Source organism: Acanthochromis polyacanthus, chromosome 13 (genome assembly GCF_021347895.1).
Source record: "Acanthochromis polyacanthus isolate Apoly-LR-REF ecotype Palm Island chromosome 13, KAUST_Apoly_ChrSc, whole genome shotgun sequence".
NCBI classification, from domain to species: Eukaryota; Metazoa; Chordata; class Actinopteri; family Pomacentridae; genus Acanthochromis; species Acanthochromis polyacanthus.
Window position 1 is genome coordinate 9,735,749 of NC_067125.1, and position 144,179 is coordinate 9,879,927.

Consider the following 144,179-nt stretch of genomic DNA (forward strand, 5'->3'; position numbering starts at 1 on the left):
GCAGATTTTTCTGAGCTGCAGCACATTGAAAATATTTGAGTTACATTTTTGCAGAGGGTAGTCAAATATGTTTGACTAAACGGATTTTGCTGAAAATATTTGCATGAACCTTTATGAAACTGCATGGAATATATTTAAATATATGGAAAAGTTTTGCTTAAAAATATCCCCCAATATCTTATTTTTAGGCTGCTATATTGTGCATGGAACTTGCTTTCTCTCTAAACCAAAACAGAAAGGAAAATGTATCAATAGCCTTTAATGCATGCTCAGTTTAAAGTCTAGTCGTTTTTGTGCATCATCTTGCATTTGTAGCCAAGTTTTCCAACATTGGATTTTTTTTCTCTTATCTGAATACAAATGGGTGTTTAATATCCATATTGTGCTATTTTGACCCGGCTCTGATTAACACAAATTTCAACATGTAAAGAAGAGCTGATTAATTTTTCATTGACTATACCACCAGAGGCGGAACTCAAATACGCGCAAATCACAAAGCACTACGTCGCTGCGCGGAGAGCATTGGAGCAAAAGCAGCCTGTCAGTGGCCCTGAAAAAAACATGAAGGGCTGGGCTTACCGACTCACTAACCACAACTTGGGTTTGCGCGTCCATCAGAAACCAGTTTCGAAAAATCCCAGCAGAAGAGAGAAGAAGGTCTGGTGCATGTCACCTACTAAGCAGCAAAATTAAGGCACCTCTGTGCGCCGTTTGGAGGACAACTTTTACGCAGCCTGCGGCTCTGCAACGAGCGACAGACAAGCGGCCAAAAAGTTTTGCTTTTCAGCGTTTGTTCTGGACTTGTTTTTGTTTTGGTGTGCGCGATGATGGCCACTTACCAAAGCCCAGAGGATGACGCAATGGCCTTAATGATCCATGACACCAACACGACCAAGGAGAAAGAGCGACCCAAAGAGGAGCCGGTCCAAGACAAAGTCGCGGAGAAGCCGGATCCGTCCCAGAAACCACCGTACTCCTACGTCGCTCTCATTGCCATGGCTATACGGGAGAGCTCAGAGAAGCGCCTCACTCTGTCCGGCATATACCAGTATATCATCAGCAAGTTCCCCTTCTATGAGAAGAATAAAAAAGGTTGGCAGAACAGCATCAGACACAACCTGAGCCTCAACGAGTGCTTCATTAAAGTTCCTCGGGAGGGCGGCGGGGAGAGAAAAGGGAATTACTGGACACTGGACCCGGCCTGTGAGGACATGTTTGAGAAGGGGAACTACAGGAGACGACGCAGGATGAAGCGGCCTTTCAGACCTCCACCGACGCACTTCCAGCCGGGGAAGGCTTTGTTCGGAGGGGACGGCTACGGCTACCTGTCCCCTCCCAAGTACCTGCAGTCTAGCTTCATGAACAACTCCTGGTCGTTAGGCCAGCCGCCCACTCCGATGTCCTACACGTCCTGTCAGATGGCCAGCGGCAACGTGAGTCCAGTGAACGTGAAGGGACTGTCAGCTCCTTCATCTTACAACCCCTACTCCCGGGTGCAGAGCATGGCGCTCCCCAGCATGGTAAACTCTTACAACGGCATGAGCCACCATCACCATCCAGCGCACCCCCACCACGCGCAGCAGCTGAGCCCGGCCACCGCGGCACCGCCCCCGGTCTCCTCCAGTAACGGAGCGGGCCTTCAGTTCGCTTGCTCCCGCCAGCCCGCGGAGCTCTCCATGATGCACTGCTCTTACTGGGAACATGAGAGCAAACACTCGGCGTTACACACGAGGATTGATATTTAAAGTTTACCAAATGGTCTGTGTAAAAGAAAAAAAGAAATGAAAAGAAACAAGAAAAAATGAAGACTCTAAGAGTGAGAGTGAATTCCTGTGATTTCAAAACAGAACCAGCAGTATTTTAAGAGACCATTCTGATGAGCTGTTTGGGTCCAGCTGACATTCATAAATAGCGATGGAGAGATAAACGCCAGTTGATGTTGACATAGTTTTACCAAATGGAAACGGGAGGTAAAGAAGCCATCAGTACGCATCAGGTAGCACAACCTCTGGGAGCCATTTCGTGCGCCTGTAACTCTCTTGGACTGATGACCATAATTCGGTATCGTAGTAATAATTGTGAAATGAAAAACTTCTCATTTTCAAGGGGATAGACATTGCTGACCTTGCTCCAGCTGTACTTTTGGTATGCGTCATTATTTCTCTCCATTTTACGCACGGCTTTTCCGAAGTGTTGCCGAATGAAATGTGGACATGAGATGCCCTAATTAAGTCAGTGCTTAAATATGTACTTAAATCAGAGCTCATTTTGGCCTTCTTAGTAGCATGTACTGAGCAAGGCCTGCACGGTGAAACCTCACCTCCAGTCATGAGTTGGAAAGTTTGTTAGGTCGAAAAAAAGTGTGGACTGCCAAAAATACAATTCAGGGCTTTTCATATTTCTTGATTACATTTGTATGTATGATGTAAATTCCAAGATGACACCAGCCAGTGCCAGGTTTTGTTAATCTTTTTAATTATTATTATTTTTTATAAATGTGATTAGCCATGTCTCATTCATGTCGGGGCCATGTTTCATTTTAATTAGCACTTTCCCCTCTTTTCTAGGTTTGTGAATTTCTTAATAAACTTGTATTTCTTAAAATAATACAGTGGTCCTGAAGTAATCTGTGTTATGCTTTAGGCTTTGAGAGTAACCACTGTTGATATTAGAAAACAACAAGCAACAGGTTTGGGATGGTAACATAAAGAGCAACATAAAAGTACTACGTTATTATGATGTTTTATAGTTTATTCAGAAAATATATTGATGGTGCAGAGTTAGGAGGTAAAAATGGTTTACTGTATCCAGACACAAGGTTTTTTGAATATATATTCCTCATTTTTTATCTGCACATTTATTAAAGTTAATTTTAGTCAACTAGTGTGATCAGATGAAAAGTTTTTTTTAAAGAAAATAGTATCAGTAATAATTACAATATTAATAGCAAACATTTTCGTTTGGCAACAGAGTCACAGTGATTTATGTCTACAATATAGTCAATTTAAATGCACCTAAACAATTATTTCACAAGTCCTTTACAAAACAACATGTATTATGCATCATTTCTTAAGTCATTTATTCCTGCTAAATCATGTAATATATATATGGTTTTTTTTCTTTTTAAAATTTCATAATGATTGACTGAAGAGTATGTCAATCCACATGTTTTTAAATTTTAATTACAAGCACGTAAAAGACACCCAAAAACATATGAAATACAGAGTTTTCCAAAACATACTGGATGTGGGAACATGAACTCGAATTTATGTTAGAAAGCTATTTTTTCAAAAATACTTTTATACTATAGCTGCAGCAGCAGTAACACCACCACCACCACCACTACTACTACTACTACTACGAGTAATAATAACAAAAAATAATGAGATAAAGTTTCGATATTATAGTGGAGTTGCTAATTTTTGTTTCTCCTTCTGCAGAAGGGCTGCCAATAAGAACCAAATACAGATTTGTTTAGGATGTAAAGTGAGGCAGTGTAATAAAATGCAATGCAAATCCGTCTCACATGCGTTCATAATAATAATAATCCTTTTTACACAAGAAAATTTGTATTAACGTAACTCATCCCAGCCTGCTTTACATTGCTGACACCAAGTATTTTATGAAGATGAAAGTATAAGTTCCATACATGCAGCTCCTCTTTTTTGCTCTTGTTTTAGTTGAATTAAAACCCTTTTGTGAGCCTCAAAGGACCACTCCGTCCCTCTGAGGACGAGCTTCAACTTTTAGATAAAAGCAAAACGACTTAATACACCTCCTCCCTCCCATTATCACTATTATATTACCACAACGCATCGGGATATCGGTGCAGTTTGTCGCAAGGCGTGTAACACATCACAGCTAATATTGAATTATTATAGAATTGTTTAGAAAGTTGACCAGTTGCATAATATGACTTCTTAATGCCCAAAAGCAATTTGTAAATGAATTTATGGGATCGCCCTTTGCAGATGACAAGCCCAGTATAACCCAATATAATTCAGAGCCTCCCAACAGGAGATGCATTCACAAATTCACCTCCATCCACCCTCTCTTCTCCACAGACTGTCAAACACAGGCTCATCATCCAAGTGCACCAAAAAGAAAAAAAAAAGAAAAAAATCCTTGCATGTATTTGTGCTGCAAAGAACACCAATGGCTCCATGAATTAAACCCACACTTGTAGCAGTGGTATAGCGGAATATTAATAACGTTTGCATGAGCTTTGCTTGATTATTTCAACCATTGCCACCGCTTCCATTCACACCAATAGGTATATGTGTGAGTACAGATTAGCTAATTATAGGGGACGGAAATTCGAATTAGCAAAGGGAGCTTCATTAATACCATTACTACTTTTTTCTTTTTTTAAATTGGCATTTTATATACATTCTGTTCCAAACGCTTCGAGTTAAATTCAGATAAAGAGGGAAATGAAAAGTATGAATAATAAATAAGAGTATAAAAGTTAACAATAAGGAATTACATGTATTAAAAGTCCAAATTAATTATTTTCTGCTAATGTGTGTGTGTGTGTGTGTGTGTGTGTGTGTGTGTGTGTGTGTGTGTGTGTGTGTGTGTGTGTGTGTGTGTGTGTAGTGTTTCTCATTGTGTGGGTGTGTGAATCTTGTAGTCTACAGTTTTCTTGACCCACTTCTGCACTTCCCATTTCAAAAAATATTTTAGTCGTTTAATATAATATATTATATATATAAACACACACACACACACACACACACATATATATATTAGAAATTCTAAGTAAAACTAAAATGCTAGCAATTCAAAATGTGAATTCAAATGTAGTCAGCCTCGCATTTTTCTCCTTCACTGCTGATGAAGTTACAACAGTGCGCATGTTGTGGTCAGACGTGCTGCAGATGTGCGATTATTTCGGCTCATGCTTCTTTGTTAGCTGGTTTTTCACGGGGTGTTTCTCATTTATTTGAGGTGCTAAATAATAGATGCAGTGAGAGTTCACCTTCAGTTCATCCCCAGCAGACAGATTCTGCGTAAAGCCATTTTACCACACATGAAAGTGGAAGTGTGCACTGTGGGATTAATAGCTGAGCTCAGTGTCAACAAGGCGTTTTCTCCTTTACGCTGGTAAAACTGCGGCAGCCGTCTGTCGGGATCAGTGAAATCAAACAAGCTCGTTTTCATCAATGCATGCAGAACGAAGCTACATAATGAACACGGCATTCAGCTTGGAGGCAAACGAACAGCCGCGATCCAAATCGGACTAAAACTTTGACACTTCATCCATCCATCCATCCTCCTGTGTGCAGGCCTGAAATGTAGCTGTGTACATTCTCAGCTTCCTCACATTAATGTTTTGTAAACAATAAGGAGATAAGGGCGCGTTTGAAAGGCAAGTGTATTCTAAACACACTTCCAAAAATAATAAATACAAGTGTTTTACAAGAAATAATGTTTCGACGAGTGTCACTAACCTTTACATAAACTATACAGGCACAGGCAGATTTAATGATTTATTTTTATTTCTGAGCAGAAACGCAACAACCAATACAGCTGCTTTCATCACCTATTTATTTATTTGACACAGATAACAGAAGTTGAACGTTGTTTGTTGACAAATTATCAATACATTACATTTTTTTATTAATATAGACTTACTTAATAGCTTTTAGGACTACATGCAAAACTCGATAGATTTTGCTCGTAATATGGTTTATTTTGATTTTGTTGTTATCCAGCACTATATTATACATGATCCGATCTATGCAGCTCAGCTAACACACAAACACACCTACCCCATTTCTGTCCAACTTGGGGCCCTAAAATCTCCTCTGCAAACGCCACAAGCACTTCTTATTTGTTATTTGCAAATATGTCTGTGCAGCCGGCAGGTGTGCATTTGCTCCGTGAGGCTGTCGGTTGAGTCAGGAGGGAACAATGGGCCTGCATACAGGATGTCTCCGGGGCTGAGACAGATAAGGACAGCCGAGGTTCATGGCGACCAGGGCCTGCTTGATCATACAGTCAGCTCAGCCCCAGCCTCGTTTCTTTGATGGAAAAAGGGGCTAAATTGGTGTACTGTAGCTGGGATATTTTTAATATCTACCCCTGACATAAATAAACAAACCATATCCAATTCATATTTAAATTAGTAGTAGTATTTAATGGTATTTTTCAGATGTTTTTTAAGCTTCTAACTTCTTCCATGCAGGCCATTTCAATATTCAAATGGAAACAGACTGTCCTTTGTAGAAACAGGAGTCGTTGGCATGCATGTCTAAGCTGGTGGGAACATTTAGAGTATTTATGTGAGCTGTTTCTATAAATAAACTCATCATAATCCATAAATAAAAATATTACGCGCATTTTTCATATATCGGCTTAATATTATACGAAGCCTTATGCAACTTTAACTGCAGCATCACAACTAAAATAATAGAGAGAGATAGAGATCATGCTGAATAAAACACACGTGCGTACTGAATAGACGTCTCTGTCAATCTGTAATATTTCTCCACGAGGTGAAAAGGTTTAGCGTAATGTGCGGTTTGTTTTCATGCGTCTTTTCCGCGGAGCGCTCTCTGAATAACCATGATTGTATCCTTTGTTGTGCTCTCGGAGATGACAGATTATAATCAACAAGACGAATGAGGTCAAGTCATTGTAGAAGCAACGCATTTGACCCTCGCCGCTTGCCGTTGGCCACAAACACACCGCGGCGTACCTGGCCTCGTTCCGCCTCTGACAGCCTGCATGCTCCACGGGACTTCTGCCATGCGACCCGGCCGGTCAAGTCACACGCAGGTTGCTGCTTTCCCAATGCCTCCACACAATTGAATTCCTGGCATTCTCGCTGGTGTTTGAGACCGAAGAGCCACAGTTTCCACTCAGAAGCGGCGCGCATCACCCCGAACCCATTGAAAAAGAGAGTGGGGGTCACCACTGTTTGGTACACATCTGCTCCAAACAGGAAAATATGCAGAGATTTGATTCGCAGAAAATCCGGCAATTGTTCAAATCAGCATGCGTTTTTTTCCCCCCCCCGTTTTCTCCTGCATGTTGGAGCAGAAATACCAGAAGCTTCAGCCTGCCTTCTGCACATCTCTGCTATTTCTATGGCATTACCTAATTTAGAGCTGTTTATTTTCTCAACGCGTCCTCTGGTGAATCTCCAACTTGCCGCGGTGATCTACGTGATGTTTCCAGTGATTGCTGATCCCTATCTTAATGACAGCCCTGCGAAACAATGGGTTACATGTAATAATTCTTTAATAAGTCAAAATAATTGCAGCAGTGTATGTCGATACGCCGCCACAGTTTATAAATAGGAAAAGTGCGTTTGTTAACTGGGCCTCTGGTCAACAAAGGTTCATCAGGTGTCTAAATAGCACGTCTATAAATACACCCCAGTGTCATCTATTCGAGGAAAAGATGGACGGCCATCCATTCACAGAGAAAAATCATCAGGCACTGACCTCTCTTTACCCTCCAGCTCAGCACTCAAATGTCACATAGTGGAGGCGGTGCTGGACAGAGGAGCTCACGATTCTCACTGACCTCCAGAGGACAGGTGTGAGATGCTGATAAAGAGGCAATACAAATGCATTAGGATAAATAAAATGTTAAAAGTCATTGCAGTGTGGAGACTATCTAAATAGCAAAGAAAATATCTTAGTTGAATGTTCATTCACTGGTCAACAACAAATTTATTGTTTAAGTTTTTTGAGCTGATTTAGGATAATTTTGGTGTGCTGAATCCAAAAATCACATTGGTTTTGCTCAATCAGGTCAACTTTCTGAACTATGGATGCAGTCATGATGGCTGATTACTGCTGGACTCAAACAGAGACATCCCTGCTGCTGAGCATTGGAGGGGTTCGAAGAAACGAAAGTTCATGCCCCGAATTTTGCACAGTGACGACTTAATGTTCAATTTACATGTACTTACCTTTATCAATGTCTATTATTCAATTTACAGAAATTAAAGTTTGTAACACTTAATAAATACATCCTGTTAGAACATGTTTTTTTTCTCTTAAAACCTATTTTGGATGAGAAAAAAAATTCAACTGATAAAGTCACAAAAATGTAATCAATTTTGTGAGAAGATCAAATTTTTCAAAATCAAATTAGCAATAAAACCTGACCTGATTTAGAAAAATAGATGTCATTTTTGGATGTAGTGGTGCAAAATGGTCCTATAATTCAGTTGAAAAAACCTAGACAACTTGCAAAAAAAAGATTTTGTAACCCAGTGCTATCATAGGATAACTTTACTTATTATGCAGACAAATCAGTAAAGAAGGAAGCAGGGTAAAACCATCCTTTCTTTACCGATTTATCATGTAAAAAGTAACATTATCCTAAGAAATTATTTTATTGGGCTCTATAGGGCCATCACAGTTACACTGTAAGAACATGCTTAGGCTAAAATAAAAAATTTTTAAAAAGCAACTGCATTATTTTTTGAGCTATGACAACTGAAAATATGTTCAATTCATTACTTTGATTTAGGGGGATTTGTTTCCTCTCTGGTGAAATCTGTTTTTAATTGTGTGAAGTTAGAAAAGGAGACTAGAAATCCTGAACCCCATGAAGAGGCATTTTTACCAAGACCTGAAACCAAATTGCCTCAACTTGGATTTACTTTCAAATCAGCTAACATAAATATTTTAGTTCAAATTACACTGTGTATTAAATTGGTGTGATTACTAACATCATTATGTAAACCTAACCTACCAAAAAAAAAACATTTACAAGTTAAAAAGTTGATTTAAATTATTTACTTTATTGTTGTTGTTTTTCTAAATCTTGCAACCATGCATTTAATAAGTTGTGTAAATAGGTTGCTTGAATTAGATGATAAATTCTTTGACTCAGTCTAGCTTTATTCAAATACTCGGTCACACAAACAAACAGCTTTTCTTAAATGGATATCATGTCCAGGCAGTAGCTGGTTCTGTACAAACTAAAAAACTCACCAGTCAACATTCACCAGCATTTGGCTGATATTAATTTAGTTGTGGATGTAGCGGAACTGGGCAGCTTATACTGTAAAGGGAAATGCGATAAAATGTTTCCGTTCCCTTGATTATGAGCTGCAAATTGCTTTGTCGGGATTTAAATGGCAGGTCTTTTCCCATCGTGCACTGATGGAGTCTATTTTTAAAGCCCTTTCCTTTCTCGCCCCTCTAAAAACTTCCGCAGGGTTGGCAACAAGAAGCTATTAGGATAACTCTTCTCCTGTTAACATTCCAATTAATCAAAGATGAAACCAAATTCCCACTGGGATCATTAAGGCCAAGCACCTGTTCTTCTGATACTGTAGGCTGTATAATAAACCAGTACAACCACATGGCCAGACTTTGGCTGACCTCTGGGGATGGTGTGAGACATAGAATCACTGAAAGCCAGTTATACATCAGCCCTCTATCAGTAATAGAAATACAACCTCATTCGGATGCCAAGCACAGAGCTTTTATAAAGCAAAACAGTTTGAAAATGCTCTCAAACTTATACTCAAAGGATTTCCTTCAATTTCACAACAATGCAGTATAGCCCTATGAGTTTTCAAATTACACAAGATGAAGTCTGTTTCATAAACCTCGTGACACATTCTTCAGTTAAATAGATAATTCCATCAGTAAGAGCAGCATTATTATAATACTTTCCATCAAACGTGTATACACTGCTGTACTCTAATGCTGAATTTCCTTCAATAATAAGATTGGTGAAGTGAGTCTCTCCCTATTGGGTGAAATATATGCATGCACAACAGGAAGGTGGCCTCAGGTCTGACCCTGATCTTGCCTTTATGTTCATGCCAAACCCAGTCCCAGGTCAGATCTCAGACACTGCAATCCAACTTCAGCCATATTCCTTTCAAGCAATTACATACCTCTTGGCAGGGCCTCACAATTAAACAAATGATTATATTTTGATATCCATAATTATACGCATTCGCATAAGGTGCCCTTTCAAGTTAAATATGCTTTTTATTACATGCTTATCATGGGTGATGAGATTATGCACAGTGTGGGTTTGGACTGGGTTAGGGTACATTTAATCGAATAAGAGGAGCAGTAATGGAAGCATGCTGGACCCAAAACTACACTACATAGGCTGCTCCCTTTGAATACAGCCTATGTTTAGCAAATTTCAGACAATGAGAACATTATGAGGGGAACTCTGAGGGAGAGCCTTTAACCCCTGCTGCCCACCACAGGTCAAGCACATGGCACATGACTAACTCTAAATCTCTGATGAGGTCCACCAAACATGCTGGTCCAGGGAAATAGTTTAAGTGTGGGTGCACATATCCTGACAAAACTAGTTAGAGTTTAAACTACGGGTTTGATCGTGGTGTGATCTGCTCATCCTGTAGGACCACTCATACCAGCTGTAAGTGCAGCAAAGAGGAAAATAACCTAGCAAGAATCCATGAGCAGTAATGAAACTGAATACTATCATTCAGTCTTTGCTCAAAGTAGTTGGGAACACTTTTATTTACAGAAGTCACTCAAATGTGTTTGCTCTGGGAATCAATGGTGATTCTATGAAGCTACCTTTTAGTTGACAGAACTGTGGTCTGTGTGGATCTTTGCTGCCCTCTTGTGGCATAAGGAATACTATTATACTGTAAGGTGACTCAGCTTCCCTATTGATGGAGTTAGTGCAAAATACGTTGTCCTAGCAACCAGTGATGTCCTAAAAGTAGCATGGTACACAGTCCGACTGGAAACATGCTGTGTGGCAGTAAATATCATCTGAATATAGAAAGACATACTCAAGGTACAGATGCTTAAATATCACCTGAAGCATTAGCTTCCATTAAGGTAAAAATGAATAATCCTTTATTTCCTCTTCTGTCATCACAACTGCATTTTCTATTGTTCACTGGGACATCTGAACCTTGAAGTGAAGTTTAGGTTGTCACAGACTGGATCACTCAGGTTCTCCACTGCCATCACAGAATGTCATGATGCAAATGTCCAATCTTTTATTCGTCCTACTTCTTTGCGCATTCTTTGGATGTTCTTTATTTATCTATCAGTTACCAGTACATTTCTGTTTTTAATTCCTTATTGTTTTGTTTTCTCCATTATTTTTAACTCTCTGACACCTGCTCATGGCAAATTCCTTGTAAACTCACATTTAATGATTAAAATGATTCTGAACAAAACAGAGCCATTGTAAATATAGACAAATTGGCAACACATGGTTGTTGTTTTTTTCTATTATACCATGGTAAAATGTTAGCTGTGAGAAGGTCTATAAAGGATTTTTTCAACATTTTGACTGAAAGATATTTATTGTGTGGTCATATACATAAAACAGATTTCAAACTTTTCCTTTCTGATCTTTTTTCTTAAGTTAAATCGATGATCATGAGGCGTATTAGCGATTATGAAAGGTGTTGCCCTTGACAAATATACTTAAGAGTCAGCTGTTTAGATCTGTGTTTGAACTGGCAGACAGCAGAGTGGGAGTCACGTGTATCAGACAGACAGACAGACAGACAGATACTTTATTAATCCCAAGGGAAATTCAAGATGTGAATTAGTATTTTGATGATTATAAGATACTGGATTTTTGCATAGTTTTGACCGGCAGTTTTCATGACAACCAAGAATAAGGCATGTCATTCAGCAGATGTCGTTTGTGATGAATTTGTTGGCCAAAAACCAATTTGACCACCAGAGGGTAGTAAGCTCCTAATTTACTGCAAACCCTGGCCTGTTGTAGAGTTGTGGACGTTTCATAAAGGTGAATATGCCAATAGGAATCCGGATTACTCATGACCGATTAAAGAAAAATATAATAATCATTTCTTGTAAGAGTCAATAGCCATTTGAATGTTGAGCTTACCTTGCAGCCTACGTCACATTGGTTTTTCTGTAAAAAAAAAAAAAAAAAAAAAAGAGTCTAACATATATATATTTATATATAAATATGAATACACTGTAATTCCCTGTGGAATAATTTCTCTGAAGTTTAGCAGCAGTGGTATCAGGTGGTGTCAGCTTGTTGCAGGAATGCCGGCTGTATTTCACATCTCTGCCAGAAAACTGCGTCAGACACCCCCACACAGAACAAATGCACGAGAAAGAGGATGCACCCTTCAAAATAAAAGCACCACAAAGGCACTTTAGAAAAAGGCTCAAGTGACTGCTGCTTTGTAAAATCGGATTTGTAAATGCACATTGTGTTCTTCCAATGTGACATGGACATGAATCGACAGATATTTGTTTACACACCCCAGAAATAATCTAATATTGATTAAAAAAGATACAAGATAGTATTTTTCTGGTACTGAACATTATTGTTACAGCTATGTGTATTACAATTTGTTGGATGTGTATGTGCATTTTTATGTACATGAAAAGTAAATAAAATAAGAAAATGAAAATAGGTGTATAGGTCCCAATTTGTGTAAATTGTGTTGAGTTATACTATTCAGTGTTACTGTCAAGAGGACTGCATGCTTTCTTATTTACTGAGAGTAGTGTGTGTCTTTAGCTGAAGTACTGTACTACCACCGACAATTACTCTTTGTTGGCATGTTTTTTTTATATAGTCTAAGCTTTAAAAGCTAAAGCTTCCAATCAAAAATAATAGAATAAGTTACAGTCCAGTTGTTCAGAAAGTATCAGAATTTGAAAACTCCATGTTTGTTGTCCAGGATTAGGTAATCAGTTTTACTTTAGTGCCAGTTTTTCAAAGCAACTTGATCACTCTGATCCAAATATAAACTTTTCAAGATGATTTTCAGCCCTCTAAATAGGTCTACATATCACAACAAAGGATGCCAGTTATGTATGGAACAACAGGTAGAGCAGCTAACATTTAAGTTTTAGTTTGAAGAGAAAGAAAACTGCCGAAGAGCACAACAGAAACACCGCAATCCATTTTCAATTTCCTTTAAATAGCCAAATTCACAGAAATAGATCTTATTCAAGAAATACATGGTATTTGTGTTTTAAATCTTTAAAAGGCTAGATGTCCAATAGTTCACTGAATAATGATGTACAGAGCTCCTTTGTGAAGGGATGCTTTTAGCTGGCACAATGACACAATCATCAATTATGAATAATATCATGTGATATGTGACACATAAAGTGCAGTATATAATTTAATTTGACACTGACAAAGTTTTGCTTTTATTTTTATTTAACTTTGCTCTTCTTAATAGGTGGCTTAATATATATTTTATCCTCAAAATGATTGAACAAATCAAGCAAAAAGTATGAATAAGCAAGAGGCTACATGATATAAATACTGTATTATTTGATCGGCTTAAATATACTATCACATTCTGTTCCTCTTTTTTTCTCTCCTTTGGGAAAAATTTTGAACAACACATACTGAAGGTTTGATCCAGATCTAAACAAAGCTCGATTAGATGATCTAATCAGAATTCTTTTTTTTAATATAATTAAAAGATTAAGTATTGATAAATCTGATGCAAGTGATGGTGTAAATCTGAACAGATTACTTGTAAACACTTGGGTCCTGGTGACATCATAAATTTAAAGGTGCTCTAACAGGACTTTTCTGGTCGACCAATAAGCGTGGCAGTCAGTTTTTATTGTTGAACCCTTGGACCGGATGTCCTGCTCTTGTGTTCCTCTCTCACACTTGACCGGACCGGAGGCAGCGGAGGGAGAGCTGGCGGAGGGAAATGCAGCGGTGGTGGTGGTTCACCTCCTGAAACATTCAGGAAGCACACGGCGCTGCTGTCCACCTGCGACGTCTGCGTCCTCCAGTCGAGCTGTCTGCCGGTGTTACAGCGAGGAGCTGTCGTGGAGACACTGTGGCGGTTTTAACTTTGGGCTGTTTTGTGTGCGGCACATTCTTCAACGAGCTCACAGCAGAGACTGAATAAAGGTAAGTGGCCACTTCTTGTTGTTTGATTGATCACAGCCGTGCGCTTTTCACCCGTGGAGTGTGGAAGTCACGCCAAACTCCGTTCATCAATGTGTCACAGTAAGGCTGTGCTTTTTGTTGCTTCAAATCTAAGTCTCTCACAATGAGCAAAACTTAACAACTTCAGCTAGTCCGCTGCACCTACATGTAAGATCGACTTTAAACGAAACTTCATTAGATCGTCAGCTATTAATTGACCTAGATTAATTGATTATTGATTACTGCCATGAAGCTAGAGATTCTACGTGGTGGAAGACGTATAGCGACCACCGCTTTAGATTGCTGCTTCATAGTCATGTTTTCTCTCCAGAAGACATTGTTGATTGCGGATTCATAATCAATTTTGAGTGTCGCTGACTTTTAGCCTCGAAGCAAGACAACAACAAACTCATTAGATTTCTAAACTGAGTTTGGCCAGAGCTCCCTGTGAGAGAACAGAGTGTAACATTACAGAGTGATTAGACCTCAGCCAGAGTGAATCAGATGTTTGAAGGGCTTGTTTTGTAGGTTAACTGTTGCTTTGTGGCTTGGAGAGGGCATGTGAAGTTTTCTTTTTTTGACAAAAAACTACCAGAAGCGCTTCATGTTTTTCTTATTTTGCCAGAAACCCTCCTGATCTTTTTCAAAAACATCCCAGCCCTGTTCCCGACCTACAGAAATATCTATTAAACCAACAGAGATCATTGTCAAACCGAAGCTGTGTCCCTGACGACAGTGTCCGTTTTATTGGTAAGAGATGGACAGACAGCTAAAAGAAAAAGGATGTGAAACTTTGGAGAGTTATTCATGTAGTCAGCTTTTCTGCCATAGTCATATTAACCTTTCTGTTTTCATTTCATTCTGAATATACCAGAAACTCAATTCTTGGTAGATTTGGGTGGAGTGTAGCTGCGAGGTCGAACTGTATGACCCTCCTGATACAGCAAAACTCCAGCAGTTTCAGCAGCTGTGGCCTAATTTTAATTAGTTTGGAAACAGTGTCTGTCCCAAATAGTCCCCTAGATGTTGCAGATGAGCATGGAATTTGCAATAATAACCATCTGAAAGATGTTTATGGAACCAGTTTGACAAATGATGGATGACTTAACAGTTAGGCTACTTCGTTAGAATTCATGTTATTTGGATTCAGGTTTTAGCATGTCTAGTACGCCAGTAATCCTTTTTCTTTGTAAATTTAAAGGATCTGTACAAGGAAATTGTTTGATCATTTTTGTGTGGTTGTACTTCGCGTTCACAGCAGTCATTAAACATCCATAGGCTGAGTGACAGTATTCATAATAATCCATCCATTAGCTATACGCCACTTAATCCTCTTTCAGGGGGGCTGGAGTCTATCCCAGCTGACTCAGGTGAAGGAAGAGTTCACCCTGGACAGGTCACCAGTCTATCACAGGACTACATATGGAGACAATCGCACTCACATCCACACCTACAGACAATTTAGAATCACCAATTAACCTCAGCATGTTTTTGGACTGTGGGTGTAGTTTGAGCTTAGGCTGTCTGTTTATGTTGAGATAGTCAGAAAGTCACTGGTGATAATGTCACAGACAACAGGAGGAAGGTGCACCAGATCCAGCTTTTGTTGACAGGTATGGGTGCCTTTTTGCCCTGTCGTCTCTCCTGAAGCCATCAGCCATTTAATGTTTCTGGTCATCGCAGATAAAGTTGTAAATCAGAGAGCAATAATGCTTTTTGGCAAAACTGGATGCATCATAGATTTATAGAGCAACTAAAATAATTCCATTTGTTTTTCTAGCTATGGCTCATTTTCATTTTTGATTTCCACTAAATGTAATTACAATATACCGCATTATGATGTTTCATTACACATACAGCACTATGACAGGGGCTTTTATTTGTATCACTCAGCCCTAACGTGGCTAGAGGCACTCATGTTCTGTCGGACAACAGTTCCGGCTACAGTGTGCTGTAGCTTACAGTAACTGATGACTTCAGTTTTTGAAGAGAGAGAATCTTAGAGCCGTACAACGTACAACAAAAGGGAAGAAGAATTTCCCAAGAGAGTTGGTCAACATTTGCTGCTACTTTACTTTCGTGTAGTGCTTCGGGAAACATTGTTGGCCAGTTGATGTATTAGATGTTGTTTTGATCGGGCAAAGTCTTGGCTGCTGGGTGTTGGGAAGGGTCTGCTGTCAGGCCCCCTCTGAGGTAAAGTTAGAGAACACTGATAAGGATAGCTGACGTCACTCCACAGACATCAGCCAACAATGCAGCTATTTACTCCAAGCCAGTTTTAGTCCCAGAGCAGGCCTCTCTGAGAAACTGGGCACAAATGGAAGCAGAATTCTAAATAAGTGTTTGACAAGAAAGGAGGAAAAAAAAAAAGTTTTGCAACTCTGGTGATGCCTGTGTCCTGTGTCATTGTCCGCAAAAAGCTGATCAGCACTGTAACGTGAAGTCAGTTTCTGTGAAAAGTGTCTGACTTTTAATCTTAGGATTGAGCTACCGGGTTCACACGATTAATAATGCATCATGTTTGGGGCCGAATTGGGGACAAGGAGAGGTGGAGAGGAAGTATATTTCTGGTCTAAGTGACAAACAGCATGGTGCAATTATGAGGTGAAGTTTAAAGCTAGAGTTCCTGTGACTAATACAGCCAGACTTTACATACCAGCTCTGTGTTGGGTGGCTCTAATTCAAAACAGTGGATTTTTTTCACAGCACTTTCAGTGTGTTCAGTTTCTCTTCGACGAGATCAGTACACCTCAAATATCGGATTATATAATGGCATAACAGCTTGGTTAAACTAAAGGTACAGCGCAGTCTCTAGATATTTACACAGTGCTACGTTTTTCATTGTTTTGGCTCGACTCCACTAGGTTGAATTTCAGTTGAAACAATGGCTGTAAGGTGACAGTGCTGACTTAACTTCGAGATGTTCACATTCACACCAGGTGAACAGTGTGGGAAAGCTCTAATTCAACACTTGAAACCTTTAGTCACTGATTAATTTCAAATTCAACATATGTGTTGTGTATGTACAATACCAGGCTGCATAAATATAAAACTTTCCCCCCTGAAAAACAGTAGCAGTAGGACAAAATACTGAAGTCTTTAATCCAAGTGCTTAATAAGAGATGGAACTCGAATGAGAAAAGGTGGCTTTGGGAGGCTGAAGCTGGAGAATAATCACTGGCAGTGTGTTTGTGTCCAGTGTTGACAGGCTCTGAGCGTATTGAGCTAATGGCCTTTGACCAGCTGACTTTTGCCCGGTGAGTGTGTTTCTTTCTCACTGATGGTCTGCCATGTTCAAGTACTTCTTTTTATTGTCAGAGCTTTGAAACAGTAACATTTAACTGTTCCGAGACTGAGCAGTGAATCAGCATGAGATAAAAAAACCAATGTGGTGAAGCACCTGCATATGTTTTAAGAGACCCACTTTCACAACCTGAACTGTCCATTGTCAGTGTCTTTTGCATAGAGGTAAAACACGTGTGTGTGTGTGTTGTAAGTGCATTTATGCCATCCCATTATCTTCCTTTTCTCCCTCTCTGTCTGTGTCTTACTCTGTCTCAGTCATTCACACTTCCTGCTGTTATACTTAAAAAGTAATCAACCCTCGCTACAGTGCAAGGCTTGCATAACAAGAGAGACATGTGAGTGTGAGTTGGTGTGTGCATTGTGGCTCTTTACAATTTGACTTAGCCTTCATGATCTACGTTGCATTATGTAGGCTTCAGAATGTTTTCTTCTAGCACCGTAGATCAAGAAAGAGAATGTTCAGCCGAGCAGGGTTAATCTACTGCTCATTATAAAATATACATAGAAATGGAAATTAGCACAGCTAGAAATGTGACTGAGAGGTGAGAGTGGCCTGCTGGAATTCTCCACTTTGCTGCACAGCAGGCCGGGACCTGCCAAAGAATGCAAGGAAGACAGCAGGAGAGGGTTAGAGTGAGATGTTGCGAACAGAAAGTTAGACGCCGGCAATGATACGGTGAAATATATGCGAGATAAATCTGTATGTAGCCAAACCAGATGTGGTTGCTTATATATGTGGTGAGAAACACATTCAGCTACGGGAAGTTGCATGTGCAAGCGCCATGAACCATTTCAGGGCTTGACGGCTTTCTTTCACTAGTCACAATTATTACATAATCATCAGATTAGTTTTTTTCAGCTGACCGCACAAGACTAGTGCTCCAATGTGCGACCATTTTGATCTCACATGTGACCAAAAATCTGCAAAGTGAGACTAAACATTTTGTGTTGGTTGTACCAGTGGACCTGACATTTAGCAGGTCAGTCTGAGTCTCTTGGCGGTCCACCTAGATAGATAAAATCACTCTGTCAGCTGAGGTAAATCTGACATTACAACGCCTTGTTTCAATATTTTTAATTTTTAGCACTGGATTAGAACTTTTCCTTGCCCAGCAGCCTTGTAGCATTTACCGTTACGTGTGAGGTGTTTAAGGAACATTGGTAATTTGTAGTATCTGCTGGTACAAGACATCTGCAAGTTGTTGTTCCAGATAACAGCTGAGGTTGCACTCTCCAAGTAAGTTCTCCAATAGTGGGAAACACTGAGATATGATTAAACTGCCAACTTTATGCAGTGCATTTATTGGAAATACTGCAGCTCAACTATGACTGGGAATGCTGCTTTTTTGCTGTCGCAGCATCAAGGTTCCACATTACAACGCAAAATCACAATATCGCCAACAAACTGACAGTGGCAAACCGATGCGTGGAGGATAAGGTTAACAAAATTTACCACTGCTTCTATGACAGCCAAAGTAGAGCTGCTTTTTTGTAACTTTAAGTCCCGGATCATCTTTATGAAAATGAACGGCTTGAATGTACAAAGCCTTTCTCTTTTTACAGAGCGTTTATAGTCATTTACATGTGTTAAATTACTAATATGTACGAGAACTGGCAACAAAGGTAGCATCTAAAATGTTTTTTTCAGTGCCAGAAGGTGTAGCAATTTTTTGGCATAACAGAAAAAGACAATTAAACCATCAATCACAATTTTTTGCGTCAGCCAAAGTTCCATGATAGTTGCTGCACTACTTTGTACTCTTCTGTTGTTATACAAGCAAACTTACTCTTGCTGTTTTGAGTCAGGCCAGCTGTGGATGAAATTTGGAAAAAAAGGCTGCTTTGCCGTCATTGAAATAACATATAGCTTTGCCAGTTATCCCGATAGGAAGTGCAGATTCACTCAAGTATAAGACTTGCTTCATGCTGCCGTTTGTAACACAGACTCTTGTTATATTTTGTAGTGCTGGTCTGAAGGTGTGACATTTGACTTAAAAGTTATCTGATAAACTGCATCGCATTCACATCTCTTCAGAAAATTAAATGCAAAACTTAACTATAAATGTTGAGAAAATAGTTGTTTGAACTTGTCTTGTTAAAATTAAAAGGTTGTTAGTCTGACAGTAAAAAAACATGAGTCAGTAAGACAATCTGACAGTGAGACAAATGATGATTGTACTCATTATCAACATTACAGATCAAATATCGGAGAAGCATGTTTGACACGGTAAAGCGTCCATTGGAAGCAGACACGCAGACGGGAGAACGAACATGTCCTCTGATTGCATTTTGTCTAGTTAATTATACACAAAGACAAGCACTGATATTGGTAAAACAATTACCAGCTGTGGCTAAAAAAGATGATCTTTAATACATTACATATTTTGTAATCGCTGATGCACTTTTCTAACTTCCCTGCAAAAACAAGCTTGATGATAATCCGTTAGTTTGGCTGGAAAGCCAATCTTGGATAAGCTGTTGACCACATTTCTGACTTCATACCACCCATATGAAACATGAGGACTTCTAAGATATTGTTTAGTTAAATTTGTTTTCAAATTAAAAATGTTCTCGACCGCTGGGATGGTAGAATTACAATACAGCAAATCCTAATTCCTTGCATTTCAAACCTAATCTGCATGCACAACACATCTTGATGAGAGGAGCATCAATAAACTCAAGTATATTATCACATTTCACTTCGCCATCTATAGCTGGGACACCGATACGATAATGATTTTAGGATATGAGACTGCACACTGTCTGGAATTTTGCTATTGAAGAATAAATGGTCTCTTTTCGTCGTGCAAATCATGTAGAGACAAAAACTGAATCCAGTTTTATTTGTCAAGCTGTCTGAATTAGTTAACCTTTTGCTGCAACAACAAGGATATGAAGATAAGCGATGCAACTGGTCTATAGGCCGGAGGTAGAGTACTGAATATGTGCATTGCGGTGGTTGAGGTTGTCCATTAGTCGTTTTCAGGCTCTTGGCTTGCAGTGATGTGCTTAACAGAATACATGGATTGTTTTCTGTCACTGGTCAATATTTCAGCTTCCACAAAGGAACGCTGACTATTTTTTAGTTGAACAGTTTTTGATGTTGCAGCAGAACTGAACTGGAAACAAATATATGTATGTATATATAGTAAGTCAGTTTCTTAGAACTTTAAGTGTAGGACTGAAGTCTCCAGGTCAGCTGGTCAGGCATGTCAACCAACCAGTTGGCCTCGGTTGCAGTGGTTAAACAATCTATGGTCTTACTATAATTAAGCACTACATCAGTAGCCTTGTGCGATTATTCCGTTATTTTTGGTAGCAGGAGGAACAAGCTACCTGTGAACATCCTTTGTTTTTTACAACTGTTGCTCATCCATCCTAATGAAGACTGGCAAGTCTAACTTGTGTACGATTGACTAAACATTTACACAGATTCGCCTCCAAACTGACATCCTCCCTACATTACAACTCGCATATTTTTTTCTTTTTCGTTTCAGTACAGGCTGTTGTTCATACTGTTACATGCAGTTTATGTACAGTTAGAAGATAACACTTTGCCACAAGATTTTGCCTGAAGCTTTGAGCATCTTACTCTGTCCGTCTGCAGTGTCACCTGTTAGTGCAGTCTCTGTGGCTCATACCTGTTCCTTGAATAATCCTATGCATCTTTCACTGTGCAGAAGATTGTCATTCAGAATAGATTAAAAAAAAAAAAAAAAAAAAGCATGCTCGCTTGTATACTGCAAAATATGAAGATGGAAGACATGGTATTTTTGACAAACTGAACTGGCATACTATATAATATTCTAGTTTGGGTGTTGGAATGCACCGATTGTCAAAGGAGTCATTGGTGTGACTGCATTTTGTGTAAAATGATGGCCTAAAAGTTGAGTTTAAACTTTACAAAAAGGAGTTTGCATATCAGAGCTCAATAATGAATACATGCTCATCATCTAAACAGTATGTTAACTTGTCTGTGTTGTTTAATTGTTCTTGATCTCCAGTTGATATAGTTCTGTTCTCAGACACCGTATTAACATAGACGGGTGCACAATGATCTGCTGAAATTTGTTTTTATTTCAGTTTATAATAACCAGGTTCAAGTGGTGTATTATGCTGCAAATGCAATCTATCTTGTTGATCTATAGTAACTGTAGGCATATAAGACTAACGGGTACAGTGCATTCACTGCACTGCCGACCATTTAATATAGAAGTAATGTGCTGATTATTTTGTACCTTGTAACCAATGGTTCAGTTTGACCAAGGTTTTCTTTGGTCGACTGCAGCCCTACTACAGTATGATGACTTATTATGCGTACAAGTAATTGCAAAATCATTTTGTAACACGCGTAGCCTGTTTCAGTGCATCTATTTTAACACTCAAGGTGCAGTGAGGGCATATAAAGAAACCTTTGCTTTAATTCATATATATATAACAAAAGCTTTTTATAATAAATGGTAGGTAAACGACCAGGCATCTGTGGGACAACACTGGTGGTTAAAGTGGTTCATCGCCTGATGTGATAACTGTAGCAGCTCTTGATACATAGATAGCATCAGGTTATGCTACCACCCTTGGGGGCTCCAGCCTCCACTCTGTAACCTGAGTGGGCAAAACCTCAGCTTCACAACTCTATGGCAACACTTCCTCAAAGCACAGGTCCTTGTCTGCAACAGCTGATGACGCATGCACAGTCTGTTTTGAGCTCATGTTGAGCTTGCTGATATCTTAATATACAAACGTGTGGTTAAACATGCATGGTGCATTCACATGCTACCATGTTAGCAACATTTATCACCCACATATCAATAGATTGCTGTAAACTGATAAGCTTTTTAAGACCTAGGCACATGTTGAATAAGTTTCTGTTTACATGCCGTTAAATTACATCTTCACACGTGCCACAAATGTTTGTGGAAATAAGGACAAGTGCCACGTTTCCTTCCTCCAGTATACAGTATATACAGTTTAGCGTTGTCCTCTGCCTCTTTCTGGTGCGAAATCCTCCGAGAAACAGATGATTGCATTCGTCTTGGAAGGCACTTATTTGCAAAGCAAAGTCTTCCATTGGTCTTCATGGGCTCATTCAGTCCACACGTTTTCACAGTGTTAAGAGTTTATTTTTCAGTCTCTTTCTCACTTCTGTTTTTGCGTTTCTCATGTAAAGCTGTATGACCTCTGACTGATTTCAGTCAGCTACATCACTGTGTATCTGTCTGTGTTGTAATTGTATTGTGACAGTTTTGTCTTGGCTTGTGCTGGTGTGGGTTTGTCTTCTGAGCCATCCACAGTGCTACAGACTGAGATGGACCTTTGCTCAGTCAGACAGCCAGAAGGTAACTGATTTACAGCGTCCGAGAAACTTTTCAGAACACACATGCAGACACATTTGCACTCCACCCACCTAAGGGCAGAATCACAATAGCCGCTATAAATAGAGATTGAAGCAAGAAGCTAAATAAAGGGAAACGGGGGAAGAAGTCGGTAAAGGCCATGGGTTTACACAAACACCTCAAAGACAGGCATTGATTTAAAGGCTTCATAAGAAATACTTGAAATGTTACTTTGATGACTATAAAACCCATCTGCATAGGAGTTTCTCGTGTTTTGCAGTGATTTTGGGTGATAAACATCCCACTGTGCTAATGAGTGGGTGTGTATTGTTTTTAGAAGTGGACAGAGGTCTTTTGTTTATGGTAAGGCAGTGATGACGCATGGTCAAATGTAATGGCCTTTCAGACCACACTTGGTTTGCGTAGTGCATAAAATGTGTGTACTCGTGCATTCCTTTTGCATTCCTTTTGCATATTTTGCCTCATTAATTAAATTGTCTTTACAAAACATGACGCTGGACTATTCTATCAAGCATAGCAAAAATGTTTTCAAGTTAATTTCTTACCTTTTCAAACAGGACTTACTCTTTAATGTGGCATAAAAAACGAAAACATACTTGAGGATTGCTTTCCTTCATAGTGACATTTGTCATTGGTGTCTATAGCATGCACTGTTTATTCATGTTTAAGTCATCGCGTGGAACAATGAGGAGACAATAGTATAGTGTCATACAGGGAGTGCCCTCTAGGAGAGTTGGTTTATGCAACCCTTGGGGCCCAAAAAGCACATTTTACAATAGGAGCTCTCACTGGCCTTTATGTCTTGAGGTTTGTAAGATCATTAGGGGTATTTATGAGACTAACAAGAGGTCAAAACCTACTCCCTGAATGTCTGACCTACATGACCCATGCAGTACACAGGGGCACAATGGTAGATAAGGTGTGTGTGTTAGTGTCCCAAGATGACGGACAGTCAGAGACTTGGTTGCTGATGAAGGCCCCAGTCATTTTAGGATTGTGCATTCCTTACATTCCTGGACTGGAGGATGGGTGGAGGAGAGGAAGGCTGTTTGTGTGTGTGGTTGTATGGGGAGAAGAGAAAGTTCTGTTAAAGTAAAACTCTCACTGTGGTGTTTGAACAGTGATAAGAGTGATGGCAAGTTGTAGGGAGTTTCTGAAGATGAGAAAGTCTTGTGTAGGGTGGGTCACTTAGGCTTCCAGGAGTGTATAGCCTAATTCCTTATGCGCGAGAAACCACTTTAGATAACCATTATACTTGAGGCTAACGTCACTAACCTTTACTCTGTGCATTGTGCTGGAAATAGTTTTCCCAGTGCTATGATCCTTCAAAAACAATGTTAGTTTAGTGAATGGCCTTACTAGCTTAAACAGCCTGGTACAGTTATCATCCCTAGCTGCCTTTTTATTACTCTGATAATGCTACTAATGATTTAACTATCAGTCCCATCTAACTGGTACGTTTACTGTAACTGATTCAAGACAAAACTGCTAGGAAAACAATATTTTTGTAAATATGACTCTTAGTTTTTATTGTTCAATACTTTCTTCCAGAGAAAGAACACACCTGAAAATACTCTTGTTTAAAAAGTCTTTAAAAACATATTACTCTGTGGTACCCTGCCTTCTGTGTTAGTTTTAGTCTAGAAGTAGATTCTTATTAAATGTTTCTGTTTGTTGTTTCTGTGCATTTGCATGGCACCATATAACACAGATGTCACAATACCAAGAATCTGGTTCTCTGTATCTTACTGCTTGCATTCAGAATCCTCTGACTGTGGCTTTTCTCCATACATTGTGCCTGATCATTCACTTCAACTCAGAATATTTCCACTTGAACTACATACTGTTGATGGAATGGATTTTTAAAAAACAGTAATGTACTTCCCCCATAAGTTGCAGCAGAGCTCTTGATACGCCTGTGCTTGGATTTCCATCGGTCATGCTGGTGCACCTAACATTTAGCAGGTTTGTCTGTGTGGGTCTCTTGGCAACTCACCCATATGGATAAAGTCACTGAGTTTCATAGAAATCTGACATTAGAGTTCTTGATTTTAGTCTTTCCAAACTATTTTTTTTGCCCCACATCTGTCTGTGCTGCTACCCTGCAGTAACAGAGTTAAAGGTTTCTCTATGAACAGTCTCCTAGTAGCATCTAAAGATGATGTGAGGCACTTGAGGAACATCTGTATTATTTGCGCAAAAACAAACAAAGAATTATTAAAAAACTGAGTACACATAAAATATGTGCTGGTGTACCTAAATGAAAAACAAATGGTTGCATCAGTTCAACTAATGTGAAAGTTAGTGTTGAGCACTGGTTTTACTACTTTTGATATGTGCAATACTACAAAAAACATTTTCTAAATTTTTATTGAATTTATGCTGTATTTTAAATTACTTTAAACCTTATTTTATGACAGTTACTTTTAACAGTTATTTTAACTCTTATTTTATGACAGTTATTTTAAACAGCCCTTGTTTTCTGACTTCTGTTTTTGATCTCTTTACTGTTCTGACTTTTTTTTAAAATGATTTCATAAATGTTTTCTTTTGTTTTTCTTTTAATAATCATCATCCTCTGTTCTTAATGTCTTTGTAAAGCACTTTGAATCGCCTCGTTGTTGAAATGTGCTATATACCGGTAAATAAATTTGCCTTGCCTTGCCTTGCCTTGCCTGAATTTGTACCTGGTCTCTTGTACATTGTCTTGTGATGACAATGATCCAGTTTTAAAAAGCAATGTGATTCAGCCGACAAAATGGAAGTCAACTCAGGCTTTTCAGCTGTGAAAATCTGGATTTTGAAAGTATGCAGGAGCAATGCAGTCTTTGCCATAGTTTGGTATACCAGCAGTCCTTTAAATGTGTTTTGTAAGTCACAGAATATAAATTATATCTTGATAAATGATTATGTCAAGATATTCACATAAAAAAATGAATACACGTTAGACACTTTATCAGGGTTGGTCGCTGAAGAAATGCAGAAATACTTTAAGATGCCTTTTATAAAAAGATTAGTCAATACAACAGAGCACTCGATTAATACCGAAGTCAGTGGTGACACCATTAACTTGTGTATATACACCACGCTACAATAATGCGTTCATGAAATTTGGAATGTTTGAAAACGAATAGACGGACAATTGGATTTTTTTCATTCCTGCAAGAAAGCTACTGGTGGCAAGTAACAAACCAAACAAATTGTTTTTGAGTTCTATGGTTGGATGTCAGAGGTTTTTTACAGTCTGTGATTAAACACATTATTTTCGGCACCATTCTAAAAACAAACTGAAAAATCCATTGACGTTACAGTGAGGTTTTATTTCCAGAGAACTGTGGCAGAGCTATGTTTGGGGTTGGCCCTCCAGCAATAAACGTCATCTCTGAATCACTCTATAGTGAACCCTCTGTCTGTGTTGCTCTAGAAAATTCTCCTAAAACGACAGTCACACACAGAAAAAAAACACACTTGAATCATGTGATATTCTGAGTGGAATCCAGTCGGGGAGTTAAACATTGACTGTCTTCAGCCTGAGATTTTATCATCAGTGCACTTCCTGGACCTCGTCACCCCATGTGCAGTTTTACTGTAGCTGGGTGTGGAGATTACACAAAATATGTCTGTAGCCTTTTCTCTGAGGAAAACTAGAGTCTTCCCTCTTTCTATGAATTTAGTCTTTCCTCTGTTATAAACATAAAAATACCCTCGTGCTCATACATAGATCATCTCCAACTCGCGCACACTCTCCACTGTTGTTCTTCGGAGCCTCTCTGTGTTACACCCTGGTAAACAAGATAGAGCATCTTAACCGCTGGGGAAAAACAGGAAGTTAACTGGCCTCAATCAGAGTGTGTGCATTGCGTGTCATCAGCGTGTATGGTCTCACTTGCCCACGGTATATTTGTTTACCGTATCACTCTCTTCACATCTTAGTTTCCATAGCAGCTCTTTGAACTGTGGGCAGACGATACTGATGGGGAAGCCTATGGACTGCCATGGGCATTCTGTCTGTACAGTTTGTTTTGATGTTTCAAGTTGGTGCTTTCTTTCAGATGATGGATGCTAACTCAGAAATGATTGCCAGATAGTGTATTTTGCTCTGGGTAAGCCCAAAGTTAATTTATGCTGTCTTTTCTCAGATTTCAGATCAGGACTTCTCGGCTGCAGCATTATGTCTATTTGACTTCACTTTTTAGTGAAAAAAAAAAAGGATTCAGCACTTTGTTGAAATGTTTAGACTTTTTTCTTCATGCTTTTGCTTATGAAAGCAAAAAAAAACCAAACATTTAATGACACTAGGACTGCTGTGAATAAGCCAATACATGAGCCACAACATTACAATCACCTGCCTAATGTCATGAAGGACTTGTTTGTTGTACCAAGGACATAGGATATGGTGTCTACTCATGTCTAGCACCAGTACGTTTGCAGTTGATCCTTAGGAAACTGTGGGTTTATCAGGCTTGTTACAGCACATCCAGGGTTCTCACCAGGATTTTTTTACAGCGTAACGGCAGGTCCTCCCGCACGCGCACGCACACTCGCACGCGCAATAGCCTTCATTAAATCTCGCGAGCGGCCGGCCCAGATGTCAGCCAATGAGCGTCACGCAGATGCTCCAAATGCTCGTGATTTAGGTCACTATTCACCGTACATGGCATCACGGAAACAACCGAGACATGCTAATTGCAACCCCGAGATTGGAAGCGACTCTTAATTTTAGACGGGAACGGGTCAATCGACAGGAAAGTACGGCTGAGGTGGGGAGACATAAATTAACCTAGATAGGCACCCAGTCGATGAAAACAAACGCACATGGTGTTAGCTGTCAAAATAACAGCGTAGAGGCCCTAATCACAGCATAATCTTTTAAACTGACAGCGTAACGGCCTGTTACACTGAAATGCGCTGGCGAGAACCCTGACATCCTATGGGCGCTTGAATGATTTGGGAATCTGAGGAGTTTGATCACTGAGTGAGCACTTGAGCAGTTTTTGCAGTGTGGTGGCCAGTGATGTTTGGGTGTGCTTGGTCTGCAGCAAACTTAAGTAGATGTTAAGTGTCAAAGTATTGTCCACATGAATGCCAGGATTTAAGGTTTCCTTGCAGAAGAAACCAGATGATCAATGTTACACACTTCACCTCACAGTGGTTTCAATGTTGTAGCTGATTGCTGTATCACGGGTTGTCACAGGCAATCATTTTCTCTGTTAGAACTGATGAACAAGACTGAAAATGGAAACCGTGAATCATACACTGTTTGTCATGATTTTCCAATTATGTTACTCTGACACATCTGCATGTTATTTCAGACTCGACTGTTTTAGTTTTTAAGCTTTCCAGAATTTGAGTGCCTGCCAGATAAATATTTTTAGACAATCTGTCTTCTCGGTGATTGTGTTTTTTTTTTTTAGTTTTATCCACTATGACTTTGATAAGAAATAATGGTTAGATGTCAGAGGGAAGAGGCAGAGGGAAGAAAATGTTAGGGAAGAGCGGCCACAGAGGTACTTTACTTTGAGATCTCCGTACTTTAGGTTGTCTTATCAAATTGGGGAGCAAACATCAGGTAATGAAGATATGCCTTCAGTGTATTTTGTTTCTCATTCATAGAGCCCATCTTGTAGCCTAGCCGCACTAGACAACCCACGGCAACGAATTCAATTCTCTGTCAGGGTGGGTCTAGTTACCCTCCATAAGGCTCGAGGTTGGATGCTCCTAAAACTGGCCGGACCAATCACCATGAAGTGTAGAGTCAGAAGGCGGGCGTAACTAAGTGACGACAGAGACGCGACGATTCTAACAGAAACAACCGGAAACAACTAGCCTAGCCGCGCTAGACAACCCACGGCAACGAATTTAACTCTCTGCCAGGGTCGACAACAAAAACGACAACAGTCGTTGAGCTCCATTAGCACTGACTCTGAATAATCTTTCTGTGAACATGTCTGTAATATACTTGAGCTTCACCCATTGACTGTATAAATAAGGCTTCACCGAACTACCGCATCCTCTGATTTCCGGCGCTCTAGGAGTCTATTCGTTGCGCTGATTGCTTGTATACCTACCCAATGGCTGTAGAGTGATTTGATAGACAACCTTTTAGCCCGCCTCCCTCCCTGTCGAGCGTGCCTAGACCCTTGCGTCTTCAGAACATGGGTCTAGCGCGGCTAGGCTACCCATCTTGTCCTCTTTCCATACTCGGTAGATAAACACAAAGTGACATATTTAATACAGTCTCTTAAATATGTTGAACTTTCTCACTGTTTTAAATACAGTATGAACACACTGATGCACAACTGAAGGAATGACAGCCAGATGCCAGTTACATTTTGTAGTTTCCCCTCAAATAACAGCTTGTTTTGTCCTCTTGTCTATCAGATGCAGTTCCACAGAGGCTATCCAGAAACCCGCGGCGAGAAGCAGAGGCACAGGAAATAGGAGACTTTAGGAAACAGCAGGTAAAACCTCTATCTGTGTGTTGCAATCATTGTGACCTACTTTACCTGTGATGCTGCTGTATGTGTGTGAAAGTGGGAGAAGAGGAATGGAGCGTTGATTTAGCTGGAATCTGGGAGAGTAGGCTGCGTCCTGACAGGCGGGGAATGCGTGCAAGTCAGCCAGCGTACTTTACTTTCATGTCAGAGTTCAGTGTTACGCCATCACAGCATACTCTCACCATGTTGTTGTTGTTGTTGTTGCTGCAATATATCCTCCTTATTAACCTAGTTATTATGGAACTTGTCTAGACAGTGCAACAAAACCGGTTCAGTTCTGTGTTTATTCATTAGTTGTCATGTCATTGCAGCTTGGTGTTTGTAAAAGCGGTCAGTGTTTTCTGTTTTTCTTTTACCTCGACTTTAGTCAACACTGTAAAATCATTTAAGCTGACGTCACACTTGGCAGTCGTTTCTGTGCCTCGCATTGAACCTTGTGCCGCCTTCACTCTGACTTTAGGTCTGTTTATGTTGCAGTAAGTTCCGTTTTTCACATAAGTGTCAATTTAATGAATGGTTTCGTGAAATTAACAATGAAATTACTTAGATATAGAGCATTACATTGAAGCATAACTGACCCTATCTGTCAGTCCAACCCTGGTGTTCAGAAAGAGAAGTGTGAGAGTCTGCAGAACAGCTCTCATACTGTCACTTACCATAAATTCCCATGTTCCTTTACCACCATACAGGCATACTGAGCTGAGGGAATATGCCAATTTACTGAGTAGTCCATTGGCAAATTAAATATGTAACAGTTCGGTAGTTTTTAGGGTTTTCTTTAGCAAAAGGCTTTCTAAAAATGTGAATATTATGATGATTCTTTTATTTTCCATAATGCATAAATACTGCTGTCAGCTTGGACATTGATAAATTGATTGATGATAATATTCAGCATATTGATATGGTTGCAGCTCTTGGCACATGCACAGAAAGATCACGCTCTGATTTGCAGTTTTATTTCTTGCTACTTCCGCCTGATGACTTGTTCACAAGTGCAAATGCTGGTAGAGTAAACACCGAGTTAACTTTCTCACCCTTTCAGATGTAATACTTCATAAATGTGGCCGTACAGGTACAGCTTGGACATCTATCAGCATAATAGCCACAGTTTCTGCTGTCAGTCAGCGCTGGTGGCCAATAACCACCAATAATTGGTACAGATGCCTCCCACCTGTGCTCTGTTTTTCCTCCCCCCTTCCTTCACTCCCACTCAAATGAGAAAAAAATAGCTCAATCCAATTACTCATGCTATGTTCTGTCTCCGGTGATCTTCCCACCAGGAAAACCATATTATCACCACAGCACAGAGGGAGTTGTAATGGCAATGCAATACTATCAGATAGCTTCTCATGAGGAGCCAAATGAGGGCCTGTCTGTGCAGTGTTTTTTTTTTTAATTCATTTGACAGAGAAATTAACCTTGAGAGTTCTCTTTCTTGGTTTTAGCTTTAACATTAAGCTCTCTATCATGACTCTTTCGTTCACACAATCCTAGGAAGCCCTGCCCTTGGATTCATTCTTGGGAGCGTGTTTGGCTGACATTATTCTTTTGGCACTGACCTTCCTACCCGTGGTATTACAGTGGGTGCATACATCTCGACTAGTCTGTGATTTAGCTTGACAATAGAACAAGCACTGTTCCAGTAAACTAATTATAGATGGGGAGTAAAGAAAGCAAACTTGTATGCCATTATTTTTTTTTTTCTGTCCACGGTAACATGAGACGTATTTGTGTTTTAACTCTGTGTAATCCTTTGCAGTTGAGCTTGGTTTACACCAGGGGTGTCAAACTCAATCGCACCGGGGGCCAAAACTCAAAGCACACTTTCGGTCGTGGGCCAAACAGGATAAACATTTACTGAACACACTAAAAGTAAATGATTTTGGAACATAAATAGGAATAAAAACAGACAGGAATATTATTTCAAAATAAATAAACTTAAGCTTTATACAACTTGAAATACTTTCTCTCTCAAAATGTCTTGTCAAAATTATAAAAGTTACAACTACGAACATGCTGCAAAAAACATTAAAAAATTAAATAAAATGATGCTTTTCCACAAAAGTAAAAATAAACCAAAACATTGTTTTCTTTGCTCTTGGGCCATTTTATAAAAACAAACTTAAACTTTAAATATTTCCTTAAATTTATTTTTAAGGACCTTCAGCAAAGGGCCATGAGCTGGATTTGAACCCCTGACCACTACTTATTGCTCCTGTTTACGGTATAAGTTGTCCATTTAACCTGCTCCGCTTCAGGGGATGGTAACTATTGTCGGTCAAGGGAAAGTAAGCATGAGGACTTGCCGCTGCTTTTATTCTGGGAAACCTTGTGGTTTTTTCCAACTTTGTTGTACCAACAACAAATTACATTTTCAGCTTATTCACAATTACGAATTTAGAAATAATAAGGTACAGACGATTGGTCTGGTGTGTATTTTCATGTCAAGTAGTACAGCTATTTTAATTTTCATGTTCAAACAAATCAAAATACCAACTGTGCTGAACAGACTGTAGTTATCTTTTTTACAGTGCACAAACTCACAAAATTCCTTGTGTAGCTCAAGAACTCTATTGAGAATCTTTCCTGGACTCAGCCAACACACCTCTGTATGATAAGGAATGTCTGCAAACTCTGAATCTATTTCTCACAAAAAAGACTGAAATTGCCGGTGGCTCCAACCCTTAGCTCGAATAAAGTTTACAGTTTGCATTACAGTGCTCATTAAATGTTCCATTTTTAACACTTTAGCACACAGCGTTTCCTGATGGATGATGCAGTGATATGCTGTCTACTCACCAGTACACTTCTCCTCCTGCATCTTTACTCGCATCCTCCCCGCTTTTTTCACCGCACATCGTCGGTGCTCCATCTGTTGTAAGTCCAAAAACTTTGTCCCAGGGCAGTTTCATGTCGGTTACACTTGGACATACGTTTTCAAAAAAATACTTTCCTGTCGTTGTCCCGTGCATCGATTTAATGTCCAATATTTCCTCTGTAACGCTCAAATCGGAGTCCACTCCACGGATGAAGACGGCTAGCTGTGCAGTGTCCGTCAGGACTTTTATCAACAGCAAGAGAGTATGCAATAAACTCTTTGCTTCTTTTAGTCAACCGTGTTCTTACATCAGTGGCCATCTGACAAACCCGATCAGCAACTGTATTTCTACTCAGGCTTACATTTGCCAACATGTACTTTTTGTGTGGACACCTTCAGCATACAGTTCTTCAGAAACTCTCTCTCGGTAAATGGCCTGATTTGGCTATCTCTTCTGCCACAATAAAGCTTGCTTTCACAGCAGCTTCACTTTGTGTTTTCGCTCTGGTGAAAAACGTCTGCTGAGATGCCAGATTCTTCTTTAACTCTTCTACTTTCTGTAGCTTCTGGTCTGCATGCAGGTTTTTCAGCTTGTCCTGATGTTTTGTCTCAAAGTGCCATCTTAGATTAAATTCGTTAATTGCAGCTACATTAGCTCCACAAATAAGACACACGGCTTTACCGGCAATGTCAACATACATATACTCAGCCTCCCATCACTTTGAAAGGCTCTGTTTGCAGAATCAACTTTTCTTTTCGCCGTTGTTAAGGGCTAGCTTTGACGTTGGTAACCTATCATTCGGCAAGGCCGCTGTTGCGCTGCATTATGGGATCTGTAGTTTGTTGTTTATCAGCGCTTCATATCGTCGGGCCATTAATAACAATAATAATAGATCAATGTAAAATGATCTCGCGGGCCGGATACAATTGTATTGATATGGCCCGCGGGCCTTGAGTTTGACACGTGTGGTTTACACTATTTTAAACGAATGAAAATGAAAAATAGGTGCTTTACTTCATAGTCCTTTTTTCAGTTAATTCAAAAGCTGATTATTGTCTCTAAGTTTATTTTTTAAATTGCTCAATTGTGAGTTATTGATTTGGATTTCTAAGCAAAACTTGACTCGATATCCTAATTGGGTGAACTGTGGGGACTGTACCATCAGAGAGTTTAAAGCCAGCCACAGACCCAGTAGGGAAAATTACTTTAATATAGCACATCTGATCGTGCAGTTATCAATTATATGTTAGTGATTAATAAAATGATCTAAAAAATAACATTATTAGAATGTTGTCTTTGTTCATATTGTTTTTGTTGAATTCACAGCCTTCAATTTATTTATATTAAAACATTCCTTTATTAGCCTATTGGAAATATCTGACAGTTTCTATCATTATATACAGACACACACACACACTCAGTGGGAGGGGATTTAATCTAAAGAACAAAAGCAACAAAAGTGACAACGCACAATGGCTCCAATAAGTACAGTTAACATACATCTCCAAACACTCCCAAAACAGCACAGCTAGTAAATTATTGTATGGCCAGATGTTGTAGATACGTAATGCTACTGGGTCCATAGATGTATAGTAGAATTGCAACTAATTTTAAATTGGTTGTTAATTATTAAATTACTCCTAATCAACTTTGATTATTTATTGATGAGTAAGTTTTTAAAAAATGAAACAAAATCTCTGACTTCAGCTTCATACGTTTGCACAATTCTAAATATTTTCTACTCTACTTTCCTTCTTTATGACAGTTAGCTAAATATCTATGAGCTGTGGACAAAGCATGACATTAGAGGACATTCTGTTAGGCTATTGACAATTTTCTTGATTTTATGGCATTTTATAAACCAAACAACCAACTCCTCACACAGAAGCAGAAAATTAAAACACTGACTAAGTTTTATTTTGGTTTAGCAACTCAAAAAAGCAATTAAATATTAAATAGAGTCTGATATCCATTTGTGAAGTCACAGAAGAAGCGGATGATGAAAGTTTCGAAGCCTTTTTCATTTTGTTCAGTTTGATTTTTTTTTCAAATTAAACGAATATCCGCTAGACGTTACATGGACCTTGTCTCTCTGTAGATAACAAAGAGATGTACTTGGCTTTGATTTTTGTGGATAACAACTCAGCTTGTGCATGATGTTAATAGTTAAACAAGAAGAGATGCGGTGGCAGAGCAGTGTTTGTAGACTCAAGCTGCACCGACAGATGGATGGATGTATAAACTGAAGAGGCGGACATCAGCGTGTCATTTACTGAAGCTAAGTGTTCCCAGCAACCCAGTCACCTCTATAGCGAAATGATAGCTGGAGCCAAGAAATGTCTCCCATTTCCAGGCTTGTGTGTGTCATTCACTGCCAATGTGTGGCCCTTTGTTTAGGAGGGAGATAAATGGTGGTTTGGCAAGATGCTGGGAGACCAGTACTGAAAAATCAGCAGTGTATGTGAGAGCCATCCCTGCGACATCTACACCACCTCAGTGTTGTTTTTGTCAATTTCTTTCCAGCGTTTTACATTATAATCAGCGACTATGGTCCTGTGAAGGCTGTATGACACAGATTTTCTTTAAATCTATTTTCAAACTTCCCACTTTTGAAGAATCTTGATGCAGTGAGTTGTTCCTGTGATAATGACCTTAAACAACCCTTCAATTGACTGTGTTCTTTTGCAGACATTGTTTTCCAGTTTCATCAGATCACTCTGTTGTGGGTGTAAATTATGGCAATAGCTTTATTCAGAATGGTAGCAGTGCTAAAGAGGGTTGCTCAAAATACACATTGTGGCTAAAATAATGACAGAATTTACAATCCTGCATTCCACATGCCATAAATAGAGCTAAAACAATTAGCCTCCGCAGGGGAGCGTGGGAGAGTTGTAGGGGGGGAAGCCATAATCCTATGCCAGAGAAAAGAGACGGCCACATGCAGGTGTTATAAAATCAGCAGGAGGTTAGTTATTGTAGTTCTGCCTGTTGATTTGTCCCATTTGTTAACACAAATAGAAGCTGCAGCAGCATGGCTAAGTGGCTGACTGCTGCTTTACTTTAAAACATCATACTCCTCCAAGTCTAATCAAATTGTACATATTTGTACGCATAATTTTACACCTGGTGTGACTTTTCACTTCTTTATTCTTCCTTCTTTTTTGTTTTTTTTAAAAGGTCTTTATCTCAGATGTCCTGGGACTAATTTATGGAATCTGTTTGGGGTGTAATGGAACACAAAAATCCCAGTTAACTTGATTTTGAAGTCCCAGTTTGGTGCATTGTCAATGCAGCAAAAACAAGAAATGCACAACATTTAACTGCTTCGTTTTCCTTTTTGTTGGAGATGCTAGTCTGCTGAACAGACTATGGCTGTGTCTTTTTAAAAATGTTGGTCAGTTCTTTAACAGCCTCTAACCGATTAACAAAGTAACATTTGAAAAATACAGAAATTTAAATATACTCTCTCAAATAAATTTAGAAAACCAAAAGTTGCAGGATTTTAGGAAGCTGGTTGTGACTTAATGTTGCGGGGAGCTGGGTTTGCGCTGCACTCACTATTTTCTTGTACCACTGATGCCATTTGACGTGAATGAGCGAGACAGAATGTTAGTGTTTCCAAACCTACTTGATGTGAATGATAGTGGAGAGTCTTCAAGCTTTGGTTGGTCTAACCGTCGAAAATTTTCAGGACAAATGCGTGCACCGTGTGATGACCACTGTAGCTTCAAAACTTAATGCATGATCATCTACCTCGTCAGCCTATGAACTGTTTGTTAGAAAAATGTTGACTATTACAACGTATCACCCTGGGCACAAGGAAGTGTCATAGAAGTAAAGTAATCCACTGATTTAGAAAAATATCCCGTAAATGAATCCTCGTAGGATTAAAGTGTTTGGTTGCAACTCTAAAGTATGCATGTTTAGTTCTGTTAATCAGATAAAACACGGATATGTGAGCTTTGGACATGGCAACCATTACAGGTAACAGGTAACCACTTCATTTATGCTAACTGATGTATGTGTGGTCATAAGGGATGTTAATGTTGTCTTTAGTGGAAAAATATTAACCCCAAGTGGAAAAACAGAGTCCATAACTTACGTATACAGTTCCTAATGATGGTTGTTCATAGTTTCCTCTTTGTCACAGTTTCGAAGAAAAGCTTTCTCTCCCCTTTTCAAAAAAGAAGCTGTTGTGTCAAAGGGAACAAAGGGTAATGCTTATGTCAACCTCATACAGCAGCTGTTTGTACACTGTCCAACATCAAAACAGGAAGAACCATCCTGGCCACCTCCCGACAGTACATATATCATCAGTGTTCAGTGGATGCTGAGGTAAACGAAGGTCAGACTTCAGTGCTCCAGTTATTCAAATAGTCCGTTTCTAAAGGGAAGAAACAAGGAAGTAGCTCATAATATAGTATTCAAAATAGAGCGTTTGTTCTTGCTTTGATGACATCAAGTATATTTATGGACAAGCAGCACTTCTGCTTCTGAAAGTCTTCCAGAAAAACTGCTTTATCTATGTTTGATTTGCTGTCAAGAGCAGACCAAGAAGTCGTCTGTTTCTCTGATATGTCTGCATTCAATTTTCATTTCCTGTTTCACAGAATCAGATTGGCTGGGGAAACTTTGCATGTCTTTTCTTTTCTCCAAGTCTATCTTTTGCCTGTAGTGCGTGTGTATTTATATCGCGTTCTGCTTTGAATAATCTTGCATGGTTGTGATAAAAGTTTGCATAGCTTTTCAGTAAAAGTATGCCGAGCCTCGGCTATGTTTGAGAGCATGCATGACCATCAGGAAACCTGATTTAAGTTTACCGTAGTTTGATGAGTTTGGTAGACTAACAAAGCAACTTATTTACATATCCTGAGGCATTGACCTTGGTGACCATGTGGGTGTGTAGAAGCTACTAACGGTGTGAGTAAGCTGCCTGGAGCTACAGATCCCACACAGCCAAATATGACCAGCACCATGTGACCTCTTTGCTGCTCTCCTCTGTTTCTGTGATTTTATTCGTCAGTATGTGTGTTGGTCTGTGAGGCCAAGCTGGCAGGGCAAGGGTAACAGAAGGGCAGTGTTTGTGCAGGGCACGGGACTGTCCTTGGTGGCACGCACATACACATACAAACATGCACACACACTTGCCAAAAACAGAGGCTTATTGTGGACACCCAGCCCAGTTGGGTCCACCCACTACAGTCATGCATTGTATCACATTTTGCGTTTCTGTCTCTCTTTCTCTTATCTTTTTCTCTAGTTGTCTGTCACAGATTATGTTCTGTTTGTTTTTCTTTGTCCCTATCACTTCCCACCACACTATTTTAAATTCTTCTTCTTGCTCTTCACATTCATTATTCACCCATATTTTAGGTTTATCAGCCTCTCATTTGCTTCACTTGCCCCCTCATGGAACTCTGTCATTGTGTTTCCTTCAACTGTCCCTCGTGGCAGACTCCTCCTTCAGTCCTCTGTAATCGTCCTCCCAACCCTGAAGGAGTTCAACAGTTAAGTCATGGAGAGATCCTTGTTACTGCTGCTTGAATTTATGTCTGTGTGGAGCCTGTGTGCGTCTCCTCACTTGTCTTGTGTCTGAAGTGAATCAGTCTCTGTGGAACATCACACTTGCACATTTGATTTGCTCCCCCACCACTTTGTCACCCACCTCCTCACATAAGACGTACACTGAGATGGAAGCTAAAAAGAGGAACTCATAATCCATCTTTATTATGCTGACTGTCTGCATAGAAATGAATTTATTCATCATATCAAATTAATCTTGGATTGTCAAAAGTGTGATCATGACTTCTCATTGCTAATCATTGTACTTGCACCGTGCATTTTGCATTATTTGACTGCACTGCAATTTCTCTAAATGTAAGCTAATTGATGTCCGTTATGCGAAATGAGCCATGTTGCCATGGTCACTAATGCACTAGCAATGCTATTATCTTGTACAGCCATTCACTGCTCTTTTGCTCACTTTATTCTTTGCACCCTCATCACTTTATGTTGTATGTATAACATACTGTACACTGACACGCCACTGTCCCCATTTGACCGCCCGCAGCACTGAGGTATAATTATGTTCTTCACTGTTCTCTGGCGGTTCAGCACCTATCGGATTATGTCCTGCTGAAGGTTGATTGATGGTTCTGTGTACATGCTGTATGTGTGTGTGCAGCACATGAGTAACATTCAGCTTAAAAAAGTTTTAGTCTGTGCACCAAAAATTCACTTTTGTCCTAATTAAACACAAATGCAGTGTTTTAAGCTGTGGTAATTTTCCATTGGGCAAAAAGTCAAATCATTTTTGCTTATTGCAGAAGAAAATGAAATTGAGACATCACATTTTTTTGTGTTGTGTATGAAACTATGAAACGGAAGCCATTTCTTGATGTAGTAAATGGTAAGTGTAATTCATATTTGCTTTTTAGTACTGTTCAAAGAGTTCTGTATCACAAAAGTAGCTCTGTCATTTTACAATATATTATTGCAGTTCAGTATCCTAAGTTAACCTGTTGTGTGTTCTAACAACATGCCAATAAGACACACCAGAAGAACTGAAAAGAAAGTTCAGCCATGAGCAGATTCTCATGATGGTATACTGCTGCTTTGGTATTAGTTGGTTAGCATTAGTTTTACCTAATCATAAGGGGTAGATGTATACTGTACGCAATGATTATAGCATTTTTCCACATGGCTTACCAGTTATTAGAATAACTATGACATGACCCTGCTGTTATCACTTTACACAGCTGCCCTTGTTCGTAACAGTTTACCGTGTGGACACTGTTTTTGACAGGTTCAAACTGATACCGACTGTAAGTGGAATTTGTGAGGTCATCCTTTCAACATGCAAAATTTGGTACAGAAAGATCCTTGGTGTTAAAGTGGTCTGTCTCAAGAGGACACAGTTGCTAGGCAACTGATCTCCAAAAAAATGAATGTTGCCTTGTGTTTCTTTTCAAACATGGTGGATGTGTGTGCTTTTTGTGTGTTTCATTGCTCTGTTGAAGGCACTATCACATGCTCACATGTATCAGCGAGTGATGTCATTCCAGGTGTTTTCCATTTCCACTACTGGAAGAAGCACAACTTCAGCTGTCGCATAACTACACAGCATCTTAAACCACAGAGAGTAGCTCTGGGCTGTATAGGACATATATGTATATACAGGCCTGTAGGGAAATATTATAAAGCAAATACTTAAGACATGCACATAAACATCTGATCATGCATATTGCACTACATTTACCTTATTGAATTAACTTGTGGTGTTGCTACACTAAAGCTAAATACAACAAGCTGCGTGTTGCCTACAATGATGCTTTTAGGCACCTATTGAAGGTTCCTCGCTGGAACAGTGCCAGTTTCCTTTTTGTGCAAAATAATGTGACTACATTAAACGCTGTTATAAGAAATCTTATTCACAGATTTATAGCAAGACTGATGGTGTCTCAAAATGAAATTATAAATGTTTTTATAAATCTGAAGCGGAGCAGTGTCGTGTACAGTTCTGAGCTCTGGAGTCACTGGAGAGACTGCTTATATGGATTATAACTGTTGTTGGTTTTTGTCTGTTGGTGTTTTGTTTGTTTTTATATGGACCGTTTGTGTCTGAAATAAATAAATAAATATAAAAATAAATAACTATAGGTTACCCATAGATGACCCAGGTGTCCAATCTAGAATTTCAATAAGTTAGATGACTCTTGAATGTTAGTGTGATTGTTTGTCTCTATGTGTATCCCTGTGTCCTCTGCCTTTATCCTGCATCAGCTGGGACAGACTCCAGTTTTTGTGTTGAATGTATTTTGGTTGAAAAACTATTGTGGCATTCTGTACAATTATAGACAAAAGAACTCTTCACGCATCTATTTCATCAGGCAGGCGTGTAGGAGGGGGGCGAGTGTATCCAAAAGTTTCAAACAGACTTTCGAAAACTGTCTTGGTGGCAGGAATATATTTAGTAGAAACGTTTTGTTGCTAGACCTTTATCAGGCAAAAACTAGCCTGAATTTTGCCGGATGAATGTCAAGGACTGAAACATGACTAATAAATATATTCTCACAGACAGCGTTCAGGTGTCTGCTTGAAGCATAGCATGTAAGCCATTTGCATCTTTTAAAATCATACATTTTGTCTTTAGTTTCACTCTCAAAGGTAATTCATGCAAACTAAACTCGGCTACAGCATGCATAAATGCATGGATATCCTATTCCATTATTGCCATTAGTGAATATTGTTGGATGGATTAAGCATTTCTCTAAAAGCAATCTGTGGTATACAAGATGAGGATTTGCTGCTGTTGCTCTCCTTCAGCCTGTCTTGCTCCATCCTTCCCTTTTCCACTCGGCTAATGGCCCTGTCCCTCTGATGCACAAATAGAAGTCAAGGAGGGTATATTAGCCCTCCTGCTGTCATTCAAACTCAATACAGTCCCAATGCAGCCTTCCACAGTCACAATCTGTCAGGCAGAGTGGCTCATCATGATGTCACAGATAGAAATAGTTTGATGTGCTTGTGCACAGTTGTCACAGGAGATTTTCAGACGAGGTTATTAAAGATGTCGCTTTCATTATGTGTAGTATTTTCTTGCCAATGATGTAACAGTGCCAGTATGGTTTGGATGTGATTAGTGTCACAGTAGATGAATTGTGACGCAGCACCTGTCACTTTGATTGCAAGTAAAAAGTACCCATCTTCATGATGATACAGTAGGAGGTTTGGGCTTGCACAAAAGACCTCGGTAAAGTTGTCCTAATGTTATAATGATCCATTGTAAAAGATGAACTATCCATGTTGAAGGTGTGATTGTGATGTTTACCCATAAGTTACTTTAGTTGACACACTTTACAAGTTGCATCTGGTGTCCACTCACATTTATTAGTTCCGTTTCTGTGGCGCCACACCACCCATAAATTCATTGTAACGTCACTGACGACTACACTGGTTAGGAGGCGGGGAAACCGTTGTATGTCTGTGTAACAATGACGCTCATTCTCATTTGACTTGTGAATTCAGTTTACAATTTCCAAATGAGTTTATGGCCTCATTTGGCTCAAGTCACCTTCCATGGTTTCATTCAGAGGAAAACAAATGGTAAGGGCTACCTTGTGATCACCAAGTTCATACTGTCTGGACATCCATAGTGTACTTCAAGTTCTCAGTCAGGTCAACTCTTCAGTTGTTACATCCGGCCTCAAAAAAACAAGATGGCAAATTCCAAACATGAAGCATCCAAACAGTTGTCCACAAACCAATGCAGAACATCACAGTGGCCACGTCCATCTCTATGTAGTCTAAAGTCGAAACACGTCTTTATGTTTGTAAAGCTAATATTCATTAATAACAATTTCTGTTGGAAAAAATCTTTTCACTCCAAAAGACAGTTATGAACCAGTGCATGGGGTGCCAGTTCAACCACTTTTGAGGCATCCCATGCACTGGTCCCCAGAACCTCCACCACAGCAGACATGGGTTGGACTCCATTGCATGGATTTGCTGCTTGTTGCTCCACCTCTCTCCTCCCTGCCCTTTCAATATAATTGGCTGAAAAGGCCAAAAAATCATCTATAAAAGGGGCACACTAATGCATGTGCTTTGGACTATGTTTAACTGTACAAACAAGTGCTGCCGTGCATACAGGGCATTGAAAGAATTTTTATCTTCTTCTGGTTTATTTAATGAGATTATGTTGATTTGGCTACAACACAGCAAATTCCACTGAAAATACCTCCTCAGTAACAGCACTAACAACCCAGCATCTGATTCATCGGCTTTTATGAATGACTGGTCGGGACTTTTTCTCTGGTCAATGTTTGTCACTCACTTCCTCACTAGTGTCATTGCTTCCTGTCTGAGAAGTGGGTGTATGCCACTGTGTCACTGGAGGTGGTTAATGTGATGGAGCCCTGGTAGCTGCTCGGATGTGGCTGAATCACGCAACACAAACCTTAGAAACACAGACACACACACTCCTACTCAGACACTTCATTCGCATTTCCGCCCAAATACGGCATGTGTGTGGCTATTTAGAGACTGTGAGAATATTTTTACGGGGGATTTGGCTTTCACGTCCTTCCTCATTTCTATTACCGAGCATGATGCACCTTTGTTTGCTGTAACAAACGGAACAAAGTTGATGATTTGGGGCTAGAACATCATATGAAACTAATCCTTGTGGAGAAACTGAGGATCTGAAGCAATGAATAGTTGTAGGATACAGCAAATATCTAAAAATCAAGGTATCTAACTGTGTACATTACATTACAAAATACAGGAAATGCAAAAAACGGCCTGCCCTGGGATAGTCATGGTGACTTCGTACGAACACGTACTTATCCATGCTCACACAAACATGTCTAGTCACTACCCAACCACAGTGCATGAGTTAGAATGACCATTACACCTGAATGTGTATTTACCGTCGACAGCCACCACCTATGTCCACTCCTAAAATTCAGTAAGTACAAGTACTGCTTGACAGGTGACTCACACCCACACACACTCCAGCCACAGTACACAAACTCCCCAGCTGGCCACTTATTCACACACCAGCCAGACAAGCTCGTACTATTGAGCTTCACACAGCTTATTAACCTACGCACACAGGCCAACACACACCACTTTGAAGCCGGATTTTAACACAGTAAGCATGTTGAGCATTAGCTTACAAGCACTGTTCATTCATGTCTACCACACCGTCTGGTTGCATTGCTCCGCGTGCGCTACCTGAATTAGTCATGTCCTGGGTCTTTTAGTAAACGTAGAAAGCATTCCTTTTAGTGAATGGGTTGTCTGCTGTTGCCGGGTTGAATTTCAGTGTCAGTCTTTACCTCTTGTGATGAAAAGTCTTTGTCCACAGATTGTCATAAAGCACAGTACAGTCTATTATTGTTATGGTACAGCTTCATGAGCAATGAGTTTCATTCTGTGCCATTGTGGTTTGCGGCTGAAACTGAAACGAGATGTGCTGGTGACACTCTGATGCTAAAGCAACAGCATTAATTGCAAATATAAACATATTGTAATACAAATTAGGCTGCAGCTAATGATCATTCGTGTTATTTATGATGATGTTTTTATATGTCCCACAACCTGAAATGATTTCACATAGCTTTTGCTCCAAGTAAAATGGAAAGTTGCTCAATTTACAACATTAAAGAGCTGAGAAAAGCCACAGATCTTCACAATTTTAGAAGATGATTGAACAAGGGGATTGTTTGCGTTTTTCCTTTTTATAGTGTCTGACTCATCGGATGTAGACTTCTATAAGTCTGCCAGTTCCTCCAAACATTTCATACGGCTTTCCCCTCTCCTTCTATCTTAGTGTTACTGTTTTCAAACTCCCCTTGACTACAGGATACAGCAACAACCTCCAAGCAGCAACCTTCATTTTGAAAACTCCTGAAGAACATTTGGATCATGCAGTTAGACGGGTTTGCTTGTTTTTTTTTCAGTAAAGTAGCCATTTCGTTGACAGTGCTGTACTTCCTCTGTGCACACATTCCACCAAAACAACTCGCCCATCACTGCTTTGCTCGGGAACAGTCACTGCACCGCTCAGGATGATTGAGGATTGTTTATAGAAATATGAGCTGATCACACTCCAGAATGATAATAAAGTGCAGCCAGATCATTCTCCAGCACCGACAGCCCTGTGGAGACAGGCCTTGCTGTCTGAGACTACTTCTTCTACCATCTGTGCTCATTCATTAATCCATTTGTCAACTATTAATTATAGAGCTAATACATGCAAGCAATTCCTTTAACTGTGTCCACTAAATTACATGTGTCTGTACACAAAAAGATGGGATAAATGAAACCATGAGTTTTTTTTTTTTCATATCTGTCTGTAAACAATTCCACCTATACACACACATAAACACACACACTGTTTGCCCAGAAGTGGAAACGCTGACTCAGGCTGTCTCAGTATTGCCTCTATGTATGTCTCCATAGTCATTTACGGGAGTACAGTGGTGGTAGCAGTGAGGTGAGGAGGTCTTAGATCCTCTTTGTGAACTTTATTTTTAGCACAGTGTGGAAGAAAATGTGTCACAAGACCCTTAATCACCAGGCACAACCTTTTACACACACACACCATTTATTTTAGCCCTTTTTTTCCGTCACTCGCACACACAGACGCATGGACACACTCGCTCCATTGTAGAGAACTTCACAGGCCTCTTACTGTCAGACAGAGAGAGCTTTAGAAAGAGAGTGCTGAGTAACACCAGTGTTACTGTTAAATGCATCTGGGCATGAAAGGCCATCACAACATGTCACTGGTTCAGAGGAAGCAAAGATTCACTTTGTCGTTATCTTCTGCGGTATGATTTTAGTAGCTGGTTTGTTTGTGGCATACTGTATGTAGTCTGTGTTTTCACTGACCTTTGCAAATGAGAGACATTTTAACACAACCAGGCCAGTTTTAGTCTTCTCTTTGATCCCCCATCTCTCCTTTGATTTACCGGCACACCCCTTTCCAGATTTCCTGTACATCTGCAGATATTTGATCAGATGGCACGACGATTCGAAGATCTTAATAGATGACAGTTCTCTTCTCATCCAAGGAGATTTTTTTTTTTTTTTTTTTGGAAGGGTGGGTGGGGAAAGGGAATTAATGTAGGGCAATAATTAATTTCCTGTGAAGAGAAATCTGCCAAGAAATATCAATTCATGATTCGAATTACTGTTGTATAATCACAAAACAAAGCACATGCCGGTAGGATCATACGTCTGCTCCTTGAGAGCTTTGGAATGGAGGCGACATAGGGATGCATTGTTTACTTCACCTAATGTCGGCTAACTGGATGTATCCCTCCAGGCTTCTCTTGTTTGTTACCACATGAAACTCTCTTTTCTTCCTGATCTTGCAAAACCAACTTGTCCTCCTGTGATCCTCCCACTGAAACCTGACCTGGCAGCAGACCTCTGGCTGTCTGCCACCACATCCTCAATAACCCCGCTCACCTGTGTACTGTGTGTCTGTGCGCGAAAGAGACCGAGGGAGAGAGGCTGATTGTGTAGACGTCGCAGCAGAATGAGACGGTATTCAAGCCGTCTGCTGTAAAAACGTCATCCTTGAAGCTCATAATTACTGAGAGAAATGTCATGTGTATGAATGTGCATGTGCTCATTCAGCCGTACCTGATAACACAGCACTGTCAACTTTTCAGACAGACATCGTATCAGGTTACTTCTCATGTTTGTAACTGTGCACCTTTGTGACGTAGCAGCTTCGCCATTGTCTGCCCTACGACTGCAAATTTGAATGGCTGCTTGTGTTGTTACATTCTCGCTTGTTAAAACCTGAAAGTGTGTGTGTGGGGGTCTGTGTCCTGTACAAGTAGATGAATATGCGTTTGTGGTTGGGCTTAACAGATTTTGTCTGCGTCACCCTTTGTCATATGAAAATACCCTTTAAGAGGGATGTTCAGACAGCAGTCTACAGTTTGGACAGTACACAAAAGCACACACAAGATTGTTTGCTTTTGCACGGTTGATAATGTTAAGTGGCTGAGATCGTGGCTCCAAATGCACCGCAGATATTGCCCCATACTGAGGCACATTTCAAAGCAGCTTGCTTGAGCACTTAACTTGCAGGGGAAAGACCATTAGAGGCAATCGGGGCTGTCACTTTTAATGGGCAGATCGAGGCGAAATGGAGATGGACCTGTGGCTTAGTGGAACAGTTAATGTATTAGACCACTTGAAGAATAGGTAATGAGGAAAATGCAGGTGGAAGTGGTGAGACAGCACAGCTGTGGTTGAGGCAAAGGCCCAAATGGAAACCAGGCTGTTGGCTGTTTTATACCAGCAGCTGGGAAGCCACTTACTGCATCGCAATGGAACCAACTAGTGCAGTTAACATGCTGTGTGCATGTGTTTACATTCCCACATGTAAGCATTTAGTTTGTGTCCTTGAATTGCATGTTTTCACTGCTACATAGCACACGCTGAATATTGAGATTTGTGGGTTTTGTGTTTGTCATTGGCTGACGGAAATTCTCATCTGAGAAAGTGTTTTTGAACACGTAGAGAGGAACTGTGGCAGGATAACCTCCTCCTGCCTTACTTTTGATAAAAACCTTGGCAGCAGTATGTGTGTTAAGAAACTGTGTGTGTGTGTGTGTGTGTGTGTGGTGCATAATTTAAACATACTTTAATACATGTGCTACCCATCTATAAGTGTGAGTGTTTTTATCATGTGTGTGTTCTGTTCTGGGGCAACCAGGTTGTTAGATGAGGGGAAGGCAGGCTGAACTTTTGTTCTGTTTGCTTAGTGGGCATTCCTCTGAGCACTGGCCCTCATCCAAATTAAAGCCAGCGGCCTCCCACCAGCTCAGCACAGTGCTGCCCTCACAGGGACACAGTGACACCGATTCATTTGCACCTGTCAACTTCTTGTTAATGAATGTATGAGGAGAAAAACAACAGCACAATAGTGCTATATATGACTGAAATGCTAATTGCCAAGCTTGTGTTCTTTTTGATATTGCTGGATTGTTGTAATTATTTCAAAACCTGTCTTTCTGAGTTTTGTTCTGCAGTTTTCACCTTTTTGACCAGGTGTGTAGTTGGATTGGAGAATAAAGCAGCAACTAACCATTATTTGCATTGATTAATCTATTCCTTTTTTTCTCATATAATCCATGAGTTGTTTGGTCTGTACAATGTCAGATTAATCGTGAACGATGTCAGTGTTTTCAGAAAGCATAGTATAATGTGGTCAAATGTCTTGTTTTGTCCACAACTCAAAGAAAAAAAAATTCCACATCCAGGAAGCTGCAATAGCGAATTTTTTTTACTTTTTTTCATTATTTAGACTAAATAATCAAACAAAACATTTCATCACTAACTAATCACTAACTGATTAATTGCTGCAAACCTATTAGATGTTTAGTGTCTATGCATAAGTACTACGTTTACTTGCGCTTATCTTTTACTTTTGAAAAGCCTTTAAAATGTTTCATTTTCAAACTGTCTCCTTGAAACGATATCATTTTACTCCTGATCACATCATTCTGTTATCATGTTTTCAGTTCAGACATACTTGCCTTTAAGTTAGCTGACTTCATTGTTTGTTAAAAATGTGAATAATTCAAGACATTATTTGTTTTCTGTTAGTTCTGAAGCTGTTATTCTGTCAGCTTTCTAACCTGATCTGTCATTTTCTCCTCAGTAATGAAGTATTTAAAGGTTGATTTGTACTTATCCAAGCGCTACACCCTTCACTCATCAGAATAACACATCTAGAACAAATATATCTGTGTAACTTGACGACAGTTGTTTTTTTTTTTTTAAATAACCTTTTAATTTTACAATACACTTACTCGGAACATGAACTTCAGTGTGCCTTTTGCTTGTATCTTCTCTTTAGGTCCTTATGGTTGAGGTGGTGTTAGGTGTTCTTTGCCATGCCTCCTGCCATGACAGACCTCCTGGACATATGGGCAGCCCACTCGCCCCTGGCCGGACACGCTCCGGACCAGATCACTGTGGACTTTTTGCTGCCCACCGGTATCTACATCCAGATGGACGTTCCACGAGAGGCTACAATTCAACACATCAAACTGGTGAGTGGTGCTGGGTTAGTGACAGCACAGGTTTGGACAAAAGAGGGATGTATAAGCTACATTTTCATTTAAAGCTGTATGTTTTATCCATGTTATGGCACAGCAGATAATTAATGAAGTCTAGTACATTATACTTTAAGAAATTTAAATGAATTCCTTTTGCTTGTTGTATTATTAGCCTTACATGGCTGCAGACCTTTTGTCATAAGGAAAAACAGAGGCTGCAGCACACACATGCAGACACACCAGTTAGACATCATCCTGTCCCTGTTTTGACAGAGGTAATTGTTGCGGCTGGCTGGATGTTTTTGTTTGTCAGTAGCTATAGCTGTCAGCTGGGCCATAGCTCATGACGTCATGAGTAAGTGGAGGTCAGAAGTCAGACTAGATGAGGCTTTAGAAACTAAACAAGCCGCTTGCATTTTTAACAGTATGTAATGTAATATATGTTTTAATCTGCAGGTCTTTGGGATGATCATTGCTTGAATGGTCTTAGCAACTACTTTTATGGTTAAATGGATGTTTAAATTGAGACTAGTAAACCTGTATAGGGTTAGGGGTCTGTGTTGACTTGAGTGCCATCAGCTGCTACCCCACCATATGTAACGTGAGTGGATTGTGTATGTCTCCTAATGACAATATGAAAACAAAGATGCCCAACCCTAATCCATAAGTTTTACAAAGGTAGTATTATACAAAGGCAGGGCTGTATGCATTGGACAGCCTTTTTATTTGTCTAGTTATTCAGTGTACAACATTTCCTGCACTGAGACCCAAATCAAATATGTTTTCATTAGACGGGAACTATTAAATATACCCCGAGGAGTGTGTTCTGAATAGAAAATGAACAAGTCAGTCTGTATACATGTGCTTAATGTCTGACTGCCATTTTCTAAAAAACACTTGGATCTTTGTCATCCCTTTGACATGACCAGACATACAGACGGATACTTGCCCTTAGCTGTAATATTCTCACTTATATTTCTGGGAATTCTATACTACCAGAAGTGTCTGCTGTTGTCCAGTGGTCCCAGTGAGTGTGCCTCCATAGAAGGTGCCTGTTGACACAGACACGTGAGAGATCTTCTGTCTCTGAATTGAATATGTATAGAAGCTGTAAAAACTGAAGGTCAGGGAGGCTCTGATATTTTTCTTGAAATTTAAAAAGGACGTTTCTGAGGAAGCCTTGAATGGTACTAGTTTAGCTACAGGGCAGAATGTTCCTTTTGACCTGTGTCAGACTTACAGACTGCTATGTACCATTTTTTTGTCCCATGAATAGCCATATTTCTTTCATTCATAGACCTCAATTCATGACTATGACTAGATCTGATTTCCCAGAAATCCATCTATTTAAAATGCTTTGAGGAACTGACAGTCGTCATTTGAAAATCTCTGTTTTATATTTGAAACCTGTTGAGACTGTCTGCTTGTAAACATATAAGGAAAAATAGCCATGTAACAAATGATGATACTGTAGTGTACAGGTTATAGAGGTTCTCTCACCCATTGGACGTGGCGGTTTGGGGGGCGTGCCTGAGACCCCATAGTTGACATACTCACTCTTCTTCGCCAAAATACTATTAGTCATTTTTTAAAGTACTTAATCTCAAGAACATTGTACAATCAAATTATTAAATCCTCATGCTTTTGGTTTGTGCAGAATTGTGATCAACGTAACATAAAGTCACGAGTGTTGTTGACGAGAAACTATATGTTGGTAGGGCAAATGTGTCTTGTTCCAGCTTGCTGCAGTAGCTCTGTACCCACAGACAAACACACAGTACCTTAACACCTAGCCCTGTGATCATGCTGTGAGGCCGCAGGAACATGAATCATGCCAGCATTGACTGATCGATGTAGTATTCACATCCTGATTGCATCACCCAAAAGCTGTGTCATGTTGCCATGAGTAATGTTTGTTCCTGAACATGTACTTTGTCAATATATGACATCATAACAGTCCACTTTATTGCACTTGGTGTTTTTCAATATGATATTATAACAAAAACCATTTGCCCTGCTCGCGTTTCAAGGTTCAGTTCTATTGAAAACGCTGTGAGCTAAGATACTATAAGTTTTTGTTTTTCCAAACCTTTCCCAAAATCAGATAATTTTATTTTTACATGACCATCAAGCCTAAACCAAAGATGCTGTTTAGCCCAGTTACACGTATTCTAAATAGATGTATTTGTTAATGCAGTCTAATGGAGACCACTGAAACTCCTGCAGTTTCGTGGTGCAAAGGTACTTGAGGAAAACCCCATTTCTTCTTCTTCCTTCCAGCTCTTATGGAAGCAGGCTCAGACCTTCCCACTGTTTCCCGCCCTCGGCGAAATGGAGAGTCATATGTTCGAGTGCGTCAACCAGGCAGCCGTGCACGAAGAACTGGAAGATGAAACCCGGCGCTTGTGCGACGTTCGCCCTTTCCTGCCTGTCCTCAAGCTGGTGACACGCAACTGTGGCCGAGCAGAGCGCCTGCTGGACTCCAAAATTGGCGTGCTCATTGGCAAGGGTAAGAAAATCACTTTTAAGACTCTCCCATGGTTTAAAGTGGTAGATGATCACATGCGTTACTCCCAACCTGATCGATTCATGCACTGTCTCTGCTTGACGTTCACAATAAAGAAAAGCACTTAGGACTTGGTAAGTGTTACAGTGTATCTTTCTCGACACACAACAAGCCTTTAGCACCTCTTCCACTATGCTAAGTAACTCCTCTCATCAGCACCTTCGCCTCAGCCATCAGACCTAAGGCTCCTGTGCAGCTGGCCCCTATCACTGGTCCAGGTGGTTGACAGAGAAGCGTGATAATTGACTGGATGTGTTCCTGACATGTCTTCCATCGCATGTCACTTTGTATTATCTCTCATGAAGATTAGGCTTTTTAAAGGAGCAGAGAACATCTATCTATCACTGCTGCATAGAAGCCCAGTCCTCTGAGGTGCCAAAACATTTGCTGAAAGTCAGATCCATTGACAGAATGTTGATATTATGCAGAAGACTTGCTTATTAGACACAAACAAACTTAGGTTGGTCTGCTATAACTTAATTATATATACCAGCAACACAGCTGATTTAATTGATTAGTTATTTGCAAGAAAATTAATCAGCAACTGCAAGAATAGATCAATTGTGCCATTCCTGCAGCAAAAATGCCAAACATTTGCTTGATCCAGTTTCTCAAATGTAGTTAATTTTTTTTTTTTTATCATACATGACAGTAAACACAGCAACTTAGCTTGTTTTATTCCGTCAACAGTGCAAGACACAAACTATCACTATTTTCAGGCATTTCAAAGACAGAATTTGTCAGGAAAAGAACTGTAAAATTTATCACAGTGAAAATAATCTTTTGGTACAGCCCTACCAGCTGTGGCTGAATGTGTAACTAAAATGAGATATATGCACTTAAATAATTCTTCTTGCAGGTAGGCGTACAGTGAACACATAATTATAAAGGACCAACTTTTTTCTCTGCTCTGTGTCATACAAATGAACACATTTACCCCTCTTCTAACCAAGTTATCCAGCATTATGGAAGTCCTTCAGTCACAGCAGACCTCTTCAGGAGAAAAGGTGCAAAACAGGAAAGAAGGAGCTCTGAATCTAATTGAAGGCGACTCAGATGATATTGATATTCTCTCCTCCTGGCTCCACTTTGGTCTGACATATCTTTTAAAGGCTTTTGTCAGAGTGAAGTGGTGCTTCTAAAGGAACCCCACAGGCATGTCTGGATAGTCACAAACACACATACTCGTACCTCATACAGCACACAGTAACAAACTGTTACACGCTCACACAGCCAGCCATTTTTTCCTCTCTGGAAATGCAGTCACAAACCGACCTACATGCTCACACAGCTAATGTGGTCCAGAGCCCTTCTTTGAATGCTGAGGCTCATATGAATGTTAAATGGCTGCAAATGTCAACATGTTGATTCATTACCATGAAACTGTTGAGCTGCACCTGTTTGACTGAACCTACAGAGACGAGCTCAGGAGGGTACAGAGAGATAAATATGATCAGCCAAACAGCAGCTCATACCTCTGGCATTTGGTACTAATGTGCATATTAAACAGCTCTACTTAAATCCTATGAGAGACTATCATTTACCTTCCTCTTGCACATTCATTCCTGCTTGTGTGTGGTATCAAGTGTCCTACAGGTGGTTGTGCATTTTCCATGATTAAAGCCTGTTTATTAAAGTGTGTTACCTGAGAATATACTAAGGCCCAATACTTGAGAACTTGCTTTGCAAAAGAACTAATTTCAATTCAGTTCAAATGTCTTTATGTCAAACTGATGCACAACATGTCATTTCAGTTCTATAATTCAGGTCTATACTTTTTAAAGGCAATTATAATTATAGCTGAGTTCTTGTATTCTGAAGACATCTTCTGAAAGTGCATGGTTGGAGAAAATATACCAAAATAGAACAGAGTACAATAGAACAATCCATTATACTGAAGTCTTTCACCGTCACAATGCTGTAGCGATGTCCTGTCCTAAATTCTTCTAGGTCTTCATGAACTCGATGCCATAAATGACCAGGAGGTGAAGGACTTCCGCTCCAAAATGTTTCGTATCAGCGAGGAAAGGATGCAGCGAGTGCAGATGATGACATGCACAGAGTGGCTGCAGGCCCGCTTCTCCCCACAGCTGGAACCCGCGGCTGGAACGGCCATCACGGACGGAGTCAACGACCGGCCGTCAGACCTGAAAGTCATTATCCACTTTGACCAGTCCCAGGTGAGCGTCTGTTACCCAGTGCTGGAGACACTGACAACTTTAAGGAGAGTGCAGCCACTGGAGAGGACTTTAAGTGGATGTGTAGTTTATACATGGTGTAAATAAAGTGTTCATTTAAAATGAATTGCATTTCTCAAATGTAGTTCATTTTATCATTTGGGACCTTTTCACCTACAACTTCTAACACCTCTTTCTCCCAAAGAATAAACAGTTCAGCAACAAAAATCTGAACCAATATTGCATCTCAGTGTGATATTGAGGTTAATAATATTGAATACTATATATTGGAAATAAATGGAAAATAAATATAAATATGCAAAGAGAACTAATATATTTTACAGCATTTGATTAATTTAATGATTTGAAACCTCCCAGGGAGCTTTGAGGACTCTGACATTATTACTGATTGCCTTGTGAAAACAATTTATCTTTAAACTGAATTCATTAAGCATCATTAGGTCCTTGTATTGTTTAATACTGTTGTGTTTAATGTTAAGGGGTACTTTATAAGATGATATGATGCTGAGAGGGATACTCATTCTTCTTGACAAACAGCTTGCAGTTACAAAGAAGGATGTGTTTTATGTTTCCTTTCTGTAATAGGCTGGAGGAGACAAAGATAAAAAAGGACAGATAATCACACACACTTTAGCCAAATTCATACCTTGTCATCTGTTGAACATCTCTGCATGCATAATGAAGACAGAACAACAGTTTGGGTTACTGTACCACTACAGAAAACAAAACTACTTTCTTTGAGAAGCAAAAGTAGCCATGTGACTCCACCAGTGAAGGCACATGTATCGTAGCTCAGCCTCTGTTTCTGTTCACAGCTGGCAGCTCTACAAAAGTCACGTGACTGAGTCCAACTAGCAGGACATGTGACAACACTAAGTGGGTCAAAACCATCAGCGAAATTATGCCATTCTCCCAGACACACACACATTAGCATTTCGGCTCAAGGGACCAAAACACTGATTAAAATGAACCTCTCTTCGCCTCTCCTCCTCTGAACTCACTTGACTGTGTCTTTCCTTCTGTCTCTGCCCCGGTGTCTTTATATTTGCCTCTGTTAGAGAAATAATATTATTTAATAATAAAACAGATGGTCTTGTCCCTCCAGACCCTTGTATATCAGCTTTGATCAACATCAGATCCACACTTGCACATACACAAAGACAGGCCATCTGTGCCACAGCGCGCCGTGCTCAGGTGGACTTCGGCAGGAAGTCTTATTTGGGAGGTCAGACACAATAAGCCACATTATAGACAGGAAGTGTGCTGGTGATGTTCATTGTTCAAAAGTGAATATGACCAAGCTGTGATGTGAACCTTCCTTTTAGTGATCTCATTAGGGCTAAGAGGTGTTCAGTGATTAACCTTGTTGTTCGTGTGTTTAGTTGCTCTTCACATTTGCATCCAAATCCTGTCGAATTGCAGTATTAAAATAAAGTTTCCACAATTTAGAAAGATATATATAGTTGTGATTTAAGTACTTTAGGAATACCTACTGCAGGTATTTTCAATTTCGTAGTTCCATCATAACATCATAATTTCAGTTCAAATTTATTTATATCAAACTGATTCACAACATGTCATTTCAATTCTATAATTATGCTCTTTTAAGACAGTTATTTATTTTATAGCTGACTTCTTGTATTATGAAGACATCTTCTGAAAGCGCGTGATTAACCTTGTTGTTCGTTTAGTTGCTTCACATTTTCATCCAAATCCTGTCTAATGGCAGTATTAAAATAAAGTTTCCACAATTTATAAAGATGTATAGTTCTGATTTAAGTACTTTAGGAATACCTACTGCAGCTATTTTCAATTTCATACTTCCATCATAACATGGCTGCGACCATTTTTTTGTTGTTAATTATTAATGGAGGACTGTTCTATTAAACCTCCAGGAAATTATAATTCCATCTCAGGGATCGGGTCAGTGCTGCGCTATAAATAGCGTGAAGCACGGGGCTCAAGAGTGGCAGGCGGATTAGACTGGCTGTGAAAATATATGGTGGACTCGTGCGTACTGAAACACATTTTTTTGCCAGAGTTCATTGAGCCATGAAGACACACATGTCCAAGGCCTACTTGTTCGAAAAATTTAATCTGGATCAGAATGATCCAGATTTGGAAATCCCTTGTTATGCTATCCAGGATCAGGTAATCCATCTTACCTTTGTAACAGTTTTTCAAGGCTATGTTAGATAGGATCACCCTGATCCAGATATAAACTCTTCAAGATTACCAAATCCGGATTACCAGCTGTCTAAATGAGACTACATATTGCAGCGTAGGCTACTAGCTACGAGAATTATAACCGCATTCATAGGGTCATAGGGTTTTTATTTAAAGAGGCTAAAAGCAGCACAGTAACATAACACCGGCATCCCCTACCATTATTCTGTTTTCACAGTCAACAGTCTGCCTCTCACTGACGCACAACAAATAAATACACACAAATGACATTATTCACCCATATGTTGTGATTATTGAGAACTAAATTGCAAAATATTCAATCGTTAACTTGATGGAAGTTCACAATCTTTCATTCGCCACCTTTTTGAAGCTCTGGTTGTAAAAGACGCAGTGACAGTCATCTCCAGTGATCATCCCAGAAAAGTGTGTTTTTTTTAATAATAATATACAGCGATGAATAAATTGAAATAAACTACTATTTGTAAGGAAAAGCTTTTCGTAGGTAGCCTGATGTCTGTTATCTATTTTATTACTGTGACAGTTAAGCAAATAACATGCAAAGTATAAATCTGGAGCCCAAGTGACCACTTGTATTTGAGCTTAGTCTGTGTGTGTGTTTTCAGAGAGGCTTTTTTTTTTTTAACCTGTATGAAGTGTGCTGGTGTGAGAAGTTTGGCTTTACATGTGAAAGAAAATTGACTTGAATTTCTAGTGGCTCCCAGTGTGGTATTAGTTCCAACAACAGTGTTCAGAAAGAGCCAGCAAAAGTTGTAGCTCTCCCCTTTCTTTCCTCTCTCCAGTTATGTCATGTAGATTCCTGTGTTCATATAACGGCGTGCGTTTGTAGGTAAAGTCTGTTGGAAAACATGTTCTGCTATTTTATCACTAACATTCCTCTTCACTATTTTGCGCGTTCCAGCAGCAAGGCCTCCAGTTGGACATTCTCAAGTTTTGACCTTCCGTTACTGACATCTTTTACTCCAGAGTTTGATAAAGAATACACACAAAATACAACTAACCTTTCAGCTGTTTTTGCAAGAGTAACAGTCTAAGCTATGACCATAATAAACACTCAGATCAACCTCTTCATCTCCATTTTTCTTTCTTGTCTCGCAGGATTCTGCCAGTCTGAAAGTGCCATCATCCAGTACTCCCACTGAGCTGATTGAAATGGCTTTGAAGAAGTGGCTGACCACCCACAGGCCTGAAGAGGAGGCGTGGAAGGGTCAGTATATGCTGAGGGTCAGCCATTGCCTGGATTTCCTGTGTGGAGACCATCCCCTGATTCAGTACAAGGTCAGTGACTAGACAGTGGACTTTGTCAAATGTCTATCTGTGGCTGATGGACTTTAATCCTCACTTAAATATGTCAGTTCTTCAGTCAGTATCATGTCCAGATCTGGATATACTACAGACAGTCTTCTTAAAACACAGTAGGCTTTTTATTGTTCTTGTCCATTACTACCTGCAGGACGGCTGGCACAGCTGCAGTTGAAAATGTGGAGTGTTTAGTGTGACAATACCATCCCTGAGACTGTTTTGTTATTCTAAGAAGAGATGTTGGTGGTAAAACCAGGAAAAGTTTAAGTGCAAAATAACATTAACAGACTTGAACCACAGAGATGATGCCTCAACAGAAATGCTTTTAGTCCAGGTATGGATGGTGAATCATACATTTAAATTATGCAGGTTTATGCAGAGCATGTTTCAGCCTCTTCAGAAAAGATTTAGGCACACAGTGTCTGTATTCAACAGGTATCGTGGAATTTACGTTTTTTTTTAATGTTTTTATTATTATCAGTCTAGCTACACAAATGTTGTGTAGAGAGCAAGAGTAGCTGAATCTGTATGCATTTTACCTGGCTCAGTTTTATTGGCTACATGTGCTTTTTAAACATGAGATTTAACTCAGCATAATAGCAAGACCTCTAAACTGGAAATCGTTTCTGTTTGTAGCCTTGTGTGTTAATTTGAACTTGAGCATATGTTCCCCTTTTCATGGCTTTATTTATTTTTTTCCTTAAAGTAGTTATTGTGCTTGGTTAATTTAGTCTTTTTTTCTGCACTTTTAACAGCTTGAATATGCACATAACTAAAACCTAATCCTGTCCTGTCTTGCGCACAGTATATCCGCACATGCCTGCAAGCCAAGGAGCCTCCCCATCTCACCCTGGTTCACACGAGTGCCGTGAAGGCCATTTTTGACAAGGAAATCTCTGCCATTGGCGCTGTGGTTTCCCGCAAGTCCTCCAACCCACCTTTACCACTACCTCCCAAGAGAAGGGTTCCCACGGTAGGTCTAGTGTGCTTCTCACTTCTGTGTTGTGATGGTTTTGTGTTTTCAAAATCTGCTGCTGTTCACAAAGGAATACCGCTTTGCTAACAGATATTTATGCAGACCACTGGATTGTGTGTGACCTTTAGTGACTGAAGTGAAATTAAACTGTATCATCTCCTTATGTTGAAATTTTTCACGTCCCATTTTGCTAACATGAAGCTTGTGGTTGCATATTTTAAAGGCTATTTATCTGGCAATGATCTATGTGTAACTGAGGACTTTGATCCAGAGAAGAGGTGTTCTTATATACACTAGATACTGGTCTGCTATTATCTGCCAGTGTTTACTGAGAAGTGTTGCATCAAAATGGCAAACCTCCACAGTTTGATTCACCTGCACAACACAATGCAGGTGTGGAGGTTTACCAAGTAAACATGTACTTGGCAGCTGCCACCTGTCTTTTATGAGGCAGCGTTCTGAGTGTGTTGGAGCAAGCCCACAGTGGCCTGCCAGCCAGCGTTTGCCACGTCGTCAGAAAGCATCGGCAGTTCCTTTGCTGCTGCTTCCAGGTGCACAGTGGCATCACTGCTCAATGTGTGCATGCACATTTTAAATGTCAGAGTGAATTTAATTGGCTTCCGCGAGCGAGTCTCCCAGGGTTTTAATTGCCTGATGCTTTGCAGCCTTTTGGTGCCCTGGTGTAGTTCAGAAAGTTGATAAATATTACAGGTGTGCGTCATCATTTAAAACGGTAGTACCACATTACATTTATCAGATCCATCACAACAGTGTTAGAACAGTTACTTCATGACTTTTTCTTACTTTTCCTACTTTTATGAATGAAAATTTCTGTTGCTTTGCAGTAAAAACAGCCACCATTTTAACCTCACTCAGAGTCACATCTTTCAGGGAGTATATATTTAGTCATCAAAGTGTCACAATCATTATGTTCCATGCTTTGTGACGAATTCAGTCCGACTTTTCATTTGTTCAGAAGTGGAGGTGAGATTGACGAGCAAATATTAAATTTACCAAAGATTGCATTTCAAAGGCTTAGAAACACTTTGCTGTCCCATGATGCCCCAGTTAAATTAATATGTTGTCCATATAATTGGTCATGACTAATCATTATTTTCACTATTGATTACACTGCTCACCGTTTTTATGATTAATATTTTTTTTTTAGTCCTTAAATTTCCAAAACTGTCATCAGAATTGCTGCCAGTTAATTATCTTTTGATTGACTAATCCATTAATTGACTGTTTGTGTCAGCACTGAACTTGGTTTGCTTTCCCTTTCTGTAACCCCTCTTGCTCAATCTCTTTTTGCTCAACATAGAAATATTTAAGACTACGCCTTTTTTACGTCACATCAAAAAAAGCAATACCATTCTTACCTTCAGCACCCTCTAACTGGGGGTGGACAGGTCATTAGCCTGGCCAATCGGATCTGGTATTTAGCATTAACTGGAAATAAGAAGCAATATTATACTGTTTGTGTTGTCCCTTTGTGACTGCCTGCTAATCTGATATTTTGTACATGATAGAACTCACTCTGCCATATATTTTCAACCTGAAGCTGTTCTGTTTTTGAGATCCTCTGATGGTTTTGTTCCAGAGTCTATGTTTAGACCCACAGATAAATGAGCCTCAGCTGCTAGTTACAAATAACCTGAAAGGACCAGGGCAATAGATGTGGTTTCTTGTTCTAGTTGTGTCATTTTAAAGCAGCTTTTCCGTCATTTGTTGATTTGGCATTGGGACATTTATTGTATGATTGTGTATGTTATATTGATCTGTCATTGTGTTGAGCACTATTAGCTGCGTTTTTGAAAAATGGTACCGAAACAGATGCTGGCCAGACAGTAATAAGCTTTCTGTAGACATGTGGCTGTCTGTGGCAGGAAGTGAGATTTATTTTCATCAAAGGAAACCGTTATTGGATGCTTTGCTGCTGTGTGCAAAAAATCTGACTGATAATTGGTGAAAACAAAGGAGGAGAAGAGAACAGAGGGACTGTACAGTACATGAGGCTTTTGTTTCTGCCTGCAATCATGGAGGCAGACAAAATATAGTGCCTTGTCTGATAAGAGACACTAAATTACATACGCCATCAAGCTCACATGAGCATTTAAACACACTGACGCAAACATCCCCACACAAAGGGAGAGGCAGCAAACGGCAGGAAGTGTGCCAGTTAGTCATGTTCATAGTTTCTAGGTGTCATGTGATGCCGTTTGTTCTGCTGACTGCTGACCCTCGCAAATCCACTTGGCTTGACATCAGAATGACCTGCCTGACCTCCCGTGTTGTTTGTGCGTGTGCAGGGAGCTGGTGGGTGTGAAGAAGCAGCAGCAGCATTTTAGAGGACGTAATTTCACACCACATTGTGCCAATACCGCTCACTCATAACCGTGTTTCTTTCTCCTCTCACTTTTCCTTGCAGCAAGTACAGACGTGTGTGTGGGACGTGTCTAGCCCATTTAAGATAGTCCTTGTAAAAGGAAGCAAGGTGAATGCAGAGGAGACTGCCAAGGTAAACTCCTGCTTCGTTCACATCTATAAACCAGTAATTTATGCTCCTGTTAGTATGTCAGTGCATACATTAAACCTGCAAACACAGCTATGCCATGTCTCCCCCACAGTTCACACAGCAGTAAAAACACTGTCGATAATGTTGTGACATTTTTTTTTATGATTTGGGGCTCAAATGTGTGTGAAAAAAAATGGCGACAATTTGTAAGGGACAAATGAAATTAAACATAAGATAAGAAATGAATTCACCAACCTCTCTCACCCTCACAGGTTCAGGTGAGGGCGGGGCTTTTTCACGGCACAGAGTTGCTGTGCAAGCCGGTGGTGAGCAGTGAGAGTAGCTTACGCTCGGACCACACGTGGAAAGACAGTACACTGGAGTTTGACATCTCTGTCTGTGATCTGCCGCGCATGACCCGCCTCTGCATTGCCATCTATGCCGTCATGGATAAGGTGAAGAAGCAGAAATCCACCAAAAATGCTCACATAAACAAGTACCAGACCATCCGCAAGGCAGGGAAAGTGGTGAGTGGGACATGCGCTGTTTGCAATGGCTCAAACAGGAGCCTAAAAATAATAACCCTCCCTTTCCACACATTTCCACAATCTTTATTGATGAGTAAATATCTGTGTGATCCAGCACTACCCCATAGCTTGGGTCAACACCATGGTGTTTGACTACAAAGGGCAGCTGAAGACTGGAGACATCATCCTGCACTGCTGGTCTTCGTTTCCTGGTACGCACACAATCACTAGTGCTTCCTGTGTATTTAATAATTAAACTCGGGTTAAATGAGCTTCAGCAGTGTTTACCCAGCATACAGTAAACCTTTGTCAATCAAGTGTGTGTTGTGTATGTTTGACCCAGATGAACTTGAAGAGATGCTGAACCCCATAGGAACTATTCAGACCAACCCGTACACTGAGAACGCTACAGAACTGCACATCCACTTCCCAGAATGCTCCTCACACTCCATCATCTTCCCTCCTTTTGACAAGGTCAGACAGCAGTTAATCACTGCACTCTGTTCAACTCATAGAAGCCTTTTTCCTTCTTGGACATGGCAGTAAGCTTAGATTTGTACAGTAAATGCAAACGTGTGAACAAATGACTTCTCTGTTCATGTGCACATGTCAAGGCTGCTGTGAATTTCCCGTGCTTAGACTTTTTGTTTGAGTAAAGCAAAGTCGATAGAACCAGTGTGGCCATTTTCGAAAGACTTGGCTGCAGTTGAATTTGTCACCACAGTGGCTTAGTGCTCTTCATAATGGTACCTCGTGATTATGATGGAGTGGTGGCTGTTAGCATGAGAGGATCAGGACGTGCTGTGCCTGCTTGTTGCACTCTGCCAGTGATGCATGAGTGTGTCTTCGCTCATATAATGCTCGTTTACTTTCTCTTCTTTCTCAGATACTGGAAAAAGCTGCAGAGATCGCCAAAGCAAATGAATGCGCACCCATAGTGAGTTCATGTACAATGGGAGATAATCGTGTGAACATGCTTAAATGATTGTTCTCATTCATAATGCATATAAGAGCAAACCAGTGGAAATTAAAGCCACATAATGCTGCATCGTTTCTCGCTGCCTCTCTCTCTCTCTCTCTCTCTCTCTCTCTCTCTCACACTGTCTGAACAGACACACACCACAAATATAACCTCTCAAACAGGCACCCATTGCTCGTTTCCTTGGAAACCCATTGTTATCACTTTGGCACTGCGTAGCAACACAAATATTCACATCTCCCTTAAAACTACAAAACTAGAAGGACTAATCAGATTACTTGTACATTTTCCTGTCTCACCGCCCCTCAACTAAGAACCCACTCTTGGGTGTGTTACAGCCGGTTACGTAATCCTGTGTTATGTCGAGGGCATGCCTGAACGCAGCCCTGTTAACATGAGGTGCATGTAGGTGAAGCTACGGATTGTCACTGACCAAAAGTTAATGTTTAATTTTTACTGGATGTTACCCTGTGCATGAGAGTACAACTCCATCAGCTGTTGTCATTCATTGACAAGATTACATTTAAATGTAACGTTTACATCTTTGTCTCTTTAAATAATGTGTCTCCCTATTGAATGACACTGCAAAAACAACTTGTTTTAACAGCTACAATTCAATAATAGTCCTTGATCTTTGGTTTACATTTATTGCAGATGGTGAGAAATTACTTACTTGTACTTTGATGCACTCTTGCCCTCTTGTGGTTCTTCACTGTCACTGCTCAACCTTTTGTTCTGATTTCCTTTCACAATGTAGTTCCTCTGCCAGTTTATCTGTATCTCCTCTCCTTCATCCTTCTCACCTTTTCTCTCTTTCCCATCTCCTCGTCTGTCTGTCCAAACCGACCAACCTTTCTTCCTCCCTCATCATTTCTTTCAGGGTCGTGGTGGTAAGAAGTTCCACATAGAGCTGAAGGAGATCATGGAGCGAGACCCGCTCTCTCAGCTGTGTGAAAATGAGAAGGATTTGATCTGGACACTACGCCACGACTGTCATGAGAATTTCCCTCAGTCGCTGCCCAAGCTGCTGCTGTCGGTCAAGTGGAGCAAACATGAGGACATGGCTCAGGTTAGTTAATGTATCCATTGGTGCAAGTTACAGAACAAGTTGCTTTTATTGTTTTGAGGACAAACTTGGGTGCTTGAAATTTCAAATTCTCCTCTCTCTGTCATTGTTTGAGTCAATAATTGTAGTAATGAGACAAAAGTAAGAAAAATGTCTCTCTTAAGTGAAGAATTTTCCTTACATCCTACTGTGATGTTGATTTAACTTTTAAAACTCATTTTGATGTATCAAAGGTACACATTTAGTTTTTCCCTTAAACATCCCTTGTTGCATGACTTGAATGCACAATTGTGTATTCACTGGATCTCTTTCCAATCACTGCAGCTCAAGCTCACCAGCTCATCTGTAACTCTGCTCAGACACTCTAAAGCTGCTGATTTCGCAGCCAACACCATTTTCAACTTCTAGCGTATAAAAACCACCATGTAGACATGTTAAGAAAAAGCAAGTCTTGATTTTCACCAGAGGGCTTCTATACATTCAGTGAAATCCAAAGGATGTTCATCTTTTATATTGTCTTAAAATATACCAATACCATGTTTGCTTGTATATGTAACTTTCAGCAAAGACTTTTTCATAGAAAATAAATGTTTACATTGCATATTTACACTGATCACTGTTATTTAATCTTTAATAATCTTTAAGAACACAACAGTTATTCCATTAGATATCCTACATTTAAAGAAAACTACATTCACTAACAGATTTTACAAGGTCAGTCTACATATTGCTGAGAACCGAAATTGACTTTCTTTTCCTGAAATTACTATGATCAGCATCAATGATAAACCTGCTTCGTTACATGTAACTTATGGTTAGACTGCCTGCAGCCAGCAGACACACACAGCAGTGTGCCTAGTGATTATGATGAAGTGGTGGCTGTTAGCATGACAGCAGTTACAGCATTAAATCGAGATCTGCAACACACTGTTTGCACAAAGCCGTTGGGAGTGCTTCAGGGGAACGATACAACGGCATAATAAATGAAATGCGTTAGTTTCACACCCAATCACCTTTCATTTGTTTTCAGAAAAGTCGTTCATGATCACAGCTATTATAATTGTTATTACTGCAGGATTAAATTGCATCTCTGTTGTGGGTGGTCCCATGGGTAATCAAACTTTTATGTCTTCTTCACTGTGGTACACGAGGACTGCATAAGGATGTAACTGATTGAATGTTTGTCTATCAGCTTCCAATAATGTGCCGATCTCTCTCAGCTCCAAGCATTGCTTCAGATTTGGCCCAAACTGAGTCCCAGAGATGCTCTGGAGCTTCTGGACTTCAACTACCCTGACCAGTATGTGAGAGAGTATGCTGTGCGCTGTCTACGTGATATGAGGTAAGTGCATGCATGAGCCCACATAAAGTGCTGAACAAATTTAGTTGACCACCTCTCATAATAATAGAGAAAACACAAGTATTTTAGAAATCTGTCAAAAACCTGTTTCAAACTAAAAACTGTGTTGTTGTTTATTAGACAAATAACAAACTGGAGCAACTAAATAGTCCTTATTCACATATGTTAGCCAAAAATCTTAATATTTTGTTTGCCCTGATAACAGCTGCATTCTTGCTCCCATTATTATTATGTTTTCCACAGCTTCTTTGTTATTGAGTTCCAAATAGTTCCTAGCTGTCCATAGAGACTTGCTTTGGATGAAGATCAGCAGAGGTCTTCCTTCTGTCTCTCATACTTCAAATCTTGAGGTGCCTTAAATCTGCTTCAGGTAGCTTTTGCTTTCAGCCTCTTCCTAGGCACATTTTGTCTCAGTCTCTGCAATCGAGTCCAAGGCATACTTGACCACACTGTGAGAACAGTTTGTCTTGCCATATTTGTCTAAAATACCATCCAGCATCATGAAGTGCTTTAATTCAGACTGTCTTTCTCAGTGAGTTCCCTACGCTTCACTATTTTCAACAGGAGTGAGGAATTTCAAACTGAATTCACGTTTTTCTACCCAATTTTGAGCCAGTGCTCTGGAATTAACCACTGAAACAATTTTTTCTGTCTTTGAATGTGAGGAAATAACTGTAATTTGGCATCTCAATCAAAAAAATAGTAATGCATTTTAAAGGTGTTTTCTGCTTTTTTGTAAAATGGTAAATTTTAAAATGTATGGATAGCTACAATAATTATATTTTAGCATTAAAGATATAATTTTGATTAAAGAGCTTGCACATACTGGCGAAGCAACCATTACAGAAACAAAAAAACACGTTGGTAATCAGCAATACTGTTAATTTAGGGCAGTGGTGGCAAACACCTTACACTGGGTGGTGGTCTAATAAATTTGTTTAGCACTGTTTTTTTTAATTAACCAGAGTGAATTTCTCTGTTCTGTTTTGCCTGACTGAAATTCGCTGCACTTCATTAAATATCTCCTCCTCCTTTGTGTTCACTCTGATTTGTGTCGATATGAAAGGCAGCATGTGCACATTAAAGGCAGTAAACAACTTTTCAGGAAATGTTCTCTCATGCTTCTCTCTCTTCCTGTTTTCTCTCTCATCAGTGATGAGGAACTGTCACAGTACCTGCTACAGTTGGTGCAGGTGTTGCGTTATGAGCCCTACTATGACTGCGCCCTCACCCACTTCCTGCTTGAGCGTGCTCAAGGGAACCGTAGGATCGGACACTTCCTCTTCTGGCACCTACGGTGTGTACCGGCATTTCAGTCTGGGTGTACACATGAACATGTGTGCACTTGACCTGCTGCACTTTCAAGAAGTCAGCAAGATTGAAAGTTTGTTAAAAAGGAAAACTTTTTATTGGTTTCTCATCTCCCTCTTCTCTGCTGCCCTCTACAGGTCAGAGATCCACATGCCTGCAGTTTCAGTCCAGTTTTCCCTCATACTGGAAGCCTATTGTCGAGGCAGCATCCCTCATATTGAGGTTCTGAAGAAACAGGCAAGCCACACATTCTATTTCTTTTATTTACTGTCACATATGTAATTTGAGCTGGGTTAGGCAGTGCTTTTTTTCCCCTTTTTGTGTCATTTAGCAAAGCTCTATGTTAACCTTTCAACAAACTGCAATTGAGATGTGGTCAGAGAGTAGAGTAGACTTCAGCTCCTCCTCTTGGTCCCATTTTCAGGTTTTAAAAAAATGTATACTGTCATAGAAGGCTTCAGCCAGTCATCAGCCCTTTCACCCAGAGTGATCAGATAGAATAAAGAGATTTTAGCATGTAGGTAATAAACAATGGTGTTTTTTTTTTTTAAAGGACTTTATTCAAGGAGGGTTTGACTCTTACGTGAAGTATTGACTATTTTTGCACTGTTGAAGTGCATATTCCTGTGCTCATCTGGTGGGAGGAGCTTAGAACAGAGAGGAAAAGGGATAAACTGCAGGATGAGAGCTGTGTTGTCAAACTCTGGCTGCTTATTTTTGTCTCCAGATTTCTGCCTACTGCAGCTTTAATAAACTTAAATCTTTCTTTCTTGGAAGTTGTGCAGCACGAGTCCCTACTCCAGAGCCAGAGCAGAGTCATCTTAAAAAGCATCTAATTCCTTTCTTGATTTTTGTTTGTTTTAATCCTAAGTTTTAAAATCTTGATATTCAATTAAATTTAATTAGTAATAAATCTCATACTGTGAAGTCTACAGGGTAACGCTATGCTATTGTTGTCCCCGGCTGGGTCAGATTTGTGGTATTTTTGGCCCATCACGGCGACAGCAGTGTCACCCATCCTGCCCTTTAACCTTTACCCTCAACAGTGGTGGTTTTGACAGTCACTACTTCAGATGCTTCCTGCTACTTCCTCATCGTTTATCTCACCACTTTCCTGTTTTGAAGAGAATAAACACTGGCTTGGAATCACAATGCTGACATTGTCTGTTTGAGGAGACGTAGTTCAGTTGTTAGAAGCAGTTATTGCAGGGTTAATTTGCTTTGTCGTTTCAGTCAAACATATCGTAAAATACATTTGAAAGTTTTGTTCTGTCAAACTGACCTTCTCTTGACTCCACCAGGTGGAGGCTCTGAGTAAGCTGAAGTCGGTCAATGAGCTTATTAAACTGGGAACCATTAAGAATGCTCGGAGTAAAACCAAGGAGGCAATGTTGACCAAGGAGGCAATGATGACATGTTTAAGACAGAGTGGCTACTCAGAGACTCTGTCAGACCTGCATTCCCCTCTGAACCCTAACGTCCTGCTGTCTGGCATCAAGTAAGAAAACACTACTGTTCATATGAAGGTGTATGAGAATCTGTCTTCTGACAGGACAATGATAGATCCATGTTTTGCATTCTGTATAACCTTTTCTTCTCCCTCGTTCTCCCCACAGTGTGGAGAAGTGTCGGTACATGGACTCTAAAATGAAGCCACTCTGGATAGTTTACAACAACAAGCTGCTGAGTGGAGACACGCTGGGAATTATCTTCAAGAATGGAGATGGTAGGAATCCGAGAAGGAGGGATGGAGAAGGATATGAAGGGGGGAAACGGGTCATTTTCTGTCCTCTTAGTAAATAATTATTTTCCCTTTTCTTTTCATCTTCGCTCACTTCCATTTCCTAGACCTAAGGCAAGACATGTTGACCCTCCAGATTTTGAGATTAATGGATCTTCTGTGGAAGGAGGCGAATCTGGACCTCAGGTGAGCAGTTTTCTGCATCCATCTGTGTGTGCATGAGTGTGTATACGAGTTTAACCGACACTCTGTCAAGCTTGTTTGTTCCTGCTCTCTGTGGGGAAGGGGAAGCTCTGGTGGGGTGAAGCAGAGGAGGGGAGACACTTAATTACCCCATGCTAGTTTGACCTCCAACCCTTTTACACATTAGGCAATCACACACACACACACACTCTCACACACACACACACACACACACACACACACACACACACACACACACACACACACACACACACACACACACACACACACACACACACACACACACACACACACACACAGATACAATATCTGCATTACAAGTTAATCCATTCCATACTTTTCGCACTTTTACAAACCCTCTTTCTCCCTTCATCGTACGCTGACACATCTGGAGCTGAGCAGTGGAGGGGGTTGTTTTGACAGTTGAGCTAGCGGATGGTGATTCAGATTACAGCGACATGGGTTCAGAGTTCGAACACAGTGATGTGACACCAGAAATAAAAGCAGGGACAATGTAATGAATCCACTATGATATGGTATAGTCTGCCGCATGTCACCCTTCTTGTCAGCTCTCTGTTTTTCTCAATTACTTCAACTCAGCACCCATTAAGTTGAGTGAGACCTGCCTTTAAGGCATTTGGTTTCCATTAAACCTCTGTCAAACTGCAAATGTAATCTAGAAAGTGAGTGTGCTTTGAGCGCTGGGTCATGGCTGTCAGACGTGTAGGACTGGAGGAGCACCATGTCAATACGTTTTTAACAGAAGCAGGTATTCTGAGGAGGATTTTTGTCGGTCATAAGAAAAATGAATGAAGAGGAAAATGCATTCTCCTCTGGTCATAGGACGTGGCTTCATCACCACATGTTCTTGTTTCGGGTTTTCTCACATAAGTCCTGTCTCTGTTCTCTGACAACACTCCAGTTTATATGATTGAACAGAGTGAATATCACTGAGGGAGTTTATATGAATTAGCTTTGAATGGCAAATCACTGCCTAATGTGATAATCTTGTAAGTACATTACAGAGGGACTTGATCCACAGAGATACAAAGTTACATATGAAGAGTTCATTTGCAAAAACAGATAACTCCGTTTTGATAAATTTTCAGAAAACTTTTTCTTTTATTGTTTACTTGAGATAATATCAAACTGAAGTTGAGTGGATTTGACTCAGTAGAAAAACACATGGCAAAATAGAGAAAAAATAAATTATTATTATTATTATTATTATCTCAAGTAAACAATAAAAAAAGTTTTCTGAAAATGTATAAAACGGAGTTACCTGTTTTTCCAAATAAACTCTTCATATATATTAAGTGGTGAAATGACCTAAAACTATTCTTAGCTTTGCCTGGTGCAGATTTTGCTCACAGAACAACACCATTTATCAGAAATCTAAAAGTTCTGCACTCCTCAGCCTAACTAAGAAGCCACGAGTGACTCATGTGCAGCCAAAATTCACGTGACCAAACCTCAAGGACTGTTTGGCTGAACTGCAAGGCGTGTTTCCACAGAGCAGAGGAGACGAGTGTGGAACGAAATCAACAGTTGAGAGCACAATAAGATGCTTGATCATAATAGATGTAAAATGGCTTAAAAATTATAGTGATAGTGAATTAATAGTGAATTATCTTTCTAGAGTTGATGTACAAAGTTGTGAAAACGCCTCATTTATAGAGGTGTACATGGTGTAAAGTTGTATTTGTTGATTCCAGCTGTGTCAGACTCTAAACTAGACATAGTTGTGCTATTTCTTAAAGGTCCAGGACTTTTTGCTGTGGAAAAAAAGAGCACACAATGAAAATAAATGTCACTGGAGCTAGAAATGACCAGAAAGTGCTTAAAGTTCATTAAAAGAAATAAAATGTAAAAACAAAAATCGCTACAGCAGGTACTTATGAAAGTGTGTCTGCAAAGCAATCCATGTGTAAATATAAGCAGCACAGTAATAATGTAGTCATTGGGAATGACATTTTCCAGGGTTATTGACTAAAAATAGACATTATCAGAAACTATAAGTATTACAAATTTCGGAAGAGGGAAAAAAGGCGTAATGAAATGACTCACTTCAACATGCTTTAATGGGCATTGCTGTGTCCACTTTTGAGAATTTTTTCTTAGCTCTTCTAAACCAATACTCCAGAAAGGACATGTACACGATGTACCATCCGATTCACTTTGCTTCTCTTTCTCATGCAGAATTGTACCATATGGTTGCCTAGCAACAGGTGACCGGGCAGGGTTGATTGAAGTGGTCTCATCAGCAGACACGATTGCAAACATCCAGCTGACCAGCAGCAACGTTGCAGCAGCAGCAGCATTCAACAAGGATGCTTTACTCAACTGGCTCAAGGAGAGAAACTCTGGGTAAGAAGGTGCTTCGGGGTTCAATGAGCCTCTTCAGAACGAGTTATCTTTGTGGTTTCCTTAGAAGAGGTGCATATGCAGCACAAATTTGTTTAATATGTGTGTTGTGTGTTTACAGTGATGCTCTTGACCGAGCCATCGAGGAATTCACTCTGTCATGTGCAGGCTACTGTGTAGCCACTTACGTCCTGGGCATTGGAGACCGCCACAGTGACAACATCATGGTCCGCAGCACCGGACAGGTTGGACAAACGTCATATATACAGAAATATTCCACACTGCATTTGCCTTTGTTTTTGTGTGTGTGTGGTGGCAAGGCTGACTTGATTGGTCCTGTTATCTGTTAGCTCTTTCACATAGACTTTGGTCACATCCTGGGCAACTTCAAGTCCAAGTTTGGCATCAAGAGGGAGCGTGTGCCGTTCATCCTCACACATGACTTCATCCACGTCATACAGCAGGGCAAGACTGGATACACAGAGAAATTTGGCAGGTTTGTTCCACTTTGGTTTTCTTCAGCCTCTGCCTTTCTATGTATGCAGCAGAAATCTAATCATTTGGAAATATAGCCAACTTAAAAACTTGGTATTAATTTTCCACAGTTGTTTGTGTTGCTATTAGTAGGACTGAGATTCATATTATTATTGAACAGTATGATCTTATTGTTGGACTGTTGAATTCAGATGTTCTTTGACAATTAAAAGAGAGAGCCAACATAACTTAGTAAACTTAAACTTCTGGTTTGTCAGATGACTGACATTGCCGACATAACAGCCAATCAGAATAAAACAATCATACACTGACATGAGGAGTAAGTACCATCAGTCAGCATCTTTAGTATTGAAATAATCATCGATGGCTCTGCCCATTAGACAGAAACAACGTGAGCTTAAATGTTTTACCTGGCATGAATGATACTAGAACCAAACTTTTACCCATGTTGTAGAAAAGCAAAATGTAGTTCATGACACAAAATACAAATTAAGATATTCTTTTTTTGTTTATTTGATGAGAGAGCAGAGGAGGAGCTCGGCATGACTAAAGCGGGTTAAATATGAAGTGATGTTGGGATGTCAGAGGAGAGATCAGGCCCAAGAGGCATAAAGGAAATACACTGACATGCAGTCACAGTCACACCACAGATGGAGTCAGATTGTCAGTGCAGTTCCCTCTCCATCCAGCAGTCGGCAGTAGACACTCGGGTAATGATGAGCATCTACTGGCTGAGCAGAAATGTACTCTGTTGGAATCCAGCAAAAGTCTATAAATGAGTAAAATGATGTGTAGTTTACTTGCGGGTGAAGATTGACTGTCATACAGGCTGTTAGGTTTTATTAAAGCATGTAAAATTCACAAATGCAAGCAAACAAAGTATTCATATATTCTGAAGTGTGCCCATGTTTTCATGTGTCGTTTAAAGAATGCATATTCAAAACATTAAATCCATTACTGCCTGGCTTCTCTGTTGTCCTAAAAGTCCTTTTGAAGCAGCCAGGTGTGAGCTGGTATAAATGTCATGAGCACAGAAAGGTGCCTGAAAGTAAAACATACCCAGTTGTAGTCCAGTCAGTTTATACAGAAGTCACATATTTTTGGATTTTCTCTGACAAGCAGATTCTTTGAAACAATGCTGCACTGCTGAAGCTGCTTCAGTGTGTATATAGTTCAATTAAAACAGGATGCATAATTTCATTTTGCTTTTTCTGAGAAAAATGACTAAGCAAAATGTCCTGATAGGATCGCATGGAAACAAACCTCAATAGTAGCACTTTCGAGAGATGCACTTACGTGCTGCATGTGTAAGTGCGGTAGGCATGAAGCAGCAACGGCAAGGCGTGCATTATTTATCAAGTAGAGATGGAACAAGACTAATCATTTTGTGAAAGTGGAAATACCCGTGTGGTAGAGTCATCTGTCTTATCACGGCCTAGATTCAGAACTACACAGGAGGGTAATCATTGAAAAACAAGTTCTGAGAAGCATCAACTGTTTCTGTAGCTGAAGTTACTGTTGCTGTTCAGAAGTAATCCAGATGAGACACCATTCATCCTCACACATTATGATGAACGTAATTATTAAAGAAGTACGGCTCCACTGTGAAATTACTACATTGGTTTATTAGCGTTGTCTAACCCATGCCACACTGAACTTGAGATGGCAGAGTGCTGGAGACAAATTATCACTTTAGGAGTTTGTCAAGTCAGTCAGTGTTTATTTGCACTGACTGAATGTCTTCATGTATAGTACTCTGTCTGCTCGCATGACATTTAAACCACCAAGATATCCAACAGCTAAGCATCACAGCAGGGTGTTTAAGAGCAGCCCCCAGCTGTACATCCCACCTGACGTGAGCATGAGCTAGAAAATAAACTGTATCTATACTTCAAAAAGCAGAAGTACAATGATGGAACGTTGCTGCGTCAGCAAATGTGGTAAATGTGGGTTCAGAAAGTGGCACAGTGTGTACCAGCTCAGACAGAGAGGATGTAAACGCATCACTTCGAAAGTGTAAACAAGCTAGTGGAAATTTTTCTCCGCATCAGGTGCCTTACATTCAAAGAACTTTCCTTTAACACTTTAAAGTTCATGTTTATTTTCTGTCATTTCCCTTTGACTCAGTATAGATTAGAGATTTTACTATTAAAAAATTAGGAAACTGTGAAAGCCAATTAATTAAAGCTATCTTAACACATTTTAATTAACCAAGAACAGAGGGGATAAGTGTCAGTGCCTGTAATTAGCACTGTGAAACCACCTTTTCTATGCAGGCAGTTTACCAGCATAAAGGAAGGGTGCAGTGAGCCACTGGGTGGTTGACCTCAGATATATATATATAAAAAAATGTTTGTCACTTCTTCTGAACGGTGTGTGGGCAACCTCATTTATCTCAGTCAGAGATGCGATAGATGTGAAGAAAAGCAAACTGCAATAACAAACGCTTGAACTTAGTCACCTCAAGCTAGTTTGGCCTACTTACCAAAGGAATACAGTTGTTTGTTTATACCCTATGTATGAAATAAATAACAGAGATGCCTATTAACTGGAACCTATCTGAACTTGACTTATTACATTTTATTTTCTTTCATTTCCTGTGTAGTATCATTTCAAATGGATGTCGTTTGCTTCCCATAAAGGAAAGCACTGCAAGAGAACACCATGACCATCAATATGAAGCCCAATAATTACTGACATGCTGCTGTGTATGTTCAAAATGACAAACTGTTCATGTGTCTGTGTTGTTCTTGTAGTTTCCGTCAATACTGTGAGGAGGCCTACCTAATCTTGAGGAAGAACGGCAACCTCTTTATCACACTATTTGCCCTCATGCTGACTGCTGGACTGCCGGAGCTCACCTCAGTCAAAGACATCCAGTACTTAAAGGTATTACTGACACATGTAGAGGAGAAGAAACGAACATTAAACTCTCTCTCTACTATATGTACGCCCCCTGTCAAACGTTTTGAGGCATTTTGTCATTCAAATAAATTAGAACCTGTCTCAAACCTTTTGACAGGGGGTGTAGGTGTGTGTGTTTGAGTGAAATAAAGAAATTTGTTTTGTTTTTTCACTTTTATCATTTAGGGCATTTATTTGATGTAAACAATAACTGGTCAAAATAACAACAAAGATGCAGTATTTTCCTACCTCGAATAATGCAAAGAAATGAGTTGATATTCATCTTTAAACAGCAACAACGCTGAAGTTTTAGCTCCAAAAGAATTCAGAATCCATTAAAATTGTCATTAATATATTCAATAAATATTTACTTTTCAGTCCCAGCTTTTATGTAACTCGGCATTGTATACATGAACTCCACTGGTGGGTTGTTAGGTGACTTAAGAATTCAATCAGCTCGGCCTTATGTGATAGCTTGTGGTTATTCATCTTCCTCTTGGTCACGTTGAAGAGATTTGATCGGGCTGACAATGATGGAATCTTAACCTGACAGTCTCACTTTGAGGTATGAGGCATTGTCAGAGATGAAGGAAGCAGGCTTTCCTCCAGTATAACTTTTACATAGCTTGATTCATGCAACATTCACAAAACCGAATCATCACAAGTCCAGCATTTGACACTGTGCCTTTCAGGCCTCTTCAGGTTTCCGTCTAATCATTAGACAACAATGGGTTGGGCAGAGATCAAAGTAGGAATCATTTGAGAAACTGACCTTCTGAAGTCCTCTCCAGTCTAACCCCTATGATCTTTTGCAAACCTCAATGATGAGCTTTTTTTCTAGTTTTGCATGACTTTAGCTGCTTTTACCATTAGCTGCCTGTTTTGAACCGCTCTCACCACATCCGCTGTCTCCATTCTGTTTGTAGGTGGCTTGATATCGTGTTGCAGTTGTTGTGTGACTTTCAGCGAGTCTGTGGTCATCCCAGTAGATTTACTTCTGTCCTTTTCAGTGTATAGCTGTGCCATCCCTAATTTCTACTTTCCAACTCATTGCTCAAATCACACAATCGATACTGTTGATTAGTTGAGTAGCTTTTTTTGAGTAGTTTTTACAGCTGTTTATTATTCGCCTGACTCACCGGGTTAAGGCTGCAGCCTTTCAGCAGCTTTGTCCTTCCCATCTGTGTGCTACTGTTCTCAGAATCCCTTTCACTACAGAAAACAACAACTACTTCCTATAGCAGAGTGATGATGAGGTGCAGCCAGATCGTTGTGTTCGGTAGAATGAGCTGGCAGAGAGAGGCAATGACAGAATGAGCTGAAGCACATATCATGTTCTGGTGCTCAAATTATGTCTTTTTTTTTACAACCAATGTACAAAACAATGACTTCAAGTAATGCAGACATAGCAGTCAGTGCAGACACAAATACACTGCCTGTCCAAAAAAGTCAGCACTTGGATTGAACTAAGCGAATAGGTAAGATCCTTCCATCGGATAATTACTGCAGTGATGAATAGGTTTCAGCTGCAACAACTTATTTAACCCTAGCTGAAGCAGTGAGGAGCTTCTCATTTCTAAAACAACCATGTAGGAAGATATATCCTGTGGTCATGGAGAGGATGTTAATCTGTTTCAGAAGGGTCAAATTATTGGCCTGCTCCAAGCAAAGTAAACAACTAAGGAGATTTATGAACCTGCTAAAACTGGGTGAAGAACTGTCCAACGCATTATTAAAACCTGGAAGGATAGTGGTGAACCATCTTGTTTGAGGAACAAATGTGGTCAGAATGAACTCTCAGACAATCATAGAAAATCAGCAGTAGAACTCATGTTTAATAGTGGAAATAAGATCATTTCCACACACACAATGCGAAGGGAACTCAAAGAATTGGGAATAAACAGCTGTAGCTCCAAGAACACCACTGATCAGTGAGGCTAATCAGAAAAAAAAAATACCTAAATTTGCTGGGTAACATAAAGATTGGACTCTGGAACAATGAAAGAAGGTCATGTGGTCTGAGTCCAGATTTGATGGGTGCATCAGGGTAAGAAGAGAGGCAGATGAAGTGATTCACTCAGGATTCATGGAGCTCACATTGAGAATGAGGGGCTCAGGGAGCATGAGACCTCATTTTCACGCATGGATTGGCCTCCAGAGTCCAGACCTCATTAAGAATCTTTGGGATGTTCTGGAGAAGACTTTGCACAACAGTCCGATTCTCCCATCTTCAATCGTGATGATAGCGTGCAACTTTTTTTTTGTACGATCAGTGTACATATACATTCATAACCGTTAAATACAGAGTTTATTCCAACCATCTCAGTCTCTGAGTATCAGCATGGAGGTAGAGAGATACTGCTTAGACACATTTAAAATTACTTTATTATTCTATGTTTTATATTTGTCTCATCAGCTTTCATTACTTCTCCATCCTCATGCTCTCACCACTAATCTTTATCTTCTCTTGCAATCCTCCCTCTTCAGGATTCTCTGGCTCTGGGTAAAACAGACGACGAGGCGCTGAAGCAGTTTCGCCAGAAGTTTGACGAAGCCCTGAGAGAGAGCTGGACAACCAAAGTCAACTGGATGGCCCATAATGTGGCCAAAGACAACCGTTCCTAGAGCAGCTGCGACCCCTCGAAGACTTGGGGCCAAGAGGACACAGTGAGGGAATATGTGAGTGTGTGGGACGGGCAGCATGTGCCAAGGAGACAGGGTGACAGCCATCCTGAGTCAAAGAAGGGAATCTAGCAGAATACCCAGAGCAGGAGCTGATTCACCTCCCATGTACTGTACATACAGAGTAAACCTGCTCTCTGCCACACTTTAGTTACCCTGCACCCGTACTTACTGTATCCCTCCTCGCCTTGCATCACTCCGGCATGGTGCCTCCTGAACATCCAAATTCACGGTCTTGTGACATTTCTGTGGAATCATGGTGGGGAACGTCATTGCAAGTTTTGCACAGGCACACCAGCTGAAGGAGAACACAGCCAAAGGAAGGGAAGTGAACTCTGTCCACACTAAGGATCAGCTGTCAGCACGGAGAGGGCTGATCCACTGGTTAACAAAAGCCTGAAAGTCTGGAAGCGGTCCAATCACGTCAGACGGACCTGAAACTTGGCTTGAACACACTCTGATGGGACATGTATTTAGACTACGCCCCTGAACTGTTTTAGGTGGAGCGGAGATAACACATGGGTGTGGAAAGAAAAGAATGGAAGAGACAAAAGCCCCCATGTCTTAAAACAACGAGCACCACGGCCTCAGGAAGTGCATCTTAACACTCGCTCACGCTGTCTCAAAGTGTGCCTCAAAACTGCAGGAAGATTGTATCGTTTGAGGTTTCTTGTTCCTTTTGCCATTTAAGAATTTATCATGAGACGTCGATGTGCCAGACTACTTCACTAGTCCACAAAGAAAACATGTGAGGGAAATGATAAAAGAGAAGGAGAGAGAAAAAGATGCTCTGAGCCTTTTGGTCCACTGTCTGAATCTCAGTTCATTCGGACCCTTGAACACTGGAATGTTTGTAGAGAGACATATATGAGAAACTTTAGTCTTTTAATAAACTAAAAACTTTATTTTAGTTTATTTTATTTTACAATGGCAATGTGCTTTGTTTCTTTTAACATATTCAAATCAAAAGCATTATTGGACAAAGTGTTATCACCTCTGAGTTATCACTACCACCTGTCATTCTGCTCATTCTATAAACCGTGATGAAAACTCACCGAGAGATTACTGATGCGTTTAACATGTTTAGGACCAAAACAGAAAGCAGATGTAATTTTATTGTCTGTACAGTGTTTTTAATGATCTGTTTCCAAATTGAATGTGCAAGTACGTGCCGCTCTCTTTTAAGTGTATTTGTTTTTATACGAGCAGATGTGGGCGGAGTCTGGGGCCTGTGTGGGCGGGGCTGATCAGTAGGGACATTACACTGCGATGCAAAGCTACATCCTTGTTTCGCCAGACGGTGCTCGACCAGCATCCGCATCTCTGTTTGATTTTCGTGCAATATCCGAGTATATGAACCATATCTTATCACATAAAACCTTGGGCCCCGGCCTAAGCCTATAATGGTTTCGTCTGCTGGTTTAAGTGTGATGCAGCTGTATTTCGCACCACTAGCCTTCAGAAGTCTCAGACACTGGATATTGTCAAATGTACAGGCTTTTATTGTTTTGCTGGTTTTTGTTTTCATAGGAGTTTTATTAAAGTTATTTTCCACTGCGCTGCATTTCCGCCTTTGGTCTGTTTCCTTCTGCTGCTGTGGACGTGGGTTGTGGGTCGGTGCACCCACTCAGGGCAGCACCGTGCATTTCGTCTCTGTTTTGAGAGTTGTGAGGATTTTTTTTATTGATTCCAGAGCAGAAATATACTCGGACGAGTTTTGTTCACTGTTTTCCAAGAGAATATGTGAAAAGAAAGCTTCATTGACAAATAGAAGGAAGTCAAAACAGGACATATACTTCTATGGTCACACATTGAAAGACGACCAGCTGAGATGTATAACGTAACATCCCTATTTTTCTGTGAAGCTTATAGCAGCAGCTTACAGGATTAAATTGCACATGTACCACGGCTAAGATGACCTTACACAAGCGAGACCAATCTAAAAGATCTGAGATAACCTTACATTTGACTGCAGTATCACATGCTTTCTTCAGTGTCCATTTTTTTTTATGTCACAGTGGTTCACTTTAAGGTGACCACAAAATGACACAGGAGATTTAATCAGTGAATGATGAATCTGAGCAAGAGTCCTGACACACAAGGACATGAAAACGAACTCACCAGGAGCTGGAACAAGCTTCAGTCTCCTCCACCAGCACTCACCAAGCAACCAGACCTGCTGCAAGGAGTCACTTTAGGACAGCTCCTTACCTGCTCCCTGAATGGAAAACATGAAGCAAAACAAGCAGAACTTACCGCATGAGCCTTGTCTCAATTGGCCTTCCTTACCTCTGTTTTACACGTTACGGTTGTCCCATTTCTTTTGGGGAATCGGGACTGGTGGCATAGTCCTCCAAAAAAGGGTGGACTGTCGTTTCAAGGATTTGATGACCAAAGAAAATGGACACCTGCCTGTGAAGTCTAAAGAATAAACAGGTCAAAGGTATTTTGGCTGCACAAGGACCGACACAATATTAGTCTATTTTCACATCTTATATTAATATCTAGGCTGCACAGTGGCATTGTGGTTAGCACTTTCACCTTGTAGCTAGAAGATCCCCGGTTTGTGACCCAGCTTTCCTGGGATCTTTCTGCTTGGAGTTTGCATGTTCTCCCTGTGCATGCGTGGGTTTTCTCCTGGTACTACAACTTCCTCCCACAGTACAAGAACATGCTGAGGTTATTTGGCAACTCTAAATTGTCCATAGGTGTGAATGCAAGGGTGTTTGTCTGTATATGTAGCCCTGCGACAGACTGGCGACCTGTTCAGGGTGTCCTCTGCCTTCACCCCAAGTCAGCTGGGATAGACTCTAGCCCCTCCATGACCCTAATGAGGATTAAGCGGTGTACAGATGATGGATACCATCTTGAGTGATCCCAGCGCCAACGACGCATTGAGATACGACCACTCGGACCACGTTCGGAGGTGACTTTGGCCACGTGGTCACACTGGACCACAGGAGAGCATCATCCGCTCAGATGATGTCTTTTGCGGAAGTGAAAGTGCTTACTCATTCTCAAATTATGTAATTTGACTTGGTCCAGAAAGATAATTGACAAATGTGTCATATCTTTGGTGTTGATTTGCCTTGGATATGTCAAAGAGTCAGCCAAGTCTGTACTGTTCAGATTTCTTCTCCGTCTTTTAGGCTCTAGCAGACAATGCACAGACCATTGCTACCTCCCACCTGTTTAAAACAAAGCGCTTGGAACTGATATACTTCCAGCTGACCACACGTGATGGGATCGCCAAAGACACATCTCCATGCCAGGTGTAGATTTAATGTTGTGGCTTATTAATGTAAAGCTATTTAAATTCTGTGCAAATTCTCTAAAATTGTCTTTTACCATTACTGATACTGAACTGTTTAATTACCCTCTGAGACCCTATTATTTTATTCCTTATACCTTGTACTTTATTTATTTATCATAGTGGGAACAGGGCAGGACCCCAAAACTGCGGCAGCAAAATAGAATGCAGCCATCAGTTGTTGTTATTTTTGATTGAGCTCTTCTTACTGTGTTGTGACAGAAAGTCTACTGTGAAGAAGAAAAAAACAACCTTGATGTAAGATTGCACCCTTGACAATGTGGAACAAGGTTACTTCTCACATAAACACAGTGTGTGAAGAATTTTCTTAGTTTAGTTTAACTCCAGCCTGCATATCTTTTTCTCTACTTGCAAATGTGTCCCTTCTTTTGCCTCAACTCCACACTAGAATTACAGTATATTAAGGGGATCTTTGTAAATACTACTCTGCTCTTCATTAAACTCCCTCATGTGTGGGTTCTTTATCATCTAAACTGCACAAAAATGCCTTTTGTTACTTGTTGTATGACTCAGAAAATGAATTTCTTTTCACTCTGTGGGGAATGTTAAACAAGTCTTAACCTTCTTCAGTCATCATTTATTGATTCTCTGTCACTCAAAGCTACAATCACTGCTCAGTGTGAATCATCCCCTGTATGTGTGTTGTGGTTTGTTGGAGTTACATAATGCAGTAAACCGGTTGAAGGGCTGTTCATCGGGAAAGGGGACACAGTGGCAGATATCCTGTAAACAAGGTGCAAACATGAGATATAAGAAATCAACTAAAAATTATCTGAAAATAAAGCAACATAATTAGATATGTGTGTACAGCCACTTCAGAAAGTATCCGGACATGTTCACTTTTGGATATCAAAGCCATAATTTAAATCTGTCATTTACGGAGGTATTCTGACCATTAATTCAATGCATCATAGAAACTGCTGGTCACAATTTCACCATTATGTCATCTTGAGTAAGTCTGGATTTGTGCAATTTATCCTATTCTTAAGGCAAGATCCTTTCAACTTCCATCAGGATGGATGGAAAGTGTCTGTTAACCGTTATCTTTAGGTATATCTGCAATAATTCTACAGATTTAAAGCCTTGAAAACACACTACCAGTCAAAAGTTTGGACAGATCTTCTCATTTAATTGTTGTTCCTGATTTTCATGACTATTTACATTGTAAATTCTCACTGAAGGCATGGTTCCTACCATGAAGCATGGAGGTGGAGGTGTGATGGTGTGGGGGTGCATTGCTGGTGACACTGTTGGGGATTTATTCCAAACTGAAGGCACACTGAACCAGCATGGCTGCCACAGCATCCTGCAGCGGCATGCCATCCCATCCAGTTTGCGTTTAGTTGGACCACCGTTTATTTTCTAACAGGACAATGACCCCAAACACACCTCCAGGCTGTGTAAGGACTGTTTGACCAAGAAGGAGAGTGACGGAGCGCTGCATCAGATGACTTGGTCTCCACAGTCACCCAACCTAAACCCAATCCAGATGGTTTGGGATGAGATGGACCACAGAGTGAAGGAAAAAGGCCCGACAAGTGTTCAGCATCTCTAGGAAGTCCTTTAAGACTGCTGGAAAACCATTTCACATGACTACCTCATGAAGTTCATCCAGAGAATGCCAAGAGTGTACAAAGCAGTAATCAAAGCAAAAGGTGGTTACTTTGAAGAATCTAAAATATAAAACATGTTTTAACTTACTTATAGTGCTTTATAGCCTGCTTTGAGTGTAGGACTAGGTCTATATATACTGCTCAGGTGTGCTACTGCACTGGTAAAATAGTTGCCTTGCACACACAAATTTTGGGCTGCATGGGGAGTGGTCTGTGTGGACCCTTACTTTACTGGTAGATGCAGAACGTAAAGCACCAACCTCAGTCTGGGCTTTCTCTGAAGTCGTTTCAGTGTTGTAGACTCCATCCATTCTTACCCCCGGTCTGGCATCTGCCACAGAGAAGCCCCCCATAGCATGATGCTGCCACTATACATTAGTGTAGGGGTGGTATCAGCATTAGGATGTTGTGTTTGGAGTGCTGCTGATCCACTACTGTTTCGTCAGGCCAGACTTTTGTTTTTTTTGTATTTTTTATGTCATGCTCTCAATATTCTTTAAATGGCTGATGAACTAGAAGCAGGCTGTCATGTAACTTTCAGCTAGTCCACTATAAAGGCCTGATTAATAGAGTACTGCTAAGATAGTCGCTCTAAAGTTCTGCTAGTGTGACGGTTGCATTTTTGGTTGTCTCTCTAACCAAGAACCTACTAGCTCAGTCACTCAGTATGGTGCTTAGCTTTATGAAGTCCAAACTCCTGGTATTCCACAGTTATTGAGGCCACTGCACTCAAAGTGTTGAAAATAGCATTAAATCTACAGCATAAGGTTTGAATGCTTTCATAACTAAGAGATTTCAGATTTGGTTCATAATTTTTCAAAGGTTTATCATTAAATCTGAGTGTAGATTAACAGGAAAACACTACTTTTATCTGTTTAAGATTCTATCCACTTTTACTACAAGTAGTTTATACTTCTGTTGTTGAATTAGATAAAACTACATCAGATTCTGAAGAATCTCCTGTCTGTAAATTCAGTGTTTTTAGCTCGTTTGGGTGCAATGTTAAAGGGTCATTTTAATAGTTTATATGTGTAGATTCTCAGTCTGGCAGGTTTTAAGGATCCTGAGGGCTTCATTTGGAGACAGATGGACCTATTGTTGGTTCCTGAGGACGTTTCATCTTCATTCAAGATGAAACAGTAAAGCCTGCAAAAAAAAAAGGGAAGGGGTGTGAATACATTCTGAAGCAACTTGCATTATTGGTATCACATCACTGGCTGTTTCCTGACCTGTTAATCCCTCCACTCTTATCCTTTGCCCTTTACACGGATTGAATCCAACATACAAGTATTTACGTACAGATTTTATGAAGTACTTGCTCTCTGTCCAGCTTTACACTTACATAAAGTTCAGATACTTATGAAGGCAGCCAACCTTCAGCCCCATAAACATAAACACTGACTCCTACATTTCCGATGATGCAGCTGGATAGTGTCTTCATTTGACTTTCTTTTCCTGGTAAAGGCTGTCGTCTTAAAAGCCACACGTTTGCACTACAGGATTTATTGTTGATACTTACAATCTAGGCACTCAAATAGCAGAAAATAATCAAGTATTGCATCACATAGGGGGCTACTCAGCGGTGTAGTGGTTAGCACTTTCGCCTTGCAGCAAGAAGATCCCTGGTTCGAATCCCGGGGTGGGCCTGGGATCTTTCTGCATGGAATTTGCATGTTCTCCCTGAGCATGCGTGGGTTTTCTCTGGGTACTCCGGCTTCCTCCCACAGTCCAAAAACTATGCTGAGGTTAATTGAGTACTCTAAATTGCCCGTAGGTGTGAATGCGAGTGTGATTGTTTGTCTGTATATGTAGCCCTGTGACAGACTGTCGACCTGTCCAGGGTGTCCCCTGCCTTCGCCCGAGTCAGCTGGGATAGACTCCAGCACCCTCCGCGACTCCCAGTGAGGATACAGCGGTGTATAGAGGATGGATGGATGCATCACATAGTATTGAGTGACCTCCCTGCAGCCTCAGTGTGACCTCCTGAGAATATTGAGCTCCATTGTGCACAGCAGTGAAACATTAGAAAAAGAAGCTTTGTTTAATGCACACACATAGGTGGAGATAAAAAACATCAGAGAACTTCTGGTTAGATAATCATGACCAACAGTCAAAGCTCCTGGGCTTTAGAGATACAGCCACCCACATTGTGAGTCACCCTCGCTTAGGGAATTCCACCCACCTGTCATACATCCCGTCCCGTCGCCACCAGCACATTTATTTAGTTAAAAGAGGACAATGAAGGGATTCTCCAATTAATCAAGGCTCATTTTAGTCAAAGTTAATGTGAGGTCCACCACAGCAAGCCTTTGAGTGTGATATCATATGTAAAAATGTTTTATTGTTTTTTTACAAAGTGTTGGCTGGATGCAGGCAGAGGAGGCGGGTGGATGCGAGACACTTGGTTCTCACATGTTCTGGTGAGTGGACACTAAGCATCAGAAGGCAGACAGCAGGGCATATTGTTGATTAGAGTGCCACCTCAGCAGGGGTGGATGGCTGACACTTGAAACTGGCACTTAGAGAACCCAGAGAGAAGCTCATTTGTGCACTAAGCTATTCTATGGAGGCTCGTGGCTTGGAAAGAGAAAATATGGTGTTGTGGCTATCATGCCAGCATGTGAGAATAATAGTGTGTGCTCTCTTGTCTCATGACAGACTGCAGTGAATCAGCTTGGCTCAGAGTTTCATTCATCACTGCAGCCTGTTGAGCAAAAGTCTGGAATAAGAATAGACTCTAGCCGTCATCTTTGTAATATGCTGTGATGATGTAACCAACAGATAGGAGCATGTTTCTTTCTTTATTCTTTCAAATTTTTGGTTTAAAAGCATTCGTTGCATGACTTTATACTACAGTGGGATTCCATAACAACAATAAAATCAAACAAACGTGACAAAAGTTCCAATCTAGCCCTCTCAGATTCAGCTGTTTTATTGTACAGTAAATGTACAGGAAGTATCCACATGAAGGTTTTAGGGATGAAACACACACTGAGCTGTTAATAAATGCAACCAAATCAACTTTACATCCACTCCAAGTATCACAATATGATGCACTGACTGATTTTTCGTGGAAAGACGCTATATGCTGTGATTGTGTTCTTCTGTACAGCTCAGTATTTCTCTGACCAGTAACAACATAATGGTGTCATGTTCTATCAACGCTCTCTGGAGTGCAACCAAGAATGTGACGCAGTTCACTGTGGAAAAACATGTCGACCTGTCCCACCACGCAGCAGACTGGCCCTTCGCTTCCAGACACACCCTCGATCCGTAAAAGTCACATCATAGTGAGCTTTAAAGGGTTTAAATGTGATTTCGCTGTTTTTTGCGCAATAACTCGCGTTTCGGTGGCACTTCGCGTTGACACTTTAAGTACATAGCTTCATCCGTGGTTAAATACTACTAGTTTACCATTCTTACTTTTCTGCATTTATGTAATTTCAACACTTGATACGTTGCTTTGGACTCCAACACTCTCGTCGTCATAACCGCCCCGCTCCCACACGCCGCACGAAACAACATGGGATTCCACGTGCAGTAGATGACTTGTTTATATAAAACGACGGACAGCGCTCTAGACCAATCGGCTCCTGTTATTGTAATTGCGTCACGTTCTCCATGGAAACCCCCAGCTCACAGCCTATCAGGAAACGCCGGGGGAGGAGTCTGAATTGAGGTCGCGCGGCGAGCTCTCCGATTCGCTAGCGGCGCAAAGCCGGAGAGAGCCGGGGAGGAACCGACGACTAGTGTGTCAACCCGTCGGAAGCTCGGTTCCCATTGACGGACACTGGATGTTATAACTGAATGTTTTATCCACTGCTCGGTTTTGCCTTTTCTTGTCGACGAAGAAGACCGAAGAGAGGATTTTATTTCGACCATACAGGTTGGTTTGCTCACATTTTCATCCTTTCGTTGTAGCAAGAATGTAAAACCAAAAAAATAAGTTGCATAACGGAATGGCATATGCGCATGCGCGAAAATCCTGCTGCTCTACTTTTTGTACTTTTATAACTTAAAAACGCCGGATAGAGTTTTAATCTTCAATGACAAAGGTAGAAAATTGTCTATTTTTGCGAAATGTGTCTTTTGTGGGCAAGCAGAGGCTGTCTTGTGGCCGTTTTTTGACTGATACAGTTACTTTTACATAACTGTGTCAGTGTACCGTGCAGTGGATTGCAGGTCAACGTGTGTGTGGATTTTGAATAGCAGGTCAATGGGAGTTAGATGGGGGAAGGGTTGTTACTTCCCATTATACATATATTTTTAACTATATTTCCTTTAATTTCACTTTTATACAATATAGTTGTATTTATATAGGAATTGTGAAATAGATAGAGTTTAATCATTGACTTAAAAGATGAAGTATTTGTCAGTTTCCAAGTCCAGTTGCTGGGACTCGGAATAAGCATTAGCAAAAAAAAAAAAAAATTCTCACAAGTATGATTAAAGTACATCTTTTAAATATAGTAGATATATTTATGTCACGTATTAGAACTGGTTGTATTTCTTTAAAAATGGATTAGAATTACAAAGCAGGTAGATTTATTTTACCTTAATACTATTTAAGGTCCCCATTTGAAGCCTCCTGCCTACAATTACACAGACAGTGAGAATTGTTTGTCCCCACCACACACTACCTGTGAATATTAGGTTGACAAGATAATCATATTAAATACATGATATAGATATGGACGCAAGGATTTTTTTTTTAAACCACAAGCAGTACTTGAGTGGATCCTCAACAACTGCTTTCCTGTAATACAATAGACAAAAGTGATTAACTCCTGCCAACATTGTTTTAGTTATACAATGAAGACACATGGTGTCACGCCTCCCTTAGACAAACTCAGCTTACATTCTAGCAGATATATGTTTTACATTTAAACTCGTACATCAGTACTATTCACTACAAATAGTAAGCTGTAAGCTAAATTTAATTACCTTGTTAATTGTGTAGTACATTGGTAGAAACTGAAACTGTGATGCAATTATACTGTGAAGTAATATCACTTATATACTAGAGTAAGCCTTATCAAGACAGAGAATAAAATATGAATTATTTCTAAATTCTCTCCACGTACACATCTCTTTCTCTTCCAGTAATATGGAGGTAAAATTTCCTCATATGTTTACCTTTGTATCTATGATTAGCATGATTTTTATATCTGTCAAAATGTACTATGGTATCTTAACTATGCTCATGTAATTTCTGTATCAGATTTCATTAAAAAATGCGCTTTGCGGTAGCTGGTTTCCATTGAAAGCATGGGGTTTTATGAAACAAGGCTACCACAGCTTTGTGCTGCACTATAGCCAAATCCATGTGACTGGAGCAGGGTTGTATAATGCCTGAGATCTGTGCTAGTGTGCTGGGTGAAGCAGCGCTCTAGCTGAAACAGGGCTGAACTGGAAGCAGACAGAGCTCACTTTCATTATGTCATTCTTCTCCTCTGTTCTGAGAGTTTCACGTTTGCCTGAAAAATATATTTCACAGTGCTTTGAAGATTTGAGGGGAAAGTTGTGATTTATGCACTTGTGAATTCTTGTCTGCTGCTGTTTGTTGTAATGGAGGAATAAGTGTCCGGTAAGCTCTACTCCATACTGCATGCACACCAAAGCTTTAAAGAGTTTTAATGTATTTGAATTTTCAAGATATTGTTGAGATTTGCTTCACATGTTTGATTGTGGCTTTGCCTTGTATTGCAGCTATGAACAAGCCAATAATATGGCCATTTGCTAGCATTGTTTGTGTTAGCTATCCTCATGTTAGCGCAGGATTTGTAGTTCAGTTTAACGCAATTTCAGCTTGTTTTAATTTCATTCATAACTGCTGCCACAAAATGATCTTCTTTCATTCTAAATAATTCTATGTAGGGTTAAAAAAAATGCATATTAATGGCAGCACAAAAGAAGAATACATATTAACAATTTACACACTTAAAATGCTTTTTTGAAAATCATGTTCAGCTACTTTTAAGTATTTTAAAGCACTCGTTGGCTGTTCAAGACCTTAATACCTTGCACAGAGTAAGTAATGTCTGTCATAATAAAAGGCCTTTGTGGATGAATTTTTAACAAACTCACTTCATTATTTTTGTGTGATATGTGCTGCAGTTGTAGCTGAACCATACAGTCCTTTTAGCTTTGATCACTTTTTCTCAAAACATAAGGTAATGATAAATCTGCTGACAGGATTCTAACCTGTGCCCTGCCTCGACTGTTGCCTGACATCATTCTAACCTGCTGGCTCTCCTTGCTCCCTCCTGATTGGCCATTTGCAGTAGCCAATAGGAAGTCCCGTCAGCTCAGTTGCGCTCCTACAGTCTGTGGTTGAAGTTAAGAGTGGGTCATCTCTGAAGGTGGCGGTGAATGTGTGGGTGGCTGGAAAGTCTGCTGGTTTTATTTGTAGATCTGTAAAACATGAAAAACCTCCTCTGAAACTTTGAGAAGTTATGTAAAAATGCTTATGTAAAGAGGGAAGAATAGACAAGCTGCTGAGTGCACACACTTACATAAATAGCTGCAGTCCGAAGCTGATCGCTGGAAAACCGTGAAATAGTTTGGACTTGGCTTCAGTGTCTATTGCCAATATTCTCTGTTAGGCATTAATAGACGAAAATAGCTCCAACTACTGCTATTCTGCTGTGGAGGGTGTAGGAGGAAGAGGAGGTGGAGAAGGAGGCTGCATAGATGATGTAAACCGTTGCTCTCTTATTTTTATCAACTTTCTTTTATAGAATAAGATTTTTACACCCTCTACATGTTCTGAGTAGTCTTATCTAACTGTGATTTTTCCACAAGCTCATGAAAATCAGCTTGTATTGACATCATGCATACTCTTCATACCAACTTGACTAACTGTTGGCACAGGTCATGTAGGGTGACTTGCATAATAACTAATAACATAATAAATATGTGTATGAAGAAAGTTACTTGCTGCTGTGTTTTTACATTGCTCATTGATTCAGTGGCACTGCTCTGTGTTGATTTAGACCCAAGTGAACACAAATGAAGCTTTAATACATTGTCTGTTGTATGTTTTAGGGAGGTGTTGATGATGATGCTGTTAAGTGTGATGAAAAGCCATTCCCTAGCAGACTTTATTTTAAAGCATGTTGTGATTCCAACATCCAGTTGTGCATGAGGTCAGGGTTTTTGTTTGCATCGTGTCTTCAGTGCTGTGTTTTCATCTCTGCGGACTCACCTTTTGTGTGAAAAAGCTCCTTTGAAAAATACAACCAGATCACACTGGTCTGAGGCTTAAGTCCACTCGGAAAGGGCAAACTACGGCCTATTTACTGCCGAGACCTTTTGAAAGACCACTGGCAGCAGCCTTGGTGTGTGTGTTTGTCTGTGGATGTGTGTCAGATCAGAGGTTGACTTTTAAAATCACTGAGATGCTACACTGGCTAATCACATCAAAGTGATGGCTACTGTATTTTTAATGGATGGTTGCTTTAGCCGTATTGTTTGTTTCTATTTTAGTACTGTTTTTTTAAATATTGATCTGCTATCAATAGAAGTGTACCATATTGTGAAATGTTTGTATGAGTAATTTCACCTGTTTTATTTTCCTCTTTTAGACAACATCCCCTCTTGTGAGGCATCAGCTCCATTCACCTCTCCATGCCATGCACTTTATGACATTGCCATGTGGAAGGTAGCCTAATCTCCCATCGTTTGCCTTTTGGCCATTCCCATGTCTGAGGATAGTGATCCAAAGCACTACCGGTACTCAACCCTGGACGGGCGTGAACGAAACCGGGAAAGAGTCGGCTTCCAGATGGAGGAAGAGCAGGATGCGCCCTGCGGTTCCATTAGCCAACTTCACCGCATGGCCAGCAGTTACAGTGAGGGCTGTGGCGGGCGGGATGGAGTTGAACTTGAGCCAGAGTTAGGACTGGCCTCTGAGGGGAGCGACAGCAGCCATGACCACCCGGCCTCGCCAGGTTCCCCACATGATGACCGGAAGCGACAGCGCCAACCTTTACACGAGGATGTAGAGATGGGTGGCAGCGGCTCAAGTGGGAGTGGGACGGAATCCCATGGTAACGAGTCGCATGGCAATGAGTCCCATGGCAATGAATCTGTGGGCAGTTCAAATGGAAATGGCAAGGATTCTGCTCTTATGGAGTCTTCAGGGAGCAACAAGAGGTGAGGGCACATCAGATGCACTGAATCATGGTAAATTTTCCCGCCACCATGGGGGAGCAGACCATCTAGGTCACGGAAGTACACTTCATTAAAGTAACTGACGGGCCATTTTCTCCTGCATGAGTCATGGTGGGCTGAGTCATTGTTACAGTCCAGTAGTGACTATTTAAGGTGGAGGAATAGCAATATCCCCAATATTGATCAACTAAAAAAACAGTTACTGCTTGCTCTGTTTCATTTAGAGATAACTTGCTATTGCCTACAAAATTATGCAGACTCCCCAGAGAAGTGTGTTTATCTCTTATGAGCTGTTATGAGCTGGTATGGCTCATTGGCATTGCTATCTTGTCTACGATTAATGGCACAACAAACCTTGATTGCTCTGACAGATCCCAGCTTTGTTTAATGTGAAACCTCCTTCTGTTGCCTTATGTTTTCCCCTTTATTTAAGGAATATGCTAATCATTCACCCATTCACCATCATTTCATGTTGGTTTGTTGGTTGAGTAAATACTGTAACTGTTCAAAGTAACAACACACTGTGAGTTTTTGGTAGTAAAAGTGTGTACTTATGTACTGTGTACTTCATTTTAAGAGTCAAAATGTACAAGATCATGAGCCAGTCTGTGTTGTCATGTTAGATGGCATCATAAAACCAGATTAGTACTAGCAGTGGTCACTGTGCACTGCTTTTATTAGTGTTTGAACAGTTTATTACATTATCAGTGCAAAATGAACTCCAGGGCAACAAAAGGAACCACAGAGCAGTTAAATACATAGCAACTGTTTAGAAGGCAGTACATATAGTTTCACTTAGTGGCAGTGTTTGTCAGTCTGTTCTTCTAAAGTGTTGGAGACAGTTGGGGACATTGTACTCCGTACCTCCTCGTTATTTGTTCGTCTGAGTTTGCTGATATGTCTTAGACATGCTGGGTTTCTCTAATGCTCAGTGGATATTCTCAGACTTCTTTTTTTCCAAAATTTAAAGCAAATGCTGAACTTTATATTCATAATTTGACTTTCCTCTGTTGCCTTAAGCTGTTCTAATAGTCACACTTAGATCTAGAAAAAATTGTAAGAAGTCTTCATTGACTGATCACTGCACTCAGTTTCCTTTCAGTCTTTTCTCTGGTATTCTTTCATACGGGTAGATGTGATTGGATTATTTTACACTTCTGCCCTTCCAAATGTGTATTATTTATTTTTGCCAGATTTTTATGGTTTATTATTCTCATCAGAGCCACAGTCCAATCTGAAGGCTGTGCTAACATTTAAACATCCCTTTAGGTATGTTTAAAGGGGCACAAAAATCCTTTCCAATTATTATTGAATAGTTGGTGTCTGATGTGTTTTTTTCTTTATGTTGTTTGATTTCAAACTCAGAGACGGTAATGTTTGAATTGCATGTCCTTGTTGGCCATTGAGTGAGTAGATGAACTGGTGGGAATGTTTGTTGCATTCAGGGTCTGGTCCATAGCCCACCAAGTCCTTGACTAACTTAATATGTTTAGTCTTAACTTTTGTTATGGTTCTCCAACTGTTCCTCTATAGTGCTCTGTGTTTTGGTTTCTCTGTACACCTTCTTCAATAACGCAACCTATTGTTGATGGTTACAGCTCCAACTCTCACAGCCCCTCCCCACCAAGCAGCTCCAACGCCTTCAGTCTGGTGAGCTCTGAGCAGGACAACCCTTCAACCAGCGGCTGCAGGTTAGTCTGAAATTTTCTCCCAAAGTTCAGTCAGTCTTGGATACAAATATGTTGGCAGTGGGACTGTTTACTTAAATGCAAATATAAAAAAAAGGCTTTAAAGTCAAACCCACAGGGGAGGAGCAAGTAGCTACCCCGTCATGTTCTGCTCCTCATGCTGGAAAGCTGGGCAAGAAGCAATGGTGAGATCCTGTCATTCTGACACACGTGTATCCCTCTCATTTACGCCCTGCAGCAGCGAACAGTCCGCCAAAGCTAAGACAAAGAAGGAGCTCTTCAAAACCCTCAAGGAGCTGAAGATGCACTTCCCGCCAGAAAAGAGGAGCAAGGGCAAGTCCAGCACTGTCAACACGCTCAAATATGCACTACGATGTGTCAGACAGGTGAAAGGTAAGACACGCTTTTGTTGTTTTCATTCCCATGCATTTGTTGACATTGTTATGAATAAATGCATATCTTTTTGTTGGATAATTAAGAATTTGGTTTGACATTACGCTGATCTGATGTGCGCATTGATCCGTATTGTCTTGCTTTTGCAGCCAATGAGGAATACTACCAGATGCTGATGATCAATGACAGTCAGCCACCAGGGTTTGATGTATCATCTTACACCATTGAGGAAATCAACAGCATCACCTCAGAATACACCCTCAAAAACACTGTAAGTGCCTCCACTTTTCACCTAATAATAAAGAATCAATACTGAAGTACTAATATTGACAAAACATCTTTGGTTACTAGACCTGACTGGTAACCAACTATTGCCACTTTGATAACATTTCATTTGCCAGTACAAACAAAAATGCTGACAAAATATGGTTTTGCATGTATCAGATGGAACAAGTCAAAAACCTTTTTACAAATATAATGCATTTCGCTTACATTTACGCATTTTAACAAAAAAAAATGCTGTGATTTACCTCTATGTGATTTGTTAATATTATTTTATCTACTAACTTGCAGGATATTTTTGCTGTAGCCGTGTCACTCATCACGGGAAAGATTGTTTACATCTCGGACCAAGCGTCGACCATCTTAAACTGCAAGCAGGAAGTGTTCCATAACGCCAAGTTTGTGGAGTTCCTGACACCTCAGGATGTCAGCGTGTTTTACAGCTTCACCACGCCCTACCGCCTGCCTTCGTGGAGCATGTGCACCGGAGCAGGTACAGGCCAAAACTTAGCACATTTGCCTAATGTAGAAATATATGTACTTTTATATTAGAAACAGGGTTCTATGCTCTACCAGGAAATGCAGCTGAAATTGGTGCCCATTAGCTGGAGGACAGAAAGAGGGGCTGAAGCACACTGCTTAATTCACTGCCCATTTTCTGTTAGGTTGTGAATTAAGCAGCATACTCCAGGCACATTTTGTGGTCTAGAAATATATTTATATATATATATTAAGTTCAGCTTTCTTTTTGCCTTACTGTAAATGGAATTAGAATGCACGAAAACTGTGGGATTTCCTTTAAGTGGGCCATCATGGGGAACTGCACGAACAGATTTACATAGCTATGTATGGGCACGTTGCGATCCCACATGAAACACACCACATCACGTACCACCTGCATGTACACAAGCATCTATTTGCTACACATGACCCACCCCCACAAACACATACTCATACACACTTATCACATATTTCATTAACATGCTAAATCACACTTTAATGAATGCACGCCTACTCCCACACACATGCCACATATTTGCTGAAGATTTGATCACATTTTGGGGCCATAAGATGCTCCAAGTTAGCCGATTTGTTAGTTATGCCTGTATATTTTAATACACACCTGTGCAAGAGCACGAGAACTGTGCTACTGAGAAGCAACTTTATGTTCTGTAGTTTATTCTATAGTCTCACCAATGCAGTTTGCTGTCATTTTGGGATTTGGGAGCCATTATCAGTGCAGTGATGTGAAAGTAAAGAACACTGAGTAATTATCTTTTTTCTGGTGCTTTGACTGCTCTAAATCGTCAAATTTCTGCTGCATAATTGTAGAAACTATTACAATGTCTCTAGCATTCTGTTCTCATTCCTTGCTGGAAAAAAACTTCTCAGGTCCCATGAACAGTGTGTTCAATATTGATGACTAACCAGATGCTTTGCTTTGAAGTAGTCAAGCTAATTAAATTGGGCATGTATTCATCCCACGTTTTTCTCTTGTCTCTTATTCAGAATCGTCTCCCACGGAGTGCATGCAGGAGAAATCCTTCTTTTGCCGCATCAGGTGAGTGGCTGTGGCCAGCAGATTTTTGATCCATAGTTTCCTGCTCAAACAATCTGAGTCAGCCTTGGTTTGGAGAGGGAGGAAGTCAGCAGCTGTGAGCTTTTGAAGTGTATCTCCATCTAGTGGCCAGATGTGGTGTTGTTTTTATTGCTCATGAAATAAAAATGTGTCTTTATGTAATACTTTGCTTAGGTAAGCACTGAAACCAGTAGGCCTCTACCCAACTCCCATTTTTGATAGTTGCATCAGATTTGGCTGTGCAATCTGAAGATTTTACTATTTCTTCCGATTTTTTCATATCTGGCAATGAGAAAATCTTACTGGCATGAGCTTCGACCACATTAACATAGTCTTATGCAACAGAGTCATAGAAATATATTTCTGAACATTTATGAATCATTAAAAGACGATATGATGCAAGAGTTTAATTTCAACCATTTATATTTGACATGTAGGGTTATATTACCATTTGAATTTGTCAGAATGATGAGACAAGCAGCAACCATGTATTTCTGTTTGAATCAAGCTTTCAGAGCTGAATATTTTTTATTCCACTTTAACTTTGATATAGCAGACATTTAGCTAGACATCATTGTAGGTGCATTATTGTGTCTTTAAGTATATTCTAAGTGCATCATTTGTCTGCCAAACCCTTTATAACTTATTTACGCTGAATGCCAAAATATCTTTATAGTGAAAATGAATGAACTATGAAGGACTAAAACCAGAGATCAGAAGCCTTAGTTACATCATTACTCAAGTTAAATGGATATGCAAAGTCACAGTTTTTAGGCACTGATGTTTCACACAATTAAAAGCCAATGGAAACCTGCACTTATTCATTTAGTTTTCTACCTCAATTTACCTTGATTTAATCTGCATTGCCAAAAATCTTATTGCTTATGCCTTTTTTTGAGAATTGTGCAAATTTTGGCAAAGTGAGTTTTGTTTAAAAGTGCTGCAGGTTTGTGAAACAGTATTGAGATTGTTTGTGTTTGTGTTGCAGCGGTGGTAAGGAACGTGAAGGGGATCTTCAGTACTATCCTTTCCGTATGACTCCTTATCTAATGAAAGTGCAGGATGCTGAGCTGGGTGAGGAACAGTTCTGCTGCCTCCTGCTGGCTGAGAGGGTGCACTCTGGATATGAAGGTGAGAGCTGTCAGTCCGTACATATGGCACCACATTTGCAACGCTCATTAGACTATACGGCCTCACTAAAATACTTAATAATTCACCCCGAATGGGAAGCTGTATTAAATACACATCCAGCATAATGCACAATCACTTGTTCATGATAAATAGACATACTTTACTAAAATGTTTGTGTATTTATAATATATGTATGCAAAAATAAAAAGATCAGCTATGAGTGGAAGCAATCAAAGAGGACACCACTAGCACACCAAGTTCATCTCTTCACTACAGTTACCCTTGAAAAAACAGATAGTCATTGCAGTTACGGTTAATTTGGTGATAATCAGCAGCTTTATTCAGACACACTGCGTCTACAAATATTGACCAGATGGTGAGCCTTATGTTCAGCTGTATAAAGAAGTTATTATTAACTATTCAAAGGCAGCAGCACTCAGAAAATGTTGTGCCACAGACCATAATTTATGAAAGTGCAGCAGCATTTACAACAAGAGTAGAGACTCTCTCGAACTAGAAAAGGGATTTGGAAAGAATGTTAACACGAAAGAGTGTTAATCATTTGACAGGCCTTTGAAAGACATAGCCCACTGCTTTAAAACAGAAAGACTTACACTACATGTTTATACTTAGCTGCTTTAATCTGCCTATGGTATGTATGTGACACCTTTCTATTGTGACTGAGCTCTTACTGTGGTAATTAGTGGGATAAGGGGGCAAAAACATGGCTCCAACGAGTGCTAACTCCAAACCATTTGACATGATCAATAAAAATAGTCAAGCATCTTGGCTCTATTTTAATAGTATTAAATAAAATGTTTATTTTTCATATGATTTTAATTGTTCTGTATCATAGTCTTCTGATTATATCTCAGTGCAGTACTATTCATGTTGGATAATTCCCTCATTTACAGATCAACTATGTTTTTCTCCTTTTCTCTCCACAGCACCCAGAATCCCTCCAGACAAGCGCATCTTCACCACCACACACACACCAAACTGTGTGTTTCAGGATGTGGACGAGAGGTGAGCGGACTGAGTCATTCAATAGCCCCTACAAATTAATCTTTATCACGTCATGTGTGAACTCATGCTGCTGTGCTGGTTCCAACTAAAATAATTTTTGCTTCTCCACCTTCAGAGCTGTGCCTCTGTTGGGGTACCTCCCTCAGGACCTGATTGGGACTCCTGTGCTGCTCAATCTGCACCCAAGTGACCGACACTTAATGCTGGCCGTACATCGGAAGAGTAAGAATCCTTACTTAAATTTGTGGAACAGAATTTACCCTGGTTATGTTCTGTTTGATATAAAACAGTAATCTAGTAATCAGGGTGGTGGGTTAAAATCTCTGTGTCTGTCACTCACACCTTCTGTTGCCAACAGTTTTGCAGTACGCTGGTCAGCCGTTCGACCATTCCTCGATCCGTTTCTGTACAAGAAATGGCGAGTACATTACCATCGACACCAGCTGGTCCAGCTTTGTCAATCCCTGGAGCCGCAAGGTCTCCTTTGTCATCGGCAGGCACAAAGTCCGCATGTAAGTATTACTAAGACTCATAAAAACGTTGTAGTATGTTGGAATGTGTTTCATTTTGAACGTGCTAAATGGCAGCGCTGCGTCTGTGTGTTTCAGGGGTCCTGTGAACGAGGATGTTTTTGCAGCACCGGCCTTTCATGGAGGAAAGATCATGGATTCAGACATCCAGGAAATTAGTGAACAGATCCACAGACTGCTCCTCCAAGTATGTACACATGCACACACACAGAATATTTACTTACAGGCAAGAGTGATTCGTCATTTCCTCTAACAGCCTTTCTCTCTGCAGCCGATTCACAACATGGGCTCCAGTGGTTATGGTAGCCATGGCAGCAATGGTTCCCATGAGCAGCTGGTGAGCATCGGCTCATCCAGTGAAAGCAATGGCAACGTCCCAGCAGGAAACAGTGCAGAGGAGACGGGCAAGGCCAAGCCCTCCAGGACTTTCCAGGAAATTTGTAAGGGGGTCCACATGCTGAAGAACCAAGACTCTCAGGTCTGCCTGCGCTCCCCGTCAACATCGCCCTCACCGTCACCATCCAAACCTGAGCACAAGAAGACCACTGACAGTGAGTTCAGCTTAGTTCAGCCAAATCACAACTTCGACAAAGAGTTCATTGCATAGATCAAATTTATTGTGAACATAGATTTCCATCTCAACCAAGAAAACTTAAAGGGCTGTTCATACCTGACAGTGACAGAAACTGATTGCAAATGTTGCAACTTATTATTTATCTGTTGTGAAACTCTTTTAATGGCATACAACAGAACCTGTATACCAAAGTCATAGATTTTTGTACTGCATTGTGTGTCAAGAATTATTTTTCCTGACTTTTCTTTGCCCTCTTTCTCTCTTCAGCATCAGCAGCTCAGAAGAGTTTATCTGTGCGTCTGAAGGACTCAGCAGCCCCTCTGCAGGTCAGAGAGGGTGGTGCAGCCAGCATTGAGGACTTCACCTGCAAAGACCAGACTGTATGCTCCTACCAGCAGATCAGCTGCCTCGACAGCGTCATCCGGTAAGAGGCTGATGTTTTGTGTTCATGAATGATAATGGATCGCGTACATGAAGTAAGTGTGCACTCTCTGATGTAACATTTTTTCTTTTTTTTTTTAGGTATCTTGAGAGTTGTAATATCCCTATTACAGTGAAAAGGAAGTACCAGTTCTCCTCAAACACCACTTCCTCCAACTCAGATGATGATAAGAAAGCCTCAGACGATGGCATGAGAGTGTCTCAAGATACAAACACAGGCACGTAGACATCATGCGTCTGTACACACAAACACACATTCTCGAGGGTATTAGATCTTTCTCACTCGCTACTGAAACAGTCTGAAAGGCTTGTAGCTAACAAGAGACTCTGTCCGTCTCCTCGTCTAGATCCCTTGATGCTAGATGCCCAGTCAGGCCTGTCGAACATGAAAGCACCGAAGAAGCCTCCATCTGGGGCAGCTGCGGTAGTTGGAGGCCCCCTGGCACCCCTCACTCTGCCCAGTAAAGCTGAGAGCGTGGTGTCTATCACTTCACAGTGCAGCTACAGCAGCACCATCGTCCATGTGGGAGACAAGAAGCCTCAGCCAGAGTCGGGTGAGCTTCTATGTCAAGTCCGTTTAAAAAGAAACATACAGAAAAATGGCATTAGGTCCATGTCGGATAGTACGTTGTGTTCGATTGGTGTTTATGGCGCTGTTTTGTTCTACAGAGATTATTGAGGATGTTGCGGAAAGCCCTGCACCACCCACCTTGCCTGTCAGTATGGTGTCTCCACCCAGCCAAGAAAAGGAGGCCTACAAGAGACTGGGACTGACCAAGCAGGTGCTGGCAGCGCACACCCAGAAAGAAGAGCAGGCATTCCTGAACCGCTGCCGCGAGCTCCGCAACGCTAGAACCTTCCAGAAGGATTGTTCCACATATCTGCACAAGCAGAAAGGCCCAGCCATTGCTGAAGGTACAACAACTTTCTTAGTTACCACGTAAAGTAACTAATAATATCTCACTACACATATAAATTGGTCTCTTACCTAATTTTACTCAGCTTTAGCATTACACCTAGCTTACAGTTTACATAAAACACTCAAATGTTACTTCTGACTTAAATTTTAAATTATGAGCTCAAAAATAAGTCATTGTGTAAATGGAATAGGTGCATATTATCACAACTTAAATTAAATTCAGTGACAGCAGTAATGGAGCAGCCACTGACATCAATTATTTAAAGCATAGAAAATGAAGTCTTTCAACTTTATGGGAGGCGTAGTAGTTAAAAACAATAGCACATGTAGTTTTCTGTGAGGTCATAAGAAATCAAAGAATACAGAGAAGATATTGTAAATCTCATCTCTGTATCTACATATCTGGCTCTAGTTGATTACTCCTCACAGTAAATGTAAGGATATACTTAAAATTACTGTTAAACATAGTTATAACCAGGTTTCACCTCTCATGACGAGTCAGCAGCTTATGAACCTTGGCTTCACACAGAATATGCTTGACTAAAACAACTTTCTGACTTCTTCATGTATCATCTCAGAATCATCTGGACCACGTGGAACTGCCAAACAAGGCCCCACCAGGCCAGAGACCACTGCCAAGAAGGGCAACCGCAACAGGAAGTCCAAAAAGCCACGTATGAAGCATCCTGACTCATCAGACAGCGCTGTGTCCAACCGGAAACCCCGGCCCCCTCTCCAGGGTCTCAACCAGACCTCATGGTCCCCATCTGAAGCATCCCAATCAGCTTTTAATGTCTCCTACCCCACCATGGTGCCTGCATACTCGCTCTACCCGCCAACACCTGCTGCTCCAGCTCAGGCTCCCCGCCCAGACCCCTCTCTCTCCACAGGCTTCGGAGAGGGGCAGAGCACCCAAGCGCAGCCCACTGCCACTCCATTCTCTGCACCCATTGTTACTCCTGTGGTGGCTCTGGTGTTGCCCAATTACATATTCCCCCAAATAGGACAGATAGGGCAGATAGGGCAGCTGGGAGCTGCTCCTAGACCTGCATTTTTCACTGAGCCAACCCAGACACAACCTGCATACACTACCCAGCAACCTTTTCAGGCCCCGCAGCCAGCCTTTGCCATGCAAACACAACCCCCCTTTACCAGCCAACAACCATTCCCTGTGCAGACTGCCTTCACCACCCAGCAGTCAACCCCCTACACGGCCCAGCAACCTTTCCAGGCCGCTCAGACTGCTTACACTACTCAGCAGCCATTTGCTGCCCAGCCTTCTTTCCCGGTGCAGACTCAGTTTGTGGCTCAAGCCCCTTATCCGGCTCAGCCCTTCCCCTACACCCTAGCCACAGAGCCTCCAAAAGCACCTACTTTGGAGCCTCGAGAGGGACCAGCATCACGATCCTCCACCCCAGCTTCTGGGGCGAGGGAACCTGCCACATCACCACCACTGTTTGAGTCACGCTGCAGCTCGCCCCTGCAGCTCAATCTGCTGAGCATGGAGGAGGGACAGCGATCTGTGGAGCGTCAGGACAGCACAGCGCCCTCCGCTGGAGGACAGGGCAGCAGCTCAGCAGCACTGTCAGTAGGAGTCGGAGTAGCTGGGGAGAAGAATGGAGCCACAGCCAAGAGTGACAATCATCAGCAGGTGAGAAACACAATGTACACATTGATGGACTGAATTAATGTTTCTGATTTGGAATCAGTATTGTTAGTGAAGCATGTGGATTCATTCCTGATGTTTTGCTGCCTTGTTTCAGATGGAGTGTCCTAGTGATGGGGCTCACAGTGATGGTAACTCCTCATCCTGCGACCTGCTGGACATCCTGCTGCAGGAGCAGGAGGACTCTCACTCTGGCACTGGATCAGCCACCTCTGGCTCCATGGGCTCTGGATCGGGCTCTGGATCAGGTTCAGGATCGGGTTCAGGCTGCAACGGCTGTGGCACCTCAGCTAGTGGAGCCTCTGGCAGCAGAACAGGTCAGTAGAAGAGCATTTAGACTTGATGAAAGCGTCTCTATGTACAGAGTAACCTTCATCTATGCTACTTTTGCCTGTTCTAAATATTTGTCTTTCAAATTTGGTGCAGGGAGCAGCAACACCAGCAAATACTTTGGCAGCATTGACTCACTGGAACATGACCACAAGGCCAAATGCAAGATAAGAGGCGAAGGAGGCTCTGAAAGCAGCAAGTCACACACCAAAGGCTCAGCTCAAGGAAATGGAGAGCATTTCATCAAATATGTTCTACAGGAACCTCTCTGGCTGCTGATGGCTAATGCTGATGACAAAGTCATGATGACATATCAAATGCCATCCAGGTGAGTCACAAGCTGGAATTAAGCACAATATTCTTCAGTAGTGGCTAGAAAAAATTTAAAATGAAGAGCACATAAAGTTTTATCACCTGCAGTAAAGAAATATAGGCCATGGTGGACCTCATGATCATGTGTCAGTTTTGTCAGTAACCTGTGATTTGTGTGTTTCCTCACAAACAGGGACATTCAAAGGGTTCTACGGGAAGACAAGGAGAGATTGAGGCAGATGCAGAAGAGTCAACCCAGCTTCTCCTCAGACCAGCGACGAGAGTTAGTGGAGGAACACCCCTGGATGAGGAGAGGAGGTCTACCTGCTGCTATCAATGTGAAGGTGAGGAACACTGAGAGTGTATCTCAGATCAGAAAGACAGCAGTGATCACAGATCTTTCTCATCAGCTGAATATATTGACAGACATGTCATGAGTAACTGACACCAACTTTCAATAACTGAGTTTTTCTATTTTTTCCTTTTGATGCTTAGTTAAAGACACAAGAATTAGTTTTGTATTGATTTAAAGTTGTTGCGAGTAAATATCTTCCTCTGCTTACATCGAAATGTAGCTGACATTAGGGTTGTGTCTCTCTCTTAGTTTTATTGATACAGAATTTGTGTTGCACATCTTTGGTTGTTTTTACAATATGCTAAACTTACTTGTTTCACATCAGTCAGTCTGTTTAGAAGCTGTGAGCAAACGCCAAAATTACAAATACATAGAAAAATTATGAATGTTGTGACAGCTGATTTGACTCAGATATTATTGCACAATAGGTTATTGTTAGCCTAGTTTAGTTTTTATTTGACTGGTTTATCTACAGGGAAGAGATTTTGTGTTCCTATGGCAACAATTATTACATTTTTATTCATTGTTAAAAGCAGCTGGAGGACTTTGGTCAGATTTAAAGACATTTAAGGAATAATGCTAAGACTTTCTGATTGGATTTGAGATTGACTGCTGTCTCAAAATAGTCATTCTGTTTGTCCTGCTCTGGTCACTTGGTGGGAAGTCTTTTGTTCAGTTGCAGTACTGGAAAAAAAAACCGCCCCTCTCAAAACAAGAAAAAAAAACTTATTTCAAAGAACTTTAACCTTGAAATGAGTGAAAAAATCTGCCAATAGAACAAGTGAAAAATGGCTTGGTAAGATTTCTTGAAATAAGATGTGATATTTGCAATATTGAGACCTTAAAATTAGCTGGCAAAACTTATTTTAAGCTATATTTTACCAGGATTGTCAAGCTTAGGGGTCTTAACTCTCCTGTTGTCCTCATTTATGGCACCAGAAAATATTGTTGCCTTGTCTGAAAAAATTCACAAAAATTTGAAAAATCTTCAGGAAGAAAATTTCTTAATAGTTTCCTTTAAAAGTTTTATTTATTAAAAAAAGAAATTTGGCAAGAAATCAAAATTTAGAAAATATGAAAATGTAAATATTTTCAGAAAATGAGTAAAAATCTTCCCCAAAAAAATCCTAAAAATGTCTAAAGTGATTACATATTTATCAGTAAAACTTCTAATATTTTCTTTAAGAACATTTGGGAAAAATTAACCAAAATCCAGCTAATTTTGCTGGATTTTGGTAATTTTTTTTATCAAAATGTTCTTAAAGAAACATTTTTTTGACATTTTTCCATCAAAAAATGTTAAAAAAAATTCCCCAAAAAATGTGAAAATGTGGAAGTTTTCACTGTGAAAATATTAGTTTTTTCCCACATTTTCAAACTTTAAAACGGGTCAGTTTGACCCACAGGACAAAACAAGGGTTGAAACAAGATAATTTAAAGATTGTTTGACTTAACAAGAAATTTAAGATTGTCTTAAAACAAGTCCCTCCATCTTGCTGAAATGTTAAGTGTTAAGTGAATTTATCTTAAATCAAGTGGAATGAGACATTTTGACAAAAAGTAAGAGGAATAGACTTGGTAAGATTTTGAGTTTTTGCAGTGAGGAATGGCCATTAACAGCATGCGTGTGTGTTCAGGAGTGTGTGTACTGCGAGGACGCGGCGGTGGCGCCCATCGAGGAGGACCTGCCAGACATGGACATGGGCGAGTTGGGCGAGGAGCTGAGCCAAGAGGGCCAGAACACTCAGAGCCAATCAAAGGACTCTCAGCCTCAGCCGGACTCTGGCTCCTGAACAAACAAATGGCCAACAGGGGGACACACTCGACCAGCCATGGACCCTCATGACACACGCATACACACACGATGGATGTGAGACAAGCGGCTGTGTGACTGACCATGCTGAAAAACACACACATACACACAACAGAGGTCTGTGTTGCCGGCGTCATGGTCGTGAGGACGTGTTTTTATGTGTGTCATTGGACTGCTACTGGAGTGCAGTTCTGAAGTCACCCTACAGGGGGCAGAAGTGCTTTACATGGGTTTTGTATGCATGACCCACATAGAGTACTTTTACCATCTCATGTACACACACACTACACACACTCTATCACTAAAATTTCCTGATTTTTATTTTATTTTATTTCATTATTTCCCCTCCTGTCCACCCAAGACAGAGCATTTATTCTAGAAGAGACAAAGTTAATGGTAAATGGACATCTCTTAAACAACTTTTAAATATATTTGATTGTATTTTGATGAGATAATTGTCATGACTCTATTTAAAAATGTTATTATTAAGCAGCCCAGCTTTGCTCTTTGCTGTTACAATACTCTGCTGCCCAACATCATGTTTGTGTTTATTTTTTTCATTAAGCACATGATCCCATTTAAGACCTTCAAACTCTGAGGTCGTCCCAGTTGTTTTCCCATCAGGAATATACGTAGAATAGTCGTGGTGCTCCTCGGAATATGTAGGCGAGGTTAAAAGGATGAGGACTCCAGTTTTTTATGGCGACGGTTTTAATCTCACACCGCTCCTCGGACCTATTTGAAGTATCCAGACAATCTGATACACAATAAAAGCTTGTTATTTTTAGTATCTTATTTATTTACGAGCAGATAATATATCTAGAATAGCTTTTTGTAAACCAAAGCCAAATCAGCTGATCTAAATGATAATATATTAACCTTAATGGCACCAGAGCTGGCTTGTCCGTTGAACAGTATAACCTCGAAGCGTTGTCTGTGTCTGCAGTAAAATCTGCTGTTTTCAATGAACAGCACGGGTGCTACAATCACCTCACCTCAGACTAAGAAGCTGCCGAGATATTTTTTCTAATGTAAAATAGTAAGTGTCAGAAAACGGAGGATGGAAGCTTGAGGCTGTAAATGGAAGCTGAAGAAGTAATGTATTTTATTAGAGCTTTTGGATTAGAACTTGTTGTACCATGAAGTGATGCACTGAGTTTCCTTTTAACAGAAAGATATACAGTAGAAATCACAGAACACTGCAAGCATCGTTAAGTCGGGGATTTTTGTTAATATGGTGCAGCTCTACAACTAAATATCCCTTTTAGTAAAATCTATGAAATTTTAGGGATTTTTTTAAATTATGCAAATTAATTATTCAAAACAACAAAAAGAACTTTTTTTTTAAAAAAAAAAAATTATTTTAACAATACTGGCATGTTTTAGGTGCCATCAAAAATATTTCAAGTCACAAGCCTCTATAGGTGTGTGTGCAGCAATAGGGAACCTTTGAGTACTGTGAAAGCTGTTGGTCAGAGCAGTGTGTGACACCGAGGTCAGTATTGGGCATCGGCACTGATAGGACGGTGGGAAAACAGCTCAACAAGTGTAGCAAATAAGGGGATCAGGTTTCCTCGGTGAGCTGCTATTGACAGCAGTGTTGCTCAGTTTCCAGGCGGTCAGAGGAGCATCAGCAACCATGCCAGCCCCTAAAGTATGAAGGAAACTGTGATCCACATGTAGTTGAGGTAAACGGTGTGAGACCTGGGAACAACTGTGGTGCTATGGCGGAGGAACTGTTGGGGCAGGGCTTGTGAATGTAACACAGACTGGACCAAGAGCATCTCCCTGGCTTAGTGTGTTTTCATGATCTTTTGTTTTTTAATTTTTATTTCTCGTCAACTTGTAAGAATGTTTTTATTTTTCTATTTTCCTCTTGCGCGTGTTTTTCTGACGAAGGTAAAAGCTTTCGAGTGTCATCGGGGATGAACCCTACCTCTAATAAATCCCAGGTCACGTTACTGTTAGCAGGACATAGTACATGTATGTATGTGGGCAACGCGCAATGAACAGAGCGGTCAGATACTTATGTGATTCCGGTGAGTGATGGACCTGTACAGAGAGCTTTATGGACTCCTCCTGCCTGCTTTCTGTGTCTCTGAATGGACAGAGTTCAGGCATCTGTCACCACCTTTAGCAACTGCAGTCTATCTCTGTCTTTTGTCTCTTTTTGTGCAAAATATCTCCCAAGGGACCTCCAACGTTCACCTGTGTGTAAACCTTTAAGAATGACAGAATGTCACTTGTCAAGAAACATGTTGTGAATGCAGAGAGCTGGTGATATTCAAGCCTTACTTTTGTCTATAAGGCCTCACAAAGAGGGGATCCAGTTTTAAACAAGTTGTGCACTGGTGGGCTGTTGGGAGCACCCTGAGCTGTAAATGCATACACACGGTACTGGCACATGATGTCGTGTATGGTTATGTAAATTTGTCTCATTGCCACTGTATGACTCTGTGGTATATTAAACTAGCACAGGTCTGTGCATTTTTTGTAGGTGAGATGTGTTGTTTGAGAAATTTAAACAAATGTTGTAATAAAACTACATAAATATAAGCAGTCTGTCTTGTCTCGTTGTCATTACTGTAGCAGAATGAGCCCTTAAGAGTGAACATCGATACCAGTAACATGAGTCATTTGTACTAGTGAGCACTCATACCCAAATATTAGCTGACTTTTAAGAATCTCTGTCTGATATCCTTTATTTAGGATGTTAGGAGGTTGTTTTCCCTGCTGATTCTAATGCAAATTACAGTAGTGAAGAAATGTTTTCAGACACCTCATGCATTTATGAAATACTGCACTAACCCTCGTGTCATCCTGCGGGTCAAATTGATCCGTTCTAAAGTTTGAAAATACAGGGCTGCCAACTTGCAACCAGACATTAGAGTGAGATTTGGTTTGTGGGGGATGCTGACAGGGGGTCTGGGGGCCCTCCCCCATAAAATTTTGAAAACTATTGATCCTGTTTCCTGCATTCTGGTGTAATTTAATAGCATTTTGCCTGTTAAAATCTTATTATAGAGATAGCATTAAAGGGGAACTTCGGTTTTTTTCAACCTGGGGTCTGTTTCCATATGTAATTTCATACATGTGAGTGATGGAGAAATGAATTTTCGACATAGCTCCAGTATTTAGCCAGGCAGGCAGCTTAGCAGCTCAGCTAGCAGCTCAGCTAGCGAAAAGTATGGGGCAGCTGGCCCCCCCGCGTCAAAGTCAGCCCTAACGTGCTTTTGCCCCACACTGACCGGCTCAGATAGTCTCAACGAGTGTCCCACAACATACTAGAGATGAGAAGTGAAAGAAAACCTCCACATTACCTGGCGATCGCTCTTTGTTGTGGTCTGTATCCAAATCTCAGGACGCGAGAAAGCAAATCTCGTTCCGAAATCGCGCGAGAGCTCGCAAAATCGCGTGAGAGCGTGTGAAAGGACTGAGTTGTGTGTGTCTCACGGCCAAAGCGTGAGAGTTGGCAGCCCTGAAAATGTGGAGAAAAAAAATTCAAAGTGTAACTTGTGATGTCCACATTTTCAACTTTTTTGGGAAATTTTTGAATTTTTTTTTGGTGGAAACAAGCAAATGTTTAAAAAACGTTTCCTTAAGAACATTTAAAAAAAAATCAACTCAAATCCAGCAAAATTCACTGGATTTTACTTGATTTTCTCGGGAATGCTCTCAAAGACAATATTATAATAAAGTTTTACTGATATATATGTTATCAATTTAGATATTTTATAGATTTTTTGGGAAGTTTGTTACTCATTTTTTGAAAATATGTACAACATTTTGAGAAAGCTTAGTGTTCTTTATATGAAGGCTTTTAAAAAAGCAGTCTAAGCCTTCTCAAAAAGACTGGTGTAGCTAATAAACTTGTGTTTTTGTTTTATCAAATGATTTTGGAAAGAATGGTTGAATGGTACAGAAACCTGATGGCACAGTTAAATCTAAGCTCACAGGTGTCATCCAAACAGTCATAAAGATCATGGATTAGAATGACACAACACACAACCACAATTTAAATGTCCAGTTGCTAAACTGAATTGGTTTGAAGACATTAAATAGCAAAAAGCAAGACAACTATATGTTTGTACACTGTAATTTACATATCTATTATCCTCTGTAATTGGCGCTATATAAATAAAACTGGATTGAACTGAACTGAATTGAAAGAAGAAAGAGCATAACTCTCAAAAGTGTGTGTGCTGATAACAGGTAAAAATAATGTGTTAAAAGTACAATATTGGCATTTTGTCCCTGTTAATGTATGTTCATCACATACACATTGAGTGGGTAGGCTCTGTTTCTACAGCAAAGAATGCAAAAGTTCACCAAATTAAAAGACCCTAGTAAATATAACAGCTTTTTATGCCATAAGAAATTTTAACATGAAAGGATGTAAACCTTCAAATCAAATAATGCTTTCTATGTTTATGAGCATCACCAGTGCATTTACTTAATATACAGTATACCACTGTTTATAAGCAGATGTCTGATTTATGGGAGCTCTCCTGTCCAATTCACTCTTTGTATCTTGGATTAAATCACTGCTTAAGTGGCTCATCAAAGGCCTCCATATCTCCATAAAACTGCTGTCTTTTAAACAGCAGCTTGAAATGGAAAAACCCTGGTATTTTAAAGCAGTTGAAGTGGTATTTTATCAATTTACTGCTGCACTAGCTGGAACAAATTGAAGCAGCAGTTGCTGAGAAAACCTTAAAGTTTTTTCTCAAGTACGATTCATGCTCTAAAAAATATTCATTTCAGACCACACATCACAATGTGTTTTCTCAGACTTTACAAAGTTCCTCCAGAGTATAGAAGCCCTTACAGTACCCCCCCCCCAGTGGTGAATTGGTTGAGTTTCTCTTTAGATGACATAGATTTTTTTGCAATAAAGTCATTAATATATCACCAGATCTGTCATTCTAAAACTTCAGAAGTAAATCCAAGCTGAAACTGCAGAGTGTGATTGTGTGTGTCGCGAGTTGCATGAAGCACATATAACCATGAAGCCGGTAATAAGAGAGGATTGTTCTCTCTCAGTCAGACAGTTGAGGAGCAGCGAGGATGGAGCTCCCCTGGGATCTGTTTCGGGCACCATATGCTCTCCTCTGCCGTTGAATCTCTCTAACGCCAACTGTTGCACTGCACTGACCTTTGACCCCACAATTCACATGCAGTCACAGCTGATGCATTTGGCTGCAGAAGACCTCCCTCTCGTCTCGTCGCTTTTTTGTCCTTTTCCACTCTAAAACTAAATCTGTTAATTTGGTCCGACCGTCATCTGTCGTTTTCAGTAAGCAGACTGTCTTGATGTGCAGGGGTTTGATGGAGAGAAGTGTTCCCACAGTCATTACCTCATTCCTTGTACGTATAACCCCAACAAAAACACAATCACTCCTACTACTACTGTGAGTTTAAGATATGTTTTTTAAAGGTCAGGTGAGTTTTTTACAAATGATTTCAGTTGAGTCGTGTGTTTGATTACATGATTTTAATTTATTTTGGCTGAGGGTCCTTAAAACAATCACATACACCCAACTGCTCACCTTCTTCTCAAACATACACACTTTGGGGATAAAAGGTACACAGTACTTAATTAAGGACAGCCATATTACACAACTTCCTTTGTTCAAATGAGCAAAAAAGTTCAACAAGTATGCTTCTTCTAGATGTTTTCTTGCAGCCCCGTACCCTTTATATTTAAACACAGAGTGAAGCATTTTAATAATCTGTTGTATTTGTGAAGTGTTTTGGACAATAGCTAGAACTTACGTGCAAATTAAGATTTCATGAAATATCTATCTATCTATCTATCTATCTATCTATCTATCTATCTATCTATCTATCTATCTATCTATCTATCTATCTATCTATCTATCTATCTATCTATCTATCTATCTATCTATCTATCTATCTAACTTTAGGCACTATTTCATGATTAAGTAGGCTCAGCGCTTCCTTTAATTTTAATTTTTAAAACACTTCTGAAAAACTGCAGAGTGTTAAACTTAGGGGTGTTAAACATACGGCCCATGGGGCAAAACCGGCCCGCCATAGGGTCAAATCGGATCAGCAAGATGACTTTGCAAAGTGTACCCACCACAGAGAGGTGTGGTATGCAAGCAATGTTTGTAATTCACATGATAAAGGACAGTGCACCAAGAGAAGTACGTAATAATAGATAAAAGATTAAATCTGAATTAATAGCAGCTCATCAAACTGGCCAAATAACTGGCAGCCTAGTTAACTGTTTTATATATATTTCTTTCCTAAAACACATCCCTTGATTATGTTCCTTTGCAGACACATCTGCAGACAACACACATGCTTAGTTGTTGTTATGCTATTTCATGCTACCTTCGAGTCCATTTGGAGGACATGTTCTGTACATGTACAGTAGATTAGTGTCTACATATTCCAAGCATGTGTACTACTGTCCTTGCAGCAGAACAACCTTCAGACATATCAGTTCTGTAAAGCGTCTTGAAACAATCTGACCTGTAATTGGTGCTATACAAATAAAACTGAATTGAATTGAATTTAGTAACATTTGTTTGACCACAAATTTTGGGCTTCTTGAAGATGTAAGCAATCGGATCCTTGTGGATGAAATATGAAAAATGTAAACCATGCAGATCTAGTGGACCATTACGTTCAAATGGGATGCAGAAAGTGCAACACTGTCCTCGAGCTTTTTTTTTCTTCATTTGTTTTTACAGTAAATATTTTTTTAAAAAACAACACATTTTTACAGTTTTCTTGTTCATGAGTTTGTAACTCTTCATCTATATTTGTTGAAACGGACAGATATACGATTACATGTTCAATTTTTGTAGTTCTTATTTGAATTAAGAGTGGAAGTTGATTCTTTTGATTGCTTAATGTTTTGTAACTGCGGAATTTTACCACCATAATGGGGCAGTACATTTGTCATTTCTTGTATTCTTGAGCATTTAGTGGACCATTTTTCTTTTCTTTCTTTTGCTTCTTTCCTGTTTAAAATGTCTCTATTCATGCAAAGGAAAACAACGATCAGACACCTGGTGAATTCATCCATCCATCCATGATCTATACACCGCTTAATCCTCATTAGGTCATGTTAGCAAATGAGAACTGGTTCTCAAACATTTTTACCTGGTAAAATAAAGAAAATAAAATTTTAATAAATTAGGGGGCTGGAGTCTATCCCAGATGACTTTGGGTGAAGGCAGGAGACACCTGGACAGGTCACAGTTTATCACAGGACTACACATAGAGACAAACAATCACGCTCACATTCACACCTACAGACAATTTAGAATCACCAATTAATCTCAGCATGTTTTTGAACCATGGGAGTACCTGGAGAAAACCCACACATGCACAGGGAGAACATGCAAACTCCATGCAGAAAGATCCCAGGAAGGCAAACCGGGAATCATACCTGCAAAAGGAAAGTGCTAAACACCGAACCACTGTGCAGTCCTGGTGAATTCAGCATCAAAATATTCATTCTACTCTGGATCAACTTTATTTATCCCTGCTGAGCTGACACAGTTCAAAGTCCTCTGCATCTTTCATGAATTCTATTAGGAAGGGACAAATGCATGCACTCTAGTTATTGCTGCATTTGCGTGGCCTGAAACTCCCCTGACATCTACGCCTATGACAATCATTAAAACTTGCTCATGAAGTCAGAACAGCTCCACTGTAATTGTAATTGAATAAAGTTTGAACAAATAAAATTAACAAGTAGAATTAATGCCATGACTTCAAGTTAGATGTACAGAAATCATCATATTCCTCTCAAAAACAGTTCGCATTTCTACAACTTATTTCTAAGGAAAGTCAACTTTAAACTGCAGTTGTAACTAATCACTTTACAAATGTGAATGTCCAATGCACATCTAAAGGAGCAGTAAATCTAATTTTGTTTTCTGTCACTGGAATTAGAATAGCAGCTTAAAGGGACAAAGTTTAAATTCCAGTTTATAGAATCCACAAACGTTAAGAAGAAAAATCAGTGCGAGTTAATGGAGACAGTACAGCTAACAAAAACAAATATTCTTCATCAATGCTTTTTGCTTCAACTCCATCTGATGGCTTTGGGTGTCTTGATCAAGTGTCAGTCAAAAGTCACGGGATCCAGCAGCAGCAGCCAGTGTGTGTGTGTGTGTGTGTGTGTGTGTGTGTGTGTGTGTGTGTGTGTGTGTGTGTGTGTGTGTGTGTGTGTGTGTGTGCGCGCGTGCGTGTGTGCGCGTGCGTGCTTTAGCTGGCCCCTTTGATGAATCTGAGCCTGCTTGTATCCCTTTTACTGTCTTTTCAACTTAGCGGACTTTGACGCTCTCCTGTCAAACGGAGTCCAGCAGCTTTGATCAGCGCGTCTCGTCCGCTCCCATATCCATGTGTTTCCTCCCAAGTTCACACCCAGGTCCTCCTCCTCCTCCCATGTTTGTTAATTAGCCCTCACCTAAAATAGCTCAGGATAAACTGACAATGAACAACGTGGTCAACGTGATTTCCATCGAATAGACGCTGCCTATTGGTCACAAGTATGTCGTGAACTACGAGATGCAAGCGCCTTTTTACGCGCGGATGCCGGTTATTGTGCGCTACCGATGCCAGGAATGACAGTCTCTGCTGGTCCAGACAGGATCTAACAGGCATTTGCTAACATGGTCATTGTAATTGAAGTGAGAGGTGAGACACTCTTGGAGAGGTGCGACTCTTTCATGTGCGCACACGCACTGCGCGTCCTCACGGTGCCAAGAAGCTATAGAAGTTAATAGTTAGAAGGAAGTATATGTTGAGGACATCATATGTATTTGGTAATAATTACATATTTGACACATCAGCACCCTCAAATTGATTAAAAAAAACAACCAACAACAACCAATTCTGGTTTTTACTTTCCACAGCTGCACTATTCTCATAAATGACAAACTTTTACCAAGTTTTCACAGTTTTTCTGCTTGATAATTCACTCCTGGGACATGCAGTCACACCAGACAAATTCCAGTTACATTATTTTATTAATGAAATTCAGACATTTTACTCGCAAAACATTTCTAAACCTCATTAGAAGATAAAGTGGTCATTCTTAAGGAGGCTATGTGTCCAATACACTACAGGAATTTATGAAATACAGTAGAAATATTTATATTAATCAGATGCATTGCCAAACTTCTTAGTTTCTAAAAAAAGAGCTTTTTCTCCTTATACAAATCCCATATACATAGAGTTATAGGCAAAACAAGTGTGAACTGTTCCTTTTCTGTCCTTCGTTGGGATTTAAGTGTGCTGAGAGGAAAGGTTTTTTCTTACTCCAGGTGTAAAGAAAAGTCACAAGGGAGGACTTGAAGCCAGGGTGTCACCGCTGAGAAGGGAAGGGGTGGTGCTTTCAGGTGGCTCCGAGCTGCAGGGGCCATGAGCTGATGAGATAAAGGAAAACTCCACCCTTACATACAATCCTAAACTTTTTTTTTAATGACATCCAAAGCACCCCGGCGATGTTTTCTCATTAGATGTTCCGAAAACATGACGAGTCTACTTCATTTAATGATGTCTTATAGTTCCCAGAATGCCAAGGAATGGTTCCATTGTGGGTGAGGAGAAAATCCTCATGGTCTCTTATCATCTGTAGCTCCACTGCAGTTTGGATAAGTGAGGCTGCTGTCAGTGGCTCAGTTGTTCCCTCTGTCTCTTAAAGAACAGATCTAAATATTGGACATCAGTGCAGCAGTCCAGGGGTCCAGAGGAGAATGTGGTAGAAAGTCGTAAAGGCATTCTTGAGTTGTAGGGTGAAGTTTTCTCCTTCAGTAGAAAGCCCACACTCCCTGCTTCAACACATCCCAGCTGTAATCCATCCAAACCCTCACACTCCTACCAGGGTCTCCACATGGACCGAGGGTAGGTCACGGGCACGCTCACAGCCTCTCTGCTCTCCGTGCCCTCTGTAGAGCTCTGGTTGTGCTCGCTGTCGGTCTCGTCCAGGTCAGAGCACAGGTCCTCGCTGGACGTGGTGGAGGGGGCCGGGGAGAGGGCAGAGGTCAGGCCGCTGGACAGACTCCTTCCTCCAGGAGAGGCCAGGGTGGTGCACACCGCCTCGCTGCCTCCGTGCCAAGTACTGCTGTTGTTCCCTGAAGTGTCCGTGATTAGATCCATCAGCACATCCTGGAGGTGGTCCTCATTCAGCGGCATACACTCCAGCAGGTGGTTGAGGAGCTCGGCCGCCACCGTCGCATCGATCCCAGGGCAGCTGGACACGAACATGTGGACCTCGTGCATGCACTGGATGTAGCCGGCCGCAAACCTCTCACTGGCTTCTCTGTTGAGTGTGTCTGTTTCTGTGGGACGAAAGACAAACCTTAGTGGGCTTATACTGCTGCACATTTACTCACACCACCATCACATGAAGAATACAAAACTGAGATACTTGTACTTTACATAATATTTCCACTTTGAATGTCTGCTCCAGAACATTTCCACTAAATTTATTAACCAACTGAAGTCCACACTTTGTGCTCAAACTTTCATACATCATCATACATGATCTTCTAAAAATTTATTCTACCTGAATGTACAATGCCACTTTATGCTGCTTTCGTGCAATTTCCTGACATATTTATTCTATTTCACTGTTTGTTATTCCATTTCATTTACCTCCTATATTGTACAGATCTGGCCTCCTTTGCATGTGCTGTCATTTTTGATATGTTTTGTTCTATATGTACATTTGGTTTTACTATTTAATGTTGATATTTTATTTCTTATTGCTTGTCATTATGCCACTTCCAGCGGAAACTATTTACATTTTCGTCATGTATGATGACAGTAACGCCATTCTATTCTATTCTAGATGAAAAATTGCTGCAGATGAAAGTGACCAACACTGTGTGGATGCATCAACACCAAAAATCCAATAACGGCAACAAATATATTGCTGTAAACCTCAGATTTTGCAAAAATAAGTGCTTTTACTATAAATATAATGTCATGTAAAACCTCTAAGTGAGAACACAAAGACTTATCAGATTAAATATATCATTTAAAAGCCACAAAATGAGCTCTTGTTCGCTCATATCACCTTACATTTCTCATTTGTGCATTCCCTTGTTTATTGTATTTGTAAATTACTCTCTTTAGTTGAGATGAGTTTTTGGTCAGATGGGCTACAGATTAAGAGAAAGGTGATACTTTCTGATTGTGTCAGTGTCAATCATCCATGTCATGTCTTTTAAAAGCTGCTTCACAGTTAAACTGGACATTCTGTTTCAATGGGTGGACTCCAAAACATGAGCACCTGTCTTGTCATGAGCAGAATGACAATAACTTCGCAAAAAAAAGAGTCTGATATCAGAACATTTACAGTAACAACTGGTTCTGGCAGACCACTGGAGTTCCTGCACTGCTGATCTCAGTGTAAACTGAGTGTACAGTCTGAGTAAACGTGGGCAGACCTTGGGTTCGGTTCTTCAGTATGTCCTCCACCTTTTTCACTGTCATCTCCAGCACCTCTGCATTCTCCATCTTGGAATGAAACTGTGGAAACAAGATCGGCTCCATCACACAACTAGAATCTGCCTCTGTATCATGCAACAGGACCAGCTGGACTGAGGTGCAGCCTGCCCTCCGTACTCACGTCTGTATCCGCCAGCAAAGTCCGCAGCTCCTGCAAACTCTCATTGATGCGAGCTCGCCTCTTTTTCTCCACCAGAGGTTTCCTAGTCTGCAGGAACACAGAAGAAAATCACACTTCACTGACAGAAGAAGAACTACTGAAAGGCAGGAGCGTCCATCTGTCCATGCCTGTTGTGCGTAAATGCGTAAAACTGGAGTCGTTCATTTATCTCTCATTAAATCAGTAAATCTGCAAAAGTAGGATATAATCGATTTGAAAATCAGAAGCAGAGCAAAACATTTCTGCCTCAAAACGTCTGCAGACGCAGCGTTGAAGCGCCGCGACAAGTGCGTCATTGCCAAGTGTCCACAGAGTGCCACCGTCCCTACCTTTCTGTCCGCTCTCTGGATCCCGTAGTGGGACTCATCTTCTTCCACGCCAAGTCCGGTGTTGTTTGGCCGAGTCGAGGGGGCCATGTTGGTTGGATCGTCGCTTCGGTGGCTTCACCCACTGCTGCTTTTTACCTCCCGAGTCGTCCGCGAGGGGCAGCTGGCAAACGGAACCGGTTACAGGCAGAAAAAAAATGGATAAACTCGCAGGCGAGGCGAGGCGCCCTGTGTTTATTGTGCAATCCTAGTGAGACGTGCTGCTGGCGCTGAGGGGCTGTTGTTAGTATTTATAGGGGCTTATTAACATGTGAATAGGGGCTGTGCTGCTCTCGCTGGGGACAACAGAGCGCACACGGCCGGAGCCAATGAGCGCTCACTCCCTTTGTCTGCGGTCAACCCCGGTCTGCGCCCCGAGGAGCTGGACGGGCTTTAATCAGACAATATGTTGTGTCAGGGGCCCGACCGCTCTGTTTTTCCATCTGTCAGTGAACCGTCTCATTCAGCTGTACAACGTTCATGACCACGCAGACCAGAAGGGATTATTTAGGCAGAATGACGCTTCTAATTTATTTTTGAATGAATATTTGACTTTTAAAATCATGCATGTTTAAATGTTGGATTCAATCTTAAGTGTACATTTTTAGTCAAGAATTAAATATTACATTAAGTAAAATAGTTGTTCTATTTACTTGTGTACATATATTCAATACTTTTTGTCCAGCTGTTCGTGTTGTTTGTGTTTTTGAAAGTGCCAACAAAGTTTCATTGCAGAATGCATTGACAACTAGAAAAGCATTCATCAGCCAGTGCAGACCTCCGCCAAGGATAGAGAGGAAAACAGGAAACCCATGCAGTAAAGGCTCACAAGCTGGAATCAAACCTGCATCTCTGACACAGTTCTGTTTACAAATCACCTTCTTAACCAGTTGAGCTATCTGGATGCCTTCCTCCAATATGTTAGACAACATACTAACCTATGATGTTTTTGTCATAGTTTGGACCACCACATACTAAAACATACTAAAAAGTTCAAAGTGATCCAGAATCCAGGATCCTTTCCGGATTGCCACCAAAATTAAATCAGCTCTTCCTCTTACCATAGTCTACATCCCCTCACAATTTCATCTGAATCTGCACAGGCGTTTTTGAGTTATCTTGCTAACAGACAGACAGACAGACAGACAGAGGGACACACAAATGCTGGGTGTCACATAACCTCCTTGGCGGAGGTAATAAATATCCTTGAATCCTTGAATTAGTTATGGCATTTTCCCACTAGAGACAAACAATGAGCTTGTTATTTAAATTAGTGCGGTAGATTTGTCACTTTAAGCTTTCCTTGCAGTTTCACAGCATTTTCACCACAAGAATCTGCGCAATCCGTTTTCTGCCCTACCCGTTCTTCTTTCTGCTGGCTTTTGTGTCCGAGCCTCAGCAGATTTAGCCGGCTGTTTGGAGGATGTAACGCGATGCCTTCAGTTGGCAGCTGCTGCTGCTGGCGGCCCCTCTGCCTAAACTGAATCAGCCGGGGGAATTAAGGGCCCTTCTCCAAAGAAAGCGACAGGTGTTGGCCTGCGCCTCGTTTGTTCTCTGTTGTTTGGTGGCTTGTGATTTGTGCGCAACTGCATTCTCACGTTGCCTGCTCTGCAGACAGAGAGTTTAAAATATCTGTTTGCATCATGGTGTATATGTCTGAGTGTAAAGATGCAAAATTTGAGTCTGTCTTAATCGAAACGATCTTGGGGCTGTTGATAATTTGTTGATGATAATTTGTTGATCTCAGAATGGAATCTTCTTCGTCTGGATGCGCTGCTTTAGTCCTTTACGCACAGTGTCTATTTGTTGTTGTCTAATAAGAGCCCTCATCCCCGCGCCCTCGTTATTACTACTTGTTTTGTACACTATATTATTATGCAAATGGATCTCACAATAGTGCAGTTCTGTCTCCTTTAAAAGACCTACGCATGCATCTGTGGAAGCTCCCAGGTAAACGCAGTGGTGTCTTTTCAGGTGATTTTTTACGCAAAGTATTTCCACAATTTTGCAGCATTTCCGCAAAAAAGCACCACTAAAGTCTAGTGCCCCAAATGAAGGAAGCGCTTCAGACCTTTGAAGTGGAGGGTGTTTTGGCACCTCGCCACCCACAGATCCCTGTTCCAGAGCTTTAATGGTGCGGCCTGTGGATAGAGCAGCTGTCTCGGCCCGCTTTTGTTGTTGGTGAGCTCCGCTGAGGGACCAGGCGTCCCCCTCTCAGTCTCTCCCCTCTCGGTCTCTCCCCTCTCTGTCTCTCCCCTCTCTTCACCCCGCTGCCTGGCTCTGTGTGAAGGATAGTCATAACTGCAGTAGTAGCAGGAGAACGGGCCATGTGCACTTTGACCATAGCCATAAGTCATCCTGATCTCTTTTGCTTCCAGATGGAGATTACTTTGATGCTATAAAGTGCCCCCAAACTTTGTTCAAACCTCACTGGCGTCCTTTTGTAATTATTCAACTTATTCGTAATTTTGACTGTCTACCAGAGACAAAATGGAACTAATAAAGCATGACTGAAAATACACAGACACCTTTCCCTCATTATTCATTTAAGTGACTGTTGAAGTTGTCATTGTCTTCTTCTTCTTCTCCTTTCAGCTTTTCCCTTCAGGGGTCGCCCCAGTGAACCATCTGCTTCCATCTAATCTCCTCTTCCACTACATCCGTCAACCTCCTCTTTGGTCTTCCTCTAGGTGTCCTGCCTCACAGTTGAAAACTCAGCATCCTTCTATTGATATATTCACTCTCCCTCTTGAGTCTGGCTTCTCTGGTTTTATCTCCAAACATCTGACATGCTCTGTCCCTCTCATGTACTCATTCTTGATCCTGTCCATCCTGGTCACTCCAAAAGAGAACCTCAACATTTTAGTCTCTGCTACCTCCAGCTCTGCCTCCTGTCTTTTCCTCAGTGCCAGCGTCTCTAAACCAAACAACATCTCTGGTCTCACCACCATTTATACACCTTTCCTTTCATTCTTGCTGATGGTCTTTTATCACACCCAACACTTTTCTCCACCTGCTTTCATACGCCACAAAACACTCACTCATAACTAACAATGATTTATCATTACAGTTGATATATTTACCATTCACTGCACTTGCAAGCATGTATTGGCAGGCACTGATAATAATAGGATAGTTCCTCTAAATCATAAAGACATAAAGAAACTGTTTTTATGATTTACCTTGAGGTTTGTCAGCCCAGGGTTTGAGAGATCAGTCTTTCAGGGTTCTGTCAGTACACAAGATAAGACTATATACCGTAAATCCTGAAGGAAGTTCTTGAATACATGAGATGTGAATTTGAAAACCTTAAAGGCAGCATGTGTTTCCTGCGAAGCGGTCTTGGTTACTCAGGTTAATCCACACGCCTGCCCTCTGAAAAAGAAGGTCCTAATGAAAATATTCACCTGTGTTACAAATATCATTAAGATGCCTTCTTCTATGTACACATCTCAAAAACTCTAGCGTTGTTTCATTTCATGTCAGAAATGTATTCTGTGATAAAGGCTTTTAGCAGTTTCTGAGTTATATTTAAAAACCTCAGCACATAAGAATGAAGCTGCTTTGCATCGCTGTAGAGTCAGATAGTATGTTTTTGTGTGATTTAAAGGCAAAGACCTTAATAAACCGATGTGGCTCAAGTGTCGGCCAGCAAAGGTACTTAAACAGTAGGACTTTTTTTTTTATCATGGGAGATACAGACAGGTGACAGTTTAAAGGAAAACTCTGAACACTTGACCCTTCCAGTGAACTCATCCTGCGGCTCTGTTCAACTGAGGTCTGCTAGTCCGCTCAGAGAGAAGACCCACAGTCAGTACAAGGTTGTTCTGAGTGATCACCTTTATCCTGGGATGAAACATTTCTACCCTGATGGACAAGGTCTCCTCCACGGTGACAGTGTCTCCATCAATAGGTCATGAGGGGTCACTGAGTGGTTTAATGAAATAATGTGAATCATATGCTGTGACCCTCACAGACATCACATCTCATACCTATGGGAGGTTTTGAATCATTAAACAGCGTTCTCCACCACCATCGTGAAAATGCCAAATTAATGAATATCTTTACAAGAATGATTTTCATGCTTCCAATAGAATTCCAGAGACTTGGAGAATCAACGCCAGGCAGCGTTACAGCTGTCCAGGTAGCATGTGGTGACCCAGCACCGTACTAAGACACTTTCTGTTAGTTTTACTTTTATTTTTTTGTCATGTCACTGTAAGTGAATATAGTGAAATTACATTTATTCTATTCACTTAGAGCGTCCTGGCATAGACTTTTTTCACAGAAGATATTTGGACTTCTGATTGCAGGGAAAGTCCAGGTGTTAATGATCAGGTGAGGGTTAACTGGGTCCTGGTGCTGTACATGCTGACTGAGTGTCACACGGTGTAAGATTGTAGCTTAATGTACAACAGCGTTCCTGGGTTCAAATCCTGTAAAATCCTTGTTAAAGACTTTTTAAGGGTTAAGACTTTGGACTACTGATCAGAAGGTCCGCCTCAGCATTACCAAGCTGCCACTGAAGGTCCTTGAACAAGGCTAGGGTGCTATAGTGTGGCTGACCCTGTGCTCTGATATGAGCAAAACTGCATCCGTTGGACTATGTGCACTGACAATAAAGCTGAATCTTAAACCTCTATATGAGTCAAAATGTCTGCTGTGAAAATGACCTGTGTTTAGTCTTCTTTTAGTTCAGTTAGCTACACTAATACAGCTAAAATATCCAGTTCTGTGTAGGTGTTCAGCTTCCTCAGTAATAGTCTCTGACCTTGTCTTACAGATGTCTGCAGCTGAGAACTTGGTGAGACTACAGTTGCAGTGGAAACCACTGGAAGAATGAGTTAGAAGAAGCTGAAAAGGATAGGCTTAGCTGCAGAATTAGGTTTGTGGTGTCACCGTATGAGACATATTGTCATTAAATGACATTAGTGACTTGATTTAATGATAATGTGCTGCTTTTTATTGAAGAATTTAGCTTTAAAATGTTCTCAAAAATCTTAATTGACCATAAAAAGGTTAGCCTGTAGCATAACGTCTTTTATGCTTTTTAGATAAATATCTACTGCTACATAACCCTCAAATGGTAAAAAATCAGCCAGACTATATATATAACAGTAATGCCAAGTTAAAATGTACCATGTGCAGATAAAATTGTAAGATCGTAATACTAAAGACACTGAAAAGCAAACAGTGTGAGACTGGAAAGCTGCTGTATGACTGAGGCTTCTCTTCATCACTACAAGGTCACATAGCAGAAATGTCAAAACATAACTGACAAGAGCAACAGGACATGAACATGACCTTTGACCTTTCATAAAGTGCATAAAAACAGTGTGTGAGTGTACAATAGGTTTTTATTATTATTAATGTTTAGGTTAATTATACAGCAAAGTAGGAAGACATAGAAATCTATGCAAGGCCAAGCAAGTGGTCTAAGAAGCAAAGTCATGCTTTATAATAACAAATAAATAAAGCTGTTAATACAATAAATACATGAAAGATTAATAAGAGCCTTCTATAATGCAGGCTACAAGAAGTTGACTTCTGAAGGGAAGTACTGAGAAAAGGTCTGTATAGAATCATAGCACACCTACAATAATAATCACTGGAACACAACCGCCCCACATGTTTGTCTTCTGAGCAGCATATCTATAAGATACATAACAGAGGATGGTCTAACAAAACGGACAACTGAGACAATTAATCCAGCCGTTCACCAGGGCCTCCACATCTCCAGCATCCCCAAGTGGGAGCTGTGGAGTGTCGGCCTCTCCTGACGTCCAGCCACATGGCAGACGGGCCCCACTCTGTGGAGCTGCCTCCCACCCAGAGGGTCTCCTCTGAGGGGCGTTCCTGGGACACCCTGTGGAGGGGGGACGTTGTGTCTGGGTGCGGGCTGGGTGAGGGGACGCTCGTCGGTCGACCTGGGCAGGGACTTGAGGAGGTGGTTGAGCAGACGAGAGCCCAGAGTTTTGTCCATCCAGTCGCAGGTGAGGAGCATGTTGTGGACCTCGTGCATACACTGGATGTAGCCTGTGCTGTATCTCTGCTGGGCCTCCAGGCCTAATGTGGGGTCTGGATGGGGAACAGGATAGGAGGAGTGAAGCTACATGAGACACAGTGACACCTGGTGGTGAAAACACAGTCTGCATCCAATACCATTTTCATCTGATGCTGTTTTACTTTCTGATTATGGCACAGAAGGCCTCAGCTTACTAAAATTTCCACTTCTATCCATGCAACATCCACATACAAAACTGCTGTAACCACATCTCTACTTCATTTAAATACATATAAAATACATAATATATAACATTTTATGTGCTGTGCTGCCCTCTGCTGTCTAATGGCAACTTGATCAGTGGAGTTGAACTCACTTCAAGTGAGAATCTCATGTATTAATGAGGTTATTACACCCAATTTCCCCCCCAGGGAAGCACCTTAAGATGATCTATTACATACACCAAGTGCTCTGGAATGAAACCACACACAGACCAGACGACACACACAGTGTTCCTCACCGCTGAGTTTATTATTCTGGATGTTCTGCAGATGTTTCACTGTCATCTCTAGAATATCAGCTTTCTCCAGTTTGGATTGCTGTTGAGAGACCACAGAGTCCTTAAAGTTAACTTCACTGTGCTTCCATTGTTTAGAGGAGATGAAACACTTGTGGGAATACTCACATCAAGCCTGAACGCCCCGATCACAGTTTCTTTCAGCTGATCCAAACAATTATTTATCCTTTCCCGTCGTTTCCTCTCAATTAGCGGCTTTCTCAGCTGTAAAAGTACAAAAATTACGCACGGATGAAGGTTTTAAAAAAAACTTGGAGAGGCACCACGTTGGAGGAAAACGTGTGAGCTTTAGAAGAAATGTACATTTCCAAGAGTAAAATACCTTTCTCTCCTCTTTGGCACTGGGATGTCTCTCCACGTTGTGCGCCATGGACGAAGCAGTCATGGTTTTTACTCCTCTGCTGTGTCTCTTCTCTTCTGAATCTCAGCGCGTCTCTAGGGTCCTCGGCGCGCCACGATCCTCTTATTTATAGGGCGCAATTAGCATGTGAATGCTCCAACTCTTTGGCTGCGGGATTTTCCCACACACGGGGTCCCATCAGTCAAGACTGACAGGTCACTGGCTCCATTCAATAACTCAGAGACCCGGCCTAGAAAGGAAAAAAAAAACAGTGCTCTGAAGCGACAGATGTCCAGCCTGAAACCATGCACCACCCTCCCCTCACCCCTCCACCCAAAAACAACAAAAACCTGCAGTTTCCTCTTCTCCCAGGGATGAACAAGAGTGTGCAATTACCGTGCTGTACTCTGGGGAGCCCCTCGTCCATTCTATTCAGGAGCAACATTACACTACCTGCAAAAAGGCCAAACCTATTTCCTCAAAGCTCACAGGAAGACACAAAGGACGGACAAATCACCTGAGAATATAGCCGCCCATGTACAGATCCAAATCTTATACTATTATGGTATATGTATATATAGATATAGATGTGGTCGAAGTGTTTCTGTATCTCTCATAAAGAAAGATGCGCGCTGTGCGTCATGACGCACGGATGAATACTGGCGAGAAAAACAAAATCTCGGGAGTAGTTTTGCTCGGCTTTGATCACATTCCGTGTTTTCAAATGGTCGACATCTGCTGCTAACTGTTAGCGAGCAGATGTCAGATTGACCAGATGTCCCCCCACCTTTGGGTCCCTTAAAGCAAGAGGCCCCTGTTTCAGAGCCACGCGACTGCCAGGCGAATGCCGGGTCGTGGGAAACGGGGCCGAACAAAGGGCGCCATTCATCCAAACCTAATCAGCATGAAGAGAGTAGTAACCTTCAGAGAGGGTGGACAGTCCTGAGGAGGAGGAGGAGGAGGTTGAGGAGGAGGAAGAGGAGAAGGATCTGGCAGGTGACCAGTTAATGACCAGTGGCTCTTCAGGTGTAACATAGCAACCAATCCAACATTCACACAGCCAAAGGAGTCTGTTAGATGATGGCTTTAGAAAGCATTGACTAGGTCTGTGTGGTTCTAAAGGGAACATCATTCAGTTGTTCATTCAGTTAGTATGACCTGAAATTCTTGTGAAAGATTATTATTATTTTCATATTGGACTGAAATTACATAATGGAAATTTAAAATGTATCTCACATTAGTCAGATTTCTTTTCTGTGTTGCTGTAAAACATTAAAACCATGATGAAGAAAAATTAAACAGAAATTGCCAATTATAAGGATGTACAGTTTGGAAAGTCTAAGTTACTCTGACAACAATTATGTAAAGGTAGCTGACGAGGAGATTTAAATGGAATTCAACCTGAAGAAAGTCAAACAAACTGAATTAAGATTAATTAAGATTTAGCAATCACATAGATAATGTGAACGATGGTAATGTCAAAGAGCTTTCTTCTATATTGGACATGTTTGGTCTGTGGTAACATGTAAAAGAAGCTACCCACACTCACTCACACTCACTTCTGAACCTGGTTATTTCTAAAGGTGTTGATATTTCCTCTGTTGTGGCCTTGTCTGGCCTTTTTTGTATTTTGTTTCATTTATTGATCAATCAGAATGTTCAAACAACCTCTTCCCTCTCAGTTAAGAAGAGAAACATCAATGAGGGAACGAATATTCAGTTTATGGAAGCCATAGCTTTGCTACCATCAATGAGTGCAGAGTCAGTGGATGGACTCGTGGATCATTTCAGTTTGAAAATTTTGAGTGTAATGGATGCTGCTGCACCAATAGGAATTAAAAGCACTTTGAGCAAACAGAATACACTGTGGAGAAACACCATAAACCCGAAAAGAGAATGCAGGAAAGCTGAACGCAAGTGAAGGAAAACAAAGCTTTAAATTTACTATCAGTTGCTCAAACAAAGCCTGCGTAATTCTAACAATGAGCTGTGCAACCCAGACAGCTGCATTTATCTGGAATGATCAACAAGAATGTCAACAATTCTTGCACTCCGTTTGCTTTGATTGAAAAACTTATGAATCCTCAGTTAAGCCCAGAGCTCCTCTCCACTGAGAAATGCAACGAATTTGCCAACCTTTTTAGTGAAAAAGTCAAAACAATTAGACAAAACATTAACACAGACACACAGAAAAACAAGAAAACTAATCTGTGTCTAAAGGCTAGAAGAACTTTAATGTTATGTCACAATTTAAAATGGTTGATTTAACAATCCTAGAAGAAATAGTTTGGCATCAGAAATCTACAGCATGCACTCCGGATGTAATACCATCTGACTTCTTAAAAGCAGTTTTTACTTCAGTAAAAAACAATCTCCAAATAGTTAATAGCTCACTGACATCAGGCATTTTCCTGAGTCACTGAAGACAGCTGCCATTAAGCCACTCCTAAAGAGGACTCTGGATGTCTCCATGATGAACAACTACACACCTGTCTCTAACCTTTCTTTTATATCCAAGATGATTGAGAAAGTTGTATTTAATCAGCTTAACAATTTTTTGAATGAGAGTGGAAACCTTGACAAATTTCAGTCAAGCTTCAGACCACATCACAGCACTGAGACAGCACTGGTCAAAGTGTTAAATGACATTAGGCTGAAGACAGATTCTGGTCAAGTATCAGTCCTGGTTCTGCTGGATCTGAGTGCTGCGTTTGATACTGCAGATCACAACACCCTGCTGCACAAGCTGGAAAACTTGGTAGGACTTTCTGGAATGGTCCTAAACTGGTTCAGGTCCTATTTAGAAGTCCAGAGTTATTTTCTTACGATTGGCAGCTATGAATCTGAGCGAGTGGCCATGATCTGTGGTGTCCCCCAGGGGTCAGTTCTTGGACCTCTTCTGCTCAACTTGTATATGCTCCCTTTGGGGAAAATAATACAGAAATGTAACATTTATTATCACAGTTATGCAGACGATACACAACTTTATGTGTCTCTGTCAACAGACGACTGCAGCCCAACAGACTTACTGTGCCAGTGTCTGGAGCGAATAAACACCTGGATGAGAGAGAATTTTATACAATTAAATGGAGATAAAACTGAGTTTATTCTATTTGGTAGCAAAGAGAAGTGAGTCGGCATTCGTAAACATCTTGAGACTTGGACTCTTAAAACCACCGACCAAGTTCACAACCTATTTTCAGATTTGACTTTAATTGCCATATCAAAGCTGTCACCAAAGCAGCTTTTTTACCAACTCAGAAATATCAACAGAATTAAAAGTTTTGTCCACCAGAAAGACCAGAAAAAAGTCATCCATGCATTTATCTCTAGCAGACTGGATTACTGTAATGGTATTTTAACAGGACTTCCAAAAAAGGGCATTAAACAGCTTCAGCTCATCCAGAATGCTGCTAGAGTTTAGACAGATTTTAAAACCCAACTGATCATTTACAAATCCTAGAACGGTTTAGGCCCAGAATACATCTGTGACATGTTCAGAGAATTCAAACCTAGCAGGGCTCTTAGATCCAAGCACTCAGGTCAGTCCGGACTAACTATGGAGAAGCAGCATTTAGCTGTTATGCTGCAAACAAGTGGAACAAACTGCTAGTGGAGATTAAACTTTCACCAAATGTAGACATTTTAAAAATCCAGGATAAAAACATTTCTTTTCTTGCGTGCCTACGCATGAAATCTGTGCGATATCTTTTAACTTATCCAGACTGTTGCTTGCTTAATTCAGTTTAGTTACTGTACATGATTTCATTATGATGTTTGCATTGCCGTAGGTACTTTTTAATGCTTCATCTGCACCCCACTGTAATGCTTTTAATGTTTTATGTAAAGCACTGAATTGTCTTGGAAATGTGTGCTATACAAATAAACTTGCCTTGCCTTGTATGGATATTGGATTGGTTGCTGTTACACCTGAAGAACCACTGATCATTAACTGGTCACCTGCCAGATCCCCCTCCTCCTCCTCAGGACTGTTCACCTTCTCTGAAGGTTAATACTCTCTTCATGCTGATGAGGTTTGGATGAACGACACCCAATAGGCCATGATCCAGACAAATTTGTATGATCGTCCTCAACTGCACTTAAATGCTGAGCAGGGTGTCTGCAGCCCCACACATTACACTTTTAGGACTGCAGTTGTGAAAAGGTACCTTTATTACTTGTGGTTTTTACATCACCTACTGAGTTGGATGAGTCACAAATACTTCATCTCTGGCCAAGGTGAACAGTCGCCATAGCATGAGTATTGAACATAAATCAAGTTTTATTTATTTGAAGTTAAACACAGTTCTGATTCTTAGTTATCATTAACCTGTCAAAGTGTGAGAAACAACTAAGCTTCAACTCATCATTTGGCAGCACAGAACTGTCATGTTTCAGCTGATGACAGCCTGCTGAAAAACCAATGCTTAGCTTGTTTGCTTATGTATTTAATGAAGCCATAGTGTAAGAACAGATTTTGTCAAAATGCAAGTCTTGGAAACCAAATTAAATCAGAGAAAGGAAGTAGTATTTTGGAATATATGTTTAAACCATAACTGGGTACTTAGAGAGTTCTATTTGAGTGGAATAAACCTTAAAAAAGAAACGTTCTTGGACATAAAGTAATACTTTGTCTAATACATTCTTGAAATCCATACCTTGTTAAAAAGGACTGTTTAGATGGATTAAACCTTTTAAACTACAACAAGTGTTTTGGCTGAAATAACCTCTGAATTGCCTTATTTTCATTTTTGGAGTAGCTACAAACTAGGAGAAGTCAGGTGCTGCCAAGATGGCAGCGGCTGTAGTCTCTGAATGTGTTGCAGGGAGTTAATAGTAGTGATAGTTTATTTGTTTGTGTATTTTCTGAAATGATTAATAGTGTTTCCATGTGTTATTTCTCTTTCCACCCTCAACAGTAAACATGTCTACATGTACACCTGTAGCACTTCACTAATGTAAGTTTCATCCTCGTATCAAAAATAGTAAAATAACTCCTTAGAAGACAATGATGATGTTTTTCTCCGTATACACTCCCTCAATAGTTTGACAAGCAAATCATGGCTGAAAGACATCCTGTTCTAGCTTTGCTTATGATATTTGAATATCGTGCTTTCTTTTGCGCTTCCGTCTAACTTTGTATTAAATTATTATCTTGACCACCAATGATACTTTACTAAAACATTTAAACAACTAATGCTAGCCAATCATTTCCAAGTGTTGAGAAAAGCATCATCTTGGGGAGGAAAGACTACAGGTTCAGCACCACCCTCTGTCATATAACTTCTGTTTGTTCTCATGGTAGGACGTTGGGTCCTGGAGAAACCTGAGTTGTGAATTGTTCTGACTGCCGACCAAATATTACACTCGCACCGAATCTAAGCTGCACACTCATTGGCTGGAGTGAGAAAAACATAAAGTCTACATGTTACAGAGTAAGTCATCAGATTATTAATGTGACATTTCCAATATAATGTGTCTATAGACTGTTGTAGTTCACTGTAAATGTATTGCTTCAGTGTGAAGCATGCTCTGTTTTAGTCTTGTTTTATTTAACAACCAAGAGCTGACATAACCTTGTATTTTTATTTCAAACATATTTATACCAGTGCCTTCCTCACCAGGTATTGATTGCTTCTATTGAAAAGATAATAAATTTAATTACCATGGATGGAAACACAGTCATAGTCATGACCTTACTTGGTAAGTAACAGTTTTCTTGATGTTTTTTCTTGCTGTTTTGAGAGACTTTAACTAAGAATTCAATCTAGATTTACAATGAGTTTTTTTTAGTTGTGATGGTGTAATTTTTGTGGGGTTTGACAATTATAAAAGTTGGTCCTGTTAGTTTATCTGGACAATGAGACATTTTCTGTTTCACTCTGTACTTCAGCCCATTGGATCTGACATGAAATATACATCTAATTGCATAAAATGTTCACATCACCCGTATTCCATCTTAGCTTGTGAACAGTTAAGTACATTGCAGTGTACCATTTGTTCACGCAGATGGCTTGAGTTTCCTCCCCAACAGAGACTGTTGATGGTTTGGTAGTCCAAATATTAATAAAAGTAATGAAGAGAGACAGGCTCGGAGTGTTGTTACGGTGATTGGATACAATTGCAAGGTCGCACAGAATTTACCAAGACTGCTTGAATTTGCATGAATTGTTGTGATTGCAATGTCGCAAATCCATGAAGGGACTGTGTTATGGCCTCAAGGATTATTCCAACTGAATAACGTTTAAAAAAAATTTTACTTCACTGGTCTACCTCTTTTACTGCTGCATGTTTTCCGCTTATATGGAGAGTTCCACTGACTTATGTGTAATAATTGGTACAACATCATCCTTGAAGTGTTCTTATAAATTTCATCTTATCTATATGTGGTCTCTGCAGTTGTTGCACTGTGCTTTAATATATTCTTACATTGCTCTTATAGCCCTGTCTTATGAGCAGCTGTAACAGTGAACTTTCCCCACTGTGGGATCAGTAAAGTTTTTCTTAATGAAGCAAAACAGAGTGAAAGGTGTTTAAATCCTTTGAGCTGGAGTGCAGAGTCAACACTAAAACAACTGGATGCTGTTCAAATATAATAATAATAATAATAATAACTTTACTTACAAAGCACATTCAGTCAAAGTGCTGTACACAGAAATAAAAACAGATAAAAACAGAAAAAAATAATTAAAACAGACAAAAACAATAAAAACAGAACAATAAAAAGACATCAGTCAAACAAACAATTTAAGATTCATATGTAAAAGAAAATAAGTGGGTCTTCAGCTTAGTTTTAAACACATTAAATACTTATGGAGTTTAGTGTATCCCTTTGACTTGAGCCACATAAATTATAAATGATAAATGTGAATAAAATAGAATAATTGTATATTTAAAGCACTGTGGTGTTTCATTTAACATGAGTTTAATAAATGCAATCATTTCATGAAGCTAAATGTAATTTTCCTATCATCACAGGACTGTGCATCCTCCCATCATGCTCTGCTCAGTTTTACCATGTTGTTAAAGCTGCAATGACCTGGACTGATGCCCAGAGTTACTGCAGAGAGAAGTACACAGACCTGGTTACTATAAACAGCATGGAAGACATGGTCAGGCTGAGGGACCAACTGTGGGGTAAAGATGATGATCAGTTCTGGATCGGTCTCTATGGTGATCTTAACAACTGGAAGTGGTCTCTGGAAAAGGAGGGAAAAGAAGAAGGGCAGGCTGAGTACAGTGTGTGGCATCCTAGTCAACCTAATATGTACTCAGGAGTCCTTGCCTGTACTCTCATAGACACCAATGAAAAGTGGTGGGACAGGAAATGTAGCTCAAGTCAGCCTTTCATCTGCTACAATGGTAAGAGAATCACAAGAAACAAAACAAGCACGCATGAACACCTCTGTCACCTGAGTAACATCGGTTCACAAGAATTCCCAAAGGTTGATGCTAGAGGTACGGACCCGTACCCGTAGCATCTGTACTAGAGGTACGGACCCGTTAAGGTCACTGAAGAGCTGGCGCCGGTTAACTACTATTTGCTGCACATTACAGGCAGTTTATATGAATGACTTTGACGGCGAACATTGTATAATTTAACCAAAAAATACGCCGTCTCCTCTCACACTTTAGACATTGTAGTTTTTACGCTTTTAGACGCCGTGTCTAAATTGTTTGAAGTCCAGTTCCTATTAATTAGTTTACCGCGTTCAGTGGTGGAAGCGGCTGACGAACTCCATTGCAAATGTTCCCATTTAATTTCGGACGCTAATTTACAAGATAAAGTTAAGGATGTCGAATATGAAACAAACACTCGTGAATGGTGAGGAGCAGCTCTTTAATTCGGCATGAATTAAAAAAAAAACACAAACTCGATTTACTGTGATATTGTGAGATTTGTTAGTGGTGATGTAAATTAGCCATTCAACATAGTCCGCTAACATTAAAGTGACTGTGACAGTGTCTGTGTTGACAGACGCAGAAAATACGTCAGAGTTTTGTTTAGGTTGTTAATATGTAATAGTCTGTCGCTACTTTTGAAGGTAAAAAAAATACTGGTAGTTTGCTGGCTGTTATATTAGTTCCGCCATTTGTTTTGTTTGCTGTTTGTGCTTTATTAGAACAAGGTCACGTGAATAAAAAGTTTTGCTATTTTTAATAGTAGTGCTGATTTCAACCCCCAAATCGCTGTCCGTAGGCCACAGGCTACGGGTACGGGTCCATATCTGTAGACACTACGATTCCAGTTAGTAATTATGATTCATTTTAAAACATCTTTTTATTCCTTTGTGACATGCAAGATAATACTGAACAAATCAGAATGTGTGAGCTTTCCTTCAAGCCATCCACTCTCTTTATGCTATCAGCAGTTCAATCACCTTGTTTTAAAGCCAAATAGTGAACAATTTGTAAGCTAATGTCTTTACCTGAACCAACTATTTGTTTATGTTAATATATTCATGTTGCATCATAAGTTTGTCACATTTTCTCTCTCTCTGTCAGTGTAGAAATTAGAAAGGCTTTTACTGCGTCAGGCGATGAAAATAGAATCTCTAAACCTGTGTGGGAGTGCTCACATTGCTGAATTCACTTCAAACAGGAAGATTTTCCTGATCTGAGACTTTTTTCTGAAAAAAAAATCTCCTCATAGCTGATTTTCAAGCAGCTCATCATGAACCACAGGAACATTTCACTGTGACTCCAATAATTGTGACTGTATTGAATGAGGAGGTGAAGTAAAATAAAATGAGAGGAGAGTGGGGTGGATGGTTGGATTGACAAAACACTGGATTTTATGATTGGAGAGGGCTGATCACTTTAGTCATTTCAGAGTCTGCAGTTCTATTTAGGGATCAGCTGACTAACTGTAGTTTTCATTAGTACTGAATGAACACATTAGACTGTGCAGTTGAATTTGGTAAATACTAGACCTGCTAAACATCAACACAATACTAGAAGCATGCTATGATACACATCATGACTTTTATTTTTTAGAATTTTCACAGACTAAATACATCTATGTGACCACACCAATGAACTGGACCAATGCTCAGAGGTACTGCAGGGAGCGCTACACAGACCTGGCCAGTATGAGGAATGAATCTGAGAGGAACGAACTGAAGACAGTGGTGAAAACTACTCTATGGATCGGCCTGTACAGAGTGGCGTGGAAGTGGTCTGATGGTCAGATCATGGACATCACTTCATTCCAAAAATGGAGCACGAACCAGCCCACGAAAATCAAACATCACTGTGTGACCACGACTCACAGTGGATGGAGTGCACGGCCTTGTAGCGACAAATATGCTTTTGTCTGCAGGGGTGAGTGACAATCAGCTATTCAGTTTTCAAAATAATGGACACAAAGCATTATTGTGCCTGCATAAACATGTCATCATTGTAAAATTCAATCACTGTTGATTCAGTGAGGAAACAGGTGAGACTGAAGGTGATGCTGAAAACATCAGACTCCTCTGTGGACCTGGAAGACATGCAGGATGCTATCTTGGAGCAGGTATGGATGCTTGACTGGAACAAAAGATGAACTGATTTATTGATATTTTAGGCATTTCAACTAAGAGATGGACTGCCATTGAATTTGATGGGGGTATTTGTGTCCCATACTTGTGTTGCTGATATTTCTGTTGTAAGGTGCCACACTCCTAAAGTTTGAATTCTGACAGTTGTGCTCAATGTTTCTTCTTAGTTCAACCAGAGACTGAAGGACCATGGCAGGAGTGAACATGTCAAGCTGAAGTGGATGAAGCAGCCTGATGGAAAGATCTTTCAATTAAAAGAAAGTGAGGAGAAGAAAAAAGAAAAATGAGACAAATGAAAAAAAGCAGCTTTCACAAACAATATCATTTTCATGCCTCCAACAGAACTGAGGATGTTATTAGTGATTTAGAAAGAATGTTGGTCTAAATGTGAGAAGAATCTTTACCCTGGTGGCTCCTGATGAGGAGCAGAAGATCTCTAAAATATCCAAGTGTCTTCAATTCAGATTTCTTTGCAGTTTTGTTTTTTTTTTTCAAAATGAGTATAAGTGAACTCTCTTTCACTTCAAAAAATGTTTGCAGTTTTAAGTGAAAGCACATTTAACATTACTTACAGTTTTTCTCAGTGGCTGTGGTACATTTCTCGAATCATCCTCGACACTTGCAAAGCAGTAAATGTATTTCTCAAAACAGTTTGTACAAACAGCAAAACACCACAGCAAAAGTCAGTCTTTTGATCAAAATCCTTAGTTCATCTGCATCTATGAACATGTCAGTGGCATCAGAATGAGCAGTCCTTGTGTCATTGTGTGGATGAGACAGTCAGATTGCTGAGTCATGTTGTCATTGTAACACTGTTCTCTGGAGGGATGTTCTGATCTAAACTATGGAGGAAGTTTTGATGACGATTATTGTAAATTATAAATTACACCTTAGTGTATGAGGGAGACTGACTGCAAGAGACTGGACAAGACTCACATTTACGCTTTTACTGTTTGTACTCCAATTTGTTGACAGACCACGTTATTGTGATACAGAAAGGAAAACAGCGCTGCATAGCACAAAGAAAAGAACAAAAGTAGAAATGTGAAAATTGGACAGTCTCCTCAGGGAAACCTGTACATGCAGTGCTGTAGGAATTACAGTGCAGTCTTCCTACACCTCCTGAAGTTCCTGTCTGTTGGGCCACAAATTCTCATCCACATCATGAATATCTTCTCATGCATCTTTGAGTGATTTCAGAAAACTCTAACCCTTCACACATTTCCCTTCATAGAGAAATTCAAGATCAACCAGGGAGCAATTCACCAATTCAGGACAGATTCATAAAGAAGTCTAATGGAAATGAATAGAAACATCCTCGACATATTATGACAAACTTGTTCAACCATTTTGAATGTAAAGACTTATGTGATAAACTAATGCCTAAATGTTGTGGAGGATGAGACGATTAAACAGAGACCCATTATGATACATTTGATTGTGACAAAACCAGTTGGTAATGTAGGAAACAGAGAATTGTACAGAATCATTTGAATGGATGTATCAAAGCATTTGCAGCTTGTTCAAAGAAATGATAAACTGCTTTTTTGATGTGCACAAGTGACACAATGATGTGAAGATTGAACAAGTAGTTTTGAGAATTTTAATTCTGATCTTAGAAATGTAGCAAAGCGACTGAGAAAAACTGTGATATTTATTGCTGTCAAATAGTTAAAGATTGTTTCAGATTGTTTTAATATTTCACTGCTTATATCTTTTACTGGTTCATATAATTATCAAACTGCTTCTTAATTTTACTGCTATGTAAACTTCCATTTTTAAAATTCTTCTTTCTGTTATTAGAAAGTTGTAATTGGGTGATTTTTCTTTTCCATTTGAAAAGTAAATGTGTTTTCTTGCAGCATGAATCTGCTCTGATGGTAACTGACTCCAGCAGATGATTGGTAAACAGAGGTGGGATATCTTCAGTGATATGTACAATAATAAATCAGCAACATTACATTACATACACTATTACATACTGTATGATATCACTGTAAAAACATCAATTTAGGTTATGTTCTTTGGTATTAAGAGCTGTTTTTGTTTGTTAATTTGTGCTAAAACTAATTTTCAGAGCTCACTTTAAAGGCCCACTGAAACCATACTGTTAATTTTCAAAACCAGACTTAAATCAGATTTTTTTTTAAAAATATTTTTTAGGTTTTCTCAGTGTTACATTAGTTGGTCAATTTCAAATCAGCCTCAGTTATTTATCTTGTTCAATCAGAGCTTAAAATTCTGAGTTCAAACTTTTTACTCAAAATGTTGAGTTGACTTGACACAAAAAAAACTAAACACTTTAGGATTGATTTAGTATGAACTGAAATTCTTGTGAAAGTGATCTATTTTCATATTTGACTTAAGTTACATGACAGAATGTGTCAGATTAGTCAGATTTCATTTCTATGTTGCTGTAAAACATTAAAACTATGATGATAAAAAATCCAACAGAAAATGCCAATTACAAGGATGTACAGTTTGCAAAGTCTAAGTTACTTTGACAACAATTATGTAAAGGTAGCTGACTAGGAGATTTAAATGGAATTCAGCCTGAAGAAAGTTAAATAACCTGAATAAAGACGGACAAATTCAAATGAGCTGCCTCAAAGTTTCCTCATTTTTACACTGAAAGAATTCACAGTTTCTCTCTAACCTATTAAGTTTTTGTTTACTGTGTTATCTTTCATCTAACACCACTCTCTGACCACATTTCCACTCGTATACAACCTGATTCCAAAGACAGGCCCTTTTTGACCTTTTGTTAAGGATACTAATTGTCATATAGAATGGACATGCAAAGATAAATGGTTGATGCTAGAGGTACGGACCCGTACCCGTAGCATCTGTACTAGAGGTACGGACGTGTTAAGGTCACTGAAGAGCTGGCGCCGGTTAACTACTATTTGCTGCACATTACAGGCAGTTTATATGAATGACTTTGACGGCGAACATTGTATAATTTAACTAAAAATACACCGTCTCCTCTCACACTTTACGTAGACAATGTAGTTTTTACGCTTTTAGACGCCGTGTCTAAATTGTTTGAAGTCCAGTTCCTATTAATTAGTTTACCTCGTTCAGTGGTGGAAGCGGCTGACGAACTCCATTGCAAATGTTCCCATTTAATTTCGGACGCTAATTTACAAGACAAAATTAAGGATGTCGAATATGAAACAAACACTCGTGAATGGTGAGGAGTAGCTCTTTAATTCGGCATGAATTAAAAAAACCCACAAACTCGATTTACTGTGATATTGTGAGATTTGTTTGTGGTGATGTAAATTAGCCATTCAACATAGTCCGCTAACATTAAAGTGACTGTGACAGTGTCTGTGTTGACAGACGTAGAAAATACGTCAGGGTTTTGTTTAGGTTGTTAATATGTAATAGTCTGTCGCTACTTTTGAAGGTAAAAAAAATACTTGAAGTTTGCTGGCTGTTAGTTCCCCCATTCATTCCGCAGATTCACCTCGAATCACGGAAGCGCCTTCATCAGCGTCGCCGGCTCATTAATATTTATGTCCGTCGGATTACCAGCCAATCACGAAGCGCGTTCATCACCCGGCTCATTAATATTTATGTCCGGCTCATTAATATTTATGTTAAGGGGAAGTGTCTTCAGATACGGACCCGTATCCGTAGGCCACAGGCCACGGATACGGGTCCGTATCTGAAGACACTACCAAGATAAATAATAAATTAACTATAAATAAACTGCATAACTTTACATAATCTGCATGATGTGTGTGTCAGAAAGAAAGACAGAGTGTGTGTTTGTGTGTTTTTTAAGAGAATATTTTCTCCATATTTTCATCAATATTCAGTAGCTCTTTGGTGAACATGAATCTGTCCCCATTAAAACCACAGAAAGCTGTAGCTATGGGATCAACACGTCATCTACAGTTAAAAGTTCCAGATTAACATTTTTATTATTTAGACATGGGCTGGCTAAGCAAGGCTATTATTTAGTTAATGTTGTTTTGGTGAGGAGGTTGACAATGGAACTTGATGAACATTAAAATCCAGTGGGAAAAACCAATACATCCATCCTTCATCTATACATCACTTAATCCTCATTAGGATCGTTGGGGGCTGGAGTCTATCCCATCTGACTTAGAGTGAAGGCAGAAGACACTCTGGACAGGTCACCAGTCTATCACAGGACTACACACAGAGACAAACAACCACACTCACATTCACACCTACAGACAATTTAGAATCACCAATTAACCTCAGCATGTTTTTGGACTGAAGGAGGAAGCCGGAGAACCAGGAAAAAACCCACCAGACAGAGAGAACAAACCAACTCCACACAGAAAGATCTCAGGCTGGAACGTGAAACAGGAATCTTCTAGCTGTGAGGCGACAGTGCTAACCACCGAGTTACTGTACAGTCCAGTATTAATATACAGCAATGGAAAAAATACTTCATTACAAGCAGAAGTCCTGCATTTAAAAAGAAAATGACTTATGTAAACGTACTTCAATATTGAGAGCAAAATATAGTTTAAGTCTTAAAGTAATCATACTGGTTTGGTCCTTGTTTTCTGTATAAAATGAGGAGATAATGAACAGTGAAGCATCAGTGTCTCAGCAGCATGCTTGTGGCTGCTGCAGGTTTGGACTTCCTTGTATCCAGTTTAATATACAGGGACAGCAGATACATCTGACAGGCTGTCACATGAATTTTGGGTGAGAAAATACGAAAAAACAAAGTTCTGAAACTGTTTTCAGTTTTAGTCATTTTGTCTGATCTTTAACTTTTGGTGAAATATTGGATCATTTGAGCATTTATTGAAATGGCACCATGTGACAAATTTAGATGGAAAAATCACAGGAAGAAGCCCAAAAGGTTTGTTTAATCTTTAACATGTTGTACATTAAAAGCTTGTTGTATCATCCAATGCATTAAATCCTCACCTCAGAAGTAATTACAGCTGTCAGACAAGTGTAGTCAAAAGTACTTCTTCCCCTGTAAAATGTAATAAAGTGTAAAGTAGGATAAAATAAAAAATAAAAAGTCAAATACAGATCCTTTAATTTTGCCCAGAAGTGCAGTACATGAGTAAATGTACTTAGTTACTTTCCACATCAGAATGATGCTCCATTTTCAAACACACAGACCTAATTAATGCTTCCTAAACCCATCGTCTAACAGACTCATTTGGCTGTATGAATGTTGGATTGTTTGTTATACTACACCTGAAGAGCCACTGGTTATTATCTGGTCACCTGCTAGATCCTCCTCCTCCTCCTCAGTAGGTTAATACTCTCTTCATGCTGATTCGGTATGGATGAATGGTGTCTGTTGGCGCCTGTTGTTGGCCATGATCCAGACACATTTGCATGATTGTCCTCAACTGCACTTAAATGTAGAGCAGGATCTGCAGCCCCACACATTATGCTTTTAGGACTGCAGTTGTAAAATCACACCTTTATTATCTGTGGTTTTCACATCACCTACTGAGTTCGATGAGTCACAAATATTCCATCTCTGGCCAAGATGAACAGTCGCCATAGCGTGAGTATTGAACATAAATCAACTCTGATTTTTTTAAAGTTAAAAACAGTTCTTAGTTATCATTAACCTGCCAAAGTGTGAGAAACAACTAAGCTTCAACTCATCATTTGGCAGCACAAAACTGTCGTGTTTCAGCTGATGACAGCCTGCTGAAAAACCAACTCTTAGCTTGTTTGCTTATACTACTGTTCAAAAGTTTGTGGTCACTTAGAAACATTTTTTTCAATGAAGACAACAATAAATGAATACAGTCTAGACATTATTAATGTGGTAAATGACTATTCTAGCTGGAAACGGCTGATTTTTAATGGAATATCTCCATAGTGGTACAGAGGAACATTTCCAGCAACCATCACTCCTGTGTTCTAATGCTACGTTGTGTTAGCTAATGGTGTTGAAAGGTTCATTGATGATTGGAAAACCCTTGTGCAGTTCTGATAACACATGAATAAAAGTGTTCATGGGAAAGGTGAAATTGTCTGGGTGACCAAAAGTTTTGAACGATAGTGTATGTATTTAATGAAGCCATAGTGTAAGAACAGATTTTGTCAAAATGCAACTCTTGGAAACCAAATTAAATCACAGAAAGGAAGTAGTATTTTGGAATAAATGTTTAAACCACAACTTGGTACTTAGAGAGTTCTTGTTGAGGAGAATAAACCTAAAAATTATACATTCTTGGATATAAAGCAATATTTTGTCTCAAATAAACCTTTCAGTCAATACCTTGTTATAAAGTATTGTTTAGATGGAATAAACCTTTTAAACTACAACAAGTGTTTTGGCTGAAATAACCTTTGAATTGCCTTCTTTTCATTTTTGGAGTAGCTACAAACTAGGAGAAGTCAGGTGCTGCCAAGATGGCAGCGGCTGTAGTCTCTGAATGTGTTGCATGCAGGGAGTTAATAGTCGTAATAGTTCTTTTTTTGTTTGTTTGTTTCTTGCTGATATGATTAATAGTGTTTCCATGTATTATTTCTCTTTCCACCCTCAACAGTAAACATGTCTACATGTACACCTGCAGCACTTCACTAATGTAAGTATCATCCTCGTATCAAAAATAGTAAAATAACTCCTTAGAAGACAATGATGATGTTTTTCTCCGTATATACTCCCTCAATAGTTTGACAAGCAAATCATGGCTGAAAGGCATCCTGTTCTTGCTTTGCTTATGAGATTTGAATATCGTGCTTCCTTTTGCGCATCCATCTTACCTTGTAGTAAATCATTATCTTAACCACCCATGGTACGTTACTGTAAAATTTAAACAATTAAGGATAGCCAATCATTTCCAAGTCTTGAGAAAAGCATCGTCTTATGGAGGAAAGACTACAGGTTCAGCACCACACTCTGTCATATAACATCTGTTTGCTCTCATGGTAGGACGTTGGGTCCTGGAGAAACCTGAGTTGTGAATTGTTCTGACTGCCGACCAAATATTACACTCGCACTGAATCCAACCTGTATACTGAAAAGATGCAGTGAGAAAAACATAAATTCTGCATTTTACAGGGTAAGTCATCGATTATTAATGTGACATTTCCAATCTAACGTCTATAGACTGTTGTAGTTCACTGTAAATGTATTGCTTCAGTGTGAAGCATGCTCTGTTTTAGTCTTGCTTTATTTAACAAACCAAGAGCTGACATAACCTTGTATTTTTATTTCAAACATATTTATACCAGTGCCTTCCTCACCAGGTATTGATTGCTTCTATTGACAAGATAATAAATTTAATTACCATGGATGGAAACAAGGTCATAGTCATGACCTTACTTGGTAAGTGAAACAGTTTTCTTGATGTCTTTTCTTGTTGGTTTGAGAGAATTTAACTTATGTATATGTCAATTCTACTGCGATTTGGTAGAATTGGAGTCTCCACCAGTAGAGATGGAACTTTAAATCTGACCCCTGACCCTAACCTTAACTGACCCTGACCTTTAAATCTGACCCCTGACCCTAACCTTAACTGACCCTGACCCCTGACCCTAACCTTAAAAGTCTAACCTTAGCCCTGACAAATCTCTACTGGTAGGATTGGAGTTTCTACCAGTAGAGATTGCGATCGCAGTCTCTACTGGTAGAAACTCCAATTCTACCAAATCACAGTCTCTACCATGATATATATACTATATATATATATATATATATATATATATATATATATATATATATATATATATATAATAGACACACACACATGCCTGTAAACATACACATCCACACTTTTGTTTTACAGAGCAGATGCATCAGCAGTATTGTCTGTAACAATATAGAGTATGGCAGTGAAATGCAGTGACTGTCCACCAAGCTTTATAAAGGCAAAATGCTAAAATAGGGAAAAATACAAAGTACACTAGAAAAATACAAATAACACAAAAACAAATACAAATGGGTAAAAATAAAATATACAAGAGATCCAGACAGGTAAAATTGACATATTTATGGTATGTACACAGTGCAAAATGTAGTCAGTGTGCAAAAATGAGGATGTACATTCACAGAGAGTGAATGTTCAGTCTGTGTGATGTGCACATTCAGTATTGCAGTATTTACATTATGTGTTCATAGTCCTTGTTTTTGAGCTGCTGAATGGAGGTCAGAGTTGACAGACCTGTCAGCTTGAGGGAAAAATCTCCTCCTGAGTCTCTGTTTTCACCTTGATGAGGCGAAGGCGTCGTCCACAGTGCAGCCACTCCAACACTTCATTGTGAGGGTATTGAGGGTCCTTTATGATCCTGGTCCCCCTGGCCACACTCCTCCTGGTGTAGATATCCTGGAGGGTGGAGAATGTTGCATCCATGGTACACCCTGCTGACCTCAGCACTCTCTTCAGGGCTCGTTGGTCACATGCAGTGTTGTTTCTGTGCCACTAGATGATGTTTCCACAGGACACTCTCCACCACTCCAGAGTAAAAAGTCTTCATCATATTCAGAGAGACTGAACTTCCTCAGCTGTCTGAGGTGATGGAGGCGCTGCCTCGCCTTTCTCACCAAACTATCAGTGTGTGGTGTCCATGATAGATCCTCAGAGATATGCCCTCCCTGGCACTTAAAAGTGCACACCCTCTCAGCAGGTGTCCCAGTGATCCTCAGTGGGGTAAAACTCCTCGTCTCCTCCCGAAGTCACAATCAGCTCCTTCATTTTGCTGATGTTCAGGAGCAGGTTGTTGTACAGTCTTTCAGTTTCCCCTGTGCATGCCTGCTCATCATTGATGCTGATGCTGGAGGTGTGTCTGTCCACATGGACCACCTGATTTCTGTCCGACAGACAGTCAGGCCCCAGGCTGGTCATCTTGATGTGGACTTTGGTGTTGAAGGCTGAACTAAAATCAATGAACAGCAGTCTCACATAATACCCCTCCTGCCAGTCCAGGTGGGTGAAGGTAGTGTGCAGAACCTGGGACATGGCATCGTCCATGGATCGGTTTGGCCGGTAAGCAAACTGAAGTGGGTCCAGAGACATAGGCAGCGACGAGCAGATGTGAGTCCTGATGAGTCTCTCGAAGCACTTCATCACTTCTGACGCGAGGGCTACTGGGCAATAGTTATTCAGGCAGACTGGAGAGCCATTCTTTGGTACAGAGACAATGATGGCTTTCTTGAGGCATGTTGGGACCACAGACTGACCCAGGGAGAGGTTGAAAATGGATGTGAACACTGAGGGGAGCTGGTAAGTGCAGGACCTTAGCACCTATCCAGAGATGTCATCTGGTCCTGCTGCCTTCCTGGTGTTCACCCTCCTCAGTGTCCTCCTCACATTGTGCTCCGATACAGTTGGTGGACGCACCATCCCAGCCACAGTGGGCCTGGCTGCTGCCTCGGTTAGCGTTCTGGCAGCAGCTGTGCTGATGCCAGCATCGAAAAGGCGTTCAGGTCGTCAGTAAGAGCGGCTGAAATAAAGCATGAAATAAAACACCTAATTGCATAAAATGTTCACATCACACACATTCGATCCTAACTTGTGAACAGTTAAGTACATTGCAATGTACCATTAATACACCCAGACGGCTTCCTTTTCCTTCCCAATAGAGACTGTTGGTGGTTCTGGTGGGCCACGAGTATCAAGTAATGTAGAGAGACAGCAGAGTTTTCCTGGTTCAGAGTGGACTGTTTGGGGGTTAACAACACATCAGTAATCATGATCAGTCCAACAAAGGCTGTAAAAGTACTAGCAATGTTTGAAAGAAATCTATACAATTTCTGGTTATTTCTGACAATTTGATAAATGACAAAATATCTATACTGGTAGAATAAATGACACTCCAATGAACAAACTATGGAGAAACATATATTTCATTATTTATTTGATGCTTGTGATTTTTTTCCTTTTCTGGGCACCCAAATAATTCCTTTATGCAGGAAAATTACAGCGAAACAGCACAGAAAATGTTAGTGGAGAAAACTAGTGACCTTTACTGGGGATCTTGTGTACACCGAGATAAATATGTCAACATAATACGAGGAGAAACTTGCAATTAATTTCCTTGTGGGGAGGCAGACTTGATATTTTCACTAGTGATGATGCATGAAGTCAACAGGAGGATTGGTACGGTCTCAGCAGTAATGCTGGTCTTATGCCAGTCTGTTGTGGTAAAGAGGGAGTCAAGTGAAGCCTTCCAACAGTCAGCAGCAGTCAGGAGTTTTAGGTAGCGACTAAAAGAATAGGAGGATATAAGCAGCTGATATGCTTTTCTTTGCAGCTTTGTCAGGCTCACCCTCAGAGTAAGGAATAAACAGAGAGAGAGCTTTGCACAAAAAGGTGTCAGTTGCCCTGAGAATTGAAGTTTCCCAGGAGGAAGTGGTGCAGATAGATGGAAAGAAGGATGTCTGGGCTACCTTGGTCAGCTTACTGCTATAATTTCATAAATACCTTTCAAATTAAAATGGATGGATAAATCTTTAAGACAAGCGGATGGATGGATGGATAGAATGTTTTAAGTGGTTCATACATCTAACATCTGAGCTTATTATGCCTTTTGTTCATCAGGACCAAACACTGATGTTACAGAGGCATAAAATCCAGAGAGAGGAAACAAATGTTTGGATATTTGCTTCATGATTTTTACAGCCAACGTTGCTGTTATGGTTACAAAGAGGCTCAGGATGTGAGACAACATGAGAGGGTACAAGTCAGAAGCTTTTATTTTCACAAAGAGAATGTATACAGGAAGTACTATAATGGATGTCAGTTTGCCACAACCAGAAGAGATACACAAATACCAGCAAAAACCGCTCAAGGCAAACAGAGTACTATGAGCCCTCTAGAGGGCAGGTGGAGGAATAACTGCAACTAATAACTATACAGATGCTGGACTTCAACCAACTGAAGGGAATACTTAAGCAGGTAGTTAAGCAGATTAAACTATGGAGGCACGAAAAATACAGGGACTGTACTAATCACAGAAACAGAGAAAAACACAAGATCAGAATCTCAAGACCAGGAAGCTGGAGAGTGAATTAATACAAACCTACGAAGAAACAAGAATTACATAACAGATACTAACCTATCGATTTGGTTGAAGTCACAGCCTGGCACAACTAAGAGCAAGACTTAGCTGAGGGGAATACTGGGTGGAGGATCAGTAAGCGGACACAGAGGGAACAGAGGAGATGTCAGCGGCAGAGGCAGCGGTGGTTCTTAGGTGTGTGGCGGTCGGAGTGACAGGGTGGAGCAGTGGCATGGCTCAGGTACGCGGTGTGTGGCGTGGCAGGTTGGATCTAGAGCAGGGGTGTCAAACTCAGTTCCTGGAGGGCCACTATCCTGCATGTTTTAGATGTTTCCCTGCTCCAACACACCTGATTCAAATGATCAGCTTATCATTAAGCTCAGCAGAAGCCTGATAACGAGCCTGATCATTTGAATCAGGTGTGTTGGAAGAGGGAAACATCTAAAACATGCAGGATAGTGGCCCTCCAGGAATGGATCTTGACACCCCTGATCTGGAGGGACGGTGAGTGAAAGGGGGTTCCAGGGTATCAGGGGTGCCAGCAGATAGCAAGGCATGGCTTAGATCAGGGGTGTCAAACTCAGTTCCTGGAGGGCCACTATCCTGCATGTTTTAGATGTTTCCCTCTTCCAACACACCTGATTCAAATGATCAGGCTCGTTATCAGGCTTCTGTTGAGCTTGATGATAAGCTGATCATTTGAATCAGGTGTGTTGGAAGAGGGAAACATCTAAAACATGCAGGATAGTGGCCCTCCAGGAACTGAGTTTGACACCCCTGGCTTAGATGTTCCAGAGGTGGCACAAACAGGCAGGAGTTCAGAGTGAGGAAAAACAAAAACAGGATTACAAAGTACAAGGGAGCTAGACAAAACAGTGCACAGAATTGACTGTAGTTTGTTCACAGTTCTGCAATGAGTAGTGAGTGACATCTGTTCTTATACTGGAGAAGAGATGGCTTGATTGGATCACTCCCACCTGCACGTGCTCTGCTCCCACTGATTGGTATTGCCCATACCTGTAGCTTCAGCCTCCTGTATACATGCTGACCTAGGAGAGAGGAAGAGGTGGAGGGAAGAGGAGAGCACTGCCGCAAACTGGAGTCTGCAGCTGTGAGCGTGACACTTGCCTTCTTTTAATTAAGCATGGTGCGCCTTGGTTTTGTGTTTGCTTTCTGCAGCTCCTTGAAGCTTTGAAAAGCTGGCGATGATTTTCTCCATGAATCAATTAATTGTTTGGTGTATAAAAAGTTCAGAGATGGTGAAAAAAGTGAATCAGTGTTCCCAAAAGATTACCTTCTCAGTTGTCTTTCTTTGTCCACAACTCAGGGATACTCAGTTTAGTGTCACAGAGGAGTAAAGAAAAAGCCTCTGCAGAAGCCTGATAACGAGCTGATCATTTGAGTCAGGTGTGTTGGAGCAGGGAATCATCTAAAACATGCAGGACATGGGGTCCTGAGGAACAGGGTTGAGATCACTGCTCTATACACCGCTTAATCCTCATTTGGGTTGCGGGGGTGCTGGAGTCTATCCCAGCTGACACAGGCAAAGACAGGGGACACCTGGACAGGTCACCAGTCTGTCGCAGGGCTACATATACAGACAGACAATCACATTCACATTCACACCTACGGGCAATTTAGAGTAATCAATTAACCTTAGCATATTTTTAGACTGTGGGGGGAAGCTTGAGTACTAGGAGAAAACCCACACATGCACAGGGAGAACATGCAAACTCCATGCAGAAAGATCCCGGGAAAGCCGGGATGCAAACCAGGAATCTTCTCGCTGCAAGGCGAATGTACTAACCACTACTCCACTCTGCAGCCCGCCACATAAATCATAAATAAAAATGTGAATAAAATACAATACTTGTATATTTAAAGCACTGTGGTGTTTCATTTACCACGAGTTTAATAAATGCAATCTTTTAACGAAGCTAAATGTAATTTTCCTATCGTCACAGGACTGTGCATCCTCCCATCATGCTCTGCTCAGTTTTACCACGTTGTTAAAGCTGCAATGACCTGGACTGATGCCCAGAGTTACTGCAGAGAGAAGTACACAGACCTGGTTACTATAAACAGCATGGAAGACATGGTCAGGCTGAGGGACCAACTGGGGGGTAAAGATGATGATCAGTTCTGGATCGGTCTCTATGGTGATCTTAACAACTGGAAGTGGTCTCTGGAAAAGGAGGGAAATGAAGAAGGGCAGGCTGAGTACAGTGTGTGGTATCCTGGTCAACCTAATATGTACTCAGGAGTCCTTGCCTGTACTCTCATAGACACCCGTGGATTTTGGTCAGACTTCTCTTGTCATACCAGCTTGTCTTTCATCTGCTACAATGGTAAGAGAATCACAACAAACAAAACAAGAACGCACAAACATCTCTGTCACCTGAGTAACATCGGTTCACAAGAATTCCCAAAAGTTATTATTTTTCATTTTGAAACATCTTTTTGTTCCTTTGTGACATGCAAGATAATACTGAACAAATCAGAATGTGTGAGCTTTCCTTCAAGCCATCCACTCTCTTTATGCTATCAGCAGTTCAATCACTTTGTTTTAAAGCCAAATAGTGAACAATTTGCCAGCTAACGTCTTTACCTGAACCAACTATTTGTTTATGTTAATATATTCATGTTGCATCATAAGTTTGTCACATTTTCTCTCTCTCTGTCAGTGTAGAAATTAGAAAGGCTTTTACTGCTTCAGGTGATGAAAATAGAATCTCTAAACCTGTGTGGGAATGCTCACATTGCTGAATTCACTTCAAACAGGAAGATTTTCCTGATCTGAGACTTTTTTCTGAAAAAAAATCTCCTCATAGCTGATTTTCAAGCAGCTCATCATGAACCACAGGAACATTTCTCTGTGACTCCAATAATTACCTCCGCCAGGAGGTTATGTAATCACCGGAGTTTGTTTGTCTGTCTGTCTGTCCGTCTGTGTGTGTGTGTGTGTGTGTGTTTGTCTTTTAACAGCATACCTCAAAAAGTCATGGACGGATTTTCACCAAATTTTTATAGGATGTCCGGAAGAGCAAACGTAACAATTAATTAGATTTTGGAGGTGATCCTGATCACCGTCTGGATCCAGGATTTTTTTGAAGGTCGAAGGACAATTGAGACAGATGGCTGCCAGGCCATCTCTCTGTCCAATTGAGAGATGGCCGCCAGACAATGGTCGCCAGACAATTGAGAGATGGCCGCCAGGCCATCTCTCAATTGTCCTTCGACCTTCAAAAAAATCCTGGATCCAGACGGTGATCCGGATCACCGCCAAAATCTAATCGATTTTTACTTTTGCTCTTCCGGACATCCTGTAAAAATTTGGTGAAAATCCGTCCATCCGTTCATTACAAATGGATATTAGCTGTATTGGTCTCCTAAATAACTAGTTTTCTGCATTGGCTCAGAATAAAGATACCAGTCGACCCTAAATTCCACTGCTCCATAACCTTAACCACATTATAATTATTGCTTTGGTGTAACTATGACTGTACAGGTCTTCCATTTGAACCTAAACCCTTGCTGTAAAATGTACTGTAGTGTTGATCAGTACTGAATGAACACATTAGACTGTGCAGTTGAATTTGGTAAATACTAGACCTGCTAAACATCAACACAATACTAGAAGCATGCTATGATACACATCATGACTTTTATTTTTTAGAATTTTCACAGACTAAATACATCTATGTGA

The 144,179-nt window shown here is 40.4% G+C and overlaps 5 protein-coding genes and 2 long non-coding RNA genes across 8 annotated transcripts; 4 read left to right on the forward strand and 3 right to left on the reverse strand.

The window, feature by feature from the left end:
• Positions 1-590: 590 nt before the first annotated feature.
• foxl2a (forkhead box L2a) lies at positions 591-2,607 on the forward strand. Its single transcript, XM_022193016.2, has one exon. The coding sequence runs from the start codon at positions 825-827 to the stop codon at positions 1,743-1,745; it is 921 nt and encodes a 306-aa protein (XP_022048708.1). The 5' UTR covers positions 591-824; the 3' UTR covers positions 1,746-2,607.
• Positions 2,608-5,541: 2,934 nt separating this feature from the next.
• Positions 5,542-11,900, reverse strand: LOC127536768 (uncharacterized). The gene is made up of 3 exons (XR_007945962.1): positions 11,848-11,900; positions 7,455-7,559; positions 5,542-7,215 (listed from the first exon to the last, which is right to left on the reverse strand). It is a non-coding gene; the product is annotated as an uncharacterized LOC127536768 (long non-coding RNA).
• A 1,703-nt stretch (positions 11,901-13,603) lies between these two features.
• Positions 13,604-76,415, forward strand: pik3cb (phosphatidylinositol-4,5-bisphosphate 3-kinase, catalytic subunit beta). The gene is made up of 24 exons (XM_022193030.2): positions 13,604-13,866; positions 28,929-29,008; positions 47,255-47,450; positions 49,737-49,965; positions 51,973-52,202; positions 55,524-55,703; positions 56,533-56,700; positions 59,132-59,221; positions 59,491-59,745; positions 59,861-59,957; positions 60,089-60,219; positions 60,632-60,682; positions 61,605-61,793; positions 63,011-63,132; positions 64,304-64,447; positions 64,599-64,698; positions 65,763-65,959; positions 66,078-66,187; positions 66,310-66,388; positions 68,606-68,773; positions 68,892-69,015; positions 69,121-69,266; positions 72,022-72,154; positions 74,657-76,415. Exons 3-24 carry the CDS (start codon positions 47,292-47,294, stop codon positions 74,792-74,794), a joined length of 3,240 nt encoding a protein of 1,079 aa, XP_022048722.2. The 5' UTR covers positions 13,604-13,866; positions 28,929-29,008; positions 47,255-47,291; the 3' UTR covers positions 74,795-76,415.
• Positions 76,416-83,510: 7,095 nt separating this feature from the next.
• On the forward strand, positions 83,511-103,565 carry LOC110950458 (period circadian protein homolog 2-like). Of its 2 annotated transcripts, none has more exons than XM_022193031.2 (22): positions 83,511-83,681; positions 87,382-87,952; positions 89,569-89,661; positions 89,897-90,051; positions 90,201-90,322; positions 90,625-90,826; positions 91,843-91,894; positions 92,901-93,043; positions 93,991-94,069; positions 94,185-94,291; positions 94,428-94,581; positions 94,678-94,786; positions 94,871-95,150; positions 95,441-95,597; positions 95,696-95,832; positions 95,962-96,168; positions 96,284-96,529; positions 97,112-98,184; positions 98,297-98,516; positions 98,626-98,857; positions 99,035-99,185; positions 100,834-103,565. In XM_022193031.2, exons 2-22 carry the CDS (start codon positions 87,498-87,500, stop codon positions 100,987-100,989), a joined length of 4,530 nt encoding a protein of 1,509 aa, XP_022048723.2. In that variant the 5' UTR covers positions 83,511-83,681; positions 87,382-87,497; the 3' UTR covers positions 100,990-103,565. The 2 variants fall into 2 exon arrangements, with proteins under 2 accessions (XP_022048723.2, XP_051813751.1); XM_051957791.1 differs by lacking the exon at positions 83,511-83,681 and adding an exon at positions 85,208-85,382.
• Positions 103,566-110,004: 6,439 nt separating this feature from the next.
• Positions 110,005-113,376, reverse strand: her13 (hairy-related 13). Its single transcript, XM_022193032.2, has 4 exons — positions 113,001-113,376; positions 112,633-112,719; positions 112,451-112,532; positions 110,005-111,337 (listed from the first exon to the last, which is right to left on the reverse strand). The coding sequence occupies exons 1-4, from the start codon at positions 113,085-113,087 to the stop codon at positions 110,874-110,876; spliced, it is 720 nt and encodes a 239-aa protein (XP_022048724.1). The 5' UTR covers positions 113,088-113,376; the 3' UTR covers positions 110,005-110,873.
• Positions 113,377-118,375: 4,999 nt separating this feature from the next.
• Positions 118,376-120,083, reverse strand: her8.2 (hairy-related 8.2). Its single transcript, XM_022193017.2, has 4 exons — positions 119,940-120,083; positions 119,726-119,821; positions 119,561-119,639; positions 118,376-119,114 (listed from the first exon to the last, which is right to left on the reverse strand). Exons 1-4 carry the CDS (start codon positions 120,000-120,002, stop codon positions 118,753-118,755), a joined length of 600 nt encoding a protein of 199 aa, XP_022048709.1. The 5' UTR covers positions 120,003-120,083; the 3' UTR covers positions 118,376-118,752.
• An 8,891-nt stretch (positions 120,084-128,974) lies between these two features.
• On the forward strand, positions 128,975-130,989 carry LOC127536742 (uncharacterized). Its single transcript, XR_007945874.1, has 3 exons — positions 128,975-129,281; positions 129,386-129,474; positions 129,667-130,989. It is a non-coding gene; the product is annotated as an uncharacterized LOC127536742 (long non-coding RNA).
• The last annotated feature ends 13,190 nt before the right edge of the window (positions 130,990-144,179 follow it).

Excerpts from the sequence above, each read along its gene's own strand:
- foxl2a (XM_022193016.2), top strand. The coding sequence starts at position 825 with ATGATGGCCACTTACCAAAGCCCAGAGGATGACGCAATGGCCTTAATG.
- pik3cb (XM_022193030.2), top strand. The coding sequence starts at position 47,292 with ATGCCTCCTGCCATGACAGACCTCCTGGACATATGGGCAGCCCACTCG. Across the intron at positions 59,746-59,860 it reads TCCGCAAGGCAGGGAAAGTG|CACTACCCCATAGCTTGGGT; the intron begins GTGAGTGGGACA and ends TGTGTGATCCAG. Across the intron at positions 66,188-66,309 it reads TATCTTCAAGAATGGAGATG|ACCTAAGGCAAGACATGTTG; the intron begins GTAGGAATCCGA and ends TCCATTTCCTAG.
- LOC110950458 (XM_022193031.2), top strand. The coding sequence starts at position 87,498 with ATGTCTGAGGATAGTGATCCAAAGCACTACCGGTACTCAACCCTGGAC. Across the intron at positions 98,185-98,296 it reads AGAGTGACAATCATCAGCAG|ATGGAGTGTCCTAGTGATGG; the intron begins GTGAGAAACACA and ends GCCTTGTTTCAG. Across the intron at positions 98,858-99,034 it reads ACATATCAAATGCCATCCAG|GGACATTCAAAGGGTTCTAC; the intron begins GTGAGTCACAAG and ends CCTCACAAACAG.
- her13 (XM_022193032.2), bottom strand. The coding sequence starts at position 113,087 with ATGGCCCCCTCGACTCGGCCAAACAACACCGGACTTGGCGTGGAAGAA. Across the intron at positions 112,533-112,632 it reads CTTTGCTGGCGGATACAGAC|TTTCATTCCAAGATGGAGAA; the intron begins GTGAGTACGGAG and ends TTGTTTCCACAG. Across the intron at positions 111,338-112,450 it reads ACTGAAGAACCGAACCCAAG|AAACAGACACACTCAACAGA; the intron begins GTCTGCCCACGT and ends TTCGTCCCACAG.
- her8.2 (XM_022193017.2), bottom strand. The coding sequence starts at position 120,002 with ATGACTGCTTCGTCCATGGCGCACAACGTGGAGAGACATCCCAGTGCC. Across the intron at positions 119,640-119,725 it reads TCGGGGCGTTCAGGCTTGAT|CAATCCAAACTGGAGAAAGC; the intron begins GTGAGTATTCCC and ends GTCTCTCAACAG. Across the intron at positions 119,115-119,560 it reads CCAGAATAATAAACTCAGCG|ACCCCACATTAGGCCTGGAG; the intron begins GTGAGGAACACT and ends TTCCCCATCCAG.